The sequence below is a fragment of the Hyla sarda genome, chromosome 1 (assembly GCF_029499605.1).
Source record: "Hyla sarda isolate aHylSar1 chromosome 1, aHylSar1.hap1, whole genome shotgun sequence".
Lineage (NCBI taxonomy): Eukaryota > Metazoa > Chordata > Amphibia > Anura > Hylidae > Hyla > Hyla sarda.
Genome location: NC_079189.1, coordinates 19,867,070 through 20,011,248, shown reverse-complemented (window position 1 = coordinate 20,011,248; position 144,179 = coordinate 19,867,070). Strand labels below are relative to the sequence as shown.

General features: G+C 43.8%; 1 protein-coding gene across 2 annotated transcripts; it reads left to right on the top strand.

Moving 5' to 3' along the window:
- The first annotated feature begins 59,404 nt into the window (after nucleotides 1–59,404).
- Nucleotides 59,405–143,647, top strand: LOC130320466 (vomeronasal type-2 receptor 26-like). Of its 2 annotated transcripts, none has more exons than XM_056553025.1 (4): nucleotides 59,405–59,587; nucleotides 121,514–121,702; nucleotides 130,832–130,955; nucleotides 142,127–143,647. In XM_056553025.1, the coding sequence occupies exons 2-4, from the start codon at nucleotides 121,616–121,618 to the stop codon at nucleotides 143,029–143,031; spliced, it is 1,116 nt and encodes a 371-aa protein (XP_056409000.1). In that variant the 5' UTR covers nucleotides 59,405–59,587; nucleotides 121,514–121,615; the 3' UTR covers nucleotides 143,032–143,647. The 2 variants fall into 2 exon arrangements, with proteins under 2 accessions (XP_056409000.1, XP_056408998.1); XM_056553023.1 differs by lacking the exon at nucleotides 59,405–59,587 and adding an exon at nucleotides 98,177–98,316.
- Nucleotides 143,648–144,179: the final 532 nt, after the last annotated feature.

Sequence of the window (144,179 nt, the reverse complement as noted above, 5' to 3'; positions counted from 1 at the left end):
AGTACGCATGGAGCAAGTTTTTCTCTGCTGTAATGATAGCGGGGTGCCGTAGCCGAGATTCTGGGGGTCCCCAGCAGCGAGACCCCGGCGATCTGACATCTTATCCCCTATCCTTAGAATAGGGGATAAGATGTCTAGGGGCGGAGTACCCCTTTAACCCCTTTACGACGCAGAACGTATATTTACGTCCTGCGCCAGCTCCCGCGATATGAAGCGGGATCGCGCCGCGATCCTGCATCATATCGCGTCGGTCCCGGCGCTCATCAACGGCCGGGACCCGCGGCTAATACCACACATCGCCGATCGCGGCGATGTGCGGTATTAACCCTTTAGAAGCGGCGGTTAAAGCTGACCGCCGCTTCTAAAGTGAAACTGAAAGTGACCCGGCTGCTCAGTCGGGCTGTTTGGGACCGCCGCGGTGAAATCGCGGCATCCCGAACAGCTGACCGGACACCGGGAGGGCCCTTACCTGCCTCCTCGGTGTCCGATCGACGAATGACTGCTCCGTGCCTGAGATCCAGGCAGGAGCAGTCAAGCGCCGATAACACTGATCACAGGCGTGTTAATACACGCCAGTGATCAGCATAGGAGATCAGTGTGTGCAGTATTATAGGTCCCTATGGGACCTATAACACTGCAAAAAAAAAATGTAAAAAAAAAAGTGTTAATAAAGGTCATTTAACCCCTTCCCTAATAAAAGTTTGAATCACCCCCCTTTTCCCATAAAAAAAATAATACAGTGTAAAAAAAATAAAATAATAAACATATGTGGTATCGCCGCATGTGTAAATGTCCGAACTATAAAAATATATCATTAATTAAACCGCACGGTCAATGGCGTACGCGCAAAAAAATTACAAAGTCCAAAAAAGCGTATTTTGGTCACTTTTTATACCATTAAAAAAATGAATTAAAAGTGATCAAAAAGTCCGATCAATACAAAAATCATACTGATAAAAACTTCAGATCACGGCGCAAAAAATTAGTCCTCATACCGCCCTGTACATGGAAAAATAAAAAAGTTATAGGGGTCAGAAGATGACATTTTTAAACGTATAAATTTTCCTGCATGTAGTTATGATTTTTTCCAGAAGTGCGACAAAATCAAACCTATATAAGTAGGGTATCATTTTAACCGTATGGACCTACAGAATAATGATAAGGTGTAATTTTTACCGAAATATGCACTGCGTAGAAACGGAAGCCCCCAAAAGTTACAAAATGGCGGGGTTTTTTTTCAATTTTGTCGCACAATGATTTTTTTTTCCGTTTCGCCGTGCATTTTTGGGTAAAATTACTAATGTCACTGCAAAGTAGAATTGGCGACGCAAAAAATAAGCCATAATATGGATTTTTAGGTGGAAAATTGAAAGGGTTATGATTTTTAAAAGGTAAGGAGGAAAAAACGAAAGTGCAAAAACGGAAAAACCCTGAGTCCTTAAGGGGTTAAGGATGTAGTTTTGCAATATACAATAATACACAGGTATTATAAAGTATGAAGATTTATTGCTTATAAGATTATAAACATAAATGAGTAATAAATACTATGATATATGCAAATGAATATCAATTAGATATATTAGTAAATTGACTACATGTAGTAGAACATGTAGTAAATTGACTTGTTAATTGACTACATGTAGTAGAACAATACATGTGAGTAGTAAGTAACTTGTTACAATAAAACAAATGCTACTAAGCTAGGAATATCATATAAGAAAAGGTTACATATCACTCTATCCCGAGGAACCTCATAATATCAAGATGGGCAATATTTTATTATAGACATATCAATATGGAATGCTAAATACACTCCCTGCCCCTTCTAACCAACTACAAATCCCATGACTCCAAGAATGAGCAAATCCATAAGGATGTAAACATGGAATAATTTCCACTCCATTCTGAACTATTTTCTATACATGACCTTGGTAAGACTATTAATAGAGATAAGCGAACTTTTCAAAAATTAGATTGGGCCGATTCGCTGAATTTTGCCGAAAATTTTGTTTAGGGTCGAATATATTGAAGAGGTATGTCAGCTAGTGATACCATCAAAAAAAAATTGGGGCCAGGCCCAGCAGCCACAGTAAGCCAAGGAGTTCCTGAAATACACAGGAGCAGGCATCAACAGTACCCAAGAGGGTTACATAACCCCATACATTGCACAATCAAAATTGAAATTTCAGTTAAGCATGCATTTAGCTAGTGCTAAACATCCAAAAATTAAAGGCCCAAGCCCAGAAACATTAGTAAGGCAAGTAGTTCCTGAAACACACAGGAGCAGTCAGGAGCAGACATCAACAGTACCCAACAGGCTTTTATAACCCCTTAAATCAAAAGATCAATGTAGAATTTTCTATTAAGCATGGATTTATTTAGTGCTAAACATCCAAAAATTAAAGGCCCAAGCCCAGAAGCATCAGTAAGGCAAGTAGTTCCTGAAACACACAGGAGCAGTCAGGAGCAGACATCAACAGTACCCAACAGGCTTTTATAACCCCTTAAATCGAAAGATCAATGTAGAATTTTCTATTAAGCATGGATTTATTTAGTGCTAAACATCCAAAAATTAAAGGCCCAAGCCCAGAAGCATCAGTAAGGCAAGTAAGTAGTTCCAGAAAGACACAGGAGCAGTCAGGAGCAGGCATCAGCAGTACCCAAGAGGTTTTAATAACCTTATACATTGCAAGATCAATGTTGAAATTTCAATTAAGCAAGTATTTAGCTAGTGCTAATTATCCAAAAAATTTGAGGGCCAAGACCAGGAGCAGCATTAAAGGGGTACTCCGGTAAAAACCTTTTTTCTTTTAAATCAACTGGTGGCAGAAAGTTAAACATATTTGTAAATTACTTTTACTATTAAAAAATCTTAATCCTTCCAGTACTTATTAGCTGCTGAATGCTACAGAGGAAATTCCTTTCTTTTTGGAACACTGATGACATCACAAGCACAGTGCTCTCTGCTGACATCTCTCCATTTTAGCAACCATGCATAGCAGATGCATAGCAGATGCATAGCAGATGCATGCTAAGGGCAGCATGGTGGCTCAGTGGTTAGCACTGCTGCCTTGCAGTGCCAGGGACTTTGGTTCAAATCCCACTAAGGACAACAATAAATAAAGCATTATTATTATTATAATAACGTCAGCAGAGATAACTGTGCTCATGATGTCATCAGAGAGCATTCCAAAAAGAAAAGAATTTCTTCTGTAGTATTCAGCAGATAATAAGTACAGGAAGGATTAAGAATTTTTAATACAAGTAATTTACAAATATGTTTAACTTTCTGCCACCAGTTGATTTAAAAGAAAAAAGGTTTTCACCGGAGTACCCCTTTAAGTAAATTAGTTCCTGAAACAAACAGTCAGGAAAAGGCATCTGCAGCACACCAGGGGATTTAATAAGCAATAAGATTGAAATATCAATGTTGAAATTTCTATTAAGCACTCACGCTAGGTAGTGCTAACATCCAAACATATTAGGCACAGGTCCAGCTGCATCCCAAAACAATCTAGTTGCTGAAAGACACAGCCTGGATCTGGCAGGAGGATGCGTACATAAGAGGGCTTTAATTTAAAAATATCAAGTTGAAGTGTCCCGGGACCCAGCGTGTGGCTACGAAGGAGCCACATGTCACATGGAGGCACAATGACAGAGCCTGGAGGGGGCATAAGTATGAGGAGACTATATGGTATATGAAAGGCACAGCCTGGAGGTGGTTGAAGCAATGTGAAGCAAATATGGATCACACAAATAGGAAATTGGTCCATCCAAAGAAGGAACATGTAATTCATTTGAGGATTTTAATTATTTAACTCAAGATCACCTGATAGCATATTCTAGACTATTCGGTGTCTGAATGCCACATCCTTGAGGTGGCTGAAGCAATGGGAAGCCAATATGGATCACACAAATAGGAAATTGGTCCATCCCAACAAGCAACATGTAACTCATTTGAGGTTTTGAATTCTTTAACTCGAGATCACCAAATAGCAGATTCTATCTCAGAAATTCAGACAGACACTCCAATTTTAATAGAAAGTAAAAATGACAACCTTGAGACACTCATTAAAAGTGGAAAACAGTGTTCAGTCACATGACACAGCAGTCACCTGTAGCCCAGTTCCATCAAATAAAACCTTGCACAAAAGGGATATTCCCACAAAAAAGAATAGACTGAATAAAATAGGGGTAACTTCAGTGCTTATTAAAAGGTGTACTAGAAGAATTCAAAAGTTCTCTCAGTCAGAAGAAAATATTAAAGTTATTTTAGGTATGTTGTCTGACCAAATACCTTTGTGTAAGAACAATTGCATATCCAAATGATTAGACCGAGCTTTACTGCACTTAAGAAGACACATAAGACAGTTAAGAAATCTCTGCAGCTTGTGGCCAAATCTGGAAAGAGCAAAAATATGGCAAAATCCTGTAGTGTACAGGAACACCTTACTGTTAATGGCAAAGAGGTAAATCCTAAACAGGTTGAAAGTATAAGTAGTCATATTTAACAGAAGATTCCTTTAAAATTTTTCAAGTTGCCGAGGTACAGAAGTGCCCAACCACAGACAGAAAATGTCTAACAGAATCAACTCAAGTGATGGTTAATTAAGTTTGTGCAAGATTCCCAGCAGGCCAAAGTAAATGGCAATTCAGCTACAAAAATGTCACTTTTGACTCCTTACACACTTACCATGTCCTACCCAGTTACTCCTGAAGACAGTTCTAGCATTACCAGTATTACTGTATCAGATAAAGAAAATGCTATGCCAGTAGTTCCTACTGTGAAATCACTTTATGATGTCAAAGGGAAGCATTTAGTAAATTGCAAACCAACTTATGAAGACTCAATAATGCAGGACGGTGGACCAAAAAAAGACATTAATGTTTTCTAAAATAAAGAAGCGGAGTTCATCCCTCACCATGTTATTTTTGAAAATTTTAAATAAAAAATCACACACAACAAGCGTCCCATGGTGTAATGGTTAGTACTGTGGACATTTCAAGTTTATTATTGAGAACATTTTAAGAAATTTTGAAAAAACAGTACCCAAGGACGGTTTAATAACCCCATATATTGCACCATAAATTTAAAAATTTTAATTAAGCATGTATGTATCTATTCCAAAAATCCAACAATTAAAGGCACAAGTCCAGAAGCATCATTAAGGCAAGTAGTTCCTGAAAGACACAGGAGCAGTCAGGAGCAGGCATCAGCAGTACCCAAGAGGCTTTCATAACCCCTTACATTGCACGATCAATTTTGAAATTTCAATTAAGCATGTATGTAGCTAGTGCAAACATCCAAAAATTAAAGGCCCAAGGCCAGAAGCATCAGTGAGGCAAGTAGCTCCTGAAAGACACAGTATCAGTCAGGAGCAGGCATTTGCAGTACCTAAGAGGGTTTCATAACCCCTTACATTTAAAGATCAATGTTGAAATTTGCATTAAGCATGTACTGTATTTAGCTACTGTTAAACATCCAAAAATTAAAGGCTCAAGGCCATAAGCATCAGTGAGGCCAGTAGTTCCTGAAAGACACAGGATGAGTCAGGAGCAGGCATTCACAGTACCCACGAGGGTTTCATAACCATGATTGATAACCCAGAGGGTTTCATAACTATAATTGTGAAGTGTTGGTGTAGCAGCATGGTCAATCTACTCTGAGGCATCTGGCATTGGTGGTTGGAAATCTTGGCTCATCCATCCCTGATTCATCTTCACATAGGTCAGTCTCTTCACATTTTTCATGGACAGACGAGTTCGCCTTGGGGTGACTATGGCCCTGTCCGCACTAAACAACCGCTCTGATGGCACACTACTGGCCGGGCAGGACAGCTTTTCCAGGGCAAACTCTGCTAGTTGCGGCCATAAATCAAGTTTGGCTTACCAGAAGTCCAGCGGATCTTCAAGGATTGTTGGCATGGCCATGTCAAAGTATGTCACCACCTGCTGGTTCAGGTCCTGCTCCATGTCTACCTGCTACTGTGATTTGCTTCACTATGTGGGTGAAGAAACCTACTCATCAGCGACTGTAGACTTAGGCTGTTTATAATGGAGCTGGTACTGCTCCTGCCACCCCTCTCCTCCCCAGCAGCCATGGCAGTGGAAGGTGAGCGCAAAGGGCCCCCCAAGTCAGACCTGCGAGTGGATGGACCATGTGGATGGACCATCGGCCAACTGACTACATAGGATCTCTCTGTAGTAGGTCAGTTTGTCCTCCCTCTCAGTGGGTGTAAAAAAGGCCCCCATCCCGCTGACGAATTCTGACAATTCGGGGGTCACTACACAAGCAACTGAGCATGCATCGTGCAATTTGCGCCAGTGACTCAGAGGGACTCCCTGCCTCCATCTCCACTGCATACTGCCATGGTGTGTCTGGGTTCTCTATCTCGCCTTCCTCATAATAACCCTCTAGCTCCTCTAGCTGATCATGCTCCTCCTCTCCTGTCCGATGACTAGAAACACCACCCATCTCATCAAACCTAAACTGTGCTCCACTCTGCCCCTCATCCTCCTCCTCCAGTTCAGCCCCCACAGGTCTCATGTAGCCGTGAGATGTAGGCGCAACATCTCCATTGCCGTGACCAGCCATCGTTTCAATCATTTGTTGTAGGCAATGTAGGAGTGGAATTACGTTGTTCATCCAGTAATCCAGGCGATTTACAAATAATGTGGCTTCCTCAAAAGGCCTCAGCAAACGGCTGGTGTCACGTATGAGCTGCCACTGGTTCACATTGAAGTTACACAGGGGAGTACCCCTATCTGCTTGGATCATCAAGAAATCGGTGATGGCTTTTCTTTGTTCGTATAGTCTGTCCAACATATGGAGGGTGGAATTCCAATGTGTGGCAACGTCACAAATAAGACTATGTTGTGGGATACTGTTCTGACGCTGCAGCTCAAGGAGGGTGTGCTTTGCGGTGTACGAGTCGCTGAAGTGCATGCACAGTTTCCTTCTCATTGTTAGGATGTCTTGCAAATGGGGGGGAAGACTTTCCGAAGTGCTTGACAACCAGATTCAACACGTGTGCCATGCAGGGCGCATGTTTCACACTTCCTTGTCGCAGCGCGGACACGATGTTCTTCCCATTGTCGGTCACCATGGTTCCCATTTCCAGTTTTCGTGAAGTAAGCCATACTCCGATTTCTTGCCGAATTAATTTTAGCAGTTCCGCCCCTGTGTGACTCCGTTTGCTAAGGCAAACCATGAGAAGAACAGCCTGACACCGCTGTGCTCTACACACATGGTATGATGAAGGGCCACTGTGATTTGTACGTGCAGTGGAGACCGAGGACACAGTGGAGGATGAGGAGGTGAAGTCGCACACTGTCACAGGACCAATTGCCTGAGAGCGAGAGCGTGGAGGAGGAAGCGGTGTGACCTGCCCAAGTTTCTGTTGTGGCTGTACAGGAACCACATTTACCCAGTCGGCCGTAAAAGACATGTATTGTCCCTGCCCGTAGTTGCAGCTCCACACGTCGGCGCTGCCGTGCACTTTTGAACACACCGACAGGCTCAAGGACTGGCCCACCTTCTCTTGTACAAAATTTTGCAGGGCTGGTACTGCCTTCTTCGCAAAGAAACGACGGCTTGGGAATCTCCACCTCGGCTCGGCACAAGCTATCAATTCTCTGAAAGGTGCAGAGTCCACCACTTGAAATGGGAGGGACTGCAGCACCAGCAACTTGGAAAGGAGGACATTTAGCTTCTGCTCCATTGGATGAGTACTGTTGTCTCTTGGATATGGCTTCGCCGATGGATTGTTGGCGGAATGGCTGACTACAAGTAGGAGGAGCAGAAGCATCTGCAGCGACAGAAGGAGGGTATGACACACAGCTCCCTTCACCTGAGGTGGTGGACCCTTGGCTGGCTGAAAGAGGGAGTGGCGTGCCACTGGGTGATGCAGCAGGATGGACCTGCACATCTGAGCCACGGTTGTCCCAGGCCGCTTTATGGTGGTGCATCATATGTTGATGTAGGGCAGTGGTGCCAACATTGCTACCCTGTCCACGCTTCATCTTCTGCCGACATATCTTGCATGTGGCTGTGTTAACTTCATCCGGATGCTTGATGAAAAAATGCCAGACCGCCAAGTATCTGATTTTACCACCAACAGTGCACAATAATTGACTACTACTGCTACTCCAGGAACCCCTGTTCCACTACCTCGCGAGAAGGTAGGCTGCTGCTGAGCAGATGGCCTACCCCGGGCACGTTTGGCTCCTGAATTTCCCCTTCTGCCACTATGCTGACTGCCAACCATGCTACCACCTTGCTGGCTCATCTGCTGCCTCATGGGCAACCTGCAACCTTCTTCTGCTGATGATGATGAAGACCCCTCTGCACCCGGCTCCCAAGTGAGATTGGCTTCATCATCATCGAGTTCTGTCTGCACGTCACTGATGTCCTCCTCAGGTTCCTCAACACTGTATGATTCAGGACCCTGAATGCTGGAAACACCACCTCCCACGTTACCCTCCTCATCAATAATTGTCCGTCTAGCGTAGGAAGCGTCAGATGTCTCCTCCACTTTTTGCCTGGGCAGTAGCTGCTGACTGTCATCTAATACATTTTCCTCACTGAATAGTGGAGCTGGACCCACTGCGTAAGATACTTCTTTAGGGGAGGGAACAGCATAGGACAGAGGCAATTTGGGGACAGGGCCTGCTCCCGGGCCATGCCAACTGAGGGTTGTGTCTCAGATGTTACTTGTGATGAAGTGGATGACCGCGTCAACCAATCGACGACGACAGATAGGTTGTTGGTAGAGACACGACCGGTATGCTGATACCGGGAGCTCAGGCCTCTCGCTGCGACTCCTGCTGCCACTCGTCCCTAGTCTGCTGTTACCTCTGCCTGATAAATTTAGGCCTCTGCCACTCCTCTGAGCACGTCCTGGCACTTCTCTGCCTGACATACTTAGTGAGTATACAAGGGAGTAAAATACGCTTCACTACATACCTTTCACTGTATGTGGGCTTGTTGCAGATTAACAGGTTTCAAAAAAGTACATTACTTAGATGTAGCAATGTGGTATGCACATATGACAGAAAAAAAGGCTCTATAGTATACTTGGAAAACGTATTTTCTTAACACACCAGCCAGTGGTTACTATTCCCTGGCCTTTCACTGTATGTAGGTTTATTTCAGATTAACAGGTACAAAAAAGCACACTACTTATTTGTAGGTATGTGGTATGCACATATGACAGAAAAAAAATGCTCTATAGTACACTTGGAAAACGTATTTTCATAACACACCAGCCGGTGGTTACTATTCCCAGGCCTTTTACTGTATGTAGATTTGTTTCAGATTAACCGGTACAAAAAAGCACACTACTTATTTGTAGGTATGTGGTATGCACATATGAAAGAAAAAAAGGCTCTATAGTTCACTTGGAAAACCTATTTTCGGAACACACCAGCCGGTGGTTACTTTTCCCAGGCCTTTTACTGTATGTAGGTTTTTTTCAGATTAACAGGTACAAAAAAGCACACTACTTATTTGTAGGTATGTGGTATGCACATATGACAGAAAAAAAAGGCTCTATAGTACACTTGGAAAACATATTTTCGTTACAATACTGGAAGATACTCGGTGGGAACACGCTGTCAGTACCACGCCAGCGCCTCCCATATCCACCCTTGTCTCATTCCGTATCTACCTCCCGCTACCTCCTCCTTACCCACCCTCCCTCAATCCTCCTTCACTTGCCAGCCCTCTACCTACCAACCACACTCAAACCATCAAGTTCACTTTGCCTACCCCCCAATCTGATCGCTGTTTATTCCCCTCATAGTAACTTTGCCTACTATTAGAGAAGTTGGGTAAGTCCCTTTTCCATATTGTCTATTTTCAATGCGTTATTGTCAATTAATATATGCTCAAGTTGAGCCCTCTATTGTAAATATTAATTTAACTGTATAAAAAGTTTTTTGTTTAATTATTTCCTTTATATTAAAAAAAAATTATTTCATTTTTTACATATACTAAAACTGTATAGTAATGTGCCCCATTAGCAATTAATGTCGGAATCAACTGACAACCAGATGTATATGGTGGCTTGTAGTAATGTGTGTGCAATACAATGCATCAAGTCTTCCTGTATCCTTTGTAATACCACTGACACACTAATACCACTGACAACTGCCCACTGCAGAGACCACAAGCAGGAAGTTGGGATCTATACCAGTAAACATATATACATCTACTATCACTGCAAATACTGTTATACATACAGCCAAAAAATGTAAAACTCACATAATTTTATACATATTTTACATATTTATTTTAAATGAATAAAATACAGACATATATACATTTTCTTTTAACTATTTTAGACCACACACACATTTGTCTCACTCCACACTGCATATCCACTGTACCTCAACCCCCTACCCTGTCTCTTAATTATACCCTCGACTTTACTATCTTCCAGTATTGTACTCTTCGGACCTGAGGAAGGCACTTTTAGTGTGCCGAAACACGTTGTCCACCTTTTTTTTTGCAAAATAAACAAGTTTTACCTGTCTGGCCTGAGTCTCTCCGTCCTTTCGTATACACAAGCAGCGCCTCCTAAAAAGACTGTTTTTTTTGTAGCTTCCAGCTACCCATCCCGTTTGTCCACTGGCATAAGAGCCCAGACCCGGTCGGAGCGCAGCAGCTTCCGTTCTACAACTCACAACCATTATTCATGAGCTACTAGCAAGATCTGGCACCAGATTCTGCATTCTACTTCACTCTGGGAGCAAGAAGGGGAGGAGACATGCGCCGCTTCCTCCGCCAGGCGGCCAAGTAGTGATGTAGAGAGTGACGTGGGAGGCGGTGTTGCCAGGGTTCAGGGTCCTGAAGCAGACACTTTTGAGAAACCTGAGCAGGACATCAGTGACACTGGTTGATGATGATGAAGCCAATTGCGTTTGGGAGCCGGGTGCAGAAGGGGCTTCCTCATCATCAGGAGAAGAGAGTTGCAGGTTGCCCTTGAGGCAACAGCTGAGCCAGCAAGGCAATAGCATGGTTGGCAGTCAGTGTGGTGGCAGAAGTGGAAATTCTGAAGCCAAATGTGCCCGGGGGATACCACCTGCTTAGCGGCAGCCTATCTTTTTGGGAGGTAGTGGAACAGGGGTTCCTGGAGACAGCGGCAGTAGCAGTCAATTAGTGCGGACTGTTGGTAGGAAAATCAGCTACTCGGCGGTGTGGCAGTTTTTCATTAAGCATCCGGAGGAGGTTCACGTAAGATATGTCGGCAGAAGGTGAAGCGTGTTCAGCATCCCAATGTGGGCACCACGGCTCTGCCTCAACACTTGCTTTGCCACCATTAAGCGGCCTGGGAGAACCGTGGCTCCAATGTAGTTGTCCAGCGTGCTGCATCACCCAGTGGCCAGCCCCCCCCCCCCTACTTCAGCCAGCCAAGGCTCCACCACCTCAGCCGAAGGGAGCTGTGTGCCAAACCCTCCTTCTGTTGCTCCAGATGCTCCTGCTTCTCCCACTTTTAGTCAGCCATTCCGCCAACAATCTATCCTCGAAGCCATGTCCAAGAGACAACAGTATGCGCCCACTCATCCAACGGCGCAGAAGTTGAATGTTCTCATGTCTAAATTGCTGGTGCTGCAGTCCCTCCCTTTTCTAGTGGTGGACTCTGCACCTTTCAGAGAACTGATGGCTTGTCTCGAGCCGAGGTGGAGAGTACCAAGCCGTCATTTCTTTGCGAAGAGGGCATTAGCAGCCCTGCACAATTTTGTGGAAGAGAAGGTGGGCCAGTCCTTGAGCTTGTCGGTGTGTACCAAAGTGCAAGGCAGTGCCGACGTTTGGAGCTGTAACTATGGTCTGGGACTATACATGTCCCTTGTGAATGTGGTTCCTGCACAGCCACAACCCCAACTTGGACAGGACACGTCGCTTCCTCCTCCATGCTGTCAGCCCGTTGGTCCTGTGACAGTGTGCTCCACCGTGTCCCCAGCCTCCACTGCCCAGACAAGTCTCACTGGCCCTTCAGCATACCATGTATGCCGGGCACGGTGGTGTCACGCTGTTCTTCACTTGGTTTGCCTTGGCTGGTCAGGGCAATGGAGACGTTGCGCCTACATCTCACAGCCACATGAGCCCTGTTGGGGCTTGTTAGATTTGGCCCTTTGTACCCACATGCCGGGGTCCGGGAAACTAAAACTTGGGAATTAAAAGTACAATTTCAAAATCATTCATTTAAATTTAAAAATTTTAAATTTAAATAAAAATGCATTTCAATGGTTTCCTCATGCTTCAGCCAACTCCAGGCTGTGTCATTCAGGCAATATACTGTATGGTTAACTGATACTGCTGCTGGGCCTGGGTCTGGGACTGAAAATTTGTTATGGTAGGTAGCACCGGCTATCCAAAATCTTCATTTTAAATTTAAAAAAGTCTTGTGTTTTTTCTTTGAGATTGTGAAGCCCTGGGGTCTCCTGATGCTTCAGCCAACTCCAGGCTGTGTCATTCAGGCAATATATGGTTTACAGATAACGCTGCTGGGCCTTGGTCTGGGAATAAACATTTTGTTATGTTAGATAGCACCAGCTATCCAAAATCTTCATTTTAAATGTCAAAAATTCTTCATTTTTTTCTTTGGGATTTTAAAGCCCTGGTGTGTACTCATGCTTCAGCCAACTCCAGGCTGTGTCATTCAGGCAATATATTGTTTAATGATACTTCTGCTTGGCCTGGGTCTGGGAATAAAAATGTTGTTATGGTAGGTAGCACCAGCTATCCAAAATCTTCATTTTAAATGTCAAAAATTCTTCTGTTTTTTCTTGGGGATTGTGAAGCCCTGGTGTGTACTCATGCTTCAGCCAACTCCAGGCTGTGTCATTCAGGCAATATATGGTTTTCTGATACAGCTGCTGGGCCTGGGTCTTGGAATAAAAATGTTGTTATGTTAAGTAGCACCAGCTGTCCAAAATCTTCAAAATGTTTTTTCTTGGGGATTGTGAAGGCCTAGTGTCTATTCATGCTGCTGCCAACTCCTGGCTGTGCCATTCAGCCACTATATGGTCTCCTCATGCTGCCAACACCTCCACGCTGTATCATTCAGCCACTATATGGTCTCCTCATGCTGCCTTCACCTCCACGCTGTGTCATTCAGCCACTATATGGTCTCCTCATGCTTCAGGCTCATCCAAGCTGTGTCATTCAGCCACTATATGGTCTCCTCATGCAGCCAACACCTCCACACTGTGCCATTGAGCCACTATATTGTCTCTTCATGCTGCCAACACCTCCACGCTGTGTCATTCAGCCACTATATGGTCTCCTCTTGCTGCCAACACCTCCCCTCTGTGTCATTCAGCCACTATATGGTCTCCTCATGCTGCCAAAACCTCCACACTGTGTCATTCAGCCACTATATGGTCTCTTCATACTGATGCCACCTCCAGGCTCTGTCATTGTGCCGCTCTGCGGCAGTGATTCTAAAAGCGATGCCAGTAATCTGCATGTTATTCTGAATAACAGTATTATTTCACTACCCCAGCGCACTCCATATGCATGTTTGAACACAGCAAAGTGTCATATACCCCTATTGAGGCTCTCTGTAGGCCAGAAATAGCCGTTGTTAATATAGATTTTCCGGGAAAAAAAAATTCAGAAAATTCGGTGAAACATCCGAATCGAATTTTTGAAAGTTCACTCATCTCTAGATATGAGGACAGGATATGAGAGCAGTGGATGAGAACGGGATATGAGGTGGGGATATGAGGATGGGATATGAGGACAAGTACTTTCTCCTATGTTGATTTTCCTGCCCCAAAATTATTAGGTATGAAAAACCGAGCAAAGCCTGGTACTCAGCTAAGATATATACCGTATTTATCAGCGTATAACACACACTTTTTAGGCTAAAATTTTTAACCTAAAGTCTATGTGCGTGTTATACGCCGATACACCCCCAGGAAAGGCAGGGGGAGAGAGGCCTTCGCTGCCGGCTTTTCTCTCCCTGCCTTTCCTGGGGTCTAGAGCCCTGCTGCCGGCCCTTCTCTCCCCCTGGCTATCGGCGCCGCTGCCCATTCTGTCCGCCTGACTATCGGTGCCGGCGCCCTATTGCCGGCGCCGATAGCCAGGGGGAGAGAAGCGGCGCCGACAGCCAGGGGGAGAGAAGGGGCAGCGGCACCCATTGCCTGCCCCGTTGCCTCCCCCATCCCCGGTTGCATAATTACCTGTTGCCGGGGTCGGGTCCGCGCTGCTTCAGGCCTCCGGTGTGCATCCCCTGCGTCGTTGCTATGCGCTGCATGACATCAGTGCGCTGCGCCGTGCAGTGCATAGCAACGACGCAGAGGACGCACACCGACAACGACGCAATGGGGCGCCGGCACCGATAGTCAGGGGGACAGAACGGGCAGCGGCGCCGATAGCCAGGGGGAGAGAAAAGCCGGCAGCAGGGCTCTAGACCCCAGGAAAGGCAGGGGGAGAGAAGCCGGCAGCGACGGCCTCTCTCCCCCTGCCTTTCCTGGGGGTGTATCGGGCTATACACTCGCACACACGCACCCTCATTTTACCATGGATATTTGGGTAAAAAACTTTTTTTACCCAAATATCCTTGGTAAAATGAGGGTGCGTGTTATAGGCCGGTGCGTGGTATACCCAGATAAATACGGTATATATATATATATATATATATATATACATATATGTTTACATTTTATTTTATTTTGTGTGTAGGGGTAATGTATGAGGAGGGATTTGGGTGAAATACGGGTGAGCAGAGGTGTGGCCTGGGGCAAAGTCTCACAGGGGGGTCTTGCTTTATTTGGTCCGGGAGCCCTAAGTGTTGTCAGCCCATGCCTGGGATTATTACTTATTTCTACTTCAACCACTATTACTGGGAAAGCAATAAACACTGAGGATTTATAGCACTATCAATACAATGTAAAGGCCCTAAAGTTCCTTCATAGAGAAAGTGTCCATTAGCAAAACACTGGAAGGGAGATTTTTTCAACTTTTGTACTGAATCAAACACCTAGTAAGAACAATATTAATATTTATGATATCTACATTGGAGTGAAGCCTTCTGATACAGTTTAACATAAAGATCTGATAGAGAAGTTTGGACCTTATTCCTGGATAGTTTCATGGATTTGCAGTTGGCTGAAGGATAGATATCAGGGTTGTTGGTAATGGTGTGTATTCTGAGCAGAGACTGGTTATAGATGGTGACCACAAGAGAGTGTTCTGGGTCATCTTCTTTTTGATGTTTGTAAGTGATATAGGAAAAGGTTTGGTAGGTAATAGGGTTTGCAATAGGGTGGATGTTCCTGGAGGTGTCTGTACTATAGAAATAACTTAAGTGAAAGAGAGTGTGACTAGAAAAAACTGCCAGGAAAACTGCCGCTGATTTTCCCTGCTGTTTTGGAAATCTTTCTGGTGCTTTTTCTGGTGTGTGGAAACCAGTTTTGTCCCTTGTGGCAGTTTTCTCACTGTCTTCAGGTACCACTTTGTGGGTCCGATGCTGAGCACCAGGTCCACAGGGTGTATGGAGATGAGGAGGGATGCACAGCTTCACTACTCCCCTCCCTCGGCCGTATAGTATGCAGGGGTGCATAGTGTACAGGAGCGGGATTCCTGTCACCAGAATGACAGGACTCCCTGAACCTGAACCTATAGCCCTTTTGGGCGGTATACAGTATATACAGCTATCTATAGACAGCTGTATATAGTGTATACAGAAGACGAGGTCCACTTACCTCCCTCGCTCCCTGTCCCCACCAAGCCAGTGTAGATCTGCTCCCTAGTGATTACATCATTAGGGGCCAAGCTACGACAGGAGCCAGGCTTGTAAGGGTGTGAGGCTCTATTCACATTGTCTGTTTTGCATAATGTGAACAGACCCTTCTACCAGTGTCCAGGGAGACTCCAGCTGTTGCTAAACTAAAACTCCCAGCATGCCCAGATAGCCAAAGGCTGTCTGGGCATGCTGGGAGTTGTAGTTTTTCTACAATTGGAGGCTTCCTATTTGGATAGATATTGCAATATGGGTGCTCTCCCCAGCGGAAAGTGACAAAAATGTCCTAACCTATTTTTTTTCTCTCGTTTCAGACCTGTGTATGCAGAGGAATACAGCAGATTCGGTGGATTACGGCAGATGAACTGGATTTTTTTTCTTTTAATAAAATGGATAACGTGGGCTGTGGGGGAGTGTTTTTTTTAAATAAAATAATTTTTCTAATGTGTAAATTTTTAATAGAATTTTCAGGCGTATTGATGGAATCCATTACTAAGCTGGGGATTAGCGTTAGCCCCAAAAACAGCTAGTGCTAACCTCCAATTATTACCCCGATACCCCCGCCACAGGGGTGCCGGGAAGAGCTGGTACCAACATGCCCGGAGCATCAAAAATGGTGCTCCTGGGCCTAGGTGGTAACAAGCTGTCAGGGGAGGGCCAGTAACAATGGTCCTCGCCCACCCTGGTAACATCAGGCTGTTACTGCCTGGTTGGTATCTGGCTGAGAATAAAAATATGGGGAACCCTATGCGTTTATTTATTTTTGGGGAAAAAAACGCATAGGGTTCCCCGTATTTTTATTCATAGTCAGATACCAACCAAGCAGCAACAGCCTGACATTACCAGGGTGGGCGAGGACCATTGTCACTGGCCCTTCCCAGCCTAAATAACGCCAGACTGTTACCACCTAGGCCCAGGAGCGCCATTATTGATGCTCCGGGCTTGTTGGTACCAGCTCTACCCTGTGGGTATTAATTGGAGGTTAGCGCTAGCTGTTTTGGGGCTAAAGCTAAGCCCCAGCTAAGTAATGGATTCAGTCAATAAGACGGCTTCCACTACTAAGCCTGAAAATTCAATAAAAATAAAAAAACACAACACATTGGAAAAATGTTTTTATTAAAAGAAAAACACCCCCCACAGCCCTCGTTATCCATTTTATTACAAGAAAAAAAAATCCAGTTCATCCTGAAAATTCAATTAAAAAAAATAAGCACATTGGAAAAATTATTTTGTTTAAAAAAACACTTCCTCAAAGTCCTCTTTATCCATTTTATTACACGAAAAAAAATCCAGTTCATCTGTTAAGAGTGAGCTTCACATCACAGCGGAGTATAGTGCGGGCAGGGACCAAACAGGGACCAGACTAGTGTGGCTGCTGCTGCTTCTATAGCTTATACCAGAGGATCGCAGTGTGGGTCACATATGTTTATTTTTATTATGTTTACATATTTTTATATGGAATTTGGGAAAAGGGGAGTGATTTGAACTTTTAATATGCAAGGAGTAAATGTGTGTGTTTTTAAACTTTTTTTTAAACTTTTTTTTTCTTCATTTTTAGTCCCTTTAGGGGATTTTTAGGAGGAATCATAGAACCACATTGATCTGTGGCTGCCGGGAGGCGATGTACCCCACCCCAGGGAGCAGTTAAAGCTACCTTTAGATGCCACTTTAAGCTTTGACAGCGGCAATCTAAAGAACTAATAGCCGGCGGCAGCAATCGCCTCATGTTGGATATTAATGCCGGTCCTCAGCTACAAAATCAGCTGGGGGCCGGCTGGTATGGTACAGGCTTGAGTCGGGGGGCAGGGGGGGGGGACAACACATGTCCATGGTCATTAAGGGGTTAGATTTTAACAGATTTTGTATGCTTATTAACACTAAAACTAAGATTGCTACCCAAATTAGGGCAATCCCATGCAGGAGCCTGCTGTCTATCCCTACACTAGGGGAAACCCTCTTTTGCAGGACCTTAACATATAAGGGGACCTACATTAGCTAAGCAAAAATAATAAACATACATATCATATGAGAAAAGTACTACAAATAGCTAGCATGACAACATGTAAATTTCCTCTTAAACCCACACAAAACCATGGTTGCAAAACAAATAACTATAATAATAAACTCACATAATATAAAACCAAACTACATACAAAGCTGTTACACACTGTGCTCCAGCCGCAAGCACCGGCCGTGAGCGCAGTGTCCCCGACTGCCGGCGGGGCCGGGATGTGCATTGTGGGACGCACCCGCATACGAATCCCGGCCTGTCACTCACCTCCCTCCGCTCCTGCAGCTCTCTCACTCTCTCAGCTCTGGCGAGCGTGTCCCCGTCCCTTAGGGCACGCACGCGCCAAAGGTCTGAAATTTAAAGGGCCAGTACGCCCATAATTAGTAAAAGTACCTGACACCACATTATCAGTTGTTGCACCTCCCATACCCCCCTGCCGGATCTTCAATGCCTATTGCCTGAGAGAAAGTGTTCCTTATTGCCTGTTTTGAAAAACCCATGTATCCAGACCTTCCTGCTAAGTTTTTTGACTACGAACCTTTGCTGCCTGCCTTCACCTTCTGCTACGTTGACTACGCTACAGCCTCCTCCTTCGGTACCTCGCCTTGCCCAGTTACCTGTGTGGTCGAGCCATGTCGGGGGTAGCGACCTGGGTGTCGCCTGCCGCAGCAAGCCCATCCTGCCTTGCGGCGCTCTCCTCACCTCAGCCACACAGGTAGAGGATCCATATCCAGTTCCGTTACAAACGCGTTTGTCTATGTCATGTGCATGATGGCATAGCTCCTCAGGTATATGTTAGCACAGACCAGAGTTGTAGCTAGCTCCTTTTGTGCCCGAGGCAAGCCCAGAAAATTGTGCCCCCCCCCCCCAAAAAAAATAAAAAAAAAATAAACAAGTTTAAAAAGTTATAATACAGGCTATAACTCAGAAACAGTACAGGATAAGTAATGTAATTTATGTACACAGTGACCTCACTGGCAATGTAGTGAGTGCAGCTCTGTAGTATAATACAGGATATAACTCAGGATCAGTACAGGATAAGTAATGTAATGTATGTACACAGTGACTCCACCAGCAGAATAGTGAGTACAACTCTGAAATATAATATATAATACATAGTAAAACTTAGGATCAGTACAGGATAAGTAATGTACTGTATGTAAACAGTGACCCCACTAGCAGAATAGTGAGTAGAGCTCTGAAATATAATACAGGATATTACTCAGGATCAGTACAGGATAGGTAATGTATGTAACACATTGACCTCACCAGCAGAGTAGTGAGTACAGCTCTGGAGTCTGGCCACTAGAGGGAGCATCTTCCTGTGAGTCTGCTGAGTGTGGAGGAAGTCGTTTGCTGGATTGTTTGGTGTGTGTGCGCTCTGATCTCTGCCGTGTCATCTGTGCCGGACAACGTTCTTCCTTCCCCAGAGGGAGAGCGTGGGTTCAGGCATGAGCGAGGAGAGGAGAACCCCAACACCTGCCCCCCGAATCAGGTCCGCGGGGGGCAGGGGGAGCCAGCGACCAGGTGTGGAGGGACCAGCGTCAGGAAGTGCATCAGAGGTCTCCGGGTTGAGGCGCTCTGCCAGGAGGTGCAGCGATGCATCTCAAGCCACCCCTGAACCCGTAGAGACAAAGAGCAGCCGCAAGGCTGGCCCTGCAAGTTGTGGGACTACAAGTGCAAGAAGTTCCGGAAGCACAGGTACTGTGACAACAAGGCCTGACAATGTGGACTGTGATACTCCTCCTGGAGCAAAGCTAAATGCCCACGGATGTGTGGAGGAGGATTGGGGGATGCCTAGGGCCCGGGAGTCTGGAGTCCCCCATAACTCTCGTGTGGCAGAACACATCCGTGGATATGAGGAAGCAAGGGGCAGCTTGTATAGGCTCCAGGAGGAGGTACGGGAAGCAAAAGCCCTGATGGAAACTGCGGCCAAACGACAGAAAACTGAGCTGTCAGCCCGGATTAAACAGCTGAAAAATGAAATAAGGATACTGGAGAAGAAGAGAACTTTTATTTTAGAGAACAGCGGGCCATTTAGGGAAAAACTTTTAAATGAAGACCGCTTTCATACAATGGAGAGAGAGAAGCAGAGACGGCTGAGGGGGCTTCAGCCACGGGTGGAGGAGGAAGGAGACGCTGCGGAGGCCGATAATGTTGAGCCAAATCCACCCGGGGGTCTGCAACATCTGACCCCATACAGTGGGCTCCCTGCAGGGCAAGTGGCGATGTCATCTGGCCGTGGCTCTGGCGGTTCGGGGGATGAGAGCAGCACCAGTCACCAGGGAGGGGCGCTGATGGCCCAGATCCAGCTCCTGGAGTCCCCAGGTCGCCTCCAGGACTTCACGTTTGGGGATGAGTTACCAGAGGAGGCACCTGGGGGAAGGAAAAAGAAGCTAAAGAAGACCAAGCTCCAGGAGCAGGTAACATTTGTATATACCCCCCTCCCTGAGCCCCCCGGACTGGCCGCAGGGTCAGCTCACTGTGTGAACCCCATTTCTCAGCCCAGCCTGAGTTCTGCTGTGGACTCAGTGCAGGAGAGTGGGGAGAGTATGGAGTCTAGTGTGGCGGTGAGCTCCATCGCTGTTTGTAGTAACAGTGGTGGAGCAGACAATGTATCGGCTGTGAGGTCGGACAGTGATATTTGCCCAGCGATGGGCATGGATGGCTCTGGCACATTGGGCTGCTCCCTAACGGGAGGGGGGGGCGGCTTTGTGCCAGAGTCAGCTGCGGGAGCTCCGGTGGCTCTGAGCGTTGGCACTGCTGTTCCTTTGGAGCAGCGGTGTCATCGTGAAAGAGCTGCTGGAGCCAAGATGTCTTCGCCTCCCAGAAAGACTGGACTAAAACCTTTATTTTGTATTGGCGCCGCTTATCCAGAACAGCGGCGCCCAGGAGCAGAAAACTCCAGTACTGATGAGGCGGAGGGTACCAGTAAAAACAGGGCTGGGGCCACTAATAAACAGGCTAGGCAGGCTTCCCGGTCCTTGTATAAAGGACCGGTGACCTGTCCTGTGGGGGTGGCTCCAGCTCTGGTACCCAGTGATGCTGATGGTACACTATCTGCACCAGAACGCACCGGTCCAGCCAGTATGAATGAGGAGGTTAATGTTGGAGTGAATTGTAGTATGGGCTGTAGCACAGGTGGAGGTATGGGGGGCACATCAGCTAAAACAGGCAATAATGGTGTGAGTATGGATTATGTGGAGGAGGGTGGTGAAGGGGCACAGATTAGTGGTGGGGATGTAGGGCCTGGTCCAGTTGCACCCCCAGCGGTGGCAGCACCGGTACGCAGCTACGCAAATGTCACCGCTGGGGGGAGGGGGGCACCTTCCTCGTCTGCTGGCTCTGGGGGGGGCAATTTGCAGCAGCGTCTCCTGGGGGCCTTAAGGAGAGGGGAGAGATCAATCAATGTAGAGGGTAGGGAGGTTGATCTATCCTTTTGGATAGAAAGACATGGTCTTTCAGCCTTCCGAGAGGAAAGAGGGGGGGATACTGTGTGGTCCCTCCCAACAGCCGGACCAGGTGGTCTCCGAAGGAATGTGGTCCGGCTGAGGTGGAGAGGCAGTGATACATGTCCTCCAAGATCTAAAGTTGTTGAGCTTCTGCTGAAGTTGGGCTTTAAGGCAGCTGACATCTACGCCTTGATACATCCTTATGGTACCCCTGAGTTCGATATCAGCTTTGTTCGGCCAGAGGGGCTTGAGCTCTTCTGGTCGAATTATGAGCTGGTAAAGAATGAGCCCGGCTGGCGAGACTTTGCCATTCAGGCGGTGTCTCGCCAAAACAATGTCAAGAAAGTGACCGTTTTAACCCGTAACTAATCACTTTCTTGTATTGACATCATGACGTGGCTAGGTCGGTATGGAGAGGTGGTGGAGGTCCCAAAAAAGAACAGGGATGAATATGGCATCTGGTCAGGGGCCTGGACGTTTATGGTCAAGCTTAAGCTTTCAGGAAACACCGTTACCCATATACCATCTGCGACCTTCCTCGGAAGGTCATTTTAGTGCCAATTGCACTGTGCAGAAGTGCACTCTGTGTGGGGAAATAGGCCATCTCGCTGCATCTTGTGCAGAGATTAGGTGTAACCTGTGTGGTGACTTAGGTCACCCATTCAGTCGATGCCCTCGTTCCTTTGTCAACGCGGTTGTTGCCCCAGTGGGGGTAAGCCATGAGGTGAACTCTGCTGGGGGGATGGCTGGCGGGGATGAAGGGGTGCAGGGGCCAGGGAAGAAAAGTAAGCAGAAGACGCCTGCCCAACTGAGGCGTCTCAAGAAGCGTCAAAGGGATAGGGAGATTCGGGAGTCACAGGAGCATCAGCCAGCTGAGGTGGCTTCTGATCCTGTCCCTGCGACCAGTGTTACTGCTGAGGCCCTGGGGGATAGTGAACTGGATGAGGAGACTGGAAGGATCCACAAAGAGGAGGATACTGTCTCCTCGCTGTCCTCCCATGGTGAGAGCGCGGATGAGGACAGAGGGAGATGGGCAGAAACAAAGCGGGGTACTCGGAGGAATAAGAAAAAGGGAGATTTAAAATCTTCTCCCACCCGCCAGATGCCAAAGGAAGGTACAACTGACCCCCCTCTGATTGGTCTCTCCAACCGGTTCCGAGCCCTCCGCGACATTTCCTCTTCGTAGGAGGAGGCTGGGGGTGAGGTTCCGGATGTTGCCTTGGGGCCCACAGGGGACCCTGAGTCCTCTCTCCCTGGGGAACCTATGTCTTCAGGGGGGGGGACTGGCTCAGAGTCAGGGGACGAGGAAAATGTAAATAAAGGGAAAATGGACACATCCATCTCACTAAAAAGGGGTAAACCATCATCTGATGAGGAGGGTGGTGGGGTGGATGGGAAGGATGGTGGGAAAAAGAAAGCTGTCTAACTCAATCACCCTTGATGGCGGCACCCTCTCCGTTGACTCTGGCATCCATTAATGTTGCCAGCATAAAGTCAGATACGGCACGATTTGCGGCCTATGATTTTTTTGCCCATATTAATGCTGATATTTTATTTTTGCAAGAGACCAGGCTAACAGATATGTCATCTATCTACAAGGCTAAAAGAGAGTGGAGGAATGGGCCCTCCTACTGGTCTCTTGGGGCCGAGCCGTATAGCGGAGTGGCGGTCCTTTTTACCGCAGCGGTAGAATGCCGACGGGTTATCGAGTTAGAAATGGGGAGGTGCCTGATCTTAGATGTCCTCATGAAGGGACAAGAACTTCGCCTTATTAACATCTACGGCCCACAGTCTAAGTGGGACCGGAAGTGTCTCTTTATGAGGATCAAGCCCTATCTTTTTACAAGTCGGCAGGTGGTCTTTGGAGGGGACTTTAATGCTGTCACGAGGCCCCAAGACAGGGGAGGTGCCAGAGACAAGCTGACTTATGATAGCGTCACCCTAAATAGCATAGCGAGTGAGGCTCGCCTGGTGGATGTCCACATCCGGCACACCCCAGGCCACGCGGGATTCACCTATCATAGGGGTAGTTGTAGGTCTAGGATAGATAGGTTTTATTTAAAGGAGGAGGCCGTCTCTTCAGCAGTGTCTGTTGTTGAGGTGGAGTTCTCCGATCACTGTTTAATTTTGTTTTCTCTGAATGTTACAGAGACCCCCCGGATGGGCAGAGGCTATTGGAAGCTAAATTCGTCTCTCTTGGAAGAAGCGGAGATAAGACAGTCCTTTGAGGATTTTCTTCAGAGCCAGGTACCATTGCTGGGCCTTTGTAGCAGTAAGTCAGAGTGGTGGGAGATCTTCAAAAAAAGGGTTGCGAGATTCTTCCGCCAGCTCTCAGGCCTCAGAAGCCTAAACAGGTACCGTTTGTACCAGGGCCTGAGGAAGAAACTTGAGCACCTTGTCTCGACTGGAGGTAGTCGTGATGATATCTCCAGAGTGAAATCCTTGCTAATGAGGTGTCAGTACGATAGGCACGCATCTTTGGTTTTTGAGAGGGATTACGGGAAGTACCGCTCGCCCGACCCTTACAGAAACTGCAAGATGTCAGTGAATAGTAAGGTAGTCTCAGGACTGATTGATAGTACGGGATCCTTGAAAAGGTCCAGATCAGGGATCTTGGAGGTCGTCAGATCCTTTTACTCGCACCTCTTGGGAAGGAAGGATCTAGATCGGGATAAGGTGTCAGCTTTCTTGGCTGAAACCATCCCTGAACTAGGAGTAGACCCCTCTCTTGACGTTTTGACAGAGATGATCCGGGAAGAGGAAGTCAGGATGGCGATTGATGGACTTGCCCTCAAGAAGTCACCCGGTCCAGATGGCTTAACATCTGAGTTCTATAAGACCTTTAAGGACACTTTGGTTCCCCTGTTGACCGAGGTATTTAATGAGTGTCTATCCTCGGGCACTCTGCCAAAGTCAATGAGGAGGTCAGCGCTGATCATCCTGTCAAAGGGTAAAGACCCGTTCCACATTGAGAATTGGCGTCCCATAGCGCTTCTCAATGTGGACCGAAAGATTCTGGCAAAAGTGCTGTTTAACCGGCTGGTGGAGTTTGCACCCCGGCTCCTTTCGGGGGCTCAGCATTGCTCTGTTCCGGGCCGCAGTACATTTAGTGCTGTGCTCAGTGTCCGAGAGGCTGTGGAGCAGGGTAGGGCTGGCCACTGGAAGGGGTACTTGCTGTCCTTGGATCAGGCAAAAGCGTTTGATCGGGTTAACCATGAGTACCTCTGGTCTGTTCTTCTGAGATATGGCCTGCCGGGGGGGTTTGTTGATTGGCTTAAGACCTTGTACGCAGGGGCAGAGAGTTTCCCGCTTGTGAATGGTTGGATTGGCCGCTCTTTTGAGGTTGGGTCTGGTGTCCGTCAGGGTTGTCCTTTGAGCCCGTTGCTGTACGTGTTTGCAATTGATCCTTTCCTTGGGAGGATTGATTGTGGACCGTTGGCGGGGGTGAGAATGGACCTGGCGGTGCCGGATTTGGCTCTGAGGGCGGTAGCGTATGCTGATGATGTCACCGTGTTTGTCTCCTCACAAGAGGAAGGCCAATGGGTGATGTCAGAGGTGGACCGCTACTCTAAGGCATCCGGGTCCAAGATCAACCGGGATAAGTGCGAGAGTCTCTGGCTGGGAGGGGGAGATCCTAATTTTGATCTCCCGGACGCCCTTCCAGAGCCCCAGGAATCTGCAAAAGTTCTCGGCATCGAATTTGGCCAAGGGGATTACCCCAGACAAAACTGGGACAGCAGGCTTAAGATCGCCGCTCAGAAGGTGGATCAGTGGAAGGGTTGGTCTTTGACCCTCCGGGAAAGGGTTAACCTGATCAAAACATTCCTGCTCCCTTTACTGATATACCTGGGCAGTGTATGCATGTTGCCAGAGCCTCTTTGGACCCGGGTCTACAGTGTGTTCTTCCAAATGTTATGGGGGAACAGACTGAACCTAGTGAAGAGGGAGGTTACTTACCGTACAAGGAGACTAGGGGGGTTGTGTATGGTCAACCCTGTGGTATTCCTAGTGAATACCTTTCTTAAGACCAATATAGCAAACCTCTGGTCAGAGAGGGCTCCTCCGTGGGTATCCTCCTGTAGGGGATGGTTTTGGCCTTTCTTCCAGGAATGGGAGACAGGAGGGCAAGTGAAGGATCTTCGCACACCACACGGGCATCTCCCGGCTTACGCTACCCCGGTTCTGAAGGTTATTCGTCGGTGGGGTCTGGGGATGGGGGAGATTAGGACTCTGTCGAGGAAATTCCTTGACAAGAGGGTCCTGTCTTCTCATTTCCAGAGGCCATTGGCGCTCAAGGACTGCCCAAGTCGGGATCTGGAGGTGGGTTTAGAGCTTTTGAATTCTATCAGGATCCCCTTGAAGTTTTGGGACTTGACTTGGCGCTGCTTCCACGGGAAACTGTGTGTGAGGGACAATCTGAAGTGCAGGAGCTCTGATGACCGGGGATGTCCCCGCGAAGAGTGTGGAGGCATGCTGGAAAGCATGGAGCATTTTCTGCTTCATTGTCCCTTTAACACAGAGGTTTACACCAGGGTGGGCGCTTCCATTGGTTGGCCTCGGCTGGCCAGTCTCTCCTATGCGGAATGGGCTTATGGGGCATTCAGAAACCTTGGAGGCTGGGACTGGTGCACTTTATTCCTAGTCAGCTCAGTGGTTAGGTACTACACGTGGAACGCACGGTGTTTAGTGTCGACGCAGCGTAAAATCCTCCCTGTGGATGTGGTGGTTAGGAACCTTCTCGGTGACCTGGTGAAGGTGCGTTCTCTGGAGTACGAGAGGCTGGGTGCTGGCAGGGCTTCTCGTCTATGGAGGGGCTCTGCCTTTAAAGTGCCTTAGCCTGTTGTCTCCCCCTGGTGGTGGGCTGATGCTGGCACATTAGTCTTTTTGTTTTGAGCAGTTGGTTTATGGTAATATAGGGCTTGCAGGCGCTGAACTTGAGCTTTAGGGGTTTGTTGTTTGGCTTATAGTGTTATATGTATTTGTTATTGTATTTATTGTTGTAGTCTATTTGTATACTTGTATATTGTTATATTTTATGTAATGTATATATTGTATATATTGTGTGATGCCACCTGGGGATTGGGTTTAGTTTAGGTTGGGTGGTGGGTTAAAAAGGGGGGAGGGGGTTTGTATGGGACTTTTATATATACAGAAAATCCTGGACTGGTTCATGGACGTCTGGTAACATGTACTGGGGGCATGGGATGCGGGACCAGCTCAGGGCCAAAAAAAAAAAAAAAAATTAAAAAAAAGTGGTGTTATTTTGTTTGTGTTGGTTTTTATTATTTTGTATATATTATTGTTGTTGTTGTTATTCTTTTGGTATTTCACTGGTATTGGGTTTTTGGTATTGCAACTGGGCCAGGAAATTCACATTTAGTATTAGTGTATATTAGTGTATATAGTTTATTAGTATGGTATGGGTATTATGGGTATTATAGGAATAGGTCTTTTGTAAATATTGTATATATTTGTTTGTGTGCAGGAATGAGTGTGGGGTGGACCGGTGTTGTATTTTATGCTATGGTGTTGGTTTTATGATCGTTATATTGATATGTTCTGTCGGATATGATATGTTTATGTTTTGTAATTTTTTTATTGTTATGTTTGAAATTTTAATAAAAGATCTACAGGATATAACTCAGGATCAGTACAGGATAAGTAATGTAATGTATGAACACAGGGACCTCACCAGCAGAATAGTGAGTGCAGCTCTGGGGTATAATACAGGATATAACTCAGGATCAGTACTGGATAAGTAATGTAATGTATGTACACCAGTGATTCACAACCAGGGTGCCTCCAGATGTTGCAAAACTACAACTCCCAGCATGCCTAGAAAGCCTTTGGCCGCCCCCTTGTGATATCATGCCCCGCCCCCTCAATGCAAGTCTATGGGAGGGGGCATGCATGAGAGATAGCAGCGGTCCCCAGCGGCGGGTCCCCCGCGATCAGACATCTTATCCCCTATCCTTTGGATAGGGGATAGGTTGTCTTAGGGCTGGAGTGCCCCTTAAAGGACCCGGCATTCTATGCACATCTGACCACTGTCACTTTAACCACGGGTGTATGCGTAAGTCCTGACTCCCTGGTACTTAAGGACCAAAGACGTCTGTGGGAATTTCGGTCCCTGCCGCGCGCCAGGCAGGGACCGGACCAGGGTGACTGCTGATATCTATCAGCAGGCACCCCGTGAAAATGCCCACGGGGGTACTGAGACCCCCCCCCCCATGTCGGCGATCGCCGCAAATCACCGGTGAATTCAGACTGGCGATTTGGGGCGACCCGGTGACCTTGAAAATAAGGGGGATTAGGGTTGTCCAAGAGACCCACGATCCCCCTGAAGAGATAGGAGTGAGGTGGCAGGGGTGCCACCCCTCCTATCCCTGCTATTGGTCGTTCACAAGCGACAGAGGACCGCAGATGAGGACGGCGATGCGGCAGCAGAAGAGGACGACGATGCGGCTCCCTGGATCCTACAGAAGCCGGTGAGTTGCCTAGCAACATCTGGAAGGTTACAGTTTGAGACCACTATACAGTTGTCTCTAAACTGTAGCCCTCAAGATGTTGCAAAACTACAACTCCCAGCATGCCCAGACAGCTCTTTGCTGTTTGGGCATGCTGGGATTTGTAGTTTTGAAACATCTGGAAGGCCACAGTTTGGAGATCACTGTGCAGTGGTCCCTAAACTGTAGACCTCCAGATGCTGCAAAACTGCAAATCCCAGCATGCCCTTTGGCGATCAGTACATGCTGGGAGTTGTAGTTTTCATTAGCTGGAGGCACACTGGTTGCAAAATACTGAGTTAGGTGACAGAACCTAACTGAAGATTTTACAACCAGTGTGCCTCCAGCTGTAGCAAAAGTACAAATCCCAGCATGCACGGTCTGTCAGTACATGCTGGGAGTTGTAGTTTTGAAAAAGCTGGAGGTTTGCCCCCCCATGTGAATGTACAGGGTGCATTCACACGGGCAGGTTTACAGTGAGTTTCATGCTTCAAGTTTGAGCAAGTTTGAGTAGAAACCTCCTCCTGTGTGAATGTACCCTAAAAACACTACACTTCACTACACTAACACATAATAAAGGGTAAAACACTACATATACACCCCTTACACTTTCCCCCCCCAATAAAAAGGAAAAACATATTTTACGGCAGTGTTTCCAAAACGGAGCCTCCAGCTGTTGCAAAACAACAACTCCCAGCATTTCCGGACAGCCACTGACTTACCAGGCATGCTGGGAGTTTAACAACAGCTGGAGGCACCTTGTTTGGGAATCACTGGCATAGAATACCCCTATGTCCACCCCTATGCAATCCCTAATTTAGTCCTCAAATGCGCATTGCGCTCTCTCACTTCGGAGCCCTGTCGTATTTCAAGGAAACAGTTTAGGGCCACATTTCCATACTCAGGAGAAATTGCACTACAAATTTTGGGGGTATTTTTCTCCTTTTACCCCTTATGAAAAGGAAAAGTTGGGGGCTACATCAGCCTGTTAGTGTAAAAAAATGAAAATTTTTACAATAACATGCTGGTGTTGCCTCATACTTTTTATTTTCAAATGCGGTAAAAGGAAAAAAAAGACCCCCAAAATTTGTAACGCCATTTATCCTAAGAATGGAAATACCCCATATGTGGGTGTAAAATGCTCTGTGGGCACACAACAAGGCTCAGGAGTGAGAGCGCACTATGTACATTTGATGCCTAAATTGGTGATTTGCACAGGGGTGGCTGATTTTACAGCGGTTCTGATACAAACGCAAAAAAAAATACCCTTATGTGACCCCATTTTGGAAACTACGCCCCTCACGGAACGTAACAAGGGGTATAGTGAGCCTTAACACCCCACAGGTGTTTGAAGAATTTTCATTAAAGTTGGATGGGAAAAAAAAAAATTTTTCACTAAAATGCTGGTGTAACCGTAAATTTTTCATTTTCACAAGGGAAAATAGAAAAAAGCCCCCAAAATGTGTAACCAATTACTTCTGATAAAGAACATACCCCATATGTGGATGTAAAATGCGATGCTGGTGCACTACAATGCTCAGAAGAGAAGGAGCGACATTGGGCTTCTGGAGAGAAAATGTGTCCGGAATTGAAAGCCACGTGTGTTTACAAAGCCCCCATAGTGCCAGAACAATGGACCACCCCACATGTGACCCAATTTTGGAAAATACACCCCTCAAGTAATGAAATTAGGGGTACAGTGAGCATTTATGCCCCACAGGTGTCTGACAGATTTTTATTTTGCACATCCCATTTTATTTTGCACATCCCACTATTCCAAAGATCTGTCAAACGCCAGTGGGGTGTAAATACTCACTGCACCCCTTATAAAATTTTGTGTGGGGTGTAGTTTCCAAAATGGGGTCATATGTGGGGGGGTCCACTGTTCTGGCACCACGGGGGGCTTCGTAAACGCACATGGCCCCTGACTTCCATTCCAAACAAATTCTCTTTCCAAAAGCTCAATGGTGCTCCTGCTCTTCCGAGCATTGTAGTGCGCCAGCAGAGCACTTGACGTCCACACATTGGCTATTTCCATACTCAGAAGGAATGGTGTTACAAATTTTGGGGGTCCTTTTCACCTATTACCCCTTGTAAAAATGTAACATTTGGGTAAAAAACTGCATTTTAGTGAAAACATTTTTTTTCATTTACACATCCAACTTTAACAAAAAGTCGTCATACACCTTTCAGGTGTTAAGGCTCCCTGCACCCCTTGTTACGTTCCTTGAGGGGTGTAGTTTCCAAAAGAGTATGCCATGTGTTTTTTTTTTTTTTTTTTGCTGTTCTGGAACCATAGAGGCTTCCTAAATGCGACATGCCTCAAAAAAACATTTCATCAAAATTTGCTTTCCAAAAGCCAAATGTGACTCCTTCTCTTCTGAGCATTGTAGTTCGCCTGCAGAGCATTTTACTTCCTAACATGGGGTATTTTAATACTCAGAAGAGATGGGGTTACAAATTTTGGGGGACATTTTCTCCCATTACCCTTTGTAAAAATGGTAAATATGGGGGGGAAAAATGCACTTTAGTGAAAAAATGTTTCTTTCATTTACACATTGATTTTAAAGGGGTATTCCAGGATTGTTTTTATATTTGATTATGTTACAAGGGTTGTAAAGTTAGTGTACTTCATAATATGGTGTCTATACCTGTGTGTGATGGTTTTCTCACAATTCTTCTTTGATTTTCCCCCCACTATTTATTTTTATCAGCATGCAAAAGGACTGTTGTCTCGGATTTTTCCCAGCTTGCAATGTGGCCGAGACCTGACTCACTAGTCAGCTGATGGCTGGGAGCCTGTCTGCTTCAATGGGTGGAGGGATCAATCTGCAACTAATGCAAAAGCTGTAGGCACCATGATTGAAAACCACAGGTCTTTTGATGGCTGATGTCCGGGAGGGAGAAAAATGGAATTGTGGGATTTGCAGTCAAAAAAAGAAAAGTCAAACACGAAATACAAGTTCACAAAAAGCTAACCACAGTGTTTTGGTAATCTCACAACATAGCCATTTAGCCCCAAGACAAGCGCAGATCCTTCCTAAGCATGTCTATTACTGCCTGCCAGGTACGTACTAAAATCACCTTATGGTGGATAACCCCTTTAATGAAAAGTCGTCAAACACCTGTAGGGTGGTAAGGCTCACTGGACCCCTTGTTACGTGCCTTGAGGGGGTAGTTTCCAAAATGGTATGCCTTGTGGAGGGGGGGGGGGGGGTTCTGCTGTTCTGGCACCATAGGGGCTTCTTAAATGCGACATGCCCCCCCAAAAACCATTTCAGCAAAATTCACTCTCCAAAATCCCATTGTTGCTCCTTAACTACTGAGCCCCCTACTGCCCCCGCCGAACACTTGAGGTACACATATGAGGTATTTCCTTACTCAAGAGAAATTGGGTTACAAATTTTGGGGGGCTTTTTCTCCTGTTACCCCTTTTAAAAATTCAAAAACAGGGTCTATAAGAACATGCGAGTGTAAAAAATTAAGATTTTGAATTTTCTCCTTCACTTTGCTGCTATTCCTGTGAAACACCTAAAGGGTTAACACACTTACTGAATGTCATTATGAATACTTTTAGGGGTGCAGTTTTTATAATGGGGTCATTTGTGGGGTATTTCTAATATGAAGGCCATTCAAATCCACTTTAAAACTGAACTGGTCCCTGAAAAATTCAGATTTTGAAAATTTTGTGGAAAATTGCTGATGAACTTTGAAGCCCTCTGATGTCTTCCAAAAGTAAAAACATGTAAACTTTATGATGCAAACATAAAGTAGACATTTTGTATATGTGAATCAATATATAATTCATTTGGAATGTCTATTTTCCTTACAAGCAGAGAGTTTCAAATTTAGAAACATTTTACATTTTCAATTTTTTCAATTTTGGATTTTTTCCCCAAGAAATAATGCAAGTATCGACAAAAATGTACCACTAACATAAAGTAGAATATGTAAAAAAAAAAAAACAATTACGGAATCAGAATGAAAAGTAAAAGCATCCCAGAGTTATTAATGCTTAAAGTGACAGTGGTCAGATGTGCAAAAAACGCTCTGGTACTACACTCTGGTACTCTGGTGAAAATTGGCCGGGTCCTTAAAGGGTTAAGCATTAATAACTCTGGGATGCTTTTACTTATGAATTTGATTCCAAGAATGTTTCTTCATGAAATATTCTAGTTTATGCTAGTTGTAAATTTCATGAAAACTTTTAAAATGTAGAATTTTTCTTTACTTTTAAACTCTTTGCTTGTAAGGAAAATGGACATGCAAAATAAATTATATATTTATTCACATATACAATATATCTACTTTATGTTGGCATCATTAAGTTGACATGTTTTTACTTTTTGAAGACATTAGAGGGCTTCAAAATTTAGCAGCAATTTTCCATTTTTTCACAAAAATGTCAAGATTGATATTTTTCAGGGATCAGTTCAGTTTAAGTGGATTTGAGGGACCTTCATAGTAGAAGTACCCCGTAAATGACCCCATATTCTTTTGTGCATTGTAAAAGATTTTAAGGTTATTTTGATTTAAACTAAGAATTTATACGTACAGGTGCTTTAGAAGGATAATGCATGTTAAATGTAAATGTTTTTATTGCGCTGTTAGCTTACAACCAGGTAAATATAAAGTGTGTATTTGAATAAACCAAGGATATATACATACAGGTGCTTTAGAAAGCTAATGTGTGTTAAATGTATATGCTTTTTATTGTGCTGTTAGCTTACAAACAGGTAAATGTAACATGTGTTTTCATTAAACCAACTAATACACACACGTTTTATTGCATTGTTAGTTCACTAATGGCATGATTAAACCTCGTAAATGTAAGTAAAGATGCTTTAGATGACTATGCTGCATTTACTGCAATTTAAATCTGTATTGTTATCATACAGGTCAGCCCAAAGTAGAGATATTTGTATGTGCCTGGAACAATGCTTGCTGAGGTGTGTAGTGCACGATGATGCTTCTGCAAGAAGTGACAGGTGGTCCTTAAAGGGGTACCCCGCCCCTAGACATCTTATCCCTATCCTTTGGATAGGTGATAAGATGTCTGATCGCAGGGTTCCTGTCGCTGGGGACCCACGCAATCTCCTTGCTGCACCCAGCATTTGTTTAGAGTGGCGGGCGCAGCGCCAAAGCCGGAGGCTCAAGCCGTCAAGGCCATGCCCACTCAACGCAAGTCTATGGGAGGGGGCGTGACGACAATCACATCCCCTCCCATAGACTTGCATTGAGGGGGTGTGGCCGTAAAAGCTCGAGCGTGGCATGGCTGTGACATCACGAGCCTCTGCCCCACATTGCCAGTCATCCGGCACAGAGCGAAGTTCGCTCCATGCACCGGATGTCTGGGGTGCCGCAGACGAGATGGCGGGCATCTCCAGCAGCCGGACCCTTGCGATTAGACTTCTTATACATTATCCTTTGGATAAGGGATAAGATGTCTAGGGGCAGAGTACCACTTTCAAGACTGTGCTCACTTTTCTGTGAAATTGTATAGATTAGTGTTTGTGCTAAGTGTGTGGAGGTTCTTGTGATATGAGAGGGCTCTTTTTGCTTCTTTTAATTCTGCAGGATCGCTCTGCTCTGGCTCCTGCACAGACTGTTTGTCTGTCTGACCTCTGAAGGACCAAGCATATTTTAACCTTAAAGGGGTACTCCAGCTCTAAGACATCTTATCCCCTATCGAAAAAATTCCAAAATTTCTTGAAAACTTAAAAAGTTTTGAATTTTTTTGGGGAAACTCTTTGCTTGTAAGGAAAATGGACATGCAAAATAAATTATATATTGATTCCCATATACAGGGTGGGCTATTTATTTAGATACACCTTAATAAAATGGGAGTGGTTGGTGATATTAACTTCTTCTTTGTGGCACATTAGTATATGTGAGGGTTGAAATTTTTCAAGATTGGTGGTGACAATGGCAGCCATTTTGAAGTCGGCCATTTTGAATCTAACTTTTGTTTTTTCAATAAGAACAGGGTCATGTGACACAAACTTATTGGAAATTTCACAACAGTTTTAACGTAACTTTATTCTTTCATGAGTTATTTACAAGTTTCTGACCACTTATAAAATGTATTCAATGTGCTGCCCATTCTGTTTGATTGTCAATGCAACCCTCTTCTCCCACTCTTCACACACTGATAGCAACACCGCAGGAGAAATGCTAGCACAGGCTTCCAGTATCCGTATACACTGCTATATACTACTATATACACCGCAGGAGAAATGCTAGCACAGGCTTCCAGTATCCGTAGTTTCAGGTGCTGCACATCTCGTATGTTCACAGCACAGACAATTGCCTTCAGATGACCCCAAAGATAAAAGTCTAAGGGGGTCAGATCGGGAGACCTTGGGGGCCATTCAACTGGTTCACAAAAACCAATCCACTTTCCAGGAAACTGTTCATCTAGGAATGCTCAGACCCGACACCCATAATGTGGTGTTGCACCATCTTTCTGGAAAAACTCAGGGAACGTGCCAGCTTCAGTGCATAAAGAGCGAAACACATCATCATGTTGGCCACTGGATATGCGAAATTGCTACATGATGATGTGTTTCCCTCTTTATGCACTGAAGCTGGCACGCTCCCTGAGTTTTTCCAGCAAGATAGTGCACCACCACATTATGGGTGTCAGGTCTGTGCATTCCTAGATGAACAGTTTCCTGGAAACAGGATTGGTCGTCATGGACCAGTTGAAAGGCCCCCAAGGTCTCCCAATCTGACCCCCTTAGACTTTTCTCTTTGGGGTCATCTGAAGGCAATTGTCTATGCTGTGAAGATACGAGATGTGCAGCACCTGAAACTACAGATACTGAAAGCCTGTGCTACCATTTCTCCTGCGGTGTTGCTATCAGTGTGTGAAGAGTGGGAGAAGCGGGTTGCATTGACAATTCAACACAATGGGCAGCACATTGAACACATTTTATAAGTGGTCAGAAACTTGTAAATAACTCATGAAAGAATAAAGTTACGTTAAAACCAAACACATCATTGTTTTTCCTGTGAAATTCCCAATAGGTTTGATGTGTCACATGACCCTCTTCCTATTGGAAAAACAAAAGTTGGATTCAAAATGGCCGCCATGGTCACCACCCATCTTGAAAAGTCCCCCCCCCCCCCCTCACATATACTAATGTGCCACAAACAGAAAGTTAATATCACCAACCATTCCCATTTTATTAAGGTGTATCCAAAATTCTAAATCTTCTTTTTTACATTCACATGTTCTTGTAGACCCATTTTTTTTACAAGGAAGGGGTAAAAGGAGAAAAAGCCCCCAAAATGTGTAATCCAAATTCTCTCGAGTAAGGAAATACCCAGGGGCGGACTGACATCACTCAGGGTCCCCGGTCCAAATAAAGCAAGGGCCCCCAGCAAGACTCCACTTCTGCCCCGCCCCTATTCCCACCCAGTATGTATATGAATATTTACCATAGAAAGGAATAGGGGGTGCAGTGCGCTTGATGCTATGGGGTACTTTGAGGGATGGCAATGCCAATCAGCTTAACTACACCAAGTGCCTTAACCCCTTAAGGACCCGGCCATTTTACACCAGAGCGTTTTTTGAACATCTGACCACTGTCACTTTAAACATTAATAACTCTGGAATGCTTTTACATATGATTCTGATTCAGAGATTGTTTTTTCGTGACATATTCTACTTTAACATAGTGGTAATTTTTTTGTGGTAAATTGCATCCTGTGGTAAAAATTCCAAAATTTTATGAAAAGATTGAAAATTTAGCATTTTTCTAACTTTGAAGCTCTCTGCTTGTAAGAAAAATGGATATTCCAAATTTTTTTTATTTTTATTCACAAATACAATATGTCTACTTTATGTTTGCATCATAAAATGTATGAGTTTCTACTTTTGGAAGACACCAGAGGGCTTCAAAGTTTTCACAAAATTTTCAAACTCACTATTTTTCAGGGACCAGTTCAGGTTTGAAGTGGATTTGAAGGGTCTTCATATTAGAAATACCCCACAAATGACCCCATTATAAAAACTGCACCCTCCAAAGTATTCAAAATGACATTCAGTAAGTGTTTTAACCCTTAGGTGTTTCACAGGAATAGCAGCAAAGTGAAGGAGAAAATTCAAAATCTTCATTTTTTACACTCGCATGTTCTTTTAGACCCAGTTTTTGAATTTTTGCAAGGGGTAAAAAGGAGAAAATTTTTACTGGAATTTGAAACCCAATTTCTCTTGAGTAAGCACATACCTCATATGTCTATGTTAATTGTTCGGCGGGCGCAGTAGAGGGCTCAGAAGGGAAGGAGCGACAAATGGTTTTTGGGGGGGCATGTCACCTTTAGGTATCCCCTATGGTGCCAGAACAGCAAAAAAAAACATATGGCATACCATTTTGGAAACTAGACCCCTCGGGGAACGTAACATGGGGTAAAATTAACCTTAATACCCCACAGGTGATTCACGACTTTTGCATATGTAAAAAAAATAAAAAAAACATTTTTTACCTAAAATGCTTGGTTTCCCAAAAATTTTACATTTTTAAAAAGGGTAATAGCAGAAAATAACTCCCAAAATTTGAAGCCCAATTTCTCCCGATTCATAAAACACCCCATATGGGGGTGAAAAGTGCTCTGCTGGCGCACTACAGGTCTCAGAAGAGAAGGAGTCACATTTGGCTTTTTGAAAGCAAATTTTGCTCTGGGGGCATGCCCCATTTAGGAAGCCCCTATGGTGCCAGAACAGCAAAAAAAACAAAAAAAAAAAAACATGGCATACCATTTTGGAAACTAGATCCCTTGGGGAACGTAACAAGGGGTAAAGTGAACCTTAATACCCCACAGGTGTTTCACGACTTTTGCATATGTAAAAAAAAAAATTTTTTACCTAAAATGCTTGGTTTCCCAAAAATTTTACACTTTTAAAAAGGGTAATAGCATAAAATACCCAAAATTTGTAACACAATTTCTCCCGAGTATGGCAATACCCCATATGTGATCCTAAACTGTTGCCTTGAAATACGACAGGGCTCCAAAGTGAGAGCGCCATGCGCATTTGAGGCCTAAATTGCATAGGGTGGACATAGGGGTATTCTACGCCATTGATTCTCAAACAGGGTGCCTCCAGCTGTTGTAAAACTCCCAGCATGCCTGGACAGTAAGTGGCTGTCTGGTAATACTGCGAGTAGTTGATTTGCAACAGCTGGATGCTCCGTTTTGGAAACAGTGGCGTACCAGACGTTTTTCATTATTATTGGGGAGGGGAGGGGGGCTGTGTAGGGGTATGTGTATTTGTAGTGTTTTTTACTTTTGATTTTATTTTGTGTTAGTGTAGTGTTTTTAGGGTACGGTCGCACGGGCGGGGGTTCACAGTAGTTTCTCCGCAGCTCAAACTTGCAGCCAGACACTTACTGTAAACCTCCGCCCATGTGAGTGTACCCTGTACGTTCACATTTGGGATGGGGGAACATCCAGCTGTTGCCAGACTACAACTCCCAGCATGTACGGTCTATCAGTGCATGCTGGGAGTTGTAGTTTTGCAACAGCTGGAGGCATACTACTTTGGCAGGGAATGCTGGGGATTGTAGTTATGCAACAGCTGGAGACACACTGGTTTGCTACTTAACTCAGTGTTTCACAACCAGTGTGCCTCCAGATGTTGCAAAATTACAACTTCCAGCATGTCCGGTGCATGCTCTGAGTTGTAGTTTGCAACAGCTGGAGGCACACCGGTCGTGAAACACTAAGTAAAAAAAAAAAAAAAAACTCTGTGTTTCATAACCAGTGTGCCTTCAGCTGTTGCAAAACTACAACTCTCAGCAGTCACCGACAGCCAACGGGCATGCTGGGAGATGTAGTTATGCAACCAGCAGATGCACCACTACAACTCCCAGCATGCACTTTAGCTGATTGTGCAAGCTGGGAGTTGTAGTTATACAACTGCTGAAGGTACACTTTTCCATGGAAAAAATGTGCCTTCAGCTGTTGCAAAACTATAAGTCCCAGCATGCCCATAAGGGAATGCTGGGAGTTGTGGTGGTCTGCCTCCTGCTGTTGCATAACTACAGCTCCCATCATGCCCTTTTTGCATGCTGGGAGCTGTTGCTAAGCAACAGCAGGAGGCTGTAACTCACCCAACTGTTGATCCACGCTGCAGGTCAGTCCCTCGCCGCCGCCGCAGGGGATCCCAGGAGCGGGATGCAGGGGATCCCAGGAGCGGCGGCGGCGGGGTCCACGTCCCGCACCCGCTCACGTCCTCCGGAAGAGGGGCGTAGTGGGTTGCGGGAGTGACACCCGCAGCAGGTGCCCTGATTGGTCGGCCGGTAAACCGGCCGACGAATCAGGGCGATCGTGAGGTGGCACCAGTGCCACCTCTCCCCTGCCAGCTATGGCTGTTCGGGGCCGTCTCTGATCGCCCCGATCAGCCAGTAATTCCGGGTCACCGAGTCACTGGAGTCCCGATTGACCCAGAATCTGCCGCAGATCGCTGGACTGAATTGTCCAGCGATCTGCGGCCATCGCCGAAATGGGGGTCATTATGACCCCCCTGGGCGATATGCCGCGATGCCTGCTGAACTATTTCAGCAGGCATCGGGCACCGGCTCCGCTCCAGATGGCTGCGGGGGGCCGGGAAAGCACATGACGTTCTCATACGTCATGTGTCATAAGGTCTCGGAAATGGAGACGTATGAGAACGTCATGTGTCCTTAAGGGGTTAAAACACTGAACTCCTTTTTTTGCCAACTTGGGATCTCTGTCTGTGATACCCAGTCCAACTTGGCTCCTGCCTCTACTCTCCTTAAAGGGATACTCCGGTGGAAAACTGTTTTTTTAAGAAAGTTAAACAGATTTGTAAATGACTTCTATTAAAAATTCTTAATCCTTCGAGTACCTATTAGCTCCTGTATACTACAGAGGAAATTCTCTTCTATTTGGGATTTCTTTTCTGTCACGACCACAGTGCTCTCTGCTGACACCTCTGTTAATTTTGGGAAATGTCTAGAGCAGCATATGTTTGCTATGGGGATTTTCTCCTGCTCTGGACAGTTCCTAAAATGGACAAATGTGTCAGAAGAGAGCACTGTGGTCTTGACAGAAAAGAAATCCCAAATAGAAAATAATTTGTTCTGTAGTATATAGCTGCTAAGGATTATATAATTTCTGTAGTATATAGCTGGAAGGATTACATAATTTTAATAGAAATAATTTCGATATCTAGCAAACAACAGAGCATGTATGTGCACCCACCGCTCAGTGGAGACCGTTGCGTGTAGAAGTCCGGTAACGGGAAGCTGGATCACAGCTTCAGCGCAGGTAGAAATGTGCGAAACTGCCAGCGTAGCCTCCGAGCGCCATTCTACTTGCGCTGATGCTATGATCCAGCTTCCCTTTACCGGACTTCCACACGCAACGGTCTCCACTGATCGGTGAATGCACGTACGTGCTCTGTTGTTTGCTACTATTGATACTTCATACTTTGTGTATGTGCACCCCGCAGGAGACATAGAGTTGGTTTGCTGAGGCCGCGTTGACATCCAGGACAGGTGTAGTTTGTCTTTTGTGTCCTCTCCCCCCCCCCCCCTTCCTTTCTCACTGTTTGAATAATTTACATATCTGTTTAACTTTCTGGCACCAGTTGATTTAAAGAAAAAAAGTTTTCCACCTGAGTACCTGCCTTTCACCGCTCACTACATGATGGCACAGTCAGATACTGTATATAACTCATATCTCTGACTGTGACATCATATAGTGAGCGGTGAAAGGCAGGTAGAAAATAGCAACTAGTCCATTTATAAGCCACACACTTTACCTTTTTTGCCTCTCGCTTGGGTGAGGCTGAGGCCTCTTAGATTTATTACAGAATTAGCACCGCAGCACAGAGTATTTCTGGAGTGAACTGTAGTGAGTCAGACTGTCTGCTTCACTACAGTCCCCACTAGAAATACTCTGTGCTGCTGGGAAACCTACTCCATCTTCTACCTGCCTTTCACTGCCCCCTACATAATATATAAGATATAAGTTATATTTCACATATAATTTATAAGTCAGACTGTGCCATCATGTAGGGAGCGGTGAAAGGCAGGTAGAAGATACATACAACTATACAATTCATAAGCCACCCACCTGGCCAGGCTAGCCTGTTTTTGGGTCCATGCAGATGTTGACTGAGAAAGCTGGCAGAGAGATCAAGGCACTTCTTCAGCAGGGCTCTGTGCACTGAGGACAAGCAGGGCTCTGTACACTGAGGGGGCTCCATACACTGACAACAAGAAGGGCTCTGTACATTGAGGTCAAGCAGGGCTCTTTATACTGGCGACAAGCAGGACTCTGTACACTGAGGACAAGCAGGGCTCCCGGACACTGAGGACAAGCAGGGCTCCCGGACACTGAGGACAAGCAGGGCTCCCGGACACTGAGGACAAGCAGGGCTCCCGGACACTGAGGACAAGCAGGGCTCCCGGACACTGAGGACAAAGCAGGCGCACTGATCTTTGGCGGCAGCAGTAAACTCTGGCACTGTCGGACGTGAAGTTCACGTGACCTAAGCGCTGCTCCCAGGCAGCCACTGCGGCTCTCTTAAAGGGCTGCCGCTACAGTGGCTGTCTGGGAGCAGAATAACTGTAACAGCTCCGGGCTCAGCTCCGACCTAGCGGCTGCGGTGGTCCCTTTCCCCTTGATGGGCCCTTTCCCCGTGTCGGGCCCGGCTATTTAAAAAAATAAATAAAAAATTTAAAAGATTTTATATGACAGGCGGCGGACAGCGGGCCCTTTTCCCGGCCGGGCCTTCGGACCATGTCCGAATGGACCAGCCAGTCAGTCCGCCCCTGGAAATACCTCATATGTGGACATAAAGTGCTCTTTGGGAGAAGTAGAGGGCCCAGAAGGGAAGGAGTGACAGTGGGATTTTGAAGAGCGAATTTTGCTGAAATGGTTTTTAGGGGGCATGACGCAGTTAGGAAGCCCCTATACTGCCAGAACAGCAGTTTACCACAGGTGTTTGACGACTTTTCATTAAAGTGGAATATGTAAATGAAAAAATAATTTCACTAACATGCTAGTTTTTGCCCAAATGATTACAACGGGAAATAGGAGAAAATACCCACCAAAATGTATAAATACCCCATGTGTGCGCACTACATTGCTCAGAAGAGAAGGAGCCACATTTGGCTTTTGAAAAGAAAATTTTGCTGAAATGGTTTTTGGGGGGCATGTCGAAGCCCCTATCATGCCAGAAAAGCAAAAAAAAACTAAAACATTGCACATTATTCTGGAAACAAAACCCTTCAAGGAACGTAACAATGGGTACAGTGAGCCTTAACACCCCACAGGTGTCTGATAAAAATGCTGTGGCTACCCCAAATTTTTCATTTTCACAAGTGGTAATAGGAGCAAATGCCCCCAAAAATATGTAAATACATTTCTTCGGAGTAAGGACATACCTCATATTTGGACATAAACTGCTCTGTGGGTACACACCAGGTCTCAGAAGAGCAGGAGCGCCATTCAGCTTTTGGAGAGAGAATTTAGCTGGAATCGGAGTCGGGGGCCATGTGTGTTTACAAAGCTCCCATGGTGCCAGAACAGCGGGACCCCCCTCAAGTGCAATCATTTTGGAAACTACACCTCTCAAGGAACATAACGAGGGGTTCAGTGAGTATTTAAAACACACAGATGTTTGGAACAGTGGGCTGTAAAATTACAAATTGTTTTATTTATTTTTTCACAAAAATGCTGGTGTTACCCCAAAGTTTTTATTTGCACAAGTGGGAATAGGAGAAAATGTCCCCCAAATTTGGTAACCCCATTGCTTCTGAGTATGGAAATACCCTTTATGCGAACATAACATGCTGTGCGTGCGGATTCATAGAGCTATGTTTACATTTGAGGCATATGGCATATCAGTAGCTGACAGTTACATACATTCAGAGGAAAATAAAACAAAGAAATAACCACATGTGACCCCATTCCACACAGTACACAGTAAATTGGACATTTTGAATGGACGGGTGTTTCCTAAATTTATTTTCTAGGAATGGATGAAGTTTAGTTTGGGAAAAATTAAAATTGCTATTTTCACCTATGCTCTGCTTCATCATTTTGTGAATAACTAACATGTGATCCCCAAATTGTTGCCTTGAAATATGACTGAGTACATGAGAGACAACTCTGTTCACATTTGAGGCCTATATTTCTTACTGACTTATCAGTAGCTGACGGTTACATACATTCAGAGGCAGATAACAGAAAGGAACACCCATATGTGAGCCTATTGCAGACATTACACCCCCTAGGGAAGGTGTACAGGTATAGGGGTGAAGTGGACATTTGGAATGGACGGGTGTTCCTTAAATTTATTTTCCAGGAATGGGTGAAGTGTATTTTGGGGGAAAGGAAAATTGCAAATTTACTACTGATGCCAATTATGTTCCCAGAATGATGATCCAGAGAATAGCCCAAAGTAAAAAATGCCCACCCCAAACTCTATGCTCTGAATCATCATTGTGGGAATGTTTTGTGTGTGGCCATCCCTAACCTGTTGCCTCAAAAGCGCACACCGCTCATTTGAGGCAACATAAAAAAAAAAGACCCTGATGCTAGTGACTCAGTGACCCATGACCGATTTTTGGAAAAAATACCCCAAAGGGGTCTTATCAGGGTTATTTAGTGAAAGTGTTTTGCTCAATTTTGTGGTTTATGGATTTAAAATTTGGAATGCACTCTGGACTGGTACATTGTGGTCAAATTATAGGAAATTAAAATGGGGTAAGAGGATTAGAAATTTAGTACTCCATGGAAATGAGGTACTCCCTGAAGCAATCTTTAAAGCAGACACCCGGATGGTCGGGGCATGTGTCACACTGAGTTTTGGTGTTCTCCCTTATCCCCCTCCTGTGACACCCCTTTCTATTATGGGGGACCTCACCTGGAAAGTGTGCCTGGTACGATCCTGGCACCTACATTTTCTGTTCCAAGGGAACTCCGGCCTTCTCTTTCCTGGTCGCCAAAGATCAGGGCCCTTAGGACTTCATCCTGGAACTGAAGGAATGTCCCTGTGTTGCCAGCGTACTGGGACAGTACAAAAGAGTTATACATGGCAACCTGGACCATGTAGACCGCAACTTTTTTTATACCATGCCCATGTTTTACGCATGGTGTTATATGGCTTGAGGACCTCATCAGAGAGGTCAACTCCCCCCATGTATCATTTGTAGTCCAGAATACAATTGGGCTTGAGGACCAATGCCGTGGTACCTCGCACAGGGACAAGGATGCTGCCATTACCATGAATTGTAGTCAGCATAAGGACAACCCTCTTAATCTTTTACCTGACAAGCAACAGATTTTCACTGGTAAGGGCATGGGACTCACCCTTGAGTATAGGTGTCTGGAGAAAATTTGTAGGGAGGGAGGCTGATGCTTCTGCACGGTCCCACAAGCAGACGTGGATCTAGTGGCGAGGGATTTGAACAGAGGGACTCTGGAATAAAAGTTATCCATGTAAAGGTGGTAACCCTTATCCAGCAGTGGGTGCACAAGGTCCCACACAAGTTTTCGGCTAACACCCTGAGTGGGGGGACATTCTTGGGGTTCAATACGGGAATCCCATCCCTCGTATACTCTAAACTTGCAAGTGTACCCTGAGGTACTCTTGCAAAGTTTGTAGAGTTTCACACCATACCTTACTTGCTTAGTGGGAATGTACTGGCAGAAGCTGAGTCTCCCCTTAAAAGTGATAAGAGACTCATAAATAGAGACCTCCCTTTGGGGTACGTAGGCCTCCAAAAATGTGGCCCCATAGTAATCTATGACAGACCTGATTTTGTACAGGCGGTCATAGGCATGATCACTTTGGGGGGACATGCTGCTTTATCAGCTTAATGCAGGCATTTCTGCATGGCTTCAGACCATCCCCGTGTCATGGCAATACTGTAGATTGGGGTCTGATACAGGACATCCCCACTCCAGTATTGCTGACACTGTTTTTTTTACTAGGCCCATATGCAGGCACTAAAATGTCCTCATTTGGGATGCATGCTCCATTGGGCCTAGCCAAAAACAAATCTGGGTAGTGGCCGATGAACTGTTGGGCGTATAGGTTCCTCTGCTGCACCATTAGATTGACAAAGTCTTCACTGAAATAATAACTAAAAAAAGTCCATTTCAGTGTACCCTGACTAGGTCAATCTGGATTCCTGTGTTGCCAATAAGCTCAGGAATCCCAGGCTAATAGTCCTCTGGGGCTCTCCAGACAGGTTCATCAGTAGGGGGCTCCGGTAGAATTGTTTGGGTGGTTGGACTCCTAGTACAGGTGGCAGGGTCGCTCGTACAAGTGTAGGTCACTGGGTCACTAGCATGGGGGTTTGTGGCCTTCTGGGGGGCCCATCAGAACTAGATGATGAGGATGAGAAAGACCACAAAAAAGTGGGGTCTTCTTCACCCTCACTGGCAGATTTGGTGTCAGAGGCAAGTAAGGTATATGCCTCTTCCACCGAATATGCGCGGTGGGCCATTATCTTTTTTCTCTACGTTGGCTGGGGATGGGGGGGGGGGGAGGGAGTGTGTGAGTGGGGGGGGGGAGTATGTGTGTGTGTGTGTGCTTGGTGCAAACTAAATAACTGTATGATTTATGAAATCACACCATTATTTTATGAACAAAAAAATAAAAGAAGTCTGCGCCCCCAAAAAAGTAGGGGTGCAGACTGTAGTGCCCTGATGCCCTAATAGGGCCTGGGTCATGTGACTAACTGTGCTGTGGACCCTCGGGCACCTATTAGGAGGTCAGGGGGAATTTTTTTTTTAACGCTTTTTTCTTACCCCCTACCTGTCCCTCAAGACAATCTGTCCCTTCGCTAACAGTGGCTGGATGCACAGATCTGGCAGAGGGGAGTCCCTGGCTCCTTTACTCACTCTGCCTGCCAACTGTGGTGGGTTAGCACCAGTCGTTCCTTCCGACCAATAACTGCTCTCCTGGGGAGGTGATGTATAAGCCACCTCCCCCTAGTAACAGAAGGTGATTGGTGGTGTGTAGTGCACCAACGATTGCCTTCTTTTTCTGCGTCATCGGGACCCAGAATCGCCATAAATCGCCAGTCTGAATTGACCAGCGATTTGCACCGATCGCCGACATGGGGGGTCTCAGGTCCCCTCCAGGCATTTGCAACAGATTCCTGCTGAAATACCGTTCTATTCACCTCCCGGTTACTGGCAGTGAATGGAATCATTCAGGGAATACAGGTACACCCAGGGTTCTTAAGTACCAGGACGCCAAGGCATACCTGTATGCCCTATGTCAAGGACAGGTTAACAGTGTAAAAGTCCCTACTTCCTTTGCTGTTTCCTATTGGCCCATTGATTGACACATAAACTAGCAAATCATTGTATAACCTGGGATTATCATGTGATAGTTTGCTACCCCTGTACTTCCTGCTTCCTTTGGGTGCCAAAATACTATGTTTCCTGATCCCTCATGTTATGATTTCGCGCTTGCTTAAATGGGAAATGTTTAACCCATTAAGGACCAAGGACGTACAGGTACGTCCTTGGTCCTGCTCCCGTGATATAACGCGGGGTTACACGGTAACCCCGCATCATATCACGGCGGGCCCGGCATCATAGTGAAGCTGGGACCCGCCGCTAATAGCGCACAGCGCAGAGCTGAGCCACGCGGCTAAAAGTGAAAGTAAAAAGTGCCGGTTAACTCAGTGGGCTGTTCGGGATAGCCGCGGCGAAATCGTGGCATCCCGAACAGCTTACAGGACAGCTGTAATGAATAAAAAGCGATCAATAAGTCCTATCAATGCAAAAATGGTACCATTAAAAACTTCAGATCACGGCACAAAAAATGAGCCCTCATACCGCCCCATACACGGAAAAATAAAAAAGTTATAGGGGTCAGAAGATGACAATTTTAAACGTATTAATTTTCCTGCCTGTAGTTATGATTTTTTCCAGAAGTACGACAAAATCAAACCTATATAAGTAGGGTATAATTTTAATCGTATGGACCTACAGAATAAATATAAGGTGTCATTTTTACCGAAAAATGTACTATATAGAAACGGAAGCCCCCAAAAGTTACAAAACAGCGTTTTTTTTTTTCAATTTTGTCGCACAATTATTTTTTTTTCCATTTCACCGTAGATTTTTGGGCAAAATGACTGATGTCATTACAAAGTAGAATTGGTGGCGCAAAAAATTAGCAATCATATGGATTTTTAGGTGCAAAATTGAAAGAGTTATGATTTTTTAAAGGTAAGGAGCAAAAACGGAACCCCCCCGGTCCTTAAGGTGTTAAAACTTGTGAGAGCCACTCACTCATTGCTACTCATTAGTCATTCAAAGCACATTTAGTTGTATTTTCTTGGTTTATTCAAGCCAAGAATTTTTTTCTAGGTTTAAGATAGCAGTGCAGTAGAAAGAATTTCAAGTGAATGTGCATTTGCCATCTAAAGCACAGTTACATGAATTTCCAAGGTTTAATCAAAACATTTTTTGTTTTAAAGAAAATGTTTATTTAGGTTTTCACAATGAGCAAGTTAACAGATAAACAAGCAAACAACCATATATGTCAGCCAACATTTGACAAACTCATCATACACAATGTAGAGACAAAGAAAAGGGGAAAGGGGGTTATTCCCAAATTGGTAGTAATGTAGAGAGTGATGGCATAAAGTTGCGGTAAAGTCTTCACAAGGTTCATGTCACTATCTCTAAAAATCCAGATAGCTAGAGTCTCATCTAAGTCACGAACAATGAACTGCAGTAGGGACTGGAGTGCTAGATTGGTCGATATAGTGCAATGGTTTACCTGAGGTTTGGGGGGAGAGGGTAGGAAACAAAGGAATGGGAGTAAGAAAGGACGAAAATGAAAAAGAAGAAAAAAAGAAGAAAAGAGGGGGAGGAGCGGGGGAGAGTCAGGGGATGAAGCAGGAGGAAATGGAAAAGAGAAAAAAGAGAGAAAAAGCAGTTTCTAGATATGAAGAAGAGGAGCAGTAGGGGAACATACCTGACTGTCCGGACCACCTCCACCGGCCTTCAAAATGGTTCACAACGCCAAATGATGAGTCCGAAATTCGGGAGAGGCCATATAGGTAAGCCAGGGGGACCAAATCATGTGATATTTACTAATTTGATTCTTGGAGTCAGCCAAAAGCTCCTCCATTCGACACACCTGAGAAACTTCTTTGACCAGACGGAGTATGTCGGAGGTACAGATGACTTCCAAAGTCTAGGAATGACTGTCCTAGCAGACATCAGTAAGAAATTGTCCAAATGCGTCACTGACTGGGGCGAGGGCTGTGGGAAGATAGAGAGCGACACAACGGATGGGCACTTTGGAAGGGAGAGGGAGGTAAGGGTGTGAATTGTATGAAGAATTGAAGCCCAGAAACTATGTAACACTGGGCATGTCAGCCAGATATGAGTCATCGTCCCTCCCGGCTGTCCGCATCTCCAGCAGAGATCCGGGACGGACGGGTACATGCGTGAGAGGAGGGCTGGTACACGATACCATCTGGATAGGATTTTATAGTTGGTTTCATGCATTTTACAAGAGCTTGAAGATTTATGACATAGGGTGAAGGCGCGTTTCCAGTGCGTTTCAGACAGCGGGTTACCGATTTCTTTCTCCCATGCTGCACAGAAAGGGAGAGAGGACCAAGGGCCAGAATTGAGCAGCAGGGGGTAAATAACACTAATGGCATGTGGGACGGGTGATGTCAGAGTGCACAAGCTTTTAAACTGGGTGAGCGGACGATGTAGGTTAAGGGAGTGTTTGTGGGAAACATAGAAATGTTGCAGTTGGTTATATTGGAAGTTGTGCATGATGGAGTGTGGGGAAGTACCGAGAATGTCATGGAGTTGCTTGAGGTCACTGTCCATCATTACAGAACGAAATGTGGGTCCATCAAGGCGTTTGAGAGATAGAAAAGTAGAGGAAGAGTGGGCAGGGGGAAATGCACATTTACCAAATAGGGGCATCAATGGTCCGTCAGGGGTGAGCAGGGGCTTGTGGGAGAGGTAAGCATTATAAGTCTTAACGATGGAGTCCAGAATCGGTGGTAGTTGTGTAATGGAGCGCAGGGCGGTGGGGGCTTTTGGCATCCACAACAGGTTCATCGGTGCAAAGCCAGATGACTGGCTCTCCAGCTGTACCCATTGTTTGTTATGCTGATTATGGAAGCTGTCTAAGACGCGTACCAGAACTGCTGCTTGATAATGTGAAAGACAGTACGGCAGAGCCAAGCCCCCTTCCGTCTTGCGCCTATACATAAAATTTCTAGCCAATCTCAGGCCCAGACAAAATTAGCCTGAAGTAAAGTGACTTTTCGAAAGAGGTTACATGGATAGGGAACAAGAGGGTACATGGGTAGGGACAGTAGCAAAGAGGTAAAGGAGGCAAGGAAGCATCTGGTCAGGTCAGAATGCAAAGTCTGGAGAAGGGGGGGGGGGGGGGAGTTGACCCGGTATGTGTCTGTAAGGGTGGCGGGGATATGTATTCCTAGATATTTGAGTGCAGTCAGTTGCCACTTGAAGGGGTATAATGATTTAAGTGATCGTACTATGTGTGGTGGGAGGGTGATATTCAGAACTTCACTTTTGGCTGGGTTAATCTTATAGTTGCTGTATTTGGAGAATGTATATATGGTGGATAGCAGGGATGGGAGTGAGGTGAGATACAACAGGACATCATCAGCAAACGCCGAGCATTTGCAGTGGCCTCAAGACAATGGCAGCCCCCTAACACCTGGATTATGGCGAATGGCCGTAAGCAGGTGGTCCATACATAATACGTAGAGGAGTGGCGAGAGGGGGCATCCCTGTCTCGTGCCATTAGGAATCTCAAAGGATATGGAAAACTGGCCATTTATCCGGACCTGATCCTGGGGGGATCTATAGAGAGCCATGATGTGATTTTGCATCGTGGAGCCTATGCCGATCTGGGATAGTGAAGCCTCCAGGAATTCCCAGTCTACCCGGTCAAAGGCCTTCTCCGCGTCCAGTGAAAGCATGAAAAGGGGGCAATTTGATCGGCGTGCCAGATGGACAGCGGAGAAGGCTCGCAGAGTGTTGTCCCTCGCCTCCCTACCTGTCACAAAACCCACTTGATCCGGGTGGACAAGGAACTCCATATATCTAGACAGTCTATTTGCAATCAGTTTTGCGAACAGTTTAGTAGGGATATGGGTCGGTAATTAGAACAAATCAGTGGGTTTTTCCCTGGTTTGGGTATGACGGTAATATAGGCTCGAAGAAAGGAGGGGTGGATGGATGAGGTTCCTGAGATGTCATTGAAAGCCGTGAGAAGGGGGGAGGACAGTTCACCACTGAGGGTCTTGGCCATGTAGCCATCCGGCCCAGGGCTCTTACCCACAGGCATGGAGGAGATCGCACAATCCAGTTCCTCAGGGGTGAACAAGCCTCAAGGGAGGCGATGGCTTCGGGGGGGAGACACGGGAGTGCAGTGTCTGCCATATACTGTGAAAGGGGAGGCAAGGAGGCATCAGATGGGCCGAGAGCTGGAGGTTTAGAGAGGCTGTACAGGTCCAAGTAGTAGGTGCGAAATGTTTCCAAAATTTCCGGGGTGAGGTGAGTAATAGGCCCAGACTTGGAAGCAATAGTGGGGACATTAAGGTTAGATTTCTTTTCTTTCAGGACTCTGGCTAATAGACGTCCCGACTTATTGCCCCATTCATAAAATAGTTTACCCGTGATTTGTTTGTAGTAGCAGTGTTTCGCATTCAAAAGTATCAAAAGCTCTTGCCAAATTTTGATAATATCCCTGAGGGTCATGTCTAGTTGTGACTGTTTGTGCTGGGACTCAAGGTTATGCAGCTGCGTGAGGAGAGAAGAGAATTTAGTGGAGGCTGCGCTCTTGAGACACGCCACATGCCTCACTAGAGTACCACGTAGCACGCATTTGAGCCCCTCCCATTTGGTCAGTGGAGGAGATGGGTCATGCGCATGATCTTGGGTGAAATTAGAGATAGTTAATTTGAGATCCTGGAGGCACAGGTCATCATTCAGTAATGATTCATTTAATCTCCAAGATGCCTGGGTTTGGCAAAAGAGGGCAGCGAGAAAGTGAAAGTCACGGGTGCATGGTCAGACATGGTTACTACACCGATTGAAGCAGAATGGAAATTGGGCAACAGGGAATGTGAGCAGAGTACATAATCTATCCTACTGTATGTGCGTCTAGGATGTGAGTAGAAGGTGTAGTCCCGATCTTAGGGCTTCAGCAATCTCCAAACATCTACTACCTGGAGAAGATGTAGCTTCTTTTTCAGCGCTCTGAGCTTGGCATGTGAGAGGTAGGAGTCTCCTGAAGAGGTGTCGATAGAAGGGCAGAGGGGGAGGTTAAAATCACCACATAGGGCTATGGGGCCATCAGCAAAGTGCGCAAGTGTGTCTAATGTGTTGATGAGGAAGGGGACTTGGTTATGGTTAGGTGCATAAATCAACGCCACGGTAAGTGGTTTATCTGAGAGGGAACAGTTGGCAAATATATAGCGGGCGTTTGGATCAATGTGCGAGGAGCGTATGGTAATTGGGAGGGACTTTTGGAAGGCTAAGGATACTCCTTTCGTTCTGGCCTCCAGGTTAACACTATGGAGCCAGGACGAATAGTATCTATTAGTGAGTGGGGGAAGTTGGCCTTATTTAAAGGGGGTTTCTTGCAGGGCAAGTATGAACTTTTTGTGTGTGAAGAGAGTACAATGTCTGGGCTCGCTTCTCAGATATGTTGAAACCCTTAACGTTAAGGGTGGTAACATTAATATTAGCTGCCATGGGAATGTGTGTGTATGGAAACTGACTCACCCGTAGGAAAGGAGGCCGATGGAGTGTCCAGTCCGCCAAATCTGCACCTGCTGAGAGAGGAGAGAAGAGGGGGATCAGAGAGAGTAGGAAAGGCATAGAAGAGCATCCACACAGACACGGATACGAAGGGACTAGAGGGGAAGGCCATAAGGGCCAGAGACTCAGCCAGAACCAGGCACACTAAAGTGGGTAACACAGTAGGCGTACCAAAGCGTGAGGCACATGTGTGTATACAATAACATGGGTAACATTCAACTAGAGGGAATGAGAAAACAGGTCAAACACAAGACTGTTTGATTAAAGAAAGAACCTCTAACCTAGATGAAGGGAGAGGTGCTAGTATATAACAGGCTATAAACATAACTCACGGGCACTAGGCCCATTGCTAACAGATGGGCGGGAGGCAGAGTAAGGAAAGCAAAAATATTACAAGTATCTCAGACAAGACATGTCGTCTCAGGTGGCCACTTGAGTACTGTCAGGAGCACAAGTTCAGAGAGGGCAACAGACCATCAGGAAGGAGTGCAACCACAGTCTGAAACGAGGCCAGCAACCCAGGGAGATTTCCAGGTGAAGGATCAGCATTTTCAGGGTTTGCGCTTATATCTCTGGGGTAGAGGATATAAGTTCTTCTCCTCTCTCCTGGATGTGATTGGGGGTGGCTATCTGAGGGGGAAGGTCGGTGTCCACCGGTCATCGGGGCGAACATCATGTCCCAGTCCGGCAAGTGAACCTGATGAAGTTTAAATGTGGTTAAGAAACCAGGTAAGTCCGCTGGGCTACGAAGAGTGGCAAATATTGAACCATGTCTCGCCGATAGGGAGAAGGAGTTGGAGGAGGGGCTTCAGGGAAGCTCGCAGCCGCAAGGTTCGGAGGGACAGGTCTGGATATAGATGGATTTGGGTTCCATTATAAGACACAGTCTTAAGGTGACGCGCCTTACACATGATATCGTCCTTCTGGAGGAAATGATGCACCCTGCAGATCACATCCCTTGGTTTCTTGGGGTCAGGGTTTTTATGGGCACAGTCTAGTTCCAACAGTGAATCTGGCAGCTTTTGAAGGATTTCATTAAAGATCTTTTGAAGGGTGCCCGAGAGGTCTTGTGGGGGCACTGATTCTGGTAGGCCCTTAATTCTAATATTGTTTCGACGATTCCTGTTGTCCATATCGTCCAAATAGTCTATTGTTAATGCGTTCTGTATGGTAAGATTGGCTGTGGTCTCTTGTAACTGCTGAATATGAGTAGAGGTCGTGGCTTGTAGAACTTCCAATTTACAGACTTTATCTTGAAAGCTAGAGGTCCTGAGTCCAGGCAGATCTGAGGTCTGAAGCTAGAGAGTGCATGTCTGCCTTTGTCGGTAGTAAAGCCAGCAGGGCCTGCAATTCCGGGAAATTTTTAAGGGTATTGACAGCAGCCTCTGGCGAGGGTAGAAGTGAATAAGGAGCCATCGGAAGTCCAGCAGAGTGAACAGGGGCAGTGGGCGCCGACCCAAAGGAATAGTGACCCTTATACCGCTCAATATACAGAAAAATGAAAAAGTTATAGGTGGACAAAATAGGGTGATTTTATATTACTGATTTCGTACAAAAAGTTTGATATTTTTTTAAGCGGTACAAAAAATTGAAAATTATCTAACCATGGGTATCATTTTAATTGTATTGACCCACAGAATAAGGAAAACGTAATTTTTACCGTAAAGTGTACAGTGTGAAAATGAAACCCTCCAAAATCTGCAAAATTATGGTTTTCATTGAAATCTCCTCCCTAAAAAAATGTATTCTTTGGATTTGCCGTACACTTTTTGGTAAAATGAGAGGTTTCATTGCAAAGTACAATTGGTCATGCAAAAAGCAAGCCCTTATATGGGTCTCAACACCAACACAAATGACCATAATAAAATAATCATGAAAAATTACTTTATTGTTTACAAAAACATGATATAAAAACATTTAATAGACATGAAGATGAGGTACAACAGAAGCACAGGTGGGAATCAACTGAATTCTATCAAAAATGAAAACATGCTGTGTAGAAAGATATATGTATATTATGAATCACGTATGGGGCAATGCAGGTAAGTAAACAATGCAACTGTGGTCATAAGGTGCACACTGGTAAATTGTGACCAGTCGTGCTGTGCAAATATACATACAAAAATGGGCAATGTAACATAAGTATGGGCCACTATAGGAGGGACAATGGCTACTCCGTGGGGCCACAACCTGTATCATATATCAAAAACAGACCATAGTGTAAATATAATGGACACAGTAAAAAATAACCTGGACATACACTCCACACACCCCCTCTCAACTGACCCCGAACGCGTTTTCGCAATCTTGCTTTCTCAAGGGGCGCTTAAAAAAAATCTAAAACTTTTTGTACAAAATCAGTAATCGCCCAATTTTGACCAACTATAACTTTTTCATTTTTCCGTATATAGGGCGGTATGGGGGATCATTTTTGAGCCATCATCTGTACTTCTTATCGATACCACATTTGCACATATAATACTTTTAGATAATTTTTTATCAATTTTTTTTATAAAATGTGACAAAAAAGCTGCATTTTTTGACTTTGTGTTATTTTTTATGTTTATGCCATTCACCATACGGGATTATTAACATTATATGTTGATAGTTCGGACATTTACGCATGCGGCAATACCAAATATGTTTATTAAAAAAAATGTTTATGCTTTTTGCGGGTAAAATGGGAAAAAATTCAATTTATATTGGGGAAGGGGATTTTTAACTTTTTTTTTACTTTTTTTTTTACATTTTTCAACTCTTTTTTTAACACTTTTTATATCCCCATAGGGGACTATCTATAGCAATCATTTGATTGCTAATACTGTTCAGTGCTATACAGCAGGTGAGGGGACCTCCGGGCACCATGCTGGATGATCGGACCGTCGCGTCAGCGCTGCGGGCGATCCGAGCATCCATTCAAAGTACCACAATGCCGCAGATGCCGTGATCTGTATTGATCACGGCATCTGAGGGGTTAGTGGTGGACATCCGCACGATCGCGGATGTCGGCCATTACCGGTGGGTCCCCGGCGGCTGATAGCAGCCAAAACCTGCCGTGTATGATGCTAGCACCGTTCCGATGCTCACAGTCATACACAGGACGTAAATGTACGTCCTGGTGCGCAAAGTCCCACCAAACCATGATGAACATTTACGTCCGTGGTCGTTAAAATGGGCTTGGACCTTAAGGGGTTAAATAGAAGTAATTTTTAATTCTAGAAAAGAACTCCGTCCGGCACCAAGTTATGGGGTAAAAGGCTTGTCTTTATTTATTCCACAGCAGGTTACATACAGATCAAGATGTCTGACGCGTTTCGCCCTTTACAGGGCTTAATCGTAGACTAATACATCTTGTAACAAACATGATTAAAATACTGAGCGATCCGGTCACATAACCTATCACATCATCACATTAAAATTACACGGAAGAACTGGATACCTGGATAATACATGGATCGGGCTCTATTTGCATATCCTGAGGTAATTGACTATGCGCTAGTTCACACATTCCTACCTAGCGTTTTTTTTTTTTTTATATGTAAATCTTTTTCTAAAATTAAGTGGATTTTACCGCAGACCTCATCAATTTGTCATATCCTTAACACTATCCACATACTTATATGTAACGATAGGACCATGTATATCCCTATACCACTTAAAGACCAAAGAAACAAAAAAAAATACTACTACTGACCCGAGATCTAATTTAACGGCTACAAGGTATTATGAGAGGGCACCAAGGCTATTTTTATTTTAGATATTATAGACTATATTAATTTTTATAGTAAAATATGCATATACCCGTTATACATAAAGGTTTGGACATATGCATATAATGCATTGCACATGTGAGTTTGTATTATTACGCATATATAGATGTTTATTACCGTATTTATCGGCATATAACACGCACTTTTTAGGCTAAAACTTTTAGCCTAAAGTCTGTGTGCGTGTTATACGCCGATACCCCCCCAGGAAAGGCAAGGGGAGAGAGGCCGTCGCTGCCCGCTTCTCTCCCCCTGCCTTTCCTGGGGTCTAGAGCGCTGCTGTCGGCCCTTTTCACCCCCTGGTTATCGGCGCCGCTGCCCGTTCTGTCCCCCTGACTATCGGTGCCGGCGCCGATAGCCAGGGGGAGAGAAGCGGCGCCGACAGCCAGGAGGAGAGAAGGGGCAGCGGCACCCATTGCCGGCGCCGCTGCCCTGTTGCCTCCCCCCATCCCCAGCGTCGTTGCTATGCACGGCGCGGCGCTCTGACGTCATGCGCCGCGCCGTTCAGCGCATAGCAACGACGGAGGCCTGGAGCAGCGGAGCAGCGCGGACCCGACTCAGGCCTGGAGCAGCGCGGACCCGACTCAGGTAATTATGCCACCGGGGATGGGGGGAGGCAACGGGGCAGCGGCGCCGGCAATGGGTGCCGCTGCCCCTTCTCTCCCCCTGGCTGTCGGCGCCGCTTCTCTCCCCCTGGCTATCGGTGCCGGCACCGATAGTCAGGGGGACAGAACGGGCAGCGGCGCCGATAACCAGGGGGTGAAAAGGGCCGACAGCAGCGCTCTAGACCCCAGGAAAGGCAGGGGGAGAGAAGCGGGCAGCGACGGCCTCTCTCCCCCTGCCTTTCCTGGGGGTATATCGGGGTATACACGCGCACACACGCACCCTCATTTTATCATGGATATCCTTGGTAAAATGAGGGTGCGTGTTATAGGCCGGTGCGTGGTATACCCCGATAAATACGGTAATTATAGGATGCTTAATTTCTGTTACATTATTCACTTTGGTTACATTTGTTTATTGTTATATGTTTATTATTATAATTTTATATAATTTTTTTTTTATTGTTATTATTTATTATTTGTTATTATAAATATCTTTTTTACCGATTTTTTATTGTTATTTTTATAAATTGTTGTATTATTATTTTATTTGTGTTACTTTATAATTTACACTATTGTTAATATTATTCTAATTTATTTTATTTTATTTTTAATGGTAAAAGCTAAGCAAATGTCAACCAATATTTTACATGTGGAACACAATGAATTGAGGCGTTATTTTTCAGGGACAAGTGATTATCAAATCTAGTGGATGCCTAGTTGCTAGTAGGAACATCCAAAATGTCTCACGATTGTATAACCACCTCCTTAAATCGCCTCCTCTCACTCCTAATTGAATTTTTTCCACTCCTGTAACCCTCAGGGTGCTATCGTCCCCTGCATGTACTTCTCTGATACATTATTTTTAATGACGGCTACATGTTTACGGAATCTTGTTTTCAATGTATTCCCTGTGTAACCTGCAGGCATAGGCTCTCTTAATGAGAATCTCTGTGCTTGGATAGATTCACTCCTCCAGCCACTCATTCCCCAGATTCCAGCTTACATCCAAGACACCAAACACTTGCTTCTCAACTTAAATCATATACACTGGCTGTCACAATATTCATGGGTATCAGCGGATGTCACATCCCTATACTCAGTCATACCTCACCACTTAGCTCTCACTGCACTTCACTGGTTCTTAGCCACCTATTCTACTTACCCTGCTGATGTCCGGGAATTTTGGGGTCTTGCTGTGTCTTTTCTTTATGTTCGATGAGTGTTTCTTTCTCCAAATCACTGGTGCTTCTATGGGGGCCAAATTGTCCCCTTCTATTGCTAATATCTTTATGTGTTGGTGGGAATCTATCTATCTTTTTTCTCCTACTAATTCTTTCTCCGATCATCTTATCTGGTACGGTCGCCACATCGACGACCTCATATTTATATGGGGTCCCGGTGTGGCGACCGTGCCAGAGTTTTCACAGTATCTTAATTCTAACACTGCCAATTTGCATTTCACTGTCACTCAACACACTCACACTATTTCATTTCTTGATGTCAATTTAAGGGGGGATCACATTTCAGGCAATATCCACTCCACTTCTTACCGCAAAAGCACAGCAGTCAACTCCATCCTGTGTGCCCGCTCGTGTCACCCACCGCATGTTACAAAAAACTTGCCGGTGGGTGAGATGATTCGGGCACGCAGGAACTGTACCACAGATGATGAATTTTTGGCGGAGGCTGAATCTATTCTAACACGTTTAAAGGCATGTGGATATCCAGATTGGTCACTCAAGAGAGCAATCAAATTTGTTTTTGACCGCAATAGACAGGAACTTCTGACCAGTTCCCGCAAACCCAAAATGAAAAATAATAGTCCATCCCCGGTTGCCTTTACTACCTCCTACAGCACTGATTTCTCTGCCATCTGCCAAATTATACACACATACATGCCCATGATTCTAACTGACCCGCTGTACGCATGCATAAAAGATGTTGGTTACCGATGTATTCCTAAAAAAGCCTCCACTATAGGCCAAATGGTTTCCCCTAGTCTCTTCTCTAGTTTCAGACCCACTCCACCTACCTGGTTGTCCTACCCCGGTTCTTACAGTTGCGGACACAGCCGATGTGTCTGTTGCTCTGTCATGCACGTCACCAGATCTTTCACATCATTTGTTACCAATGTCACATATACAATTAAACAATATATAAATTGTAACACCACGTATGTGGTGTATCTGGTGTCATGCATGGCCTGCCGAGTTCAGTACGTCGGCTGTACCACAAATCCTCTCAAAGTTCGACTGAGGAAACATTTATCAGACATACCTCATTTTAACTCCAGAAACACCTCAGCAGTGTCGAAGCATTGTGCTGGATTACATCATGGCAGCTTCTCCTCCTTACAATGTGTCGCAATCGAACGTGTTAATTTACCTAAAAGAGGAGGTGATCTAAAACAAAAACTACTCAATCGAGAAGTTTTTTGGATTCTTAAATTATGCACCCGAGTCCCTCTAGGCATGAATAAACGCCAAGATGTTATCCTCCGTTATTAAACAAATTGATTTTTATATGTTTACTTCATACTCAACCACTTATATATGTGATTATGAGTAGTGACATATTCATTTTTATATGTTCACTTTATACTTCATTATTTATATATTTGATCATGAGTAGTAACATATATACAACCACTACTTTATATGTGATACATCTTTGGTTTATTCTTGTGACATCCTCGGTATTTGAACATGTTAACAATTTTGTCTATTTTCCTATTTCTTCATTGTCACTTATACTTTGTAATTTAAAGTTTTTCTTTTCCATGTTTCTCCTTATTTGGATCATATGTCATACATATATTGTGCTCCAGTCACCTATGTATCTATTTTCACTTGCTACTACCATATTGTTTCTATGTGTAAGGGGTTAATCCCTGCCAGTCACATGACCTGTGATCGACCGGAATTGTTCCCCACCTATATAAACCCGCATGTACCATGCAAGAATTGTATGACTAAGAGCGCGTACAGCGCTTGAAACGCGTTACTTGTATCCTCCTTGTCCTATGGATTAAAATTATTTTATCTGCACCGAGCTGGATCCATCTCTCTTTGTTCTCCTGTGCAACCTGTGTATTGTAACTTACAGGCAGTACAAGTGGCCACATATACAATGGATTTTGAATTGCAATTGATATAATCTTTAATCTTATATTCTTTGCCTGTAGAACATGAAATTATTATATTTGTTTGTTCTATGAAATTACAGGTATTTCACCTAGTGTGTCCACATTTCCAGCACCCTGTTGTTTCCAGCCAAGTCCCTTTATTTTTTCTGGGATTGGACTGGCTTGAAAATAAACTGGGTGACAAAGTGGATCCCAAAGTGGAACCTCTGCGTGAAACTGACATAATACCATCTTGCACTATATTTTTTAGTATGGGGTCTGTTTCTATGACCGGGACATATTTATTAATTATGCTTTTTATTTGATTAAATTGTAGACTATAGGGCGTAACAAAATAAGGTTTTCTTATACCATCATCTCTGTTTTTTTTATTTCTTTCTTCTACTTTCTCTATTTGAGTATGTTGTTAACACCTTCCTGTCTAAATTGTCAATTCTTTCTATTGAGTCTAGGAGCACTTTTTCTCCATACCCCCTCTCTTTGAACCCGTCCACTGTTTCCTTTTTTACCTGCTCAAACCGCACCTTGTCTGAACAGTTCCTTTTGGTTCGACAGAGTTCCCCGAACGGGATATTGTCGATCACATGCCTCGGATGGCATGATGATGCCAACAATACCAAGTTCGTTGCGGTGTCCTTCCTAAAGGGGTATACTTCTATTTTATCCTTATTGCTGTTTAGTGTTATGTCTAGGAAGTTCACCGACTACTTTTTACCTCATACCTTGGTGCCGGACGGAGTTCTTTTCTAGTATAAGGAGGTGGAGGCGGTGCCAGCAGTCCGCTGCACAGGTGTGAGAGGTTCCGACGCTGGTGAGAGCGGTATCCAAATCCCTTTTAATTTATAATTCTGTTTCACTTTCTGGCACCAGTTGATACAAAAAAAATTCCAGCAGAGTTCCCCTTTAAAAAGTTCACTCAACTCTATTTGTAATATTTTAATTTAAAGTTTGATCATATTATTTTAAGGTTACTTTTTATTCATCAAATCAGATAGGAATTGGTTTATTTAAAATGAAAATCCTAGCTGCTCTGGTTCAGTGCTCGGTGCTCCCCGGTGGTTGTGACTTTTTTCTTTTGATGTTATGATTTATATCAATGTTCTGTATTTTATTTATTTTAAGGTTAAATACATTGAATCTGGTTATATAAACCTCTTCCTGCTACAACCTCTGCAGTAGAGCTACATGAATCCTTGTGTGTCTGTGCTGTTGGTCCTGATACATCTGCTGGGACATCGGAGGGTGCACACTGTATACATGCACTGTATGTATTCTGTTGTCTTGTACTAAACATGTTGTTATTATTGTTATGTGTTCCCTGTGTGACCTTCTGCATCTCTGAGATCCAGGATCCTGCAGCTCAATGTGATCTTACAATAAAGAATTATACATTTGAGTACAAATATTCTCAGGAAGGAGATATCATTATCGGAGGGATCTTCACTGTACATTCCTGGGTGAAACTGTGGAGACAGAAAGGAAGAACTTTCTACAACCTGATGTGTATAGGGTAAGTAGAAATCAGTATATATAAAATAAAGAGCTATAGTATAAAAAATAATAATACAATTCACTATTTCTAGGGGACAATCACTCTTCTACACATCTGATAACTATGATCTATGTGTCTTTTATGCTGCTGCTAATATGACTCCAAAAAGGACCTACTGTGTGTCAGGGGTAATTGTCAGGAGTGATGATGAAGCTGTGTGGATAGTAGCAAAACATGTTGGGCTCTGTGTGTTGCTAATTAGCAGGGTCATATATGGTGGGTGCTAATCATGACCCATATTCATGGTTAAACTCTGTATTCTGATGCACCAGTTTGGGTATCATTTTTATTGTTTTTAAAGTTTCTTGTTCATGTACACATTTGTCTATGTGCATGGGTTGTTTTTTTCAATTGTGGGGTGTCTGTCCATAAATTTCTCCTGTGGGTTTTTCTTTGTATCCAAAACATTTCTTCTGGCAGATGTGGCTAAAATCTGTTTTGGTCTACTTGACCTTGGCTTGGTTTCAAGAGATCCCTGGATTTTCCACTTGTTCATAAGGTATAAAACAGTACTTACTGGCATTTTCAAGGATTTGGAAATCATTTTATTCAATAGCAAATGTTACTCTATCTTATCCACTGTATTATTAAAGTTAGAACAAGTCCATCACAGGTAAATGGTTGTTACACCGAGCGCTCCGGGTCCCTGCTCCTCCCCAGAGCGCTTGCGGTGTTCTTCTCTGTGCAGCGCCTCGGTCAGACCTGCTGACCGGGAGCGCTGCACTGGTGTCACCGGCGGGGATGCGATCCGCGTAGCGGGACGCGCCCGCCCGCGGGTCGCATCCCAATCTCCTCACCTGCCCCATCCTCTTGCTGTCCTGTCCCAGCGCGCGCGGCCCCGCTCTCTGAAATTTAAAGGGCCAGTGTACCATTAATTGGTGCCTGGCCCAAGCAGTACCTACAACTGCGCTATGTGTATAAAAACCCACTTCCCCTTCCTGTCCTTGCCGGATCTTGTTGCTGCCTTGTGCCTTGTGAAAGTGTTTAGTGTGTTCCCAAGCCTGTGTACCCAGACCTCCTGCTGTTGCCCCTGACTACGACTCTTGCTGCCTGCCCTGACCTTCTGCTACATCCGACCTTGCTCTTGCCTTGTCCCTGGGTACCGCGCCTGTCTCAGCTGTCAGCTGGGGTTGAGTCGCTATCGGGTGGAACGACCTGGGGGTTACCTGCCGCTGCAAGTCCATCCCGCTTTGCGGCGGGCTCTGGTGAAAACCAGTAACCCCTTAGACTCCGTTCCCCTGGTACGGCCCACGCCATCACCCCACTGACACAGAGGATCCAACACCAGTGTCCTCGCTGCATACCAGTCCGGATCCTGACAATGGTGCTATCGTTCACCATATATACAAGCTTAGTAAGGTCTACCTGCATTGCATGCGGCGAGCATGTGTGTGTAGATAAGTATGTATTCACATGGGATTACTCAAGACCACTACGTTCAGGTCTTTTTTGGAGATTTCTTGCTTTATTTGCATGATATTCCTTACGATCACATATGATAGGTACATAATATCTATAATGGGGTACGATGGTTTACATCCCAAAAGGTAAGATGACAAATACCTCTGCTTCAGCCTGCCACGCTACGTTGCAGGGAACAACCCCTTATTCATGCGCACAGGTGTGGAACAGGAGTGGGGTTAAATATGCTGGTAGGTAACTCATTCTTAACTCTTTCTGCGCTGGTTATTTTTAAATGCACTGCATGCATAACAACCAACATTTTTCTATAACCACAGCTACTATAAAAATGCCTTATAACTGCACACTTCATTAAGGTCCTTTCGGTTCGATTGTTTTTAGCTCTGTTATCCAATATGCCTAATGCCTCAGTAATGCTTTCTTATTTTCTTCCTTATTGTTTCTTTTTTCTACTTCTTCAACTACTTGCGATCTGAGATCTGTTACTGTAGGGGAGATTCTCAAAGAATTTTGCGCCCAAAATAATAAATGTATTAGAGTAGAGTTATCGCTTGTCTGGGCACTAGTAACCATGGAATATTTTGTGAGATGTTTCTGCCAGAATTTTCTGGGATGTAAAATTTTTTTTTAAATCAAACAGCGGAGGATCTTTAAACAGTTTTCCATATTTAGTGGGTTGTTAGACCCTAGAGCGACTGGGACAGAAATACCAGCCGCTCTACGAAAAACTTGTGTTAAATGAAATAAAAGAGAAATGGGGCCAGGATATGTTTGTTAAATCTAATCTCAGGAAATCAGAGGAAAAAAATGCTCTCGATTCTGTCTGCAATGACCCCTCCCTTATAGTAAAAAGGGCTGATAAGGGCGGGGGGGGGGGGGGGGGGGGGGGGGCATTGTAGTTATGAGTCCAGGGTATTATATGGAAGATGCTTTGCTTCAATTATCAGATTCTATAACATATATAAAATGTAGGGGAGATCCACCATGGACATTTAAACGAGAGATAGATGATTATGTGAAAGGAAGTGTATTGGAAGGTATTATTTCTGAAAAATTAGCATAAACATTAATAAATGATAATCCGAGAGTGAAGTTTTTTTACACCTTGCCGAAGATCCACAAGAATCGAGAGAGGCCTCCTGGACGTCCGATCATGTTAGGATCGGCGTCCCTGTTGCAGCCTCTATGGATTGTTATTTACAACCTGAAATTAAAAAAATTGAGTAGATGTTTATCAGATACTAATCATTTCTTGGATAAATTGGAAAAAGGTAGTTGTGAAAACGCCACTTTCCTTTTGTACATTAGATGTACAAAGCTTGTACACAAACTTTCCCCAATATGAGGGCAAGCAATGTGTTCAAGAACTTTTGGCAAGGAACAAGTATAAGTAACCAAAAATTTCATTTCTTGATGTCCCAGTTGGATCTAGCGCTGTCTAAAAAATACTTTCCATTCCATGATGACTTGTTCCTCCAAATAGGAGGCATTTCTATGGGCTCGTCAGTAGCCCCCAGTTTGGCTAATACCTTTATGGCAAATTATGAAGATGTGCATGTTTTTGGTACATGTGGCCTGGCACAGAGATCAGAAAAAAACACAAAAAACTATAGAATTGTGTATACAGGACAATACGAGAAACGTTCTAAAATCATACAAAATGTGATTAAAAATATTGTAACATTTTTAGAGCAGATACTAAATATGGCAAACTGTTCAAAGATCCTCCGCTGTTTGCCTTTACAAAAGGTAAAAATTTTGGTGACAGATTGATAAGGAGCGATGTAAAACCTAAAAAAAAACTAAAAAAGAAGGATTTTTAGCTACCAAAATGAAAGACACATATCCGTGTCTATCATGTTCCCAATGCCATAGTATTATGAGAAGTGATTGTATTCACCATCCTACAAAGGGCACAAAATAAAAAAAAATAAAGGTTTCTATTCCTGTCTAAGTTCAAATGTGATTTACCTCCTAAAATTTCCTTGCCGCAAAGCCTCTGTGGGTCAAATTCCAGACAAATCAAAATAAGGCTTGGTGAACATAAATCCATGATAAGAAGGTATTCACATTTGGACCAAGAGGGAATGAAAGAAACACAATATGGGGAAACAAGTGTAGCACGTCAATTTAAACAATTTGGACACACAGTAACAGATCTCAGATGGCAAGTAGTAAAAGAACTAGAAAAAATAAAAATAAGGAAGAAAATAAAAAAGCATTACTGAGGTGTAAGGCATATGGGATAATGGAGCTAGAAAGAATCGAACTGAAAGAACTTAAAGGGGTATTCCGGGATTTTTTTTTTTAATGACTATCTACAGGGGCTGTAAAGTTAGTGTAGTTCATAATATAGTGTATTTACCTGTGTGTGACGGTTTTCTCATAATTCTTATGTGATTTTCACCCCAATATTTATTTTTAACAGCATACAAAATGACTGCTGTCTCGGATTTTTCCCAGCTTGCAATGCGGTCGAGACCTGACTCACTAGTCAGCTGATGACAGGGAGCCTGTCTGCTTCAATGGGTGGAGAGAGCAATCTGCAACTAATGCAACAGCAGTAGGCATCCTGATTGAAGACCACAGGTCTGCAGCTCATTTATGTTTCAATGGGTGGGGTGGCTGATGTGTGGGAAGGAGGAAAATGGTATCATGGGATTTGTAGGCAAACAAGAAAACTGAAAACAGGAAATAGAAGTTCACAGAAAGCTAGCCACAGTGTTATGGTAATCTCACAACACAGCCATTTAGCCACAAGACAAGCGCAGATCCTTCGTAAGCATGTCCATTACTGTCTGCCAGGTACGTACTAAAATCACCTTATGCTGGATAACCCCTTTAATGAAGTGTGCAGTTATAAGGCATTTTTATAGTAGCTGTGGTTATAGAAAAATGTTGGTTGTTATGTTATGCATGTAGTGCATTTAAAAATAACCAGTGCAGAAACAGTTAAGAATGAGTTACCTACCAGCATATTTAACCCCACTCCTGCTCCCCACCTGTGTACATGATTAAGGGGTTGTTCCCCGCAAAGTAGCATGGCAGGCTGAAGCAGAGGTATTTGTCATCTTACCTTTTGGGATGTAAACCTTCGTACCCCATTACAGATATTATGTACCTATCATATGTGATCATAAGGATTATCATGCAAATAAAGCAAGAAATCATTTTATATCTTTTTCCATCGTTATAAAGTTCCATTATCTTGTATACTGATCTTGACAGTTCTTTTCTGCTCCCCATGATTTAGTATCTCGTCTGCTCTGTGCATCCATGAGAGAGCAACATTTGATCAGAGCCATTCGATTTCTGTTATCATTATGATTTAACCACTTAAGGACCTAGGGTGTATGGATACACCTTGATGTCCTGGTACTTAAGGACCCAGGGCGTATCCATACGCCCGTGGGAATTTCAGTCAGCGCCGCGCGCCGGGCAGGGTCCGGACCGGGGTGACTGCTGATATCAATCAGCAGGCACCCCACGCAAATGCCCAGGGGGGGTCATCAGACCCCCCCGTCGGCGATCGGCACAAGTCGCAAGTGAATTCACACTTGCGATTTGCGCCGATTCCGGGTCATACGGGTCTATGGTGACCCGATGACCTGGAATATAAGAGGGATCACGGTTGTCTAAGACACCCACGATCACCCTGAAGGCATAGGAGTCAGGTGGCAGAGGTGCCACCCCTCCTATCCCTGCTATTGCTCTGCTATTGATCGTCAGAGGCGACGACCAATAGCAGATGGGGGGCGGGGGGGGGGGGTAACTTTCGTTTTCCCCGTCCTGCCCACCCACAATAGGCGGGGCAGAACGGGGAAACGAAGGGGACCGAGCGCCGACGTCCACTTACCGATCCGGAGGCTGCGGTGACGGTGATCGGCGGGCGGTGTGACGTGGGTCAGAAGAGGACGGCTCCCGGGATTCTACGGAAGCCGGTAAGTTGATCTGGAGGGCTACAGTCTGAGACAGTGGTCTCTAAACTCTAGCCCTCAAGATGTTGCAAAACTACAACTCCCAGCATGCCCAGACAGCTGTTTGCTGTTTGGGCATGCTGGAATATGTAGTTTTGCAACAGCTGGAGGGCTGCAGTTTGAGACCACTATACAGTGGTCTCTAAACTATATCCCTCCAGATCTTGCAAAACTACAACTCCTAGCATGCCCACATAGCTGTTTGCTGTCTGGGCATGCTGGGATTTGTAGTTTTGCAACATCTGGAGGGTCACAGTTTGGAGATCACAGTGCAGTGATCTCTATCTGTAGCCCTCCAGATGTTGCAAAACTGCAAATCCCAGCATGCCCAGACAGCAAACAGCTGTCTCAGCATGCTGGGAGTTGTAGTTGGGTACCTCCAGCTGTTGCATAACTACATCTCCCAGCATGCCCTTCGGTGATTAGTACATGCTGGGAGTTGCAGTTTTGCAACAGCTGGAGGCACACTGGTTGGAAAATACTGAGTTAGGTAACAGAACCTAACTGAAAGTTTTCTAACCAGTGTGCCTCCAGCTGTGGCAAAAGTACAACTCCCAGCATGCACGGTCTGTCAGTGCATGCTGGGAGTTGTAGTTTTGAAACAGCTGGAGGTTTGCCCCCCCCCCCATTTGAATGTACAGGGTACATTCACACGGACAGGTTTACAGTAAATGTCCTGCTTCAAGTTTGGGCTCCTGCAAATTTTTCACCGCAGCGCAAACTCCTTGTGGGAAACTCACCGTAACCCGGCAGTGCGAAAGTACCCTAAAACACTACACTACACATATAATAACACATAATAAAGGGTAAAACACTACATATACACCCCCGTACACTGTCCCCCCCAATAAAAATTAAAAACGTCTTGTACGGCAGTCTTTCCAAAACGGAGCCTACAGCTGCTGCAAAACAACAACTCCCAGCATTTCTGGACAGCCACTGACTGTCCAGGCATGCTGGGAGTTTAGCAATCCCCTATGCAATCCCCAATTTCGTCCTCAAATGCGCATGGCGCTCTCTAACTTCAGAGCCCTGTTGTATTTCAAGGAAACAGTTTAGGGTCATATATGGGGTATTACCGTGCTCGGGAGAAATTGCACTACAAATTTTGGGGGGCTTTTTCTCCTTTTACCCCTTATGAAAAGGAAAAGTTGGGGTCTACACCAGCCTGTTAGTGTAAAAAAAAAAAAAAATTACACTAACATGCTGGTGTTGCCCCATACTTTTTATTTTCACAAGCGGTAAAAGGAAAAAAAGACCCCCAAATCTCTAACGCAATTTCTCCTGAGTAAGGAAATACCCAATATGTAAGCGTAAAATGCTCTGTGGGCACATAACAAGGCTCAGGAGTGAGAGAGCACCATGTACATTTGAAGGCCATGTGTGTTTACAAAGCCCCCATAGTGAAAGAACAATGGACCCCCGACACATGTGACCCCATTTTGGAAACTACACCCCTCATGTAATGTAATAAGGGGTACAGTGAGAATTTACACCCCACAGGTGTCTGACAGATTTTTGGAATAGTGGTCCGTAAAAATGAAAAATAAAATTTTTCATTTGCACAGCCCACTGTTCCAAAGATCTGTTAAACGCCAGTGGGGTGCAAGTACTCACAACAGCAATTATTAAATTCTGTGAGGGGTGTAGTTTCCAAAATGGGGTCACATGTGTGGGGGTCCACTGTTCTGGCACCACGGGGGGCTTTGTAAACGCACATTGCCCCTGACTAACATTCCAAACAAATTCTCTTTCCAAAAGCTCAATGGCGCTCCTCCTCTTCTGAGCATTGTAGTTCACCAGCAGAGCACTTGACATCCACACATGGGGTATTTCCATACTCAGAAGAAATGAGGTTACAAATTTTGGTGTCACTTTCTCCTATTACCCCTTGTAAAAATGTAAAATTTTGGGGAAAAACTGCATTTTAGTTAAAAAAAATTTTTTTTCTCATTTACACATCCAACTTTAACAAGAAGTCGTCAAACACTTGTGGGTAGTTAAGGCTCACTGTATGCCTTGTTACGTTCCTTAAGGGGTGTAGTTTCCAAAATAGTATGCCATGTGGGTATTTTTTGCTGTTCTGGCATCACAGGGGCTTCCTAAATGCGACATGCCCCCAAAAAACCATTTCAGCAAAAGTTTATTTCAAAAAGCCAAATGTGGCTCCTTCTCTTCTGAGCATTGTAGTTCGCCAGCAGAGCATTTTACCTCCTAACATGGGGTATTTCCATACTCAGAAGAGATGGGATTACAAATTTGGGGGGGGGGGGCATTTTCTCCCATTACCCTTTGTAAAAATGGTAAATTTGGGGAAAAAACTGCACTTTCGTGAAAACATTTTTTTTCCATTTACACATCCGATTTTAACGAAAAGTTGTCAAACACCTGTGGGGTGTTAAGGCTAACTGGACCCCTTGTTACGTACCTTGAGGGGTGTAGTTTCCAAAATGGTATGCCATGTGGGGTTTTCTGCTGTTCTGGCTCCAAATGTGACATGCCCCCCAAAAACCATTTCATAAAAATTCACTCTCCAAAATCCCATTGTCGCTCCTTCCCTTCTGAGCCCTCTACTGTGCCCGCCGAACACTTGACATACATATATGAGGTATTTCCTTACTCAAGAGAAATTGGGTTATAAATTTTGGGGTCTTTTTCTCCTATTACCACTTGTAAAAATTGTAAAAAAAAAACTGGGTCTACAAGAACATGCGAGTGTAAAAAATGAAGATTTAGAATTTTCTCCTTCACTTTGCTGCTATTCCTGTGAAACACCGTCCTCAAGGGTTAACACACTTACTGAATTTAATTTTGGATACTTTGAGGGGTGCAGTTTTTATAATTGGGTCATTTGTGGGGTATTTCTAATAAGAAGGCCCTTCAAATCCTGTTCAAAACTGAACTGTTCCCTGAAAAATTCCGATTTTGAACATTTTGTGAAAAATTGGAAAATTGATGCTGAACTTTGAAGCCCTCTGATGTCTTCCAAAAGTAAAAACATGGCAACTTTATGATGCAAACATAAAGTAGACATATTGTGTATGTGAATCAATGTATAATTTATTTGGAATATCCATTTTCCAAGTTTAAAAAAATGCTAAATTTTCAATTTTTTTGTCAAAGTTTGGAATTTTTCACCAAGAAATGATACAAGTATCAACAAAATGTTACCATTAACATAAAGTAGAATATGTCAGGAAAAAAAAAAATCTTGGAATCACAATGAAGGGTAAAAGCATCCCAGAGTTATTAATGCTTGAAGTGACAGTGGTCAGATGTTCAAAAAATGGCCTGGTCCTTAAGGTATATTTGGGCTGGGTCCTTAAGGGGTTAATGAACTAACCAAATATGTGACAAGAAATGGCTTCATATGTTTATATTTCTTTATTTTAAATGCAGGTTTTATCATATTGTTTAAATCAATAGCAAAATGTCACAATTTCTTCCTTAGACAAACTTTTAAGCACAACTGTACCGCAGACTGATTGAATCACAGAGAGCTTAAAGGGGTACGCCAGTGAAAACCTTTTTTCTTTTAAATTAACTGGTGGCAGAAAGTTAAACATATTTGTAAATTACTTCTATTAAAAAATCTTAATCCTTCCAGTACTTATTAGCTGCTGAATGCTACAGAGGAAATTCCTTTCTTTTTGGAACACTGATGACATCACGAGCACAGTGCTCTCTGCTGACATTTCTGTCCATTTTAGCAACCATAGCAGATGTATGCTAAGGGCAGCATGGTGGCTCAGTGGTTAGCACTGCTGCCTTGCAGTGCTGGGAACTTGGGTTCTAATCCCACTAAGGACAACAATAAATAAAGCGTTATTATTATTATAATAACGTCAGCAGAGAGAACTGTGCTCGTGATGTCATCAGAGAGCATTCCAAAAAGAATTTCCTCTGTAGTATTCAGCAGCTAATAAGTACAGGAAGGATTAAGATTTTTTAATAGAAGTAATTTACAAATATGTTTAACTTTCTGCCACCAGTTAATTTAAAAGAAAAAAGGTTTTCACTGGAGTACCCCTTTAAGAGAATGATAGAGTCAGTTGCTTTAATAACTTTTAATGTGTCTACACTTCAGTGGAGATCCTGGAGATCACTGGTTTAAAGGGGTACTCCGTCCCTAGACATCTTATCCCCCAAAGGATAGGGAATAAGATATCTGATCGCGGTGGTCCCCAGCGACAGGAACCCCGCGATCAAACATTTTATTCCCTTTCCTTTGGATAGGGAATAAGATGTATAGGGACAGAGTACCCCTTTAACCCCTTAAGGACTCAGCCCATTTTGGCCTTAAGGACTCAGACAATTTAATTTTTACGTTTTCATTTTTTCCTCCTCGCCTTCTAAAAATCATAACTCTTTTATATTTTCATCCACAGACTAGTATGAGGGCTTATTTTTTGCGTGACCAGTTGTCCTTTGTAATGACATCACTCATTATATCATAAAATGTATGGCGCAACCAAAAAACACTATTTTTGTGGGGAAATTAAAACGAAAAACGCAATTTTGCTAATTTTGGAAGGTTTTGTTTTCACGCCGTACAATTTCTGGTAAAAATGACGTGTGTTCTTTATTCTGAGGGTCAATACGATTAAAATGATACCCATTATTATATACTTTTATATTATTGTTGCGCTTAAAAAAAATCACAAACTTTTTAACCAAATTAGTACGTTTATAATCCCTTTATTTTGATGACCTATAACTTTTTTATTTTTCAGTATAAGCGGCGGTATGGGGGCTCATTTTATGCGCCATGATCTGTACTTTTTTTTTATACCACATTTGTATATAAAAAACTTTTAATACATTTTTTATAATTTTTTTTTTAATAAAATGTATTAAAAAAGTAGGAATTTTGGACTTTTTAAAATTTTTTTCGTTCACGCCGTTCACCGTACGGGATCATTAACATTTTATTTTAATAGTTCGGACATTTACGCACGCGGCGATACCAAATATGTCTATAAAAAATGTTTTTTACGCTTTTTGGGGGTAAAATAGGAAAAAACGGACGTTTTACTTTTTTATTGGGGGAGGGGATTTTTCACTTTTTTTTTACTTTTACTTTTACATTTTTTTACATTTTTTTTTACACTTGAATAGTCCCCATAGGGGACTATTCATAGCAATACCATGATTGCTAATACTGATCTGTTCTATGTATAGGACATAGAACAGATCAGTATTATCGGTCATCTCCTGCTCTGGTCTGCTCGATCACAGACCAGAGCAGGAGACGCCGGGAGCCGCACGGAGGAAGGTGAGGGGACCTCCGTGCGGCGTTATGAATGATCGGATCCCCGCAGCAGCGCTGCGGGCGATCCGATCGTTCATTTTAATCGCGAACTCCCGCAGATGCCGGGATCTGTATTGATCCCGGCACCTGAGGGGTTAATGGCGGACGCCCGCGAGATCGCGGGCGTCGGCCATTGCCGGCGGGTCCCTGGCTGCGATTAGCAGCCGGGATCAGCCGCGCATGACACGGGCATCGCTCCGATGCCCGCGGTTATGCTTAGGACGTAAATGTACGTCCTGGTGCGTTAAGTACCACCTCACCAGGACGTACATTTACGTCCTGCGTCCTTAAGGGGTTAAACCAGTGATCTCCAGGATCTTCACTGAAGTGTAGACACATTAAAAGTTCTCAGTAGTGGCACCCAACCATCATCACAGCACAGAGGAAAATCTCTGTGCATGATGACGGGGCAGTACAGGGAACCCGGACGGACTGACCGGCCGGTCCGATCGGACGTTGTCTGAGGGCTTGGCAGGGTAAGGGGCCTGCTGCCGCCACTACTGAGAGTCCAGGACACTTGTCCCGGATCCGCAGCAGACAGCGCTACCTTCTCCTGTATTTGCGGTACACGTACATACAGGAGAAGGCATCCCCTCTGCGTGAGCCGTATCTTCGCCTACACAGAGGAGACGTGAATTCCACCGCCACGCAGCGCAGGTGCCGATGACGTCTCTCATCGGCACCTGCACTGCAGAAGAAGCCAAATGCGGGCCCCTGCTGCTGAGGAGATTGCTGCGTGGGACACATACTGGTGAGCATCTGCCTGCTACACCTACTGGGGGGACTCTAACTCTGCTGTCTATACCTACTGGAGGGGGGGAATCTAACTCTGCTGCCTACACCTACTTGGGGGGGGGGGGGAGACTAACTCTGCAGTCTACATCTACTGGGGGGAACTCTAACTCTGCTGCTTACATCTACTGGGGTGGGGGAGTATAACTCTGCTGTCTACACCTTCTTTGGGGGGGGACTCTAACTCTGCTGCCTACACCTACTGGGGGGACTCTAACTCTGCTGTCTACACCAACAGGGGCCGGAGCACTGTGATGTCAAGGGTGGACTGACCCGGACTCTAACTCTGCTGTCTGCACCTACTGGGTGGGGAACTCTAACTCTGCTGCCTTCACTTACTGGGGATGACTAACTCTGCTGTCTACGCCTACTGAGGAGGGACTCTAACTCTGCTGTCTACACCGTGACGTCAGGGACGGACTGACCGGCCAGATCGGACATCGTCCGAGGGCTTGGCCGGGTTAGGAGTCAGCTGCCGCCGCTACTGGAAATCAAGAACACTTGTCCCAGATCCCCAGCAGAAAGCGCTACCTTCTCCTGTATGTGCGGTACATGCACATACAGAAGAAGGCATCCCCTCTGCATGAGCCGCATATTCGCCTACACAGAGGAGACGTGACTTACGCCCCCACGCAGCGCAAACGCCGATGATGTCACTCATTGGTGCCTGCACTGTGGAGGAAGACATACGCGGGCCCCTGCTGCTGAGGAGATCACAGCGTGGGACACATACAGGTGAGAATCTGCCTGCAACTACTGGGGGGGGGACTCTAACTCTGCCGCCTGCACCTACTAGGGGGAACTCTAACACTGCTGTCTGCACCTACTTGGGGGGGATCTAACTCTGCTGTCTACACCTACTGGGGGGGTTGGGCTCTAACTCTGCTGTCTACACATACTTTGGGGGGAGGAATCTAAATCTTCTGTCTACACCTACTGGGGGGAAGTCTATCTCTGCTGTTTACGCATAATGGGGGGTGACTCAAACTCTGCTGTCTACACCTACTTGGGGGGGAACTCTAACACTGCTAGCTACACCTACTGGGGGGGTCTCTACCTCTGCTGTCTATACCTACTGGGGGTCTCTAACTCTGCTGTCTACACCTACAGGGGGACTCTAACTTTGCTGCCTACACCTACTGGGGGAGGGGGAACTCTAACACTGCTACCTACACCTACTGGGGGGAGGGACTCTAACTCTGCTGTCTACACTTTCTGGGGGGGAACTCTATCTCTGCTGCCTACACCTACTAAGGGGGGGGGGAGAGAGACTTACTCTGCAATCTACACCTACTGGGGGGACTCTACCTCTGCTGTCTACACCTTTTGGCAGGGACCCTAACTCTGCTGTCTACACCTACTGGGGGCCTCTAACTATGCTGTCTACACCTACTGGGGGGGGGGGGACTCTAATTCTGCTGCCTACGCCTATTGGATGGGGGGTCTCTAACTCTGCTGCCTACACCTACTGGGTGAGGGGACTCTAACTCTGCTGTCTAGACCTACTGGGGGGAACAATATCGCTGATACTGGGGGGGAGAGACTAACTCTGCAATCTACACCTACTGGGGGTCTCTACCTCTGCTGTCTACACCTTTTGGCAGGGACTCTAACTCTGATATCTACACCTACTGGGGGGTGGACTCAAACTCGGCTGTCTACACCTACTGGGGGGGGTCTCTAACTCTGCTGTCTACACCTACTTGGGGGGGGGACTTAAGCTCTGCTGCCTACACCTACTCGGGGGGACTCTAACTCTGCTAGACCCATGGAGGGGGAACTCTGCTGCCTACACCCACTATGGGGGAACTCTGCTGCCTATACCTACTATGAGGTAACTCTGTTGCCTACACCTAATGTGAAGGACTATCTACTATGTTCTGCCTAGCTAATATGGGGACAAACTACTAAACTAATAGGAGTGCTACCTACTACATACATAGGGGGTTTTCATAGTGCCACTCCCGAGACTAGATTCTGGATCCGCCACTGGGTGGAGGGGGTGCTTGACTAACACCCTGGCTACCTAACTTTGCACCTGGATACCTAACTACTTACCTACAAACCTGGCTATCTAACTACCTAAAAAACTGGCTGCCTAAATACCTACCTACATATCTTGCTACCTTATTACATACCTGGCTACCTAACTATGTACTTACCTGGCCTTAATAAATGGCTGCCTAACTTCCTAGCTAGCAACATACCTACTTACCTGGCTAGTCACCTACCTACATATCTGGCTTCTTGATCTACCTACCTAGTTATCTGACTACCTGCCCTTTTACTGTGCAGGACACCAAGGAGGGCATTATTACAGTTTGTGGGCCTATGGATGGGCAGATTGTGCAGAGGAGGGGAAGACACTGGAAAAATGTAAAGTCTGACATGTTTGTCCTGCAGATATTGAGAGATGGACATGGCGGTCTGATCCAGACGGAGAAGAAAAGGAAAGAGGACGTTGCCGATGAGAAAAGATGTATTTGTGAGTCCCTAGATGTAACCGTAAGCACTTATATGGTAAACACATCCTGTGTACAGCTGATATCTACCGCCATATAGTCCTGTATATAATCACTTATATTGTATACAGTCTGGTCTGTGTATAGTGGTTTTATTCAGTACAGTATGGCGGTATTATCCAGTTATTGTGAGGTGGTAAATATTTACTTATTGTATACTGGTATTATTGGTCATGGAAAATTATTCTACTTACATTAACATGTTTCTTATATATACAATTAAGTTTATATTCTGTGTAGGGGTGGTGGAGGGATTTGGGTAGAATAGGAGCAGAAGTGTGACCAGCAGCAGAACATCGCAGGGGGCCCTTACTTATTTTGGTCCAGGGGCCCTGAGTGTTGTCAGTCCGCCCCTGCGTGACATCACAGTGCTCCGGCCCCTCCTGAAGTCACGCCCTGCCCCCTTAATGTAAATCTTTGGGAGCTGCCGTGATGGGCTGAGGCACGAGGTGCCAGAGCCGTGATGTCACAGTGCTCCTGCCCCTGTATCGCCCCGTCATCACGCGCAGACATTTTCCTCTGTGCTCTGATGACAGCGGGGAGCCACTGTTAAGAACGTGGGGGTCCCCAGTGGCGGGACCCCTGCGATCAGACATCTTATCCCCTATCCTTTGGATAGGGGATAAGAAGTCTAGGGATGGAGTACCCTTTTAAGTTTATTGCTTGGTGTCATACAAAGCTTTACAAGGGTGGACGAGTTTTCTAACAGCAGATTAGACCAAGGTTATCCTGCTGTTTCCCCCCCCCCCCTATAGTTTATTCTTCCTTCTTATAACACAATTGCTGCTGTATATATCTAGTTACACAGTTGTCTTGTATTGTTCCATAGTGCTCACCCAAGAGAATATACACATCTGAGGGCTTTTCTCTCTGCTATAGAGGAAATTAACATTAGTCCAGATATCCTTCCCAATGTCACCCTGGGATATCACATATATGACTCTTGTGGATATGAGAATAAAGTTATAAAAGATGTTCTGCAGATACTGTCTGGACACACAGTGACAGCTCCAAACTATTCCTGTATGGAGAATGATGCAGTGGTCGGTTTTATTGGGGATTTACATTCTGGTACTACTCTCCCTATGGCCCAGCTGTTAAGCCCATATGGATATACACATGTGAGTAAAGAAAGTATCTAAGTGTAAAAATGTACATACTGTCTCTGTATCTAATTACTCTGTGGTTTGTGGTCGTTTACCTCCGCGAATAGTGTCCTAAGCCTACCTGATTTACCTAGGCTCCTTAGGAATCCATTTACAACTTGTAACTTATTATTGATACACATGTTATGTCTATCTGAGATAGTTTACTTGGTGAGATAATCAGACCATTGGTAATAGAGATGGGCGAACTTTTGAAAAATTTGCCGAATGTGCCGAATTTTTCAAAAACATCTGTTTTGATACGAATTTATTTGCGGTGAATCTATATTAACCCCTTAAGGACTCAGCCCATTTGGGCCTTAACCCCTTAAGGACCCAGCCCATTTTCACCTTAAAGACCCGGCCATTTTTTGCACATCTGACCATTGTCACTTTAAGCATTAATAACTCTGGGATACTTTTACTTTTCATTCTGATTCCGAGATTGTTTTTTCGTAACATATTGTACTTCATGTTAGTGGTAAATTTTTTTCGATACTTGCATCATTTCTTGGTAAAAAAATTCCAAAATTTGATGAAAAAATTGAAACTTTTGCATCTTTTCTACCTTTTTCTACCTTTGAAGCTCTCTGCTTGTAAGGAAAACAGACATTCCAAATAAATTATATATTGATTCACAAATACAATATATCTTTATATTTTCCGCGGACAGTGCCCACGCGTGAAACTACACCATATTATCACTAGGGTTGGATCACTCCATCGGGGCCGTCTCTACAATCAGCTGCAACCAACACCAAGATATCATTCAAAGCACTAGGGTGGGATCACGCCATCGGGGCCACCTCTACAATCAGCTGGAACCAACTCCAAGATATCATTCAAAGCACTAGGGTGGGATCACGCCATCAGGCCCGCCTCTACAATCAGCTGGAACCAACACCAAGATATAATTCTAAGCACTAGGGTGGGATCACGCCATCGGGCCGCCTCTACAATCTGCTGGAACCAACACCAAGATATCATTCTAAGATACACGGCCTTCATACTGGGAACGTCTCCTCACCTCTCCGAGGGATATACCTCAGGACCCCGTACTACACCCACCAGATTCCAACCCACGCTATTATTACGGATGACTACATACTTGGGACATAGGGACTCTTGATGTACAATAGCTATAAGATTCCCGGGTCCACAACTAGAGGCAACTGTCCAACTACATACTACGGGCCCTCTCCTCTAACCACAGTGAGGACCATCTCTCCCGTATTGGTATCGGTTGAACCATTACTTCACACATGTGTAGATGTGCGTTCTGTGCCCATGGCAGAGGTCACAGAATAGAAAATCAGATACTCATCTGGCGCTCGCAGGATCCGTCCAAGTGGTCAATAAGGTAAAAGACTACAGGTGTGGTAAAGAGTTCAGTCTTTATTTCTTCATAAAGGACAGACAACGCGTTTCGAGGGATCGCCCCTCTTCCTCAGGTCATGGGTACAGAGACAGGTAACATAATGCTTTTTATATGCACAAAAAGACCGCGAAAATCAGCTGGTTGGGTGACGTCACAGTCAGGTGTGCTTGTCAGGGAGGGGCAATGGGAAAGGTAAAGGAAAAAAAAAGGAAAAAAAAAAAATAATAATAATTTATAAAAAAAGGCAGTGTTGAAATACTGTTTGCAAATGCTTAAAATGTCTTTGATATTTAAGTCCATAGCAGGGGGGAAAGGTGATTGTGAGTTTTGCCGTGGTTGAGAGTCACTCGGTCTGATGCTTGCGCTTCGTGCCGTCCGGTCATGGATGCGTGCTGGTACTCCGTGTATCGTTGGGGTTTCTGGTGGTTATCATCGTATGCCGCTGCGGTTGGCAGGTTCTCGGTTCGGCATGGGAGGGGCTGTGGAGGTGCCTTGTAGGCGCTGCAGTCCCCCTGTCCGCGGACCACCGCCGCGCATGCGCAGACGGCCATGTGTCAGCGGAGCAGTACACAGGTAAAAGGAGGATATTGGCTGTATTGTACCTGCTACTTTTTCGGGATATGAAGCAGGACATATGTACGATAATGTTTCCGTTTTGCCATTGTCATTTATCAAAGTCCCACGTAATTGCGGAGGCAAGGCAGTGGGGGGGCGTGGGTGAGACATATTGGTGTTATATGTAGAATGGGTGCACATCGGTAAAACACATTAAGTGTTTGTGGTGCAGACGTCCGGAGTAAGTGTGCGGGTCGGCGGTGGGAAGGTTTGTGTATCTAAATCGGTAATGAGGTTCGGCGTATTCAAGGCCAAGGTGTGGTAGTTGAGTGTGCGTGGACCTTGTGAATTGGGGTATGGTGCGAACCCGTATATGGTGTCCGAGACGGGGAGGAGAGATGTGCTGGGGGGATTAATGAATTCATTCTGTTAATTCATTCAAGCCCTGAGGCTGTAACGAGTTCAGGCTGTAGATCCAAAACATCTCTTTTCTGACTAGTGCTTCAAATCTATTGGTGAGATGTCCCGGTACTTGGTCAATAGGTGTAATTATAATTGGGTTGGTACTTCCAGGATGATGTCGGCTGCAGTGACGCGATAATCCATGTAATTGGTAGCCTTTCCTTATGTTGGCCCGATGTTGGTTCAGTCTAATATGTAGGGGTTGTGTGGTCCTGCCCACGTATTGCTTCATACATTCACATTGGATTAGGTACACAATGTAATTGGATTGGCATGTAAGATGCTTCTTTATGGGAAAAGATTGTCCAGTGCTGGTACTGGAAGAGTGGGTTTTATCATGGCAAATGGTAAGGCAACATAGACACCTTGGTTTGTTGCACCTGAAAGAACCTTTCTTTTTTTGGTATTCTTGTTCTTGTTTGAGGGAATGTCTTTGTAGTTTGCTTGGGGCGAGCATTCCTTTCAGGGTGGGAGCTCGACGGAATGTGATCCTGGGTTTGGTTGGGATGATATCTTTCAGATAGGGATCGGACTGTAGAATGTGCCAATGTTTCTGTAGGATGTTCTTTACAGACTGTTGGCCGGCTGAGTATGTTGTGATGAAATTACAACGGTAGAGGTTCTTCTTTGTGTCGCTCATTTCTTTTTGTTGTTTCAGTGAGTTTGTTTTTTTGTCCATGCATTCCTCTTGGCTTAATGTCTTGGTCCTGGAGTAGGCATTTTGGATAAGTGTTTTTGGATACCCTTTAGCTAGGAAGCGTTTTTCCAGGGTTTTTGCCTGTGTCACGAAGGTCGTATCCTCGGTGCAATTTTTTCTGACCCTTTTGTATTGTCGGAAGGGTGTATTCTCCCTCCATTTTTTGAAATGGCCACTGTGGAAGGAAATATAACTATTTGAGTCCACTGTTTTGAAAAACGTGGATGTTATGATGGCTCCTTCTTTGTGGGTAATTTCCAGGTCCAAAAATTTGGGGTGAGGGTGATCCCCCAGTCGTTGTTGTTGATCTCGGTCACCAATTGGTTTATTTCTTCCATCGGACCTTGCCATAGGATAAAGAGGTCGTCTATGTACCTTTTATATAGTCTGGAGTGTTTGGTGAACAGGGGGTTGCTGGTGATGAAAGTATCCTCGAAACGCCCCATGAATAAATTGGCGAAGGCAGGGGCTACCCTTGTGCCCATGGCGGTGCCAAGTATTTGATGGAATGTTTGCCCATCGTATTGGAAGAAGTTGTTCTTGAGGACTGTTTCCAGACAGGTTGTTAAGAATGTGACTTGTTCTGTGGGGACATCAGGGTCTCTTTCTAGGAAATACCTAGTGCACTGTACACCAATGTCATGGCGTATATTGGTATATAACGCAGTTACGTCCATTGTTACCAAGATCATGTCGTCCACCCATGCTATGGGTTTGAGTAGTGAAATGAGTTGGTCGGAGTTTTTTAGATAACTGTCGAGATTTTGGACGTATGTCTGTCCAAGTAGTGTGACATATTGCAGGTACTGCTGTCAATCCCTGAAATGATGGGTCTCCCGGGGGGGCGTGTGGAGTTCTTGTGAATTTTGGGAAGGGGTAATAGTAGGGGACAGAGGGATTCTGTATGAACATGAATTTTTTCTCTTGTTTGGAAATTACTTTTTTACTGAGACCGTCGTTGAGTAAGAACAAGATCTCTTTTTTTTAAAAGAGGGAAAGGATCCCCTTTAACTCTTCTGTAATAGTTGGTGTCCTCCAGAATGTGGCAGGCTTCCTGGTGGTAGTCTTCGTAATCCTGGATGACCAGGCTCCCACCCTTATCGGCTGGTCTGTTCACGATATCCTTGTTCTCTTGTGTAGGCACACACATTTTGGTGCCAGGGTCAATATGGGACCCTGAGTATTCTTATGCATCCCTGATAAGCTACTTGTACGGTCTCAAGCTAGCGAAACGCATTGGATATACATTGTTATCTACTGATGCATATATCTACAACGTTTCTGATGCATGTCCATTATGACTCTTGTATAACATTTATGAATACTGAATATTTCCCCTGGGGCACACCCACGGATGTTGTCTGCTTTGATTAAAAACACATGTCAAATATAATGCCATTGCAGTTTGTTTGTAATTAGTGGAATGTTGTTCATGCAGCTAGTAATAACTACTTGTTCATCTGCCCGTTTTTCTGCATTGCCTGCCCTAGCATAGGGAAAATCAGGAGGTTCCGGAGTAGTCCCATATCACAAGGACAGGGGACCTACTCTACCTAGGCTGGACCACCAGATCAGGGCATTTCAGGTTCACTAATCTCTGATTATCAATTGGAGCTGCTTCGCAATATCTGTATACAATGTTTTTTGCATTTATATTTTGAACGGTTTGTTTTGGATACTAATAAACATCTCAATGGATATGTTTTTTGCGATTTCTCTATGATTAACTAAACATGTTCCCTCTTACCCTAGACTGGTACGTCTACATTAAGTACTTCTATGCACTTACTTTATATTTTCGTCATAAAGTTGACATGTTTTTACTTTTGGAAGACATCAGAGGGCTTCAAAGTTCAGCAGCAATTTTCAAATTCACAAAATTTTCAAAATCGGAATTTTTCAGGGACCAGTTCAGATTTGAAGTGGATTTGAAGGGCCTTCATATTAGAAAACACCACAAATGACCCAATTATAAAAACTGCACCCCTCAAAGTATCCAAAATGACATTCACTGAGTGTGTTAGTCCTCTAGGTGTTTCACAGAAATAGCAGCAAAGTGAAGGAGATAATTCAAAATCTTCATTTTTTACACTCACATGTTCTTGTAGACCCAGTTTTTGAATTTTTACAAGGGGTAATAGAAGAAAAAGCTCCCCAAAATGTATAACCCAATTTCTCTTGAGTAAGGAAATACCTCATATGTGTATGTCAAGTGTTCGGCAGGCACAGTAGGGGGCTCAGAAGGGAAGGAGCAACAATGGGATTTTGGAGAGTGAATTTTTCTGAAATGGTATTTGGGGGGCAGGTCTCATTTAGGAAACCCCTATGGTGCCAGAACATCAGAAAAACCCCACATAGCATACTATTTTGGAAACTACACCCCTTGAGGAATGTAACAAGGGGTACAGTGAGCCTTAATACCCCACAGGTGTTTGACGACTTTTTGTTAAATTTGGATGTGCAAATAAAAAAAAATGTTTTTACTTAAATGCTGTTTTTTCCCAAAATTGTATATTTTTACAAGGGGTAATAGGAGAAAATGACCCCCAAAATTTGTAACCCCATTTCTTCTGAGTATGTTAATACCCCATTTGTGGACGTCATATGCTCTGCTGGCGCACTACAATGCTCACAAGAGGAGGAGCGCCATTGAGCTTTTGGAAAGACAATTTGTTTGGAATGTAAGGGGGTGTATATGTTGTGATTTACTCATGATTAGGTGTTAGTTCAATGTAGTGTAGTGCTTTTAGGGTACATTCGCACTGGCGGGCGTTTACAGTGAGTCTCCCGCTAGGAATTTGCGCTGTGAAGAAAAATTTGCCGCAGCCCAAACTTGTAGCAGAAAACTTACTGTAAACTCGCCTGTCTGAATGTACCCTGTACATTCACATGGGAGGGGCAAACCTCCAGCTGTTTCAAAACTACAACTCCCAGCATGTACTGCTGGGAGTTGTACTTTTGCAACAGTTGGAGGCACACTGTTGGAAAACCTTCAGTTAGGTTCTGTTACCTAACTCAGTATTTTCCAACCAGTGTGCCTCCAGCTGTTGCAAAACTTCAACTCCCAGCATGTACTGATCGCCGAAGGTCATGCTGGGAGATGTAGTTATGCAACAGCTGGAGGTACTGAAAGATTGAGGAAAGAAGATTCCAGGTTCTTGGCGCAAATCACCGGCAATGCATAAAAGTTTCTTCAAAAGGAATTTTATTGCCAAGAAAAACTGGAATTTACATTTTTATTGGGGGATGGGATTTTTCAAATTTTTTTTTACTTACATTTTTTACTTTCTTTACATTTATTATTACACTTTAATAGTCCCCATAGGGGACTATTTATTGCAATCATTCAATTGCTAATACTGTTCAGTGCTATGTAAAGGACATAGCAATGATCAGTATTATCGGCTATATTCTGCTCTGGTCTGCTCGATCACAGACCAGACCAGAAGACGCCGGGAGATGGACAGGGGCAAGTGAGGGGACCTCCGTCCGCCATTACAGATGATCGGATCGCTGCGGCAGCGCTGCGGGCAATCCGATCGTCCACATTAAGTGAAGCACTTCTGCAGATGCCATGATCTGTATTGATCACGGCATCTGAGGGGTTAATGGTGGACATCTGCACGATTGCGGATGTCTGCCATTGCCGGAGGGTCCCTGGCTGCTATTAGAAGCCGGGACGTGCCGTGCATGACCCGAGCATCGCTCCGATGCTCGCGGTTATATATAGGATGTAAATGTACGTCTTGTTGCGTTAAGTACTATGTCATCAGGACGTACATTTAAGACCTGCGTCGTTAAGGGGTTAAAAACAGCTATTTCTGGCCTACAGAGAACCTCAATAGGGGTGAAGAACACTTTGCTGTGTTCCAACATGCATATACAGAGTGCTGGGGTAGTGAAATAATACTGGTATTCCCAATAACATGCAGATTACCGGCATTGCTTTTGGAATAACTGCCGCAGAGCGGCACAATGACAGAGCCTGGAGTTGGCCTCAGTATGAGAAGACCATATAGTGGCTGAATGACACAGCGTGGAGGTTTTGGCAGCATGAGGACACTATATAGTGGCTGAATGACACAGTGTGGAGGTGTTGGCAGCATGAGGAGACCATATAGTGTCTGAATGGCACAGCCAGAAGTTGGCAGCAGCATGAGTAGACACAAGGCCTTTACAATCCCTAAGATTATAAAATGATTTCTCAATTTTAAACCAAAGATTTTGGGTAGCTTTATTCCCAGACCCAGGCCCAGCAGCATCAATAAACCATATATTGCCTGAATAGCACAGCCTGGAGTTGGCTGAAGCATGAGGAGACCATATAGTGTCTGAATGGCACAGCCTGGAGTTGGCGGCAGATAACGAGACAATAGGGCCTCATAATCTATAATAATAATAAAAGATGAATTTTGAAATTTCAATTGAAGATGTATGGTACCTAGTGCTACCACAAATATATATAGGTAATGTCCTAGGCTCAGCAGCATCACTGAACCTTGTAGTTGCTATATGACACATACAGGAGCAGGCAGCAGCATGAGTATACAAGAGGGATTCACAACCACTAACATTAAAAGGTGAATGTTGAAATCTCTATTGAAGATGCATGTTAGCTAGTGATACCATCCAAAAATTTAAGGCCCAAGCCCAGCAGCATCAGTAAGCCAAGTAGTTCCTTAAACACACAGTCAGGAACAGGCATCAGCAGTACACCAGAGGGTTTCATAACCCCTTACATTGAAAGATCAATGTTGAAATTTCTAGTAAGCATGTATTTAGCTAGTGCTAAACATCCAAAAATGTACATCCCAAGGCCAGAAGCATCAATAAGCCAAGTAGTTCCTGAATGACACAGGAGCAGGGATCAGCAGTACACCCGAGGGTTTCATTACCCCTTACATCAAATGATCAATGTTGAAATTTCTATTAAGCATGTATGTAAGCTCGTGCTAAAGATCCAAAAATTTAAGGCCCAAGCCCAGAAGCATCAATAAGCCAAGTAGTTCCTTAAAGACACAGTCAGGAGCCGGCATCAGCAGTAAACTAGAGGGTTTCATAACCCCTTACACTGAAAGATCAAGTGCTAAACATCCAAAAATGTAAGGCTCCAGCCCAGAAGCATCAGTAAGCCAAGTAATTTCTGAAAGACCCAGGAGCAGTTAGGAGCAGGCATCAGTAGTACCCAAGAGGGTTTCATAACCCCTTACATTGAAAGATCAAGCTTGAAATCTCAATTAAGTATTTATGTTAGCTAGTGCTACCAGAACATATTTGGAATTCATATCCCAGTCCCAGTAGCATCAGAAAACAATATATTGGCTGAATGACACAGCCTGGAGGTGGGAGCCCATGTAGTGTCTGAATGGTACAGACTTAAGGTGGCTGAAGCATGAGGAGATCATTGAAATACAAGAATTTTAAATAGAAATCTAAGATATTGAAATTGAGGATTTTAAAATGGAACTTTTAACTCCCACGTCTTAGTGGCCTGGGCCCTGGGGTGTGGGTACAAAGGACCTAATCTAACAAGGAGTCCCGTGTCACATGTCAGCACAATGACAGAGCCTGGAGGTGGCATCAGTAGGAGGAGACCATATAGTGTCTGAATGGCTCAGCCTGGAGTTGGCTGAAGCATGAGGAGACCCCAGGGCTTCACAAAAATTGTCAGAATACCACCTGACATTCAAAATAATAAAATGATATATATGTTCTCTGAAGAAAAGGATCCTTCATTAGATGACAATATGAGTATTGTGTGTTCCAGTGACATTAGCTCATCGGAAGAACAGGAAAACATGATACAACTTAATTCTGTAACTGAAGAACCACAACAAAGAATGAACAACTTAAAGCCTACTGGAACTGAGGAACTTCAAAATGGTAAATCTACCACATGGGATAGTCAGTCAATGCCAACAGTCGGTGGTCAGTATCCACAGTTCCCTGTTTCTGCTAGTCCTTGGCAATATTCCTTTTATTACTGGTCTGGTATCAACATGGCAATAATGCTGGGAGAGTAACTCAAGGATATCCACATGTTTCCTACAATACACAGTCAATATATGGAGACCATTTAGTGGCTGAGTGACACAGCCTGGAGGTGGCTGAAGCACAAGGAGACCATATAGTGTCTGAATGGCACAGCCTGGAGTTGGCAGCAGATGAGGAGACAATAGGGCCCTAGAATCTCTCAGAATAAAAGACGAATTTTGAAATTTCCATTGAAGATGTATAGTACAAAACCATAAGTACCATAAACATATATAGGTAATATCCTAGTCCCAGCAGCATCACTAAACCATGTAGTTGCTGAATGACACAGACAGGAGCAGTCAACAGCAGGAGTGCACAAGAGGGTTTCATAGCCCCTAAGATTGAAAGATCAATGTTGAAATCTCAATTAAGCATGTATGTAAGCTAGTGCTAACATCCAAAAATTTAAGGCCCAAGCCCAGCAGCATCACTAAGCCAAGAAGTTCCTGAAACACACAGCCTGGAGCAGGCATCAGCATGAGTTTACAAGAGGGCTTCCCAACCCCTAACATTATGAATGGCACATCCTGGAGGTGGCATCAGAAGTCCTGAAAGTGACCCTAATGCAAGGAATTTCTGAAACTGGGGACCAGCACCTTAATTATGTTTTGCAGTATCCATGGCAGCACAATGAGAGAGCCAGGAGGTGGTAGCATCAGCATGAGGAGACCGTAGAGCAACACAATTATAGAGCCTGGAGGTGGCAGCATCAGCATGAGGAGACCATAGAGCAGCACAATTATAGAGCCTGGAGGTGGCAGCATCAGCATGAGGAGACCATATGGCGGCACAATGACAGTGCCTGGAGTTGGTAGCATCAGCATGAGGAGACCACAGAGCAGCACAATTATAGAGCCTGGAGGTGGCAGCATCAGCATGAGGAGACCATAGAGCAGCACAATTATAGAGCCTGGAGGTGGCAGCATCAGCATGATGAGACCATATGGCGGGACAATGACAGTGCCTGGAGGTGGTAGCATCAGCATGAGGAGACCATATGGCGGCACAAGGAAAGAGCCTGGAGGTGGTAGCATCAGCATGAGGAGACCATATGGTGGCACAATGACAGAGCGTGGAGATGGTAGCATTAGCATGAGGAGACCATAGAGCAGCAGAATGAGAGAGCCTGAAGGTGGCAGCATCAGCATGAGGAGACCATATTGCGGCACAATAACAGAGCCTGGAGGTGGTAGCAATAGCACGAGGAGACCAAAGAGCAGCAGAATGACAGAGCCTGGAGGTGACAGCAGCAGCATGGGGGTCATGCCAACTGAGGGTTGAGTGTGAAGAACCCACCGACTTGACTGGGGGTGTCGGATGTCACTTGAGATGAAGTGGATGACCGAGTGAACCGATCCATCACGGCTGCTGGGTTGCTGGTGTTATGGACATGAAAATGACATACATTTTATTTGCTATACTTGTGATCCTAGTCCAGGAAAGCCGCATGGAGTTGGAACAATGGCAAAATGGAGTCTCTTACCTGGGGTCTACTAGTCAGATTACAGGGGCTTTTGTAACATTAGACAGACCACCTGGGGGGGGGGGGGCTGGCTAATATATAATAATAAAACCCATTATATAAAACCCATTGAACAGGCCCAAGCGCTCTCTTTCTCTTGCGGGGCTGGATACCAACACAACAGGCCATTCAACTTCCTGTTGGGCCTTTATCCTGAGACAAAGGACTGCAGCCTTTTCCATTTTCATACTTTCTGTAAAGAGTTCCGAAGCTAAGTATTCTCAGTTATATTATTTTGTGTGATATATAAATATATATATATATATATATATATATATATATATATATTTGTATATTTTAAGGAAAATCCACTCAAATAGCCAACAGATAGTGTTTTCTACTATATTTGTTGTATATGTGTACTTACACTGCGGATTTAAGTTTCTAGCTATCTTTTCTTTTTTCTCTCTTTTAGTTAGAGTGTGTTTAGTTTCAATTGTGGATTAAACATCTTTATTTCTGCCAGTATTTGGGTGTGTAGTGTTGATTTGTGCATTGGATACTGGGATATAACTCTTCCAAAATTCCTAAATAGGTTGGTCTGTGGGGTGTTTATGAATGCATTTGGTCTCTGGGGATAATGCTAGTTAAATATCTGCGGTCTGTGTGAATATATTGTATTCACTAGCCCGCATGGTCTCAGCCATTTTGTATCTCAGATGCATGGTCTGCAGATTTTACTGGTCGTAAAAGCGTTGGAGCCAAATCCAATTAAGCACCAAAGCCACGAACCACAACAGCTGGTCGCAACACGACTGCTAGCTGACACCAGGATCTCAGACCTCTTGCTGCGACTCCGGCTACCACACACCCCTACTCTGCTGCGACCTCTGCCTGCGCCTGATGAGTTTAGGCCTCTGCCACTCCTCTGTGCACATCCTGGCAATACTCTTCCTGACATACTTATATGAGGGGAGTACAATACGCTTCACTACACTTAAAACAGTATTTATCTAGAACAGCAGCAGGTGTGTACTATTGGCTGTCCTTTCACAGTATGTGTTACGCCGAGCGCTCCGGGTCCCCGCTCCTCTCCGGAGCGCTCGCAGCATCCTCTCATTCGCAGCGCCCCGGTCAGACCTGCTGACCGGGTGCGCTGCAATATCACTCCCAGCCGGATGCGATTCGCGATGCGGGAGGCGCCCGCTCGCGATGCGCATCCCGGCTCCCGTACCTGACCCGTTCCCCGTCTGTCTTGTTCTGGCACGCGCGGCCCCGCTCCTTAGGGAGCACGCGCGCCGGGTCTCTGCAATTTAAAGGGCCACTGCGCCACTGATTGGCGCAGCAGGCTTAATCAGTATGTTCACCTGTGCACTCCCTACTTATACCTCACTTCCCCTGCACTCCCTCGCCGGATCTTGTTGCCATTGTGCCAGTGAAAGCGTTCCCTTGGGTGTTCCTAGCCTGTGTTCCAGACCTCCTGCCGTTGCCCCTGACTACGATCCTTGCTGCCTGCCCTGACCTTCTGCTACGTCCGACCTTGCTCTTGTCTACTCCCTTGTACCGCGCTTTTCTTCAGCAGTCAGAGAGGTTGAGCCGTTGCTGGTGGATACGACCTGGTTGCTACCGCCGCTGCAAGACCATCCCGCTTTGCGGCAGGCTCTGGTGAATACCAGTAGCAACTTAGAACCGGTCCACCAACACGGTCCACGCCAATCCCTCTCTGGCACAGAGGATCCACCTCCAGCCAGCCGAATCGTGACAGTATGTAGGCCTTTGACGGATTATCAGGTACAAAATGGTACAGTACTTAGATGTACGGATGCGATATGCACTGATGAGGGCAGAAAAATGTGCTACAATACGCTTGAAAACTCTGTATGTTTGGTATGCAAGTAAATACACTACAGTACACTTGGAAAACGTATTTTCACAAAACAACGGCCAGTCATTAGTTTTCCATGGCCTTTCACTGTATGTAGGCTTGTTACAGATTAAAGGGGTTATTCAGGAAAAAACTTTTTTTAATATATATATATATATATATATATATATATCAACTGGCTCCAGAAAGTTAAACAGATTTGTAAATTACTTCTATTAAAAAATCGTAATCCTTTCAGTACTTTTGAAGTTTAGGTTGTTCTTTTCTGTCTAAGTAATCTCTGACGACACGTGTCTTGGGAACCGCCCAGTTTAGAAGAGGTTTGCTATGGGAATTTGCTTCTAAACTGGGCGTCATCAGAGATTACTTAGACAGAAAAGAACAACCTTAACTTCAGAAGCTCAGAAGTACTGAAAGGATTAAGATTTTTTAATAGAAGTAATTTACAAATCTGTTTAACTTTCTGGAGACAGTATATATATATATATATATATATATATATATAAAAGTTTTTTCCTGGAATATCCGTTTAACAGGTACAGAAAAGTGCACTACTTAGATGTAGGTATGTGGTTTGCACGTATGAGGGGAAACAAATGTGCTACAGTACAATTGGAAAACGTATTTTCACGAAACAACAGCCAGTGATTCATTTTTCCTGGCCTTTCACTGTATGTAGGCTCTTGACAGATTGACAGGTACAAAAAAGTGCACTACTTAGATATAGGTATGTGGTATGCACGTATGAGGGTAAAAAAATGCGCTACAGTACACTTGGAAAATGTATTTTCGTAAAACACGAGCCGGTGATTAATTTTGCCTGGACTTTCCCAGTATCTAGACTTGTTACAGATTTACAGATAGAAAAATAGTAGACTGCTTTCATGTAGGTATGTGGTATGCACATATGAGGGCAGAAAAATGAACTACAATGAGCCTAAAAAATCTGTAATGTTTGTAAAACACCAGCCAGTGATTACTTTTGTCTGTCCTTTCACAGTATGTAGGCCCTTGACAAATTAACAGGTACTAAATGGTACACTACTTAGATGTACGTATGTGGTATGCACTGATGAGGGCAGAAAAATGAGCTACAATACACCAAAAAACTCTGTATTTTTGTAAAACACCAGCCGGTGAGTACTGTTGCTTGGACTTTCACAGTATGTAGGCCCTTGACAGATTAACAGGTACAAAATGGTACACTACTTAGATGTAGGTATGAGGTATGCACGTATGAAGGCAAAAAAAATTGCGCTACAGTACACTTGGAAAATGTATATTCGTAAAATACCAGCCGGTCATTACTTTTGCCTGGACTTTCCCAGTATCTAGACTTGTTACAGATTTAAATATACAAAATAGTAGACTGCTTTGATGTAGGTATGTGGTATGCACTTATGAGGGCAGAAAAATGCACTACAGTCTGCCGAAAAAACATGTTTTTGCACAGCAGCAGGACACAACAGTGCAGCAACACAAAAAAAAAAAAAGGGGGGGATTAAACCCAAAATTGCACTCCGTCACAGAGTGTTAAGAATGGTGTGAACTGGTTTTTATACCGTCTACAGACTAGTATAAGCAGTAGATGATTTCTTGTGGAAAAAGTACACAGAATTGTGCTGAATAATCATTCCTGCCTCCTGTGATAAGGTTCATGAAGTTCAGGCAGCTTGTTGATATGTATGGTGGCAACGAAAAGCTATCTGCCCCTCTCTGATAAAATGCTGAATAAAGTGACTGGGAGGTTTATGGTTGGCGTCAAAATCCCTCTCAGTGACAACAAGCAAAGCACTGCACTGCTCTCTGTCCACAACGCTGATGTAACTAGCAGTTGGCAGGGGAACGCTGCAGTATGATCAATTCAGCGTATCTGTGTAGTCCGTCCTATCTCTGCAGTGCATATGGCATGAAATGAGCAGCCGCAAAATGGCTGCCGATTATGTAGGACTGTGACATCACAGGGGTCAATGAATGCTGATAGGCTGCATCCTGCATGTGATTCAGGGTCATCACGCCTACCTCGCTTCCCACCTTGCATTCCCGCCTTCCCAGCATCCCCTGCCCCATGTAGTGACATGTGGATCCACCTTTTAGGTGTCCTGGAGCCTGGAACGCTGTAAAATGGAGTTTAATTAAGCAATAGAATTGCAGTGATATTCGCATTAGTTGCGAATCGAATAAATCCTGAAATTCGTAACAAATTCGGGTTCGTCTGCTTCGATTTGCTCATCTCTAATTGGTAAGTCTGTCTTGTCCACATTAAACATAGAATGTGTTAGCAGATAAGAACCATTTGGCCCATCTAGTCTGCCCAATAAACCCCTTAAGAACACAGGTAATTTTCATTTTTGCATTTTTGATTTTTCCTCATGTCCCTTTAACCCCTTAAGGACTGATGGGTTTTTGGTTTTTGCACTTTCGGTTTTTCCTCCTCACCTTTTAAAAATCATAACCCTTTCAATTTTGCACCTAAAAATCCATATGATGGCTTATTTTTTGCGCCACCAATTCTACTTTGCAGTGACTTCAGTCATTTTACCCAAAAATCTACAGCAAAACGGGAAAAAAAATCATCGTGCGACGAAATTGAAGAAAAAACACAATTTTGTAACTTTTGGGGGCTTCCGTTTCTATGCAGTACATTTTTCAGTAAAAATTACACCTGATCTTTATTCTGTAGGTCCATATGATTAAAATGATACCCTACTTATATAGGTTTGATTTTTTTTGTACTTCTGGAAAAAATCATAACTACATGCACGGAAATGTATTTTTAAAATTGTCATCTTCTGACCCCTATAACTTTTTATTTTTATGCATATGGGGTGGTATGAGGACTCATTTTTTGCGCCGTGATCTGACATTTTTAGCGGTACAATTTTTGAATTGATCAGACTTTTTGATCGCTATTTATTCATTTTTTCATGATATAAAAAGCGACCAAAAATACATTATTTTGGACTTTGGAATTTTTTTGCACGTATGCCATTGACCGTGCGGTTTAATTAATGCTATAATTTTATAGTTCGGACATTTACGCACGCGGCGATTCTACATATGTTTATTTTTATTTACACAGTTTTTTTTTTATGGGAAAAGGGGGGTGATTTGAACTTTTATTAGGGAAGGGGTTAAATGACCTTTGTTAACTATTTTTTTCACTTTTTTTTGCAGTGCTATAGCTCCCATAGTGAGCTATAGCACTGCACACACTGATCTCCTATGCTGATCCCTGCAGAGCCATAGCTCTGCACGGATCAGTGAGATAGGGGCTCGATTGCTCAAGCCTGTAGTTCAGGCTTGGAGCAATCAAAACCCGATCAGATGCCGCGGACACAGGTATGGAGACCTCCGCCTGCATCCCAGCTGATCGGAACATCGCAATTTTATCACGATGCCCCAATCAGCCCGACTAAGCTGCCGGGAAACGTTTACTTTCGTTTTCAGACGCGGCGGTCAACTTTGATCGTCCCGTCTGAAGGGTTAACAGCGCGCGGCACAACGATCGATGCCGCACGCTGTTAGCCCAGGGTCCGGGACCGACCCGGTGTGATGCTGGGTCACGGCGTGACCCCGTTTTTAACACCGGGAGCGGGCTCAGGACGTATAGGTACGTCCTAAGTCCTTAAGGGGTTAAAGGCCACAACATTGCATCTTGTAATGACACCTTTCATTTTACCATAAAACGTTTGCTTCAACCACAAAAATATTATATGTGTGGGGAAATAAAGAAAAAAAACAACAATTTTGCTACTTTTCGGGGGTTACATATTTACACAGTGCAATTAAAGGTAAAATTGACATGTTCTCTTTATTCTTTAACCTCTTAAGGACAAAGCCCATTTTTACCGAAGCTCATTTCTTGGTGAAAAATTCAAAAATGTGATGAAAAATTTTAATATTTTTCATTTTTTCTAACTTTGAAAATTTCTGCTTGTAAGAAAAGCAGACATTCCAAATAAATGATATATTGATTCACATATACAATATGTCTACTTTATGTTGGCATCATAAAGTTGACAGGTTTTTACTTTTTGAAGACATTAGAGGGCTTCAAAGTATAGCAGCAACTTTCCAATTGTTCACGGAAATTTCAAAATCAAATTATTTCAAGGACCAGTTGAGTTTTGAACCTAATTTGAGGGTCTTTATGTTAGAAATGCCCCATAATGGACCCCAATATAACTGCAGCCCTCAAAGTATTCAAAATGGCATTCAGAAAGTTTTTTTTTTTAATCCTTTAGGTGTTTCACAGGAATAGCAGTAAAGTGGAGGAGAAAAATCTAAATCTTATTTACACTAACAAGGTGTTACAAATTTTTGGGGCTTTTTCTCCTATTACCTCAAGGGATAATGAAAAATTTGGGGTAGCACCAGCATTTTAGTGAAAAAAAACTTTTTTTTCATTTTCATGTCCAAATTTAATGCAAATTTGTCAAACACCTGTGGGGTGTAAATGCTCAATGCACTACTTGTTACATTTCTTATAGGGTGTAGTTTCCGAAATGGGGTCACATGTGGGGTGGTGCACTGTTTTTGCAGCATGGGGGCTTTGTAAACACACATGGCCCTCAATTCCAGCCAAATTCTCTCTCCAAAAAACAAATTGTGCCTCTTCTTTTCTGAGCCCTGTAGTGAGCCCGCAGAGCCCTTTATGTCCTCATATAGGGTATTTCCTTACTCAGAAGAAATAGTGTTACAAATTTTGGGGGGCTTTTTCTCCTTTTACCTCTTGTGAAAAATGAAAAGTATGGGGCAACACCAGCATGTTAGTGTAAAACATTTTTTTTTACCCTAACATGCTGGTCTAGCCCCCAACTTTTCCTTTTCATAAGAAGTAAAAGGAGAAAAAGCCCCCCAAAATTTGTAACACAATTTCTCCTTAATACGGAAATACCCCATATGTGGCCCTAAACTGTTTCCTTGAATTCCGACAGGGCTCTGGAGTGAAAGAGCGCCATGCGCATTTGAGGTCTAAATTAGGAATTTGCATAGAAACAGATCTGGATGCAAGCGTTTCACTTGCCTCCATCACTAAAAACGCCCTACGGCAGCGTTTCCCAAACAGGGTGCCTCCAACTGTTGTAAACATGCCTGCATGCCTGGACAGTCAATGGCTGCCCAGCAATGCTGGGAGTTGTTGTTTTGCCACAGCTGGAGGCTCCGTTTAGGAAACAGTGCCGTACGAGAAGTTTTTCATTTTTATTGGGGAGGGGAAGTGTAACTGTGTAAGGGTGTGTTTATGTAGTATTTTGCTCTTTATTTTGTGTTAGAGTAGTGTAGTGTTTTAGGGTACAGTCACATGGGCGGGGGTTCACTGCGATTTTCCCATGGGCGAGGGTTCACTGCGAAACTCATTATAAACCCCTGCCCATGTGAATGAACCCTATACATTCACATGGGGGGAGGGTGCAAACCTCCAGCTGTTGCAAAACTACATCTTCCTGCATGCACTAACAGACCGTACAACTGGGAGTTGTAGTTCTGCCACAGCTGGAGGCACCCCGGTAGGGAGACATCGAGTTAGAAAACAGAACCTAACTTAGTGTTTTCCAACCAGTGTGCCTCCAGCTGTTTCAAACTAGGGGCATGTTGGGAGTTGCAACAGCTGGAGGCACACAACTACAACTCCCTCCTAGCATGCCCAGACAGCCGTTTGTGATTTGTGCATGATGGGAGATGTAGTTATGCAAGATCTAGAGGGCCACATTGATCTCTAAACTGTGGCCCTCTAGATGTTGCAAAACTACAAATCCCAGCATGCCCCAGCAGTACTGTACATTTATGGCTTTATGGCTCATGTCCTGTAAACTTTTTATTTTTTTCACTTATTTTTGTTAATTTTCTTTTCACTTTTTAATGTACAGTACATATAATACAGTGCAGTACACATCTGTGCTGCACTGTATTATAGTACATAGTACAGGTGATCAGTCTCAGGCAGCGTCTGATCAGTTTAGGTAGCCATGACAACAGAGGTCATTGTCAGACCTCTGGTTGCCATGGCTACCATCGATGCCCTGCAATCGTTTTTCAGGATGCCGATGAAGAGCAGAGTGAGCCTCCTTCCTCTGTCATACTATAGAAGCTGCGGTCAGTGTGACCGCATCATCTATAGCACCCATTCTACGGGACTTGGATGCACCGGGTGCCGATCAGGGGGCGGGGCCAGATGCAGAGGTCCCGCAACTGGCACTAGTGACCATCAACTGTCTATGACAGCTGATGTCACCTTACTGTCACAGCATGTTTACATCCTGTGACAGTTTATCTCCAGGGTAAGAGATGCAAATGTATGTGGCAATAAGTTTTTTGGCCTTCATTATACGGTAAAGCTGATTCTTTAGATCAGTAAGATTCCAATGTGACCAAACTTGGATTATTTATGTTTCGCTTCATAGTTAAAAAAATAAAATAATAGAAAACTTAAAAAAAAAAAAAAAAATCTGTTAATTTCCATGTTCTGACCACAATAACTTTGTGTGCTGTGTTAGGGTTAATTTTTTGTGCCATGAGCTGTAGTGTTGTAAAGGTACCACATATATGTAGTTTTTGACTTTTTGATAACTTTTTATTTAAAAAAATTTCTGGTATGTAATGTAACAAAAATGTATCTGCAGTTTTGCTTGGATTTTATTTGTGTTTATGCCATTGGCTGTGCAGAATCAAGAATGTGATAAATTAATAGTTCAGACAATAACACACGCGGTGATACCTATTACGCATATATATATTTTTTTTACTTTTTCTAAAGTGTTTTATTTGAAAAATTGGAAAAGAGGAGATTTTATTTTTATTGAGGGGGATTTTTTTTTCTCAAAACGTTTTTGTCACTTTTTTTTATTTTTTATTTTTTTATTTTTTACATATTTTTGGCCCTCCTAGGGGCCTATCATAAGCCATCATTGGCTTATATAGATATATGTAATGCTATTGCATTACATTGATCTATGCTCTCAGCGCTCAATTGTTACAGCCTGTTAAAGGCCATGGAAGACACAAAGGGACAGGTAAGGCCACAGGCTTCCCCAGAAACCTATCTGCCCCCTGCAAATACATTAAGGGAGTGCTGATGGCACCAGTAGACACCAGGGATTGCCTGCATTTGAAAGGGTACTCTGGTGGAAAAAAAAAAAATTTCAGCTGGTGCCAGAAAGTTTAACAGATTTGTAAATTACTTCTATTAAAAAATCGTAACCCTTCTAGTCCCTCCCATCAGCTGCTGTATACTACAGAGGAAGTTGAGTTGTTTTTTGCAGTCTGACCACAGTGCTCTCTGCTGACACCTCTGTAAATATCAAGAACTGTCCAGAGCAGGAGAGGTTCCTGACACAGACAGCGGTGTCAGCAGAGAGCACTGTGGTCAGAGAGTGTTAAATTAAAAAGGGGCAAAGGAAGTATAAAGGCAAAAAAAAAAATTATGTCTTCTTTCGACTTTTGGTGCCCGACACATCAAACCAAACTGCGATTCAGCTAATCTCCAGCCACAACAACGTCTCATCTCTGCGTTAAAATGAAAAAAAAAAAAATCATCCAAGTTTAGTGTAAATATATCATGTCAGATTTACCATATTGTGAACCCTAAAAAAATATTTCTACACAAAATTTAGCAATTCCTTATTTTTTTTCAATTTAGTCTTCCATATACTTTTGGGTTTTAGAATTTAGCAAATAAAACATAAAAAATAAAAAAAATTAAAAAATAAATAAATAAAACGCTGGATCATTAAAGATGTATTCCAGGAAAAAACACTTTTTATATATCAACTGGTTCCTGAATGTTAAACAGATTTGTAAATTACTTCTATTAAAAAAAATCTTAATCCTTCCAATACTTATCAGTTGCTGAAGTTGAGTTGTTCTTTTCTTTACGACAACAGTGCTCTCTGCTGACACCCTGGTTGTCTCTGGAACTGTCCGATAAATAAGAAGTTTGCTATGGGGACTTGCTCCTACTCTGGACAGTTCCTGGGACAAGCAGAGAGCATTGTTGTCAAACAGAAAAAGAACAACTGAACTTCAGCAGCTGATAACTACTGGAAAGATTAAGATTTTTTAATAGAAGTAATTTACAAATCGGTTTAACTTACTGAAGCGACCTTTTAAAAATCATAACCCTTTCATTATTTGTGTTCAAGAGCACATTTTCCCCCAACTCATACACAGACTTTGGACCAAAGTCCAAACACAGGAAGTGCCGCCTGGAGTGCTGAGGGGGGGGGGGGGGGGGTGTCCAGCCTCATCCAATCATAGCTCCTCTCACACATAATTGCCATATGCTGTTGGCTGGAACCCCCCCCCCCCTTCAGCACTCCAGGCGGCACTTCCTGTGTTCGGCCTTTGGTCCAAAGTTTGTGTATGAGTTGGGGGAAAATGTGCTCTTGAGCTTTTTTAAGCACAAATAAAACATAGAAAATTTCATTTTTTTTTAAACAAAGTATATTAGAAATATTTTTCATTTACCATAAGGAGTGCAATAGCAAAAATGAGTTTTAATGAGAGTGCCAGTGGATATAAAAAAAAGTTTTTTCTGGAACACCTCTTTAAGAAAGGGTTTTGTAAACCAACCAGGTGAACATCAAGAAATCTTCTTCTAAAGGTCCACGGAAATCTTTTTTATGCCATTATTCTCTTCCGCAAATGATCAGACTAAATCCCTGTTCTTTAAATAAAACAAGTCATATCTGATGGTCATTCCAATGATTAAAAACTCCAGTTTCGAATTTTATCTTTGAATTATCTGCTAATTGCAAAAGTTCACTTTCTCCACTTACAAACATTAGACATTTTTCTTAATAAATAAATGGCCAGTTCAAATATTTTTGACTCATTCGTCTCATTTTACCCTCTTTATCTACTTTGAGGAGTTGTGTGGAAATCTGGTTTAGTTTTAGTCACTTTTATGCATAAATATTTAAAATAATGAAGCAGCTCCTTAAATGAATGATGGTTCGTTTGTATGACTCGCTGCTCCATGTAAAGCTGAATCCAGGTATATGTCAAAAAAGAAGAGAAAAAAGACGCTATCTAGTGCAGGTACCCTTTCAGGATGTAGAAATGGGTAGTAGAGGTAAGAGGTGTGCTTATCTGGTGAAGTTGTGCCACAGACATAGCACTGTTATGGGCATGTGGATATATATGTATATATCCGTCTTCACCAGCTGGGAGCAGCGGAATAGTATAGACGGTGGATGTTATCAGTTAGACTACCCATTTCTCATTGTTTACCAAGATAACTACCGTATTTTTCGCCGTATAAGACGCACTTTTTCTTCCCCAAAACGTGGGGGGAAAAGTTGGTGCGTCTTATACGGCGAATATACGCCCGAGGCTGCTGCGGGCGAGAGCGGGAAGTCAGCGGTAAGTACAGAGGCTGCGGCGGTGCGGTACAGCGCTGACTACCCGCTCCCCACCCGCAGCAGCCTCATGACCCCCGGTGAATTTTTCACCTCACACGATCTATGTTTATTGCCCTACGCCTGGAACATACAGTTCCGGGTGCCGGGCAAGTGAATTACTAATAACTGTATACTAAAAACCAGGGGGCCTCCAGCTGTTCTGAAACTACAACTACCAGCATGCCCGGACCGGCAAAGGCTGTCCGGGCATGCTGGTAGTTGTAGTTTCACAACAGCTGGAGGCCCCCTGGTTTTTAATATACAGTATTAGTTTTTACCTGCTCTGGCCGGCCCCCGCCTGCAGCCGCACACAGGAGCCGGCCCGGGCAGATAAAATCATAGGTTTTCCTATGCCGGACATCCCTATGTCCCGAAAAATCTTTTCGGGACATAAGGATGTCCGCGGGTCACTCACCATTCCCCGGCCGATGCGCGTCCTCCTCCGGTCTTCCTGCGATCCTCTGCCTCTCTATGGTTGTACGCACGGGACCTCAGTGACGTCCTGTGCGTACAACCATAGAGGCGCTGGAGGACCGGAGGAAGACGCGCGCCGACCGGGGCCTGGTGAGTGACCGGCGGTGTGTAATCTTCAGCGTTCCGGTCACCGCTCCTCCGGTCCCGGCACCTACTGCTATGGTCCATAGGCCATAGCAGTAGATGTGACACTGGGCCAGAGGAGCAGTGACCGGATCACTGTGGGGGCAGCACACAGAGATACAGCCTCCAGCCATACACTGTATATGGCTGGAAGCTGTATGTCTGTGGGGGGGAGCTGCCTACTATTGCGGGGGAACTATACTGCCAGCCATTGTGGGGGAACTATACTGCCAACCATTGTGGGGGAACTATACTGCCAGCCATTGTGGGGGAACTATACTGCCAGCCATTGTGGGGGAACTATACTGCCAACCATTGTGGGGGAACTATACTGCCAACCATTGTGGGGGAACTATACTGCCAACCATTGTGGGGGAACTATACTGCCAACCATTGTGGGGGAACTATACTGCCAACCATTGTGGGGGAACTATACTGCCAACCATTGTGGGGGAACTATACTGCCAACCATTGTGGAGGGTGGGGAGCTGCCTACCATTTTGGAGGGGGGGGAGCTGCCTACCATTGTGGGGGAACTATACTGCCAACTATTGTGGGGGGGAGCTGCCAGTGCCTACCATTGTGGGGGAACTATACTGCCAACTATTGTGGGGAAACTATACTGCCAACCATTGTGGGGGAACTATACAGCCAACTATTGTGGGGGAACCATACTGCCAACCATTGTGAGGGGGAGGGGGGAGGAGCTGCCTACCATTGTGGGGGAACTATACTGCCAACTATTGTGGGGAAACTATACTGCCAATCATTGTGGGGGGGAGGGGGAAGGAGCTGCCTACTGTTGTGGGGGAACTATACTGCCAACTATTGTGGGGGGAGGGGGGGAGGAGCTGCCTACCATTGTGGGGGAACTATACTGCCAACTATTGTGGGGGAACTATACTGCCAACTATTGTGGGGGAACTATACTGATATAAAATATTTTACTACAGTATTTGGTTCTGAATCTTTTTTTTCTAGATTTTCCTCCTTTAAAATTGGGTGCGTCTTATATGCCGGAGCGTCTTATATGGCGAAAAATACGGTAAGTTAACTAAGATTTGCTATTTGGAGATATTTTGAGTCATCTACCCATTACAATCCCTTGTCGAAGCCCCCAGGGTCTTTATAGTTGCCATTTTTTCTGCTTTCTACAAATTAGTTTTAAGAACTGGCTGCCCACTTGCTGCCTTATATATCTGGCGATAGTGGCCATTTAATGTTGATCGGTATTGGTTGATTTCTTGGGGACGTGAATTATTGGTTACAGTGAACTTTATTTTTATTTGTTCAGTTTAATGTTTGTTGTTTTACATATTATTGTACTGTTAAGTGTCTCATTCTTTTTTTTTTCTTTTGATGGTGAATAATTTATCATTTATGGACACAGTATGGATACTGCTGTTTTTTCTTTATCTTAGATCAGTTATGGGGCAACAGATCCTCTTCTCAGTAATAAAAGGCTTTACCCAAACTTTTTTCGTACTGTACCTGATGACAAGATACAATATGCAGCATTTGTAAAGCTACTGGAGAGATTCCAGTGGAATTGGGTTGGGATCATCACATCAGATGATGACTATGGACGGCGAGAGTTACAGGCGTTGGTCAAACTATTTACATCTCATCAGATTTGTGTAGAATTTACTTTTCTTGTATCAGTCGATAATATGGATCATGTCCCTCCAGCTTTACAGACTTCATCTACTGATGTTATTATTATCTGTGGCTCCTATAGTCTGACTTACATCAGGTTTTTATACAATGTAGCTCATCTTCTAAATAACAAGACTCTTATACTTCCAAGTTCATGGTCACTGGCGACAGACCTTATACTTCCTGTAGTTGTAATTCCTGGTAATTGTAGTTTAGTGTTCTCCATCCCCACATACAATATCACTGGAAAAGAGTTTTTCAATATTGTTCAGTTATCCAGCCAACCTTCTGATCCATTGTTGGAAGATCTTTGGATGACTTTATTCCATTGCTATACAGGAAATAAATTAAAGGATTTTCTTATGCCATTATCAGATCAAAATCCATATCGTCATTGTTCTGAGGAGATGAAACTTAATATACAGCATAATTTTTCTGGAGACACAACTCCTTACCAAGTGTATTTTGCTGTCTATATTATGGCTCAGGCTTTGCACAAACTTAACATTTTTATTGATGACCAAAAAAAAACAAATGCTTCTAACATATATGACTATAAAAGAAGGGTGAGTATTTTAATGTCTCTATATTCCATCGTTTTTTATATAAACTTTAACTGGAAGGAGAAAAATATCAGAAAAAAATGGAAAATCGATGATTAAAGGGGTATTCAGGAGCTGTAGATAAAATAATACAGTGTTGAGGCCTTGGGAAAATAGAAAAAATAAATCTGTTTACCTACCCCTGGACGTCCACTAATCACACCACATATGTAGTGCTTCTTCTTCTGGTCCCCCACCACTTGCCTCATCTACCAGCTTATAAGATAAGGACTAGAAGCAAGAGCTTTCTACAAGAGCCAACCACTGATCGAGATGAAACACCACTGCAGTTACTAGCTGAGGTGCTGGTAGATGCTGCCCCAGTGCTAGGAAGCCTGTTAAAGAGATGAGTGGTGGGGGCTGGAGAAAGAATAACCAGAGCAGTGGCAAGACCAGCTAGGGACCAGGAGTAGATAGAAATATACACTGCTCAAAAAAATAAAGGGAACACTTAAACAACACAATGTAACTCCAAGTCAATCACACTTCTGTGAAATCACACTGTCCACTCAGGAAGCAACACTTATTGACAATCAATTTCACATGCTGTGTGCAAATGGAACAGACAACAGGTGGAACTTATAGGCAATTAGCAAGACACCCCCAATAAAGGAGTGGTTCTGCAGGTGGTGACCAAAGACCACTTCTCAGTTCCTATGCTTCCTGACTGATGTTTTGGTCAATTTTGAATGCTGGCGGTGCTTTCACTCTAGTGGTAGCATGAGACGTAGTCTACAACCCACACAAGTGGCTCAGGTAGTGCAGCTCATCTAAGACAGCACATCAATGCGAGCTGTGGCAAGAAGGTTTGCTGTGTCTGCCAACGTAGTGTCCAGAGCATGGAGGCGCTACCAGGAGACAGGCCAAAACATCAGGAGACGTGGAGGAGGCCATAGGAGGGCAACAACCCAGCATCAGGACTGCTACATCTGCCTTGGTGCAAAGAGGAGCAGGAGGAGCACTGTCAGAGCCCTGCAAAATGACCTCCAGCAGGCCACAAATGTGCATGTGTCCACTCAAATGGTCAGAAACAGACTTCATGAGGGTGGTATGAGGGCCCAAAGTCCACAGGTGGGGGTTTTGATTACAGCCCAACACAGTGCAGGACGTTTGGCATTTGCCAGAGAACACCAAGATTGGCAAATTTGCCACTGGTGCCCTGTCCTCTTCACAGATGAAAGCAGGTTCACACTGAGCACATGTGACAGCGTCTGGAGACGCCGTGGAGAATATTCTGCAGCCTGCAACATCCTCCAGCATGACCAGTTTTGCGGTGGGTCAGTAATGGTGTGGGGTGGCATTTTTTGGGGGGGCCGCACAGCCCTCCATGTGCTTGCCACAGGTAGCCTGACTGCCATAAGGTACCGAGATGAGATCCTCAGACCTCTTGTGAGGCCCTGGGTTCCTCCTAATGCAAGACAATGCTAGACCTCATGTGGCTGGAGTGTGTCAGCAGTTCCTGCAAGAGGAAGGCATTGATGCTATGGACTGGCCCGCCCATTCCCCAGACCTGAATCCAATTGAGCACATCTGGGACATCATGTCTGGCTCCATCCACCAATGCCACGTTGCACCACAGACTGTCCAGGAGTTGGCGGATGCTTTAGTCCAGGTCTGGGAGGACATCCCTCAGGAGACCATCCACCACCTCATCAGGCCCAGGCCCAGGCATTGTAGGGAGGTCATAGGGGCACGTGGAGGCCACACACACTACTGAGCCTCATTTTGACTTGTTTTAAGGACATTACATCAAAGTTGGATCAGCCTGTAGTGGGGTTTTCCACTTTGATTTTGAGTGTGATTCCATATTCAGACCTCCATGGGTTGATACATTTTGTGTAATTTTGTTGTCAGCACATTCAACTGTGTAAAGACATTTTTTATTACTATTAGTTCATTCATTCAGATCTAGGATGTGTTATCTTAGTGTTCCTTTTTCTTTTTGAGCAGTGTACATATATGTGTATGGGGAGTTCACTTTTTCTTCGCTATCTGGCTCATACGGCCATAAAAATTCTCCCAGCAAAGACTTGTAACTGCAAAATTGGCAAGACAAAATTTTAGGTTCCTTTTTATAGCACCATCCCCAGGTCTTTACAAACTCCCCGTGTGTATTGCTCTATGTACTGTGACAACACTGTGTGTTTTATCCCTGTACTGTGACATCACTGTGTATTTTCCCTGTACTTTGACATTACTGTGTGCATTATCCTTGGACTGTGACATCATAGTGTATTATCCCTGCACTGTGACACAACTGTATGTATCATTACTGTGCTGTGAAATATACCTGTACTGTAACAACACTCTGTGTAGACAGCACTCTTCCTCGTGCTCCCAAACACCAGCGCACGGACTAGCCGGCAGCGTCCCCAGACTGGATCAGCAGGAACAGAAAGAAATGTCCAGTGCTGGATGTGGTAAAAAACAGGTACTTTATTGTAGGATCATCGGATACAAACTTGCATTAGGGCAGAAGCCCTGATGCAAGTTTGTATTCGATGATTCTTCAATAAAGTACCTGTGTTTTACCGCATCCAGCGCTGGACATTTCTTTCTGTTTCTGCTATACCTGTACTGTGACACCGATGTACATGTCAACCCTGTACTGTGACATCACTGTGTATATTAAAGGGGTATTCCAGGCAAAAACTTTTTATATATATATATATATATCAACTGGCTCCGGAAAGTTAAACAGATTTGTAAATTACTTCTATTAAAAAATCTTAATCCTTCCAATAGTTATTAGCTTCTGAAGTTTTCTGTCTAACTGCTCAATGATGATGTCACGTCCCGGGAGCTGTGCATGATGGCAAAATATCCCCATAGGAGCTGCACAGCTCCTGGGACGTGAGTCATCAGAAAGCAGTTAGACAGAAAACAGCAACTCAACTTCAGAAGCTAATAACTATTGGAAGGATTAAGATTTTTTAATAGAAGTCATTTACAAATCTGTTTAACTTTCTGGAGCCAGTTGATATATAAAAAAAGTTTTGGCCTGGAATACCCTTTTAACCCTGTACTGTAATATCACTGCACATATTAACTCTGTACTGTAAAGGGATAGTGTGCAAAGTGACAATACACTACATGGTTAATATGTGCAGTGACATTAAAGTACAGGGATAATATGCACAATGATGTTGCAGTACAGCACGTACTATGTCACTGTTCACATAGGGGGTACATGACAGGGTAGTAAGGCATAGTATGGGCTAGGGCATAGTATTTACACAGCTGCCCGGTAATCTTCTCTTCACCGGCAGCCACAGCAGATACAATGGAAGCTGGAGCTGAGGCCAAGCACACATGCACCGACATACCGAAACGGGCAACCCCTCCTCCTCCCCTGTGCAACTCTGTGGTGGGCAGAAGTAGACATGCCTGAATGTAGCACATCTCTTAAAGCAGCAGAGGGGTTGATACTTGAAGGGTTGGGGGCTGGAGCGAGGCACCCACCAGCAGGAGGCCTTAGGCGGTGGCCTGATGGAAGAGCCGCTTCTGTAACTCAGATTAGAATATAGTTTAGGAGAGGATAGACAGATACAACAAGCTGTTTCTTTAACAAAATGGGACAGTACTACAAAAAAGGTTTTTGTAGAGAAACTAAACTGCACTTTTAAGAAGTGCAGTGGCTCAGAAGCTGGTGTAGGAAGGAGGGGTTTGGGTTCATGGAGAACTTGTCCGACTGCACCTCAATGGGGAGGGTACAGCTGTGCTTGGGGAGAAGATGGCTAGAAGGGTGGAGGAGTGTTTAAACTAGGGACAGGGGGGAGGGAACCTACAACATAGAGGGGGAAGATAGTGTAGATAGAAGGGGGAGACTTAATAATGTACCTGAGGGTGGAGTGGAGGGAGGGGTTAGAATAGTTAATAGAGATAGGCATCATAGGAAAAAAAAACATACACCATTGAAGTGCATGTTGACTAACGCCAGAAGTCTGTCCAATAAAACTGACGAATTGGAGTTGAAAATTTCTGAGGAGGATTATGACATAGTGGGTATAACAGAGACTTAGTTGGACGATAGCTGTGACTGGGCAGTCAATATGCAGGGTTATAGTCTATTCAGGAAGGATCAGACAAAACGGAAAGGGGGAGGAGTCTGTCTTTATGTAAAGTGCAATTTGAAGGCCGCATTGCTGGAGGATATTTGGGAGGGAAACGATAATGTGGAGTCAATATGGGTAGAAATATATGGAGATAAAAATAAAATAATTCTGATAGGGGTTTGCTATAAGCCACCAAACATAATGGAAGAGCCAGAAGATGAATTATTGAGGCAAATAAACAAGGCAGCAAATCAGAATGAGGTGATAATAATGGGGGACTTTAACAATCCTGATATAAACTGGGAGACTGAGACCTGTCAATCTCATAAAGGAAACAGGTTTCTGACTATAGCTAAAGACAATTAACTGTCCCAAATGGTGCAGGGCCCGACCAGAGGGGGCGCTTCTGGACTTAACATTAACCAACAGACCTGACAGAGTAACTAATGTGCAAGTAGAAGGACACCTAGGAAATAGTGATCATAATATAATACATTATAACTTGTTCTTCAATAAGAGAATCTTTCGAGGGGCCACAAAAACAATGGACTTTAGGCAAAGTTCGATCAACTCAGAGAAGCCCTTAACAATATAAAATGGGATAATGTCCACAAAAAGAACAATACTGACACTAAATGGGAGACTTAAATTTTCACTGTAAGATGTATATATAAAAGAAAACCAATATGGATGAATAAAAATGTTAAGGGGGCAAAAAAATGACAAAAATAAAGCATTTAAATTACTAAAACAGGACGGCAGTGAAGAAGCATTAAAAAGCTATAGAGAAAAATTTAAAATATGTAAAAAAATAGATAAAAGCCGCAAAAATAGAGACAGTAAGACTTATTGCCAAAGAGAGTAAAACTAACCCCAAAATGTTCTTTAGCTATATAAATAGCAAAAAAGGTAAAAAATTTAAGTGTGGGTGTCAGGCCCAAGGCCTGATTATTAAAATCCTATATGTGTATTATGATTATAACTGTGTGATGTATTATCCAAGCCATGGGTGAGAGGTCATTCAGACTGTGTTTTGTGTATTGCATTTTATTGGGGGTCTGGCTGTTTGTTTGTATCTCCTTTGAAGTCATGCACTCTGGTCCCAGCATATAATCAAACAGATAAGGGGTCAGGAAGAGAGAAGACCCCCTGGTGGAATCAGAGGGGAGGGGGGAATGGAGTCTCCCTCCCAAGAAAGCAGATATAATATTTAAACAGTGCTAGACTCAGGTTGTTCAAGGCTGTGCAACAAGCTGACAAGACCATCCTAAGAACAGCTGGAACTCACTCATGGACTGCTATAACATCATGCTGTAAGAACTTAATCTTTTGTTTTCTGAACTTGCCTTGCTAAACTCTTTCATATTTTTGTAACTGTATGTCATTTGTTTATTTTTATGCATAGCACTGTGATACCTTTTATCAGATTAAATGTTTAATTAATCAGCTCTGGTCTTTGATCTCTAAATATATGAGCTCACCTTTCTGAAGGCAGCTCTGGTGGAAACACGTTTATCTAAGGGTTAATTTGGTGACTTGCTGGGACTAGTAGTGTATACCCAGAGGTCTGGTGGCCTTAACCCTTGCACCATTGCACCATCACACACATCACACTGGACCGCTAGGGTGTGATCGTGACAACTGGTGGCAGTGTCGGGATATATTTAGAGATTTTTAGTGCTTGCTGGATTTTACCTGTAGGGAAATCTTAGCACTAAAAAGAAATTGCATACATATTCTTGTGTGTAAATTCCAAAGGCAGAGCTCAGTGCTGGTTTAAAAGACATACAAAAAGAGTGCAAGACAGTTCTGTCCTCCCCATATCCTGTTTTACCTCCTCTGTCTCATCTCGGAAATATGGAGGCATATCGCAAGCAGTCCAAGCCTGCACTGGAGCTAATGTGCCAAGAAAAGGACATCCCTACTGCAGGAAAGAACAAGGAACAACTTATTGCTGATCTTGTGGAGTATGATACCCGTGCAGAAGAGCTGAGTGACATGAGACAAAGTCCTACAGCTGGAACTGCCATCCAAGGACTGATATCTCCCGGGGAAAACAACATTACTCCCCATCAGGACAGTACTCCACATGAGGCCTTGGACTCTTATATGCGGACTGCCTTACAACACCTTGGGAATGTGGATGCCAATATGAAACTCCAACTGCTTCTCCAGTACCAAACTGCTGAGAGAGAGGCACGAGCCGCAGAAAGAGAGGCCCAGGCATGAGCCGCAGAAAGAGAGGCCCAGGCACAAGCCGCAGAAAGAGAGGCCCAGCGAAGGCATGAACTGGAGGTTCTGAGGCTGAGAGGGGATACTTCATCCGCACTGAGTGATGTGCAGGATCAAGGAGACCACAAACCCTGCTTGGAACATTTCCTCATGTTGGAGAAAGATGGTGATCTGGATGTGTTCCTGAGGGGATTTGAAAAGGTTTGCCGGCAGTTCCATCTACCTAAGGAACAGTGGGGACGATATCTAACCCCACGGCTGCGAGGGAAAGCTCTGGATGTGTTTGCTTCGCTTCCCTCTGAGAGGGACCAGGACTATGAGGCAATAAAATCTGCCCTGCTAAAAAGTTTTAATCTGACTCCAGAGACTTATCGGAAAAAGTTTCGGACTTTGCAACAAAGTGCCACAGAAAGCTGCACTCAACATGCAGGTCAGCTAAGGACTGCATTCAGGCTATGGACTGAGGGCCTACAAGTCACTAACTATGAGGCCCTGGAGGACTTGATGGTCCTGGATCAGCTTTTCCAAACACGGAGCTTTGAAGCCAGAGAGTGGATTTTGGACCGCATGCCCAAGACAGCCATGGAAGCAGCAGAACTAGGAGATGACTTTACCCACAAACGGGCACCAGCAGCAAAGCGTGGATCTGCACAAGCTGGAGCAAGTACCTGGAGGGGAGCCAAACAACCACAAATCACCACCAGGTCAGCCGGGAAATTCTTGCCATCATTCCCAAAAGCAACAGGAGCCACATTGGGTCAGGGGGACACCCGCCGATGTTACAGATGCAACAATATTGGGCACCTGAGTGCCACTTGCCCCAACAAAAAGAATTCTCCACCAGTAGCTGGAGGACACACAGCCGTTCTTCTGGTGTCCGGAGCGGTGGAGAAAAGATAACCTGCAGAGTGTAACTGTGGGTGACAGGGTGACAGTGGGTTTGCGAGATTCGGGAGCCTCTTTTACCTTGGTGCAGCCTGAAGTGGTGGATACAGAGGACATCATCCCTGGAAGAACCATGGCTTTAAAAGGAATTGGAGGTGTGCGGCCTGCTGTGCCCATGGCCCGTGTGTACCTGGATTGGGGTACAGGCAAAGGTTTGCGGGAGGTGGGGGTCTCTGAGGACATCCCTGTTAATGTTCTGCTGGGGAATGATTTGGGTCGGATGCTCTGTCATTATGCTCCAGAGGACACTACCTGCACACCGGATGGGCTAGGAGAGAGCCCTGTTCATTCTGAGGTACTGTGCGAGACTTTGGGAGACACTGCGAGATGTGGAAACTGGGAGGGAGTGCAGGGGATTGATAATTGTTTACCTGTGACTGAACCAGTAATGTTTTCCAAAAGTGGAATGGGGTGTATTGTAAAATGTGGTGACAATGCATTGCCAATGCCAAAACCTAGTGGAGATGGGCTAGGGGGAGGGGTTGGTGTGCCCCTGGTGACATGTAAGGATGAGGGACCAGCAGTGAGTGATATGTCCCAATCCTGTGAGCCTAAGGAGGAGGAGGGAGGGAATGATAGCCCTGTGTATGATGCCTGTATTGTTATGTCTGGAACTGAGGGGGAGGAAGGTAAACCCCAGGGAGGCATACCAATGGTGGCAGTGGTAACGCGTCAGCAGCATGCCAGGGCTGCAGCTTTAAAAGGAAGGGAGGATGGTGATGCAAGGGGCAAGCTGTGTGACTTGCAAGCCCCAGCAGAGGAAGGTGGAGATGCTAGTTCACCTGGGGGAAATGTGCTCCCTGATACCACGAGATGGGGGGAGGGAAATGAGCATTTCCGGGAAGCTCTGCGCATTGACCCTTCCCTTGAAGGACTGAGACAACGTGCTGAACATACAGGTGTTGACACAGATGGGCATCGGGTATATTGGGAAAATGATATCTTGTACTGGGAGTCCCTTTCCAAAGGCATGCTAGGGGCCCCCGGAGAGAAAGTCCAGGTTGGCACCCAATTTCTATTGGCCAGGTATGGGTACTGCTGTTGCAAATTACTGTAGATCCTGTCATGTCTGCCAAAGGGTGGGTAAGTCTGGGGATGTAACTCGTGTTCCCCTAGTGCCCCTACCAGTCATATCTGTACCTTTTGAACGAGTGGCAGTGGATATTGTGGGGCCTCTGGCTATACCCAGCAGCACAGGGAAACAATTTATTCTTACTGTTGTAGATTATGCAACTAGGTACCCTGCGGCTGTTGCCTTATCCTCCATCCAAGCAGATAAGGTGGCAGATGCTCTGATCAGTATTTTCTGCAGGGTGGGGTTCCCCAGAGAAATGCTCACTGATCAGGGCACACAGATCAATCCACAGCTCTCAGAGGAAAGAAAGAGGCAGCTAAGTCAGGTACTAGGCCCCTTCAGTGCCATCTTTGCCTGGGAATGCAGGGCCTGTGGTGTCAAGAAAAGAAATAGATGGTTAAGGGAGACAGATCTATCAGCCTGGACAGGCAAGATCTCTCTGTCCCCATCTTAAGGGGGAGGTGTCAGGCCCAAGGCCTGATTATTAAAATCCTATATGTGTATTATAATTATAACTGTGTGGTGTATTATCCAAGCAGTGGGTGAGAGGTCATTCAGACTGTGTTTTGTGTATTGCATTTTATTGGGGGTCTGGCTGTTTATATCTCCTTTGAAGTCGTGCACTCTCTTACGTAGAGGAGGAGTTTATTATATATAAGTCTAAGTCTGAGACAGGAACCATATATAATTTATACTGCTGCTGAGGAAAAGACTGAGTATAGTCTTGAAACGCGTCCAGCCCCCTAATATGACCATTGAGACCATTCACACAAGCCCTCTGTGAGCCCCACAACAATTGGTGTCCTACCCGGTCAGTTGCCAGCCATGTACGCGCTCCTTGAAGCCACGAGGACGCGGTCGCCACTCTGAGCAGAAGCGCTGGAGCTACAACACCCGGAGCCCACCGCCAGCCACGGCACTTCTATCATAGGAGACGGCAGAGTCTCCCAGCAGTGTCCTCTCCCGCAGTGAGAGATTCAACGTTGTTTGTCCCAGTAAAGTACACAAGAGAGAGTGCAGGAGGGATCGCTGTATCTCCAACTATCCCCAAGAGCCGCAGGAGGGACCGCAGGAGGGATCACAGCATCCCCAAAGAGCAACAGCATCCTGACAAGCATCGGTCCCGGGGCGGTGAGCATAACTGTATCATTCTATCGCTCATAACTGTAACTGCTAAACTACTTACACTAATTCTACTAACTGTTACAATTGCCGGCAACTATTACAACTCTGTTACCAAGTGATATATATATATATCTATAACAGCGCTACAGGACATTGATATGCCTTAATGAACTGGATACTGACCTATTAATTTATTCACCAAAAGACTTATCAGATTGTGGACATATTGCCATACATAATAGCCCCATTGGTTGCTATTAGTTACCAATACTTAAAGAGGTCCAAACTCTAAAGAGGACCATTTGTTTCATATTTTTATTTTTATTTTTTAACTCTTGACTGGTCTCAGTTTGATTATCATGTTTTATTAACATCTTATATTTATGTATTGTATTATATTATTTTATGTTTATTTTATTTATACTATATAATTATTTGTAGGGAGTACCGTGGCTTTACAAGGGCCCTGTGAGTGACGGTACTTACCACGTCTCACAATTTAAGTAAATTGATTACTAGAATAAATTAATAAATATTAATATTTAACTTAACAAGCAAGTTGTATCCACACATCATTTACCCTGAGCCCCAATTCTCTCTTGTAAATTAGATTTGTAAATTACTTCTATTAAAAAATCTTAATCCTTTCTGTACTTATTAGCTCCTGAATACAACAGCGAAAATTATTTTCTTTTTGAAACACAGAATTGTCTGCTGACATCACGAGCACAGTGCTCTCTGCTGACATCTCTGTCCATTTTATGCACTATCAAGAACAGCATATGTTTGCTATGGGGATTTCCTTTAACCCTGGACAGTTCCTAAAATGGACAGAGATGTCAGCAGAGAGCACTGTGCTCATGATGTCAGCAGACAGCTCTGTGTTTCAAACGGAAAAGAATTTCCACTGTAGTATTCAGAAGCTAATAATTACAGGAAGGATTAAGATTTTTTAATAGAAGTAATTTACAAATCTGTTCAAATTTCTGGCACCAGTTGATTTAAAAAAAAAAGTTTTTCACCGGAGTACCCCTTTAAGTAATGTAATAGACAGACCCCTATTTTTAATATTCAGGGACTCTATAGTGACAGGGACTGTTCCCCAGGACTGGCGCATGGTAAATGTGGTGCCAATATTTAAGAAGGGGTCAAAAGGTGACCCCGGGAATTATAGACCTGTTAGTTTAACCTCTGTTGTATATAAATTGTTTGAGGGTTTCCTAAGAGATGCTATTTTGGAATATCTTGATAAAAATAAATGTATGACTCCATATCAGCATGGCTTTATGAGGGATCGGTCTTGTCAAACTAACCTGATCAGCTTTTATGAAGAGGTGAGCTCCAGACTGGACCAGGGGCAATCGCTGGATGTCGTATATCTGGATTTTTCCAAAGCATTTCATACGGTTCCACATAAAAGGATGGTGCATAAAATGAGAAGGTTTGGGCTGGGGGAGAATGTGTGCAAGTGGGTAAGTAACTGGCTCAATGATAGGAAACAGAGGGTGGTTATTAATGGTACTTATTCTGATTGGGTGACTGTTACTAGTGGGGTACCACAGGGGTCCGTCTTGGGTCCAGTCCTATTTAATATATTCATTAATGACCATGCAGAGGGGTTGAATAGTAAAGTAGCAATCTTTGCAGATGATATTAAACTCTGTGAAGCGGTAAACACAATAGAGGACAGTGCACTGTTACAAATGGATCTGGATAGGTTGGAGGTTTGGGCTGGGAAGTGGCAGATGAGGTTCAACACTGATAAATGTAAGGTAATGCACATGGGGAAGAAAAATCCGGGCTGGGATTATGTATTAAATGGGAGAACACTTGGGACGACTGACATGGAAAAGGACTTAGGAGTCTTAGTTAACAGTAAATTTAGATGTAGTGACCAGTGTCGGGCAGCTGCTGCCAAGGCTAATAAAATCATGGGGTGCATCAATAGGGGCATAGATGCCCACGACAAGGAAATTATTCTACCGGTGTACAAATCACTAGTCAGACCACACATAGAATACTGTGTACAGTACTGGGCACCAATGTACAAGAAAGATATAGTGGAGCTGCAAAGGGTTCAAAGACGGGCAACCAGAGTAATACGGGGAATGGGAGGACTACAGTACCCAGAAAGATTATCAGAATTAGGGTTATTTAGTTTAGAAAAAAGAAGGCTTAGGGGAGACCTAATAACTATGTATAAATATATCAGGGGGCCGTACAGAGATCTCTCCCATGATCTATTTATACCCAGGACTGTATCTATAACAAGGGGGCATCCTCTACGTCTAGAGGAAAGAAGGTTTCTACACCAGCACAGACGGGGGTTCTTTACTGTAAGAGCTGTGAGAATGTGGAATTCTCTGCCTGAGGAGGTGGTCATGGTGAACTCTGTAATAGAGTTCAAAAAGGGTCTGGATACATTTTTGGAGAGTAATAATATTACAGGTTATGTATACTAGATTTATAGGGACAGAAGGTTGATCCAGAGATTTATTCTGACTGCCATATTTGGAGTTGGGAAGGAATTTTTACCTCTAGTATGAGGGTTCTTTTGCCTTCCTCTGGATCAACTCAACTCAATAGGGACTTATTAGGGTTATAGGTTGAACTTGATGGACTCTGGTCTTTTTTCAACCTTATGAACTATGTTACTAAAGAGAAAAATGTTTTCTATAACATAATGGGGGAAATTTATCAAAACTTGTGCAGGGAAAAAGTGCTGTTGCCCATAGCAACCAATCAAATTGCTTCTTCAATTCTTCAATGCAAAAATCAATCTGATTAGTTGTTATAGGCAACTGCACCACTTTTCCTATACACAAGTTTTTATAAACTTTTCTCCCAATACATAAGAAAGAACAAAATGTAAACATAATTAATAATTAAATTAAGAAAAAACTGATATCTCAAAAGTTGTATTTTTTTTTGTTCTGAAGTAGGAAAGGTCCTAAAGTGGACCTGTCAGCAGGTATTTCCAGTGTATAAACTAAGGCCATGGCTATATAGGGATTATGGGGGGGGGGGGGGATTTATCAAAGTTGTCTTTTTTCCGGATCAATATAGACCAACTTAGATAGCGTAAGGGTTGTCTATTGTGTGCCAAATTTATCAAAAGTTGCACGGCTCTTGATAAATTCTGTGCACGGACTTCGGGATCTACGGTTTAGACTGTATTTAAACCTGCTTCAGTATGGTCTTACATTTCAGCGTACTTTCGCCTGATGCAAATTTTCGCTGAAAAATCGCTATTGGTAAATTCAGCACCAATGCACTTTTTCGTCTAAAACAGCCTAAAATGCATCATGTACTAAAAATCCTCTAAAGAAAAAGTCACATGTATTTAGACTGCAACTTTCTGTGCCACAATTTTAGACTGAAAAAAAACAGTCTAAGGCTTAAAAACGCCAGAAAAAGACTCCAGAAAAACTGCCACTGTTCTTCCCTGCGTTTTGGCGTTTTTTTATTGCATTTCTTTTTCTGGCTTTTTTACCCTTGTGGGGAATTTGCCTTTTTTGGCCCCTTTGGCGTTTTTTTTTAACCCCTTAAGGACTGAGCCCTTTTTCACCTTAAGGACTTAAGCCATTTTTTGCAATTCTGACCACTGTCACTTTAAACATTAATAACTCTGGAATGCTTTTAGTTATCAATCTGATTCCGAGATTGTTTTTTCGTGACATATTCTACTTTAACTTAGTGGTAAAATTTTGTGGTAACTTGCATCCTTTCTTGGTGAAAAATCCCAAAATTTGATGAAAAATTTGAAAATTTTGCATTTTTCTAAATTTGAAGCTCTCTGCTTGTAAGGAAAATGGATATTCAAATTTTTTTTTTTTTTTAATAATTCACATATACAATATGTCTACTTTATGTTTACATCATAAAATTGATGAGTTTTTACTTTTGGAAGACACCAGAGGGCTTCAAAGTTCCGCAGCAATTTTCCAATTTTTCACAAAATTTTGAAACTCGCTTTTTTTCAGGGACCAGTTCAGGTTTGAAGTGGATTTGAAGGGCTTTCATATTAGAAATACCCCATAAAAGACCCCATTATAAAAACTTCATCCCCCAAAGTATTCAAAATGACATTCAGTCAGCGTTTTAACCCTTTAGGTGTTTCACAGGAATAGCAGCAAAGTGAAGGAGAAAATTCACAATCTTCATTTTTTACACTCGCATGTTTTTGTAGACCCAATTTTTGAATTTTTGCAAGGGGTAAAAAGGAGAAAATTTTTACTTGTATTTGAAACCCAATTTCTCTCGAGTAAGCACATACCTCATATGTCTATGTTAATTGTTCGGCGGGCGCAGTAGAGGGCTCAGAAGGGAAGGAGCGACAAATGGTTTTTGGGGGGCATGTCACATTTAGGAAGCCCCTATGGTGCCAGAACAGCAAAAAAAAACACATGGCATACCATTTTGGAAACTAGACCCCTCGGGGAACATAATAAGGGGTAAAGTAAACCTTAATACCCCACAGGTGATTCACAACTTTTGCATACGTAAAAAAAAAAAAAAAAAAATTCCCTAAAATGCTTGGTTTCCCAAAAGTTTGACATTTTTAAAAAGGGTAATAGCAGAAAATACCCCCCAAAATTTGAAGCCCAATTTCTCCCGATTCAGAAAACACCCCATATGGGGGTGAAAAGTGCTCTGCTGGCGCACTACAGGTCTCAGTAGAGAAGGCAAGGTTTCTCAAGATGGTGCGAGACCTAACGCTAATCCTACCTGTGCTTGATAAGCCAAACAGGGGCCAGTGGGCAATTACGGCAGCATTCGGTCGACTCACAACTTCCTCCCAGATACCCTCCAGCGTGACTGAGCACACATGCAATGGGAGGAGGGAGGCAAGCTGCAAGCCCCACCTGAGTTGGCTAATATGGGTGCCTGGCCTCACAGGTGCTACCTTAATGCTGCCTTGAAGGTATTCAAGGCGCATTAATTTTGGAGTTTACACACCTCCAAGTATAAAATTTAAACAAACAACAAAAAACGTGGTCTCAAATGGCTGGAGGTGCTCAACACCAAATGCGGTTGTGCATTTATACTGGGGGAGCAGATCCTGCCCTTGTAGTCCGTTGCTAAGGGCGATCCCCAGCATAAAAATGCATACAATGGAGGATGCCTGCAGCGGACTACAAGTGCCACAATAGAATCCTACACCAGATAAACGGTGTGGATGTGTAACAATTAGAATACAATACAGGAATATGGGTGCACTACTGTGGTGGATGTAACAATGACATTGGCTATCCCTCAACACTGATGTTAAAATTGAGACATTCGCCAGTGTATCCTTATATGAAGGACACACCAGAGCCCGCACACCAACGCCAAGGTTTCTCAAGATGGTGCGAGACCTAACGCTAATCCTACCTGTGCTTGATAAGCCAAACAGGGGCCAGTGGGCAATTACGGCAGCATTCGGTCGACTCACAACTTCCTCCCAGATACCCTCCAGCGTGACTGAGCACACATGCAATGGGAGGAGGGAGGCAAGCTGCAAGCCCCACCTGAGTTGGCTAATATGGGTGCCTGGCCTCACAGGTGCTACCTTAATCCTCCCTCCTCCCATTGCATGTGTGCTCAGTCACGCTGGAGGGTATCTGGGAGGAAGTTGTGAGTCGACCGAATGCTGCCGTAATTGCCCACTGGCCCCTGTTTGGCTTATCAAGCACAGGTAGGATTAGCGTTAGGTCTCGCACCATCTTGAGAAACCTTGGCGTTGGTGTGCGGGCTCTGGTGTGTCCTTCATATAAGGATACACTGGCGAATGTCTCAATTTTAACATCAGTGTTGAGGGATAGCCAATGTCATTGTTACATCCACCACAGTAGTGCACCCATATTCCTGTATTGTATTCTAATTGTTACACATCCACACCGTTTATCTGGTGTAGGATTCTATTGTGGCACTTGTAGTCCGCTGCAGGCATCCTCCATTGTATGCATTTTTATGCTGGGGATCGCCCTTAGCAACGGACTACAAGGGCAGGATCTGCTCCCCCAGTATAAATGCACAACCGCATTTGGGGTTGAGCACCTCCAGCCATTTGAGACCACGTTTTTTGTTGTTTGTTTCTCAGTAGAGAAGGAATCACATTTGGCTTATTTGAAGGAAATTTTGCTCTGGGGGCATGCCGCATTTAGGAAGCCCCTATGGTGCCAGGACAGCAAAAAAACCCACATGGCATACCATTTTGGAAACTAGACCCCTTGGGGAATGAAAAAAGGGGTAACGTGAACCTTAATACCCCACAGGGGTTTCACAACTTTTGCATATGTAAAAAAAAAAAAAAAAATTTACCTAAAATGCTTGGTTTCCCAAAAAATTAACATTTTTACAAAGGGTTAAAGCAGAAAATACCCCCCAAAATTTGAAGCCCAATTTCTCCCGATTCAGAAAACGCCCCATATGGGGGTGAAAAGTGCTCTGCTGGCGCACTACAGGTCTCAGAAGAGAAGGAGTCACATTTGGCTTTTTGAAGCAAATTTTGCTCTGGGGGCATGCCGCATTTAGGAAGCCCCTATGGTGCCAGGACAGCAAAAAAAAACACATGGCATACTATTTTGGAAACTAGACCCCTCGGGGAACATAACAAGGGGTTAAGTGAACCTTAATACCCCACAGGTGTTTCACGACTTTTGCATATGTAAAAAAAATAAAAAAAATTTTACCCAAAAATGCCTCTTTTCCCAAAAATTTTACATTTTTAAAAAGGGTAAAAGCAGAAAATACCCCCCAAAATTTGTAACACAATTTCTCCCGAGTACGGCGATACCCCATATGTGACCCTAAACTGTTGCCTTGAAATACGACAGGGCTCCAAAGTGAGAGCGCCATGCGCATTTGAGGCCTAAATTAGGGACTTGCATAGGGGTGGATATAGGGGTATTCTACATCAGTGATTCCCAAACAGGGTGTCTCCAGCTGTTGTAAAACTCCCAGCATGCCTGGACAGTCAGTGGCTATCTGGCAATACTGGGAGTAGTTGTTTTGCAACAGCTGGAGGCTCCGTTTTGGAAACAGTGGCGTACCAGACGTTTTTCATTTTTATTGGGGAGGGGGGCTGTGTAGGGGTATGTGTATATGTAGTGATTTTTACTTTTTATTTTATTGTGTGTTAGTGTAGTGTAGTGTTTTTAGGGTACAGTCACAGGGGCGGGGGTTCACAGTAGTTTCACGCTGGCAGTTTGAGCCGCAGCTCAAACTTGCAGCCGGATACTTACTGTAATCCTCCGCCCATGTGAGTGTACCCTGTACGTTCACATTGGGGGGGGGGGAACATCCAGCTGTTGCTAAACTACAACTCCCAGCATGTACGGTCTATCAGTGCATGCTGGGAGTTGTAGTTTTGCAACCGCTGGAGGCTCCGTTTTGGAAACAGTGGCGTACCAGACGTTTTTCATTTTTATTGGGGACGGGAGGGGGGTTGTATAGGGGTATGTGTATACGTAGTGTTTTTTACTTTTTATTGTGTGTTAGTGTAGTGTTTTTAGGGTACAGTCGCACGGGCGGGGGGTTCACAGTAGTTTCTCGCTGGCAGTTTGAGCTGTGACAGAAAATTTGCCGCAGCTCAAACTTGCAGCCGGATACTTGCTGTAATCCTCCGCCCATGTGAGTGTACCCTGTACGTTCACATTGGGGGGGGGGGGGGGGCATCCAGCTGTTGCAAAACTACAACTCCCAGCATGTACGGTCTATCAGTGCATGCTGGGAGTTGTAGTTTTGCAACAGCTGGAGGCACACTGGTTGTGAAACACAGAGTTTGGTAACAAACTCAGTGTTTTGCAACCAGTGTGCCTTCAGCTGTTGCAAAAGCTACAACCCCCAGCATGTACGGACAGCGGAAGGGCATGCTGGGTCTTGTAGTTATGCAACAGCTGGAGGCATACTACTTTGGCTGGGGATGCTGGGGACTGTAATTATGCAACAGCTGGAGACACACTGGTTTGCTACATAACTCAGTGTGCCTTCAGCTGTTGCAAAACTACAACTCCCAGCAGTCACCGACAGCCAACGGGCATGCTGGGAGTTGTAGTTATGCAACCAGCAGATGCACTACTGCAACTCCCAGCATGCACTTTAGCTGTTGGTGCAAGCTGGGAGTTGTAGTTACACAACAGCTGAAGGTACACTTTTCCATAGAAAAAATGTGCCTCCAGCTGTTGCAAAACTACAAGTCCCAGCATGCCCATAAGGGCATGCTGGGAGTTGTGGTGGTCTGCCTCCTGCTGTTGCATAACTACAGCTCCCAGCATGCCCTTTTTGCATGCTGGGAGCTGTTGCTAAGCAACAGCAGGAGGCTGTCACTCACCTCCAACGATCCTCGCCGCACAGGTCAGTCCCGCCGCCGCCGTCGCTCCTGGGGCCCCGATCCCAACATTGACGCCGGGGATCGGGGTCCCCAGCACCTGGGGTGCACGTCCCACACCCGCTCACGTCCTCCGGAAGAGGGGCGGAGCGGGTTGCGGGAGTGACACCCGCAGCAGGCGCCCTGATTGGTCGGCCGGTAATCCGGCCGACGAATCAGGGTGATCGTGAGGTGGCACCAGTGCCACCTCACCCCTGCAGGCTCTGGCTGTTCGGGGCCGTCGGAGACGGCCCCGAACAGCCTGTAATTCCGGGTCACCGGGTCACTGGAGACCCGATTGACCCGGAATCTGCCGCAGATCGCTGGACTGAATTGTCCAGCGATCTGCGGCCATCGCCGACATGGGGGGGGGCATAATGACCCCCCTGGGCGACATGCCCCGATGCCTGCTGAACGATTTCAGCAGGCATCGGGCATCGGCTCCCCTCCGGCTAGCGGCGGGGGGCCGGGAATGGACAGGACGTACTCAAACGTCCTGAGTCCTTAAAGGGGTAGTCCAGTGGTGAAAAACTTATCCCCTATCCTAAGGATAGGGGATAAGTTTGAGATCGCGGGGGTCCGACCGCTGGGGCCCCCTGCGATCTCTCTGTACGGGGCCCCGGCTCTCCGCCGAGATAGCGGGTGTCGACCCCCGCACGAGGCGGCGGCCGACACGCCCCCTCAATACATCTCTATGGCAGAGCCGGAGATTGCCGAAGGCAGCGCTTCGGCTCTGCCATAGAGTTGTATTGAGGGGGCGTGTCGGCCGCCGCCTCGTGCGGAGGTCGACACGCCCCCTTCCAGCGGGCTGTCAGGGCTCCGTACAGGAGATCGCGGGGGGCCCCAGCGGTCGGACCCCCCGCGATCTGCAACTTATCCCCTATCCTTAGGATAGGGGATAAGTTGCTCACCACTGAATCACCACTGGACTACTCCTTTAAGGACTCGGAAAAGGGGCCGTTTGAGTACGTCCTGCGTCCTTAAGGGGTTAAATGTGTTGGGTACCAAAAAAAAAAAAAAGATGCAGTGGGGATGGAAAAATAATTATTTCACGAATTTTTTTTTTTTTATCACAACATTTTTTGAAATTTTTAATAAAGTATGTGTGTGTGTTTCACTTTTTTAAATCTTTTTCTTACATTTTTTAGGTAGTACTACTACTCCCAGCATGTAACAGACTGTTCCATGATGGGAGTAGTAGTACCTGTACTAATAGACATATCGCCCGGGGTGTCGCTAAAGACACCCGATGCGATCGTCCATAACATAGCAGAGATGCGGAGCAGCTCTATACAGCACTCACATCTCTGCACTATACTCCGGGCCGGCCAGTGTGGTTAATAGAAATTCACATCACTCATTCATACTTTCCACCCAGGGTGGGGATTGGCCGGATGGTTGCAGCCAATCCCCGCTCTCAGTGGGAAATATGAATGGTAAGTGGCCGCCGGGGTATAGAGCAGAGATGCGGAGCACAGGAGAAAGACGCTCCATCTCTGCAATAGATAGGACGATCGCATCGGGTGTCAGGAGTGACACCTGCTGTGATCTGTCCTTAAGTGCAGGTACTACTACTCCCTACATGGAGCACACTCTGCTTCATGCTGGGAGCTGTAGTACCTGCATTAATAGACAGATCGCAGCAGGTGTAACTTCTGACTCCTGTTGCAATCTGTCTATTTATGCAGGTATCCTTATTGGGAGTACTAGTACCTGCAGTTAAGGAAAGATCACATGTTACTCCTGACACCCGCTGTGATCCTCCTGCATAATGTATAGATGCGGTCGGCCGCTCTTCTATGGTCCCCTGCACTGACATATATGTACACCTATTCATATTTCCCACAGAGAGTTGTGATTGGCTGGAACTATCTGGCCAATTACAACTCTCTGCGGGAAATACGAATAGGTGTATATATATATGGCAGTGCAGGGGACCATAGAAGAGCGGCCGGCCGAATCTATACATTATACAGGAGGATCCCAGCGGACCCAGGGCGATCTGTCAATTAGTACAGGTACTACTACTCCCATCATGCTGGGAGTAGTAGTACTATCCAAAAAAGAAAAAAGGTGAAAAACACATACACTACATTTTCATTATTGTCAGCTACATTTTTAGTTCCCTGCCCGCCCACATAAATTGATTCCTGTTTTAAAAATTAATAAAAATGTAATTATAAAAAAGATAAATTTCATTAAATACAATTTTTCCATCACTACTGTTTCTTTTTTATTTTTAATGGTATCTACAAAATTTTATTTAAAAAGGTATCTCCATCACTTTTTTTGGATCACTAAAGTCCAAAAAAGAATAAAAACCGCAGGCAAAAACACCAAAGTTAAAACCCACATGGATTTTTTCTTGGCATTTTTTCACTTCCATTAGACTTCTATGGGAGGAAAACACCAAGATTTTCTTGATTAAAAATGCCAAACTAGGATTTAGAAGGTGTTTTTGAAAACCAGCCTCTGAGCCCAAAATAGCTGAAGAACGCCCAAAGGATTAAAAAAAATAAAAAAAAATGCCAAATGGATCTGGAATTTTGCAGTTTACTATTGACTTGCAGCTAACATCTGGATACAGCATTTTTTCGCAGAAAGAACGCTGTGCGGCAAAATGGGCGTTTTTTGCAGCGTTTTTGTGTGAAAATCCTCAGTGGAATTCTAGCCTAAATCCTCTGATAAATCTCTCCCTATGACTCTGAATCCGTGCATACCTTGGTTTTTTTCTTACCCCTCTAGTGCTGAGATAACTGATATGCAAACAAAAGCTCAGGAAGTGTTCCCAGGATAGCAAAATCCCGGCAAAGTTCAAACAACCTACTCTTGGGCAGCTTGTAAACTTCACCACCACCATGATTGACAGGCCCGAAAGGTGTTGCTAACTGTCAGGGTTCCCCAACCCCCCCCCCCCCCCCTCTCCTCCACAACTAATACTAATAAGCTGCTCCTCGTTTCCCTGTGTACCTTCTAAGTTGCCAGCCCCTTTACTGCTGTGTCCTGCCTTATACTGCTACAATTCATTCTGCCACTTCTCTTTCATCTTATCCAAGAGTGTTCCTGTGGTTCCTGACTGAATTTTAGTGTATAGCCTTGGCTTTGCTGACATTCACTCTGGTTCCTAATCCTGGTTCTAACTTCTGATATCCTGACTTCAGTTATTCCTGAGTATCCACTTTGACTTCTGACCACTGGCTGTGATAGACCAAGACCCTGGATTCTGTTATCGCTTGTTATTTTATGATTTTTTTATTACTTTAATAAAGGTTGGATTTGTAATGTCTCTATCTGGTTCTGTGGTTCCTGACACTAACAAGTGGATGGCACGAACTGCTGGTGTTTTGGTGCCCAGGGAATGCATCACCCCCCCCCCTCCCACACCTGGGCTTATAAGGCTAATTTGCACATTCATTGAGAGTGTGATATTTAGGCGCTGTTCATTGTCACTGGTAAAAAGCAGTTATTACTGGCAGTAACCCAGCATTAAGTATAAACAGATAAACTAGATACATTTCGGCTATGAAAATGTAAATATGTTTAAGGGTGCATTCACACCAAGTTTGTGCAATACTTACACTGGGGGAATTAAATAAATTTAAAAAAAATTGCCGCTGCCATATCCCCGCCACACATCAATTTGAGTCAAAGGGAGTCACTCCGGTTAGCTTGTTTTTGGACCATACCCTGTTTTGTTGCCGGACTGAAAACCGTGGTTTGCCATGGTTTTAGTCCAGCAATAAAACTGATATGGCGGCTGTATAGCACAAAAGTGGTATGAATGCCCCCTAAGGATCGGTTCATACTTAGTATTTTGGTCATTTTGGTTATGACTAAGGCCCTGCGGGCAGAAACGCGTCACTTCAATTGAGTCCTTGATGTTTCTCATGGCAACATAATAAAGAAGCTCCTTTATGCACGAGTTGGCGCTGGAGATCTTTCTTCTCTTTGCTGCATAGTATTTTGGTCAGTATTTTTAGGAAAAACCTGGAATGGGTTCAACACACAGAAAAAGCTACAAATCATTCCATCATAGTTTTTCTCTGTGTCACATTCACTCCTGGTTTTAGCTAAAAACATATTGATATCCTGTATGTGAACCCAGCCTAAAGGGGAGTATTAGTATTCATACCCTGTGTGATCAATAGATTGGAATATTCATTGTTACTAATATCACAACCCTGGTTTATCTTTCAAAGCTATCACGATATATAAAAGAAAAAAATGAAGACTGGATAACATGACTAGATATTCAGAATTGGGTAACAAGAGGATATAAAGAATATGTAAAAACGTCTAAAATGGTTGTCGGAAGATTTGATGCATCTTTTCTTGAAGATAAACAGCTGGATATTAATCCCCAGATAATAACATGGAGACAGAACTCAGTAGGTTACTATGATGCCATTTACCAGTATATAACATGTTTTATGATCATTTAAAGGGGTTGTCTAGTGGTAATCATTTTGTTTTATTTTATTTATTTATTTTCAAAGTAAAAGTTTATTACATTTTTATAATAAACAAGAACAGGAAAAGTCACCAAAATGAAAAAGTAAAAAAATAAAAAAGAGAAGGCCCAAGGAGGCGCCTAGTGCATTACCCTAAAAATTATTACAAAGACCCACGTAAAGTGGGGATACGTAAGGGGTCTAATGAATGGCCGCTCACCTGGTGCGTATAATAATACGCATATAACCTCAATTTGAGGTAATAAAGGAATCTGTGCAGGCCTACAGGTCTTCAGGATGGATCCAAAGAGGAGATCCTGTTGGTGAACTTGGTATTAGAAAAATTTACCTAGCATCAGGCGCTCGGGGATCCAGAGAGATCTCACAACCAGGTCATGGAGGTGGATAGGAATTCAAGCTTTATTAGTATACAACAACGCGTTTCGGGGTTAGCATACCCCTTCTTCAGATTGACAGATTTGTACAGTACAGTGCAACAGAGAGCTTTTTATACACACATTGATTGAAAAACAAAATGGTGGCAAGGTCATAGGTTCAGGATGGGAGGTACAGCAATAGCAATAAAAATGCAAAAAAACTGGGAACTTTATATTTAGATTGACTCTTGTACTTTATACCTATATATAGGGATGACAGTAACTTCAAATAAAGAGAAGGAAATGTGCTTTATTAGGTAAAGTAAGGCAAAGGTGTGATACTTGATCCGGTTCATGTGTTGAATGGAGGCTTGATGCGCACTCGTTGTGAACATTGCCGTGCGCTCCACGGCATGTAAACAACGGCCGCATGTCGCCGCTCTGTTTATAAACAGAGCGGAGATGCGGCGTGTAGGTTACTACGGACGCGTCGCTAAGTAGCGGGTCCGTGAAGATGATGTTTTACGGAGCGGGCGCACGATTTAGCGCTGCTCTGTGTATGTCAGGTAGAAGGAAACTATATAGCTAGTGTGTGGAACGAAGTTTTAACGGCACAGTTTGCTTGATATATAGAAATGAATATAGTTCATGAATATTTTAAACAAAATATACTGTTATAGAATAAGTTTGTATCAACAAAAATCAAAAGGGTGCATATATAAATGAAAATTGGATGAATCAATTAATAAGATGACAAAGACTGGATAATATACATGCAAATAAATAAATACTGTAGTATATTTAATATATAAGAATAAATATGTATAAAAAATAATAAATAATAAATAAATAAATGGATGATATAAGAGACTTCATGTGGGAATGTATGAAAATATAAAGTTCTAAAAAAACAAACATTAGTCCAAAAAATATATATCACATAGGATAGGGAAAAACAGAGAGGGTTTTTATGTATCTACTTCCGCACAGCTATACTCACAGGTTACTCTCAATAAATTCATTTAAACCCAGGGGCTGGAGTGTGCGTAATTTAAATATCCAAAAATGTTCACGTTGCCTAAGCGTATTAAAACACTGGGGAACATCTTTATTGATCTGTTCTATGGCAGATATCTTGAAGGCCGAAAAATCACCCTCATGATATAGCGAAGCATGGCGTGACACACTGTGAAGCTGGTACTTGAAGGTTACATTGCTACGGTGTTTGTTGATCCGATTTCTTAAACACTGTGTGGTACGGCCTACATATTGCAGGCCGCACGGGCACTGTAATACAACATATTGGGAGTCACAGGATGTATGTGATTTGATAGGAAAGATCTCTTTGGTGACCGCCGAGTGAAACTCTTTTGCCATATGCGTTAAATTTACACAGCATTTACAGCGCGCATGGTTACACTTAAAACAACCATTCTTTTGTAAAAAGTTGGAAGGTTTATTTTGTAGAGTTTTTAAGTTACTTGGGGCGAGTATGTTTTTTAGGGAGCGTGCTCGCCGAAAAGTGTCTTGTGGTTTTGGAGGAAGAGTTTTTTGTAAAAAAGGATCATTTAAAAGAATGTTCCAATGTTTGACAAGTAAAGATGTAATGTCTTTGTTATTATTAGAAAAGGTGGTAATAAAATTGCAACATCGTTTATCTAATGATGTATCTACTGTCAAAAATTTTTTGGTAAGACAGTCAGATTGTGTCAATTTGTTTGCTCTGGTTTTAGCAGAAGTTCCGATTTTTTTCGGGTATTTCTTCGCTTGAAATCTACTAACAAGTAATTTGCTCTGTTGGACATAGTCTGTATTTAAGGTGCAATTACGGCGGATGCGCTTAAATTGTCCAAACGGTACATTCTGGAGCCATTTCTTATAATGACAGCTTCTAAAATCTAAGTAACTGTTGCTGTCCACCTTTTTTAAAAAAAGTCTTAGTATTGAGAGTGTTATCTTCAGTATAAAAAACACACACATCTAAAAATTCTGCATGATTGGAGTAAAATTCCTGTGTAAAAGTGAGTCCCCATTTGTTATTGTTAAGAACATATAAAAACTCTGAAAGATCAGAGCGAGAGCCATCCCATATGATAAAAATGTCATCAATGTAACGTTTATAATATATACAGTGACTAAAAAGTGGATGTGTGTACATTAACGTTTCTTCAAAGCGTCCTACAAATAGATTTGCGAAACTTGGCGCAAACAATGATGCCCAGGTCAGCCAAATATGTGACATGGTACCACCTGTGTTTCAGCATCACTAGCAGGCATCCGTCATAGACGCAATGAAGGGCTTCCAAGGTATTGCCCTCAGGATTACATGAGTGTTACAGCTCTCTAAGTGGACCCATAGATTATGCACATACTGTAAAGGTAGAAACAATTGAATACACATGACAAAACCGCCGCTAAGTCATACAAAAGACATTCTGGGATAGACAAGCCTCCATCAGTCTTCTGTCTAATAAGGACATGTCTAACAAGGCAAGGATGTCTATGAAAACAAAGCCAGAGAAGAGTGCAGAGAGACTATGGAAGAAGGAGAGAGAGAGATACATATTGAAATGCTAAAGAACAAATACAATAAGTGAGGGAGAACATTCATTTTTAGGATATTTTTAGGAATAATTCTCCCTAACCATGCGAAGCCTCTGCGCTCCCATATGGCTAGGTCAGATTTAATACAATGTAAGAGTGGAGGGAAATAATCTGAAAAGTGTCGGGAAAATGGGAAGGGACTCAATTATTTGAGAGAATTAGGCACATAAAGGGCTATTTATCTCATAACTGCATCTCAGTCTCCTGAAATAGGGTAATGTTAAGGGCCGCGCTTTTAGAAAGATTCAGCTTGTAATTGCTATAAGAGGAAAAACACTGTATGGTGGCCATAGGAGAAGAAAGGGAGATTAATGGTGAAGAAAGAAAAAGAAGCAGGATGTCAGCGAATACAGAAAATTTGTAATGATGTCCAGGTTCTGCTTGATGGCATCAAGGACATATTCCATACAGACAGCATAAAGGAAAGATGACAAAGGACAGCCCTGCCAAGCACCATTACAAATGTTGAAGAGGAAGGATAACTGACCATTGATTCTGATCTGCTTCTAGGGCTGGAAATATAAAGTCCTAATACAAGTCTCAGCAGGACACCTAAAACAATTTGTGATAGGGTAGCCTCTAGGATCCCCGGATCAAAGGCCTTTTTCACATCAAGCAATAAAAGAAAGAGAGAATATGTCGACGGGCATAATTCATAGTCGAATAGACATGGAGTGTACACAAGCCTCTCCTTGTGGGATGAAGCCAACTTGATTAGGGTGGACCAGGGACCCCATGAAGGCCGACAGACTATTAGCAATGAACTTTGCAAATAGTTTAGTATCAGAGTTTAGGCGGTAGCTAGGGCACAAAGAAGGGTCCTTTCTGTATTTCAGATTACCTTGATGAAGGCTTATAGCATGCCAATTTAGAGGGAGAGCTCTTCAAAACATTGGTACTTTGAAGAGCTTTTTTTCACCAGGGGGGCGATCACCCTGGAAGGCATGGAAGTCACCACTATCTTGTGAGTCGGCAGAGTCCTTATATGGGTCTAAGGATGAAGAGTCCTTATTCAACAGAGGGTCAGTGCCACTACCAGTTACTGGAGTATAGGAGGGGGAAAGGGTAGTCAGAGGGGCTGGGGAGGGATTGCCTGGATAAGATAGGGAGTGGGCTGGGGGGAAAATGAGCAGACTGAGGAGGAGAATCTGGTCACCATTAGAGGGGATTCAGGGGTCATACTTGTGGTTGGATGCAGAGTAAGCTGATGATGTGCAGCAGGAGGAGGGAGAGACAGTTGTGAGGCATCCTACACAGCGTGGATTGTTCTGAGGTTGTCACAGCAGCGGGTACCTGAGGGTTGCATTGGTAGATAAGTCAGCAGGTCCGCAGGGACTAGCGGGGCGGCAGTAGTGCCAGTCAGAGGTGGGAAGGCTTCAAGATCTCCCAGGTTAAAGGGGTACTCCGGCACTTACACATCTTATCCCCTATCCAGAGGATAGGGGATAAGATGCCTGATCACGGGGGTCCCGCCGCTGGGGACACCCGTGATCTTGCCCGCACCACCTCAGTTAAAATCAGTCCCCGGAGCATGTTCGCTCCGGGTCTGATTACCGGCGACCACAGGGCCAGCGGCGTGTGACGTCATGCCTCCGGCCCCGGGTGACGTCCTTTGGATAGGGGATAAGATGTCTAAATGTCGGAGTACCCCTTTAAGCTCCACATCAGAGCTGGGAGAAGCAGGTTGTGTTGGGAGTGAGGTGGGGCCAAGGACAGGGACAGACTCAGCTGCCATTCGAGCAGACTCTGGTCCCTACTTGTAAAAGCTTCTTCTTGGTTCCATTGACCCATTGTCCCCTCTAGAACTACCTGCTCAGCCAATCACTGTTTGAGACCGGACATTACTATAAGCAAAGATTGGCTAAGCAGGCAGTTCCTGCGGGGATGATGCATCACTGGAACCAGAAAAAATCAGTGATGAGCAGGGACATGAAGTGTCGGAATGACAGCAGTAGGCAGTGGCGTAGTGTGGGTGTTGAAGGGGTCTGTTGTCCCAGGTGGAAAATCCTTAGTGGGACCTATCCTTAGATAATCAAATGATTATCAAATTTTGTGCCCCATAAAAGTCAGTGACGATGCATAAAATGTAAACATTGCCACTCAAAATTGGACGGGAGCAGAGAGTGTGGTGATCCCTGGTCCAATACACACTATGTATTGTATGTACACGAGTGGGGACTCCAATCCAGTTCAGACTCCCTGTCCTCTACTGTATTATGACTTTGTAGGACTAAGGTGTGGGCCGCATTCAATTATGTATTTTCATTGCACTCAGTTTGCAAGAGATGTCCTGTGCCGCTCAAGATGACTGGCAAGGAGAGGATGAAAAAGAGACTAGTTTAGTTTGAATAATTTTATTTGAAGGTGGAGAATAATGAATCTATATGGGACATCCTGGGACAAATTACTTACCTACTGTGGGCATCTATTGTAAGGCTGAAATTACCTATCTCTTGGTGATATTTACCTAATGGGGATTATCTATCTACTTAAGGCATCCGTCCATCTATCTCCTCAGGCATCTACCTAATTGGGGAAGAATTACCTACCTTTTAGGGGCTTTTACCTAATGGAAAATAACCTACCTGCTAGGAAGACCTACCTTTCTACTTGATAGCTTCTCTTGCCCCCGTTGCTGGCAAACAACACTGGGCCACTGGCTGCAGCATTCACGGCAGGGGATTTCTAATTCTTAATCTGCACCCTACCCATTCCCCCCAGGGCCCTGGATAATGCCTATGATCCCTGAGGACACTTATGCAGGATTGATTGTTGGGGGGGGGGGGAGGTATATGTCACCTAGATTCCTCTCTTATGTGAGGTAACAGCAGAGCCGCTCACCTGCTAGGTAATTGATTTAGGTGATCAGAGGGTGGATATTGATTGAAAGGGGTTATCTAGGTTTTATTAACTTTTGACTATCGTATCTGTGATGCCAAGTTATCATCTAAGTGCTTTACTTGCCTTATATGTGTAGGGTGCATTGACCACTTTTTTGTGATTTCATGATCCCCCAGGTTCAGCATTTCTCCAGTGTCTGGATGACTGTTGTCTTGAGACAAAAAGGTTCCTGAAAAAGGCTTCTTCCCCGACAAGCCAGCCTCCTGATGATGTGTGCATTCCAGCTGTATATGCCACCATGTCAACTTTCGTTGTGCCCCCCCCACTGTCTGCAGACTGCTGAGATCACGCGACATCGGAGCATGCATTGAGGGTCAGCGAGGCAGAACGTGCAGCTGGACCACACAGGTCAACAGTGGCCTGGCTTGTCAGGGAAGACAAGAAAAAGCCAAGTTTCCTGTGATCAGTTGTAGTCTTGAGCCAAACAGGATCCTGGGAAAGGCTCGAGGCAACAGTCATCCAGACGTTGGAGAAACGCTAAACCTGTGGGGACCATGAAGTCCAAAAAAGAAGCTGATCCACTCGTTTTACATCTTTGTTATGACATTATTGAAAATCTAAATAAAGAATTAAAAAAAAAAAAAAAAGAAGCTGATCCACTCCACACGTGTAAGGCAAGTAAAGCACTTAAGTTATAACTTGGCATCACACACACATGATAGATAAAACTAAATAAAACCTGGATAATAGAAGCCAGGGGGTCAGTTAGATCTCTCTGACTGGGGACACAGAAAAACTGTCTGTGTGAGAAACTCATGTGAGTTAAAGATTTTTGAATGTGTCCCAATACAGGTGACATCTAGGTGGAATTTAAAACTTTTTTATCTTATCTTCCTGGCTGCCAAGATCGCCATAGCCACAAGTTGGAAGACTCAGTCTATTGCTTTACATTTATTCAGATCCAAGTTAAATTGGATAATGGCCAATGATAAGTTGATTAGTGTCCTCATTGGTTCTCAAAAAACTTTTGATACTTTGGAGCTGGTGATAACATACTTAGGCTAAGTTTCTTCTTGTTTTTTTTTTTTTTTTTTTATCTTTGTGGGCCAAAAAAAACGCAAGAAAGTAAAACACCAGAAAAAAACGCCACAGCATTTTCCTGTGTTTGGCGTTTTTTTCTTTTCCTTTGAGTGGAAGTTGCTTTTTTGGCCCCATTGACGTTTTTTTCAAAAATTGTTTGGTACCAAAAAAATAAAAGGATGCAATAGTTTATTTCTTTATATTTTTTTTATATTTTTTAGGTAGTACTACTACTCCCAGCATGGAACACACTGTTCCATGATGGGAGTAGTAGTTCCTGTACTAATAGAAAAATCACTCCTGACACCCGATGAGATTGTCCATAATATAGCAGAGATGTGGAGCGGCTCTATACAGCGCTCGCATCTCTGCACTATACTCCGGGCCGGCCAGTGATGTGAATAGAAATTCACATCACTCATTCATATTTTCTGCCCAGAGTGGGGATTGGCCGGATGGTTGCAGTCAATCCCCGCTCTAAGAAGGAAATATGAATGGTGAGTGGTCAGCCGGAGTACAGAGCAGAGATGCGAGCCCAGGAGAAAGCCTCTCCCCATCTTAGGGATGAAAGATGATTGCAGCGGGTGTGAGGAGTGACACCCGCTGTGATCTTTCCTTGACTGCAGGAACTACTGCTCCCAACATGGTTCACATTCTGCTCCATGCTGTGAACTGTAGTACCTGCATTAATAGACAGATTGCCCGTGTCATTCCTGACACCCGCTGGGATCCTCCTGTATAATATATATATATACATGTGTGTGTGTGTGGGCAGCCACTCTTCTATGGTCCCCTGCACTTACGTATAGACCTATTCATATTTCCCACAGAAAGTTGTGATTGGCTGGAACCATCTGGCCAATCACAGCTCTCTGTGGGAAATATGAATAGGTGTATATATACGGCAGTACAGGGGACCATAGAAGAGAGGCCGGCCGCATTTATACATTATATAGGAGGATTGCAACGGGGGGTCAGAAGTGACACAAGCAATCTGTCAATTAGTACAGGTTCCATGCTAGTACTACCTAAAAAAAAAAAAAAGTGAAAAACACACACAATACATTTTTATTATTGTCGGCTACATTTTAGTGACCTGCCAACATAAATTGATCCCTGTTTTAAAAATTTATGAAAATTTTGTTTAAAAAAAAGATAAATTTCGATAGATACAATTTTTCCATCACTACTGTAGCTTTTTTATTATATTTTTTTATGGTACCCTACTAAATTTTATTTAAAAAGGAATCTCCATTACTTTTTTGGATCGCTAAAGTCCAAAAAAGAATAAAAAATGGCTGCAAAAACACCAAAGTTAAAACCCACATAATTTTTTTTGTTTTTTTTTACTCTCATAGACTTCTATGGGAGAAAAATGCCACAATTTTAGGGAAAAAACACCATCGGCATAACATGCTGAAACTTTACAAAACCTCCAAGGAGCTAAAAAAAAAAGTGTGAAAAAACACCAAAAGGATTTAAAAAAAAAACGCCAAACTGAAGAACGCAAAGTGGAAAAAGAATTTAGGGATTTCTTATTGATTTACAGCTAACATGTGGCCACAGCGTTTTTTCAATGAAAAAACACCCTGGGGCCATTTTGGCATTTTTTGGGGGGGACGCACAAAAAAGAAAACAAGTAGAAACTTAGTCTTAGGTGATTACCTTTAATCTCCTTCTCTAATAAATACTTTTCTTTCTTATTAATAGAGGGTTCTTCTTCCCCTCTCCCCTTGTAAATTTGTTTGGTTACTCACCGGGGAAATCCAAAAGTTTTGTCATTGGTTTCTTTTTAAATGACTAGCAAATTTGGTTACTATTGTATACTATGAAAATTATTTAACTTTTGGGATGTTTATGATCCATTTTATTATAAACATTTTTGGGAGTTGTCATACTGTAGGTAGAAATCCATCTACTCGGACATATTGGTCTTAGAATCCTTTACTCTGGACCCTTTATAAGTCAGAGCAGAGGATCACTAAGGAGAACAACCCCACTCTGATAACACAAATATCTTTACATTCATCCCATTCATAATTATATAATGAAATGATTTTAGTTGGACCATTGTTTAATGCTTTCACTTTTATACATTTGTACATAAAATGTTAAATAAGAAAATGTACATTAAATTCATATATATCTATTTACTTATACTTAGATCCCTAAAGGTCGGTGCAGTGAGTCCTGTCTGCCAGGAACCCGAAAAGTTCTCAGAGAAGGATATTACATCTGTTGCTATGACTGTATTCCATGTCCAGAAGGAGAATTTACAATACATTCAGGTAGATATATATATATATATATATATATATATATATATATATATATATTTTTTTTTTTTTTTTTTTTTTTTCCTTAGTGCTATAAAAGCAGAACTATAGGCAGGAAGCATTTAACTCAGCACATATAGGGTGTTAAAGTTTAGTTGTAACAGATTTGTCTGCCTCTGGTTTCAACTTCTCATATTTTTAGCTACATCATAATGTGTTACCGTGACAAGGCTCAGGTTAATCAGAGGGCAAAGACGATGAACCAATGGCCTCAATGCCTCTAATAAAGGTTCTTTCTTGTACCTGTTCTGTATTTACTGTGTACTCTGCATTTATTACTTTGGCTTGTGACCTGTCCCTTATACCCATTTGATTCTGTACCATGTCGCTATCTTGGTTTTGACTTGGCTTGCCTAACCTCTCTTTATCTGTTTGTTTATTCCCGGTGTCTTGTAATTGTTCCCTATTCTGTGCCTGTTTAACCCACTGTGTTCTAACCTGCTCCCTGACTTTTTTTTACTGTGTTTTTGTTATTGTTGTACTCTGCATTTATTACTTTGGCTTGTGACCTGTCCCTTATACCCTTTTGATTCTGTATCATGTCGCTATCTTGGTTTTGACTTGGCTTGCCTAACCTCTCTTTATCTGTTTGTTTATTCCCGGTGTCTTGTTATTGTTCCCTATTCTGTGCCTGTTTAACCCACTGTGTTCTAACCTGCTCCCTGACTTTTTTACTGTGTTTTTGTTATTGTTTTCTTTATTGTTATGCTCTACAATCTATTGAAAGTAGGGACCATTGTCAATTTCGGAATTCATCGTTTAGGGCAGATCATGGAGGTTATGGATAGCCTAGGGCTGCCCTTATCCCTGGCCCATGTTACAGAAGCATCACTTACCGTCTCGTAAGAACAGTAAGCTGTGACCACTAAGTCATCACTAGAGTATCATAGAGCTAAAAGTAAGTCCAGGCCTTTCCACAGTACTGACCAATTTTATTGTATTGTATGTTCTGGAGTGGCTGCATTCATTTTGGTTGTGCACTTCACCCATCCACCAGGATAGTGTTAAAGGGGTACTCAGGTGAAAACCTTTTTTCTTTGAAATCAACTGGTGCCAGAAAGTTAAACATATTTGTAAATGACTTCCATTAAAAAATCTTAATCCTTCCAGTACTTATTAGCTGCTGAATGCTACAGAGGAAATTCCTTTCTTTTTGGAACACTGATGACATCACGAGCACAGTGCTCTCTGCTGACATCTCTGTCCATTTTAGCAACAGTGCATAGCAGATGTATGCTAAGGGCAGCATGGTGGCTTAGTGGTTAGCACTGCTGCCTTGCAGTGCTGGGGCCTTGGGTTCAAATCCCACTAAGGATAACAATAAATAAAGACTTATTATTATTGTTATTATTATTATTATTATTATTATTATAACATCAGCAAAGAGCACTGTGCTCGTGACGTCATCAGAGAGCATTCCAAAAAGAAAATAATTTCCTCTGTAGTATTCAGTAGTAAATAAGTACAGGAAGGATTAAAGGGGTATTCCAGGAAAAAAACTTTTTTTTGCATATCAACTGGCTCCAGAAAGTTAAACAGATTTGTAAATTACTTCTATTAAAAATCTTAATCCTTTCAGTATTTATGAGCTTCTGAAGTTAAGGTTGTTTTTTTCTGTCTAAGTGCTCTCTGATGAAACATGTCTCGGGAAACGCCCAGTTTAGAAGAGGTTTGCTATGGGAATTTGCTTCTAAACTGGGCGGTTCCCGAGACACGTGTCATTAGAGAGCACTTAGACAGAAAAGAACAACCTTAACTTCAGAAGCTCATAAGTACTGAAAGTATTAAGATTTTTTAATAGAAGTAATTTACAAATCTGTTTAACTTTCTGGAGCCAGTTGATATATATAAAAAAAAGTTTTTTTCCTGGATAACCCCTTTAAGATTTTTTTATAGAAATAATTTACAAATCTGTTTAACTTTCCGGAGCCAGTTGATTTAAAAGAAAAAAAGTTTTCACCGGAGTACCCCTTTAAGCAGGAAGTAACTGGATCCCACATGCCCATAATTTGTAGACTTAGTGCAACCTCAAGAGAGAAATATCTAAAGTGTAGAGTCAATCTCATCAGGTCACCTTACTGTAGTGGGATATGAAAAAGAAAAAACAAAAAAGTTGCACACCTAGTGCAGATCATCAAAGATGGTAAACCAGGAAAAAGGTGAGATGGATGGCACCTTACCTAGATATGTTATGCTAAGAGTATAACATATGAATTCACATTAATGTAGTAAGAGAATGCGACAACCTGGTCCCTCCTGTGTTCGGAAGCTTGATCACCAGCAGGAATTGCAGTCAAAAGCAGAACAGTAGAGTATATTGAACTAAGGAAAAAACAGGACTTCACTCAAAGCGCTGAACTGACAGGATCCATATTCATGAAAATGGAGTTTTATTTGTAGAAGAATGTTACGCATACAATAAGGCATTTCTAGCCAGGACAGGGCTCTTCATCAGGCAAGTAGTGGCATGGTGTACACTATCTGATCAAATTGTATGCTAAGAACCTCCATTTTTCTATAGCAGTATTATAATTTAATATAGTCATCTTTAGCAGTTAAAACTGCAAAGTCCCATATTCCACTGCAATAACCATTAAAGGAGAACTCCGATGCTCTAAATTAATACTATAATGTAGCCTAGACTCCTACCTTTCCAAAGATGCTATTTCCACGCGAATCGGTCCAGCCGTTTGTCCGCTATGCCCATCCGAAAATCCGGTCACTTCCGGGTACAGTGCATATGGAGTGTAGCGTAAAAGACTACATCTCCCATAATGCATTAGTCTAATTTCCTGTTCGCTCCTGCCCTCCCCCTGATTTATCGGCCAGCGGCGATAACGATGTGCGCATGCGCACATCTATAAATGTAGATTAGCCAGCGGCGATTGCTGAGCTAAGCCTATGGCAGCTCAGCAAACCAGAATAAATGAATAGATTAGCGAGGGGGGAGTAGCCGACGCTGGGCTAGGAGGCCGACAGAGCCCGTGCTGACTCATGGGAGGTGTGAGTCACCAGGCTAAGATGGCGGCGGAGCAATGAAAAAAGAAGTCGAGCGTCATCAGAAAACTGAAAAGTACAGAGCTTCCGGTGAGTGACAGAAAAAAAGAGGAGGACCGGGATCCTTACCATATGGACAGCGTAAGTACATTATAATGTTATATAACTTTCTTTAATGCTTTTTTTTCACAGGTAAAATTTTTCACCGGAGTAGTCCTTTAACCCCTTCATGACCCAGCTAGTTTTGGCCTTTATGACCCAGCCTGTTTTTTTCAAATCTGACATGTGTCTCTTTATGTGGTAATAACTTTGGAATGCTTTTACTGAGCAATGCAATTTTGAGATTGTTTTTTCGTGACTTATTGTACTTTATATTAGTAGTACATTTTTGTAAATACATGCAGCGGTTTTTGTGAAAAACTCAAAAATATCATGAAAAATGTGAAAAATTGGCATTTTTCTAGATGGGAAACTATCTGGTATAGTTATGCCAAATAAATGTAGTTAGTAGTTCACATCTACAATATGTCTTCTTTATTTATGCATAATTTTTTATACATTCTTTTACTTTTTTTAGGGCATTAGAAGGCTTATAATACTATGAGCATTTTTTCACATTTTCATGGTAATTTCAAAATAAAATTTTTTTAGTGACCACTTTAATTATGAAGTGGATTTGAGGAGCCTGTATGCAAGAAACCCCCAAAAATCACCCCATTTTAAAAACTGCACCCTTCAAAGTATTCAAAATGACACTTACAAAGTTTATTAACCCTTTAGGTGGTTCACAAGAATAAAACAAAATGAAGGGACATTTTTAAATTTTACATTTTCTTTTGCATTTTTCTTGTTTCAACAAGTTTTTTTTCGGTGACATGGAAGATATTTAAAAATAACTCAACTGTATATGTATTACCCCAATTCTAAAGATTTTAGAAGTATCTCATATGTCGTTCTAGTGTGCTCCCTGACTCACACACAGGCCTAAGACATGATGCAGTACATATTGGATTCTGACACCTCTTTTTTCTTAGGATATATAGTAGTGCCCACCATGGTACCAGTACAGTGGAAAAACCCCACAAGGAAACTACACCCCTCAAAGAATTCATTTAGGGGGGTAATGAGCATTTTGACCCCACAGGTGACTGAGGATAGTTTTTAACATTTGGCTGTAAAAATTAAATTTTTCATTTTTATGCACAAATTGCATATTTAGCACAAGTTGGCTCATTTTCACAAGAAACAAGGAAATAATAGGACAACAAATTTTATTACCCAACTTCTCCTGAACATGGCAGTACCTCATATGTGGTCATAAACCACTTTTTGGGCACACAGCAGGGCACAAAAGGAATGCAGCGCCTTTTGGCATTTTGGATGCAGATTTTGCAGAATGTGTTTTCTCACACCAGCTGTATGCCCACCGTGGTACCAGTGCAGTTGAAAACCCCCACAATTAACCCCATTTTGGAAACTACACCCCTCAGAGAATTCATTTGGGGGGGGGGAGGGGGTAGTGAGCATTTTGACCCCACAGGGGAATGAGGATAGTTTTTAACATTAGGCCATGAAAATAAAATTTTTCATTTGTATGCACAAATTGCACATTTAGCACAAGTTGGCTCATTTTCACAAGGAACGCAGGAATAACAGCACCCCAAACTTTGTTACTCAACTTCTCCTGAACATGACAGTACCCCATTTTCAGCATGTTATCTTCTGACTGGGCAGATGGCAGGGCTCAGGAGAGAGATAGCACCAAGCCCAAGTTCTGGTCTACTGTGGTCACATTTATTGCATTGTGCTTTTATTGCAGAGGTTTAGAGGTGTAAAAATTGTGGAAACCGCAGAGAAATTATCCCATTTTAAAATCTACACCCTTCAAGGAATTCATAAAAGGGGGTATTGAGCATTTTGATCCAACAGAGGTTTCACAAAAGCTAATGCTCTTAGGGATTGTGCAAAAGGAAAATTGTGATTGCGTCACAGATATGCCATTTAAGTTCCAAATACGTTGTGCTTAGCTTACACAGATTTTGCTAGAATGGTTTTGGGGTATAATTAAAATGATTACCGAATGGGTTTTGGGTGCCAAATTGAGGTTGGATTTTAGATGTGGGGATATATAGACACTGCAGAGAATGGGGATGAAAAGGTGATAGTAGGTTTAATAAAAGATACATTTAGTAATCTAGGGACTTGTGGAACTCTCTTTTGGGTCCTTCCTTTTTTTTCCGCTAGAGGGGATAACATTGGGAAAATGTTGGCCAGGTACAATACGGTTGTTCCCCGCTGATGAGGTACTCAGGCGCTCCTCCTCTCTGTGTCCACAAATGAGGGCCTTAATAACAATTTCTTGAAACTCAAGAAATGTCCCTGTCCCACCTGCATTACGTGATAGCACGTATGCATTGTACAGTGCCATCTGCACAATGTGAACCACAAGCTTTTTGTACCAGGCCTTCGTTTTTCTCATGGCACTGTAGGGTTTGAGGACTTGATCAGATAAGTCCACCCCTTCCATGTATTTGTTATATTCCAGAATGAAATCTGGCTTGGAGACGGTGGAACTTGTGCCCCTACTGGGACAGTGGTGGAGCCGCTGCCATGGATGGATGTCAATATAAGGACATCTCTTTTGTCTTTATATTTTAGCAGCAAGAAGTTTTTGCTGCAAAGTGCCCTGCTCTCGCCTCTTGGCAGTGGTTGCGCAATATGTGTTTTCCCACTTACTCCAAGAGAGGGGGAGCATTCGGGGGGCACAATAATGCTATCCTTCCCTTCGTACACTCTAAATTTAAGAGTGTACCCCAAGATGCTTTCGCACAGCTCGAACAACTTGAATGGGCAGGTACTGACCTTATTGGTCAGGTACTGACAGAATTTAAGCCGGCCTTTGAAGTGGACTAGGGATTCATCCACACAAATATCCTTTTCTAGGATGTATGCCTCTGAAAACTTGGCACTGAAATGGTCAATTATTGGCCGAAGTTTATAGAGGCGATCAAAAGAGGGGTCATTTGGGGGTGGGCATTGGGTATTGTCACTGTAGTGGAGGAATTTGAGGATTGCCTCAAATCTTTTGTGGAGCAAAGTGTTGCTGTACAGTGGGGGTGTGGTACAGAATGTCCGCACTCCAATAATGCCTTATTTCTGGCTTTTTCACTATGCCTATGTGGAGAACAAGGCATCAAAATTTCATCATTTCATTAGAAGTGGGTCCAGTTTGAATATGATGAAGTGGGGTTCTGGGCCAAAAATTGTTGGGCATATAAATTGGTCTGTTGTACAATTATGTTGACCAATTCATCCGAGAATTATTATTTTTTTTTTAAAATAATCATTTTCAGTAAGGCCATCTGTACTGAACTGGATTCCTGAGCTGGCCACGAACTCAGGAATCTGGGACTGGGGTCAAAACAGGGTCACTTGGTTCAGTTGCTGGCTCAGGCAGTGTCCTGTGACGCCTTTGTCGCGGTTCCTCATCACTACTAGAGGAGGATGAGGAGGAGGACGGCTAGAGGAATGGGGCATATTCCTCTTCTGAATCACTGGCCATCTCCGAATCAGAGGCAAGAATGTCATAAGCCTCTTCCACCGTGAACACCCTTTGCGAAGAGCGGGTTGGTCGGGACATTTTTTGTTTTTCAAATTTGGGGTGGGGTCTATGTTGTTATTTAACACGTATGGGGGGGTTCTGAGAAATTTTTGTAGTATAGGATAGTAATATAGTAATAACGTCCCTAAAGCCCTGCCTATTTTGGGAACCTAAGCTCTAATATATATATATATTTTTTAACAAAAAAATAACTCCTACTGCCTAAATTTTGTGTCCGCTACCCTAATACCCTGCCTATAACAGGAACCTAAACTCCTATGCTAAAGTGTATAAAGTGTATATATATATATATATATATATATATATATATATATATATATTTTTTTTTTTTTTTTTTTTTCTACAAAAAAATGGACGCCAACTACTATCACCTAAACGTCCGCTACCTAACTTCCTGCCTACAACAGGAACTTAAACTCCTAACAACTAATTTTTTTTTTTAGATATATATGTTTGTTTTTTTGTTTGTTTGTTTTATTTATTTATTTTCACTTTTTTTTTTTATAAAAGAAACAAAAATTTAAAAATCCTGCACTACAAATCACTGTAGTGGCAGGCTTGTGACTGTAGGGTGAGCTGTTGTACAGCTAACTAGCTGTAACTACAGGGGGAAAAAAAAGTTAACAGAGCTGCAGGACAGCAACAGCAGCAGGACCTATACAGATGGGGGACGGACTTTTGGTAAGTGACCCTGGGGGATCACTTGGTACAGGTGGGATCACTGGGGACAGGGGGAATCACTGGGGACAGGGGGAAACAATGGGGACAGAGGGGATCGCTGGGGACAGTTGCAATCACAGCACAGAGGGGATCACGGAGGGGATGGCACTGAGGGGATCACTGAGGGGTTACTTATCACAGAGGGGATCACTGTTCACGGAGGGGATCACTGGCACGTAGATATAATCACCTACACCGCTCTGCTCACGGAATGGAAACAGAATGAGGGTGAGCAGAGCGGTGTTTATTATTTACATTTTATGCTTTGGCTGCCATCGGCTTGGTCCCCCTGGACCATCCAATCGCAGCCAAAGTAACAAGGAGCCACCTAATGTAAATATTGGTGGTGATTGGTGCTGTGCTTTACAACGCTGAACACCACAGATGATTCCTGTAACCTGGCATGGTAACAGGATTTTTCCTGCTATAAGCTGTAAATTGCCCGGTGTCCGAAGGGATCATCACTTCTTCAACTTCAAGTCCATCATAAAGTATGGGCTTTCCCTGAAGGAGTGTACAGGGTGGACCATTTATATGGATACACCTTAATAAAATGGGAATGGTTGGTGATATTAACTTACTGTTTGTGGCACATTAGTAGTGAGGGGGGAAACTTTTCAAGATTGGTGGTGACCATGGTGGCCATTTTGAAGTCAGCCATTTTGATTCCAACTTTAGTTTTTTCAATAGGAAGAGGGTCATGTGACACATCAAACTTATTGGGAATTTCACAAGAAAAACAATGATGTGCTTGGTTTTAATGTAACTTTATTCTTTCATGAGTTATTTACAAGTTTCTGACCACTTATAAAATGTGTTCAATGTGCTGCACATTGTGTTGGATTGTCAATGCAACCCTCTTCTCCCACTGATAGCAACACCGCAGGAGAAATGCTAGCACAGGCTTCCAGTATCCGTAGTTTCAGGTGCTGCACATCTTGTATCTTCACAGCATAGACAATTGCCTTCAGATTACCCCAAAGATAAAAGTCTAAGGGGTAAAGATCGGGAGACCTTGGGGGCCATTCAACTGGCCCACGATGACCAATCCACTTTCCAGGAAACTGTTCATCTAGGAATGCTCAGACCTGGCACGTTCCCTGAGTTTTTCCAGCAAAATTGTGCACCACCACATTATGGGTGTCAGGTCCGAGCATTCCTAGATGAACAGTTTCCTGGAAAGTGGATTGGTCGTCGTGGGCCAGTTGAATGGCCCCCAAGGTCTCCCGATCTGACCCCCCTTAGACTTTTTTATCTTTGGGGTCATCTGAAGGCAATTGTATATGCTGTGATGATACGAGATGTGCAGCACCTGAAACTACGGATACTGGAAGCCTGTGCTAGCATTTCTCCTGCGGTGTTGCTATCAGTGTGTGAAGAGTGGGAGAAGAGGGTTGCATTGACAATCCAACACAATGGGCAGCACATTGAACACATTTTATAAGTGTATAAAGAGTAGGAGAGGCTCTTATCAACTAATTTCCTGGGACCCGAGCTACTCAAATAACACTTATACCCACGGTGTAAAAAATGCAATAAATAAAAAATGGAAATTGAGGCTCAGGGTCAATGAATATTGGATGATGATATGTTTATTATAATAAAATATAAATGATAGTCAAAGTGTGTGCCGAACCTCACAGGGCCCTTGTGGGTCGGCAAATACACAATAAAAATTCAAAATAGATATACAAATATAATACGGCAATTGTAACTAATATCAACAGGTAATTAGTAAAATTCATAAAATTGTAAACATTTTATGAAAAATATAATAGTGTCTGATAAAACAGCCAAAATTATCCACAGTGTCCGATAAATCAGTCAAAATTATCCACAGTGTCCGATAAGCCACTCGAAAAAATTTAGATATTCTTGAGAAATTGATCTAGTAGTTCAGATAGTGGGTACCATGAAAATAAAGTGCATATTAATCTCTTAGTAGTTTTGTTCAAATGAATCCTCTTGTATGTGAATCGTTTGTAATCCAATGTATAAGTTCTGGCTCTTTGTGCAAAGAGCCCGCTGCTAGAGACTGGGCAGTCTAAACGATATGCAGCAATGTCTAAAGTGAGCTTATAGGGAGGATACAATGTTGCTAGACAAGTGATACTATGTATGCATACAATTGTGTAAAGGGTTTAGTTCTCTTGAATGAAACACCTGCTGCTAGAGATTTTGCAGTCTCAAAATATGCAGTGGGTTTTGGTGGGCAAATAAATAGGGGACTGCAGCACTTCAAATGTACAGCATAGCTGTATACATAGTACCTGATGTGGTGCTGGTGGTCCTGGCTTGGTACAGATGATGGTCAGCTGTTAGAGACACGGCTTGTCTCAAAAGATACAGCAAATTGTAGAGGATCCGATCCTTGTAACGGCTCTGATAATTTGCCCGATGTGGCGTATCCTCGTGGCTGGAGCATTGCGCATAGGTTTGATGCGCCGAAAATTGAAGGGTTCTGCCTCTGGGATGTTGGCTGTATGGAGTGGCATTTAGAAGGGAAAGCTGGACGCGTTTCAAGTCCTCCGTTGGACTTTTCCTCAGCAGCTAAAAGTAAAAGTCGAGACCACAAAATCTCTAGCAGCAGGTGTTTCATTCAAGAGAACTAAACCCTTTACACAATTGTATGCATACATAGTATCACTTGTCTAGCAACATTGTATCCTCCCTATAAGCTCACTTTAGACATTGCTGAATATCGTTGAGACTGCCCAGTCTCTAGCAGCGGGCTCTTTGCACAAAGAGCAAGAACTTATACATCGGATTACAAACGATTCACATACAAGGGGATTCATTTGAACAAAACTACTAAGAGATTAATATGCACTTTATTTTCATGGTACCCACCATCTGAACTATTAGATCAATTTCTCAAGAATATCTACATTTTTTCGTCTGGCTTATCGGACACTGTGGATAATTTTGGCTGTTTTATCAGATACTGTGGACACTCATATTTTTTTTATAACATTTTAAAAATTTGATGAATTTGACTAACTACCTGTTGATATTAGTTACAATTGCCGTGTTATATTTGTATATCTATTGTGAATTTTTATTGTGTATTTGCCGACCCACAAGGGCCCTGTGAGGTTCGGCACACACTTTAACTATCATATATATTTTATTATAATAAACATATCATCATCCAATATTCATTGACCCTGACCCACACTTTATAAGTGGCCAGAAACTTGTTAATAACTAATGAAAGAATAAAGTTACGTTAAAACCAAGCACATCATTGTTTTTCTTGTGAAATTCCCAATAAGGTTGATGTGTCACATGACCCTCTTCCTATTGAAAAAACAAAAGTTGGATTCAAAATGGCCAACTTCAAAATGGCCGCCATGGTCACCACCCCCTCACATATACTAATGTGCCACAAACAGAAAGTTAATATCACCAACCATTCCCATTTTATTAAGGTGTATCCATATAAATGGCCCACCCTGTAGATCCCTCAAATTTTCCAAAAGTAACAACTGGTTAGAAGCAAAGGAATCATAAAGAAGAATTATAGTTAGACAAATCGAGATCCGGACAAACAATACTAAGGTAGACACAGGTAGATGAGCGCACACAATGGAGCAGTACATTGACAGACATTTCATGGGTCTCCTGTGCACTGTTTTATATAAAACTGGAAAACCACACATGATACTAGAGCAACAGGTTCCAGCAGGAAGTAACATTAGGGAGTACTGACCAGACTATGAGGCTGATCCAGCAAATAAACCCAGGAGGAGAGAATGATAACTACGCTTCTTTTTTTCCATAGATAGTGAAAATTGCCAGAGATGTCCTGAAGATAAATGGCCGAATGAGGGAAGAAACAATTGTGTTGTGAGGGATTATGAGTTTCTCTCATATGAATCTGATGTTGTTTCTTCAGTCTTCTCCATCATCTCCATATTATTTATTCTTATAATTTTATTTATAATCGGAATATTCACTTTATTCTGGAAATCTCCCATTGTCAGAGCCAACAACCGGAACCTAAGCTTCGTTCTCCTGACCTCTCTCATGTTCAGCTTACTCTGTGTGTTTCTATTCATCGGTCGTCCAGTGGATATAACCTGCATGCTGAGACAAATCTTCTTTGGGATCTTCTTCACAGTAGCCGTGTCTTCTGTCCTGGCCAAGACCATCATAGTCTGCATAGCATTCAAGGCCACCAGACCAAACAGCTCCTGGAGAAAGTGTGTGGGGGTTAAGCTTCCTTATTCTGTAGTGTTGGTCTGTTCATCTCTTCAGATCCTGAATGCAGTTATCTGGTTGTCATTGTCTCCTCCATATCAAGAGCTTAACCTGGATTATCCTGGGAAGATAATCATTCAGTGTAATGAAGGGTCTGTCTTGGCCTTTTACCTCATGTTGGGTTATATGGGGTTTCTGGCGGCTGTGAGTTTTGTTCTAGCTTTCATGGTGAGGACATTACCTGATATCTATAATGAAGCCAAGTACATCACCTTCAGCATGCTGGTGTTCTGCAGTGTCTGGATCGGTGCCATCCCGGCCTATCTGAGCAGTACAGGGAAACACATGGTCACTGTAGAGATATTTGCCATATTGGCCTCAGGGGGAGGAAAATTGATCTGCATGTTTCTACCTAAATGTTACAATATCCTGATGGAGCCTGAAGTGAACAGTAAAGAACACTTGTCCCAGAGACGTGTTATGTGAATATTTCATAGATATGAATTTCTTGTGTCTGGCTATAGAACTCTCAAACTACATACTTGGCTACAGAACTACTAAGCTACCTAACTACCTAAATCTACTTCTATATGGGCAATGATGTATATATGAGGGAAATACTGGTCTGTGTAAAGTGATTTTATTCAGTACAGTATGGATGTGTTATACCAGTATACAAGAAAGAAATATATATTCCATTACACAATAACTGGATATACGGTCATGGAAAATTATCTTACCCATGTTAACATTTTTATGTTCCAACATCACTTCCAAATGGCTGAGGATATTTTGATAAAACTTGGTACAAATGTTACTAATATGTCAATAACAAACATATGATAGATAAATTAACCCTAATCCACACCAATTTGCAAGGGTCATGGTTTTTGTTTAAAGTCCCATGCAAGTCTATGAGAAATGTATGTTCCAGCATAACTTCCAAGTGGGTGGAGATATTTTGATGAAACATAGTACACATTACTTTTATGTCAACTACAAATATAGGATAGTCAAATTAACCCTAACCAACCCCCTTATGGGGTCCCATGCAAGTAATTTCTTAAAGGGTACTCTGCCCCTAGACATCTTATTCCCTATCCAAAGGATAGGGTATAAGATGTCTGCTCGCGGGGGTCCCGCCGCTGGGGAACCCGCAATCTCTCCTACAGCACCCTCGTTCTTCAGCTGCATGGAGTGAGGATCACTCCGTGGCTGACAATGGACGATACACGGTACACAGTATCGTGACGTCACGGCTCCGTCCCCTCAATGCAAATCTTTGGGAGGGGGTGTATCGGCCCTCATGAGGGGCGGAGGCGTGACATCACGATACTCCGTCCCCTGTATTGCCCGTCATCAGCCACAAAGCCATCCTTGGTCCATGCAGCTGAAGAATGGGGGTGCTGCAGGAGAGATCAAGGGGGTCCCCAGTGGTGGGACCCCCACAATCAGACATCTTATAAGATGTCTAGGGGCGGAGTACACCTTTAAATCCCTTGAAAGTATATAGGACTTCCAGTACCTTACTCCAAGCTCTGCTTTGCATGTTGTGGAGTGCGTCAGTCCGGCCCCGCATGCCACACCCCATCCCGCAAAGCCACACCCACCATTTAGGCCTGCAAGTAAAGCCC

Bases quoted from the DNA above. Each gene is read 5' to 3' on its own strand.
- LOC130320466 (XM_056553025.1), top strand. From the start codon at position 121,616: ATGGTTGTCGGAAGATTTGATGCATCTTTTCTTGAAGATAAACAGCTG. The intron at 121,703-130,831 runs GTAGGTTACTAT...ACTTATACTTAG, and splicing joins TAACATGGAGACAGAACTCA to ATCCCTAAAGGTCGGTGCAG. The intron at 130,956-142,126 runs GTAGATATATAT...TTTTTTCCATAG, and splicing joins AGAATTTACAATACATTCAG to ATAGTGAAAATTGCCAGAGA.